The sequence below is a fragment of the Aquarana catesbeiana genome, linkage group LG05, assembly GCF_042186555.1.
Source record: "Aquarana catesbeiana isolate 2022-GZ linkage group LG05, ASM4218655v1, whole genome shotgun sequence".
NCBI lineage: Eukaryota > Metazoa > Chordata > Amphibia > Anura > Ranidae > Aquarana > Aquarana catesbeiana.
In genome coordinates, this window is record NC_133328.1 from 557,843,764 (window position 1) to 557,987,942 (window position 144,179).

Sequence of the window (144,179 nt, forward strand, 5' to 3'; positions counted from 1 at the left end):
TTTGTCTCAGACAAAGCCTGGTAAGCCTGCATTGCTTCTACGCGGGGGACCCATTATACCTGTGTCACTTCTTTACCAGCTATCCACGTGGTGAACAACACTATCATGTCTATGGGACTTTTACCCTTTTTCAAAATCTTGTTTTTATAGATGCCTATTAGAGTATCTCACATCAATATTTGTGATATATGCAGTCATTTGCGTTTTTTTGTGTATGCATTTTTTGTGTATGCATTTTTTTGTGTATGCATTTTTTTCAATTTAAAAATCTTTGTAATTTAAGTTAGCGCTACACTATGTATGCACCTGTACCTTTTACAAATCTCCTTGTTTGTCGTGTGAGCTGCTATTTAATTGAGTAAGCGCAGTGTTTTGATTATTTTGTTTCGTTTTCATCAAGACCAGAGCTAGTCTTCCAGAAACCAATGGATATTTATGGTGGGGCTTTGGAGACTGCTCTACTTTACAACTGGAGCAATTTTTTGATTTAATACATTCTCTTGGTTAAAGACATATAAATATACCATAACTTATCACAGACCTCATTCCTACTTAAAAAAAAAACTTTCATTAATAATACTGTTATATTATAACTGTTTTACATTATTAAGCTCTGTTGCTTTACTTCACTACATTATTAAGCACCCCCAAACAATATGGTAACTAGCAGAAGGTCTGACATGAGTTTTTATAGACCAGCTTATATTGTGTGTGCTGCTCATCCTTAATCACGGCTCTATACAGTAAATACCATAAGAGGATTCACTGGTCCCTACTAAGCCAGGGCGCAAATACTGTAAGGCCATAATGCTAACATAGGGACCCTTCTTTACGTTTTTTTTTACTTTAAAGCTGACCTCTGGGCAAATTAAAATCAAAACACCTATTAAAGTAGTTGTGTATTTATTGAAAGAATATTTACATATGTTTTAAATGCAAGCAATATAAATTCCCGAATTCCTCATAAAATCAACCCCTTATAATCTCTTGTACAGCAGCTCTCAGAAGTCCCACATTGATGTGTTCACAAGGAACATACTGACAGGAGGAGAGCAGAGAGATTACTTCATCAGTTTTCTTACTGCTCCTTTACATTCCAACCATGATTGCCTGGATAGACATAAAAGCCTTTGGTGGATAATACAGCCCCAATATATCTGCATATTTAGCTATTGGCCAGGAGCTCAGATTTAAAGTGGAATTCCAGGTTCCAACTAACTAAGCATAACACTGCTCTCATCCCCCTTCTAACTCCTATTCTAACCACCCTGTAGAAGCCTATACTTATCTATTCTCAGGGGCAGGGCTCTCCAGTCTGGTCATGTGTACGGCTCTTCACATCAACCACTTGTTTTTACTAGCCAGTGTGAACTAAGCTTTAGTTAAAACTACATCACTATACTTGTCTCAAAATAACAACCAAACCTTTCCCTTCATTCCTCCCAAGACCTCCTGCTCTCTAGCGCCATGCTGGCCTCCAGGACTTCTCCCGAACCTCTCCCATGCTCTGGAACTTCATACCCCAACTCAAACTCCTCTTTAGGCCTAATGCACACTGCAGCTGTCAAATGCCCATTTTACCTGTGTTTTATGTTTTTTTTTCTGCCCCTAAACAGCACTCTATGTTAGGCTATGTGTCCATGCAAACATTGGCGTAAGAGTTTAGAGGCAGAAATCCGATTGCACCAAAATTGTGATGAGGAGAGGAATGCCCAACGTGCCTAAATGCGCGTAAACACATCTAAAGGCTTGGCCTGTTTACTGCTTGGGCGTTTATTCCTTTCAATGACCAGAATAAATGAGTATTCTGGCCAATAAAATGAACGCCCAAAATGTTGAAGTGCCTGAAGGTGTCTAAACGTGTTTGAAAAACACAGCTTTAGGAAAGCTTTTAACGCTGTGTTTCACCTTCAGGAGAAAAGCATTAGTGTGCATGTGGCCTCAAAGAAGCCTCTCCTGCCTCTACCTAACAACTGAATTTTTATTTTTTCCATCAGCTCCTTACCACAAAGTTATTACCTTTTGTATCACTTGGCCCTCCCTTTTAGATTGTAAGCTTTAGTGAGCAGGAGCCTCCCACACCTCCCAACTTTTTGAGATGGGAAGGAGGGATATCTATTAGCAAAAGTATGTAAGCATAGGACACATCCCCTGCCACCCCCTCTTGAAGGAGAATTAAACAAAAAAAGATTAATTAAACCCACCAGTGCTTTTTTTTTTAACCAATACTATTCCTTTATACTGACTTTTGAAATGTACAGATGCAGAAATTTAGAAACACTTTTTGAAAGAAAAATAGTGCATTTTATATACAACTATATACACTCAGTGGCAGCCTGTCCATACGTGGCGCAGGGGCGCTGCCTCCCTAATCTCCACGCCCAGCCCCTAATTTACATGTAGGGTTCCTGGACACATGGATTTCAATGGGATTTTTATTTTTTTAAGCATGTGATTAGAGCCTGGGGCTCCAATTGGCTTAAAAAAAGGGTGGGCTCTGGGCGCAGAGCACTGCACCAAGAGCACACCCAGTTGTGTGACAATAGAGAATTAATATTCGCTATTGCCTTCCTGATGCTCCTCCCGGCCAATCGGGAAGCAGTTCCTGTGACCCAATTGTTTCAGGACACACTTCCTGTTCGCCCAGGAGGAGAATCAACGTCCCGGCTCTTCATTCCCCCTGACTGCAAAGGTAATGCCCTGATTGCCGCCGTCCCGTCTGTCTCCCTTAGGTGGCGGGAGGGGGGGTTGATCGCTGTATTTCTGGCCATCTCCTGCGCGGGGAGGGTTGGTGTTAGTTTGACCCCCCAATCTATTAAGCACCAGCCACCACTGTATACACCATATTACCAAAAGTATTGGGACGTCTGCCTTTGCACACTCATGAACTTTAATGGCATCCCAGTCTTAGTCTGTAGGGTTCAATATTGAGTTGCCCACCCTTTGCAGCTATAACAGCTTCAACTCTTCTGGGAAGGCTGTTCACAAGGTTTAGCAGTGTGTCTCCAGTACTCTGTGCAGGCCAGTCAAGTTCCTCCACCCCAAACTCTCTCATACATGTCTTTATGGACCTTGCTTTGTGCACTGGCACACAGTCATGTTGGAACAGGAAGGGGCCATCCCCAAACTTTTCCCACAAAGTTCAGAGCATGAAATTGTCCAAAATGTCTTGATTTTCTGACACCTTAAGCGTCCCCTTCACTAGAACTGAGGGGCCAAGCCCAACCCCTGAAAAACAACCCCACACCATAATCCCTTCTCCACCAAATGATTTGGACCAGTGCACAAAGCAAGGTCCATAAAGACATGGATGAGCTAGTTTGGGGTGGAGGAACTTGACTGGCCTGCACAGAGTCCTGACCTCAACCCGATAGAACACCTTTGGGATGATTTAGAGCGGTGACTACAAGCCAGGCCTTCTCATCCACATCAGTGCCTGACCTCACAAATGGGCTTCTGGAAGAATGATCAAACATTCCCATAGACACACTCCTAAACCTTGTGGACAGCCTTCCCAGAAGAGTTGAAATTGTTATAGCTGCAAAGGGTGGGCCAACTCAAAATTGAGCCCTACAGACTAAAGCCTCATACACACAATCGGATTTTCCGCAGACAAAACCAGGGACTTTTGTCCGAGGGTGTTGGCCCCAAACTTGTTTTGCATACAAACGGTACACAATTGTCAGCCAACAAACATGAACATAGTGACGTACTACAGGGTTTTTCAGCTCTTTAGTGCCACCCTTTGTCTCCTTCTGCTAATTTCGTGTTAGTAGAAGTTTGGTGAGTGTTGATTTGTGCTTTTGATTTTGTGCTTTTGATTTCGTGTTTTTCAGTTCGTGCTTTTCAGTTCATTTCTGAACGCCCGTTCATCAACCAGCCATGTTGCGGAATCGGGGGGAGATAACGTGTTATTTATTATTGGCCTTGGAGTTATTTCTTTGACCCAAGTCCAGTCCAGGAACAGGAGGAGGAGGAGTTCTTAGACCAAAAATTGGTTGCTTTATTAATCATGACCAATTATGTCATATGCTTTTGCTGCGGGAGCTCCAGGAGAATAATTCAGATGTTTTTCGGAATTATCTCCGGATGACGGACCCCTGCTTTCACCAAATCTTGGCATTGGTGACCCCCTATATTAAGAAGCAGGACACATGCATGAGGCTTTTATTTTATTTTTTGGTTGAATAATAATGACTTGATTTGATATATTTTCTATATTTTTGGATGCATAGAATGCACTTTTTGGTTAAGTTCTATTGGCAGATAGCATGTCTAATTTTATTTGTTTTCTTTTTTTAATGTACAAAAAAATTTGCGGAGAATAATACTTGGCTATGTGTTTTACTTCAAAGGACAGTTTGGGAGTAGGCAGGTACATTTAAAAAAATACAATGTAAAATTGACAAGGGACACCAACATAGTTGTATCTTTGATTTTAAAAACTACGGATAATGGTGTTGTGGTAACTTGCCCAAATAAAAAAAAAAAAAAACATAATAATATTATTCTTAATATCACTAGAAAGAAAAAGCCTTTGAAAATTAGTTTGCAATAACTCCATCAGTATCACCAGCAAAGCAGCTTCATTATTATCCCATTAAAGAAGAAGAGAATGTGTGCTGCATTTCGAGATTTAATAATTTGCCACGTCACTAATGTTAATTCTCCATTACAAACGCTAGTTTACAAGACCGACCGCTTCTGGCTCATCCTTGCTTCCGAGCATGCTTGTTTGAACTTTGGACTTTTGTCCGACGGACTTGTGTACACACGCTCGTAAAATCCCACAACACAAATTTTAAAAAACTTGCTATCCAACTTTTGTCTGCGGAAAATCCGACAACAATTGTCCGATGGAGCATACAAACGGTCGGATTTTCCGCCAACAGCCTGACATCACACAATTTCGTGTGTACGAGGCTTTAGTCTGGAATCCCATTAAAGTTTATGTGTGTGTAAAGGCTGGCGTCCCAATACTTTTAGTAATATAATGTAGATCAGACCAAAATGAGGAGGAATGAGGGAATTATTCCCAAATCAGGGACAGTCCCTTGAAATCAGGGACAGTTGGGAGCTATGGATTCCTCTTGTATTGAATTGTATTGTAGCTGTACTGTCTGCTTTCATTTTGTAATGCTCTGCACAAACTGTTGGCACTATATATAATTATATAATAATAATAATAATAATAATAATAATAATAATAATAATAATAATAATTATGAATTAAGTCTATTGTGACAAAAAAACAAAGACGACCGTGAAAAAAAACGACCATCTCATTTTAATAAAGTGTTCTGTTATATCAGTCCAAGCGAATACACAGAACCTGTGATCACAACTTCTTGAACCTAATGAACTGTGTAAAGTGTGGCACCCATGAAGTGACTCTCGCTGTAGACGGTAGATGTAGATGCTGAGCTACATACAGATGACATCTCAGAACACAACAAGGGGCTTCTATTCTACAATTTGCCCAGCAGGGGGCAGAAGACGACCAGCGATGGAATGTAATCCCATCCTAATTAATAAAACAGATCACACAAACGCAGTTCTACGTCTCAGAGTAGCAAGGTCAATGTATGATTTATGGCAATGCGTGAGATTTTGGATTATTTTTGGATCATGCCAAGCCAAGGGAGGAAAGGTAAGTGCATGGGAGAAGCTAGAGGTGGTTAGGAGCTGGGGGTGAGTTATTTTGCTGCCTGTGGATGATGGTTTCATGCAAGTGTCTGAATGATTTCCCAATCCTAATGTGATCCGATGTTACACGTTCTTGCAGTTACTGTGTGATGGAGAGAGGAGAGGAGGAGCGCAGGTTTACACAGTGGGTGAGACATGAGCTGTCAGATGCCATTGCTGTGTTAATTCTAGTGCCTATATGTAGCATGCATTTGTGTTGCTTCTAGGATGTCTTACAACTCCTTGCTTTTTGGATGCAATGCATAGGACACCTTGTAACCCCTGCTCACTGGATGCAAAGCTTAGGATACCTTACTGCCCCCTCTTCTTTGGATGCAATGCTTAGGATACCTTACTGCCCCCTCTTCTTTGGATGCAATGCTTAGGATACCTTATTGCCCCCTCTTCTTTGGATGCAATGCCTAGGACACCCCATACCCCCTGCTTTTTGGACAGTAATGCTTAGGATACTTTATAACCCCCTCTTATTTTGATGGAATGCTTAGGATACCTTATACCCCTCTGCTGATTTCAATGCAATGCTTAGGATACCTTACACCCCCTTTTCTTTATTTGGATTCCTGCAAGTGTCCTTCAAAAGCAGACTTCTATAGCTCTTGAAACCCACAAGGTGACCCTTGAGATCCGCTGCAGATTTTTTATTTTTTTTTGGTGATCATACAAAGTTGGTTGAGCATTCAAGAAGACCACATTCAATTACAAGGGACATCATCATGATAAACCTACACTTGACCTTGAACATTCTATTTTATCTTGTGAAGAGGGGAAGAAGTGTTTCTACATCTCCCATTGGATTAGTCAACTCTAGAGGCACGGAGGACTGAACAGTGAGAAGGTGAATCAGACCAAAGGATCATGTTTAGGATAATGCAATGAATGGAGATTTGAATCTGGATCTCCCAACCTTCTCTAATATATAGTAAGTACTCTGTGTGTAAGGTTTGGATTTGGGGTTGCTGATAGTTTTCTTGTCTTACTGCAGTGTGCAAGGTGAAAGCATTATCCTTGGTGATTTAGCTCTGCCGTTTGTAGTTTTATGTGTCACTGTTGACAGGGTAAACTTGCCAGGTCTGGAAGAAGCTCAGTTTGTTATGGGTGCACGTGAATGGCCTCACTGACTTTGTTTGGCGTGCATGTGTACTCTTTATACAGAAGTTAAAGATCAAAAATGGGAGGAGTGCAGAAGAAGGGACAGTCCTTAGAGAACATCATCATCCTCACCCTAAGGGAGAAGAAGGGGTTATTTTTTGTTCTCTCCGCCCTTTAACAGGCTGATCTCTGAGAGCCAAACCCACCTGCTATGGTGTGTGTGAGATGGAGCTGGTGGGACCCTATAAAAGCCCGCAAGAAGAAGCCTGGTGGCTGACACTGACTAACTGGCATCCAGAAGAAGAACTTGACCAGCAGGAGCAGCAGAGAGCCTCTGATCATGGCACACGCTTGGGGATATGGTCCTGACAATGGTGAGTGATGGGGACAGGTGGCCCCCCCTTGCCTTGACACCTACTTACAAGCTCTTCTTGAATGATCTTGGTATGCTAACTGGTGTCACGGTCACTTATTTAAACTAAACTATTTATACATAAACTAAAACAATATATAGCCCAAGAGCATTGGTGATTCCTGAAGAGATCACCCAGGGTTCTATTTTTGAATTTTGTACCTTCAGCATGGAATAGATGATAGTAGTATCAGTTTCTCAGGCAGCCTCCTTGACAGAAATAGAGTGCCCTGGTTTATTCATTACGCTGGATTGCCTTTTCATTAACTTGTAGAGTCCCCTCTGGACTGCAGCAATAAGAAATTAAACTAATTGCATCTGGAAATCTTTCAATGTAAAGACCAGTTTATATGACACTTAGGCTGGTAATTTGTTCTCCTTCAAATAACAAGACACCGGACAGAATTTCTCATTACTTCCCTATATTATAGTATTAAGTGGAAAATATTTATCTTTCACGTAGAGTATTTTTCCATGTTTTCTAAATATATAAATCACCATTAAACTAAAGAAAGAAAAAAATTCCAGTGTTTCATCATGTTTGACCTTGACATCTCATCACAGGCATAATTATAAATTATTTTATAAATAAAAAATTATTAACAAAATGTCCCATCTACAGCATGATTCTGACCATTTGGAACATTAATTGGTATTAACACGTGTAATCTTAGGCTTTCCCATTGAGGATTTTTCTTCCCATGCCACAAAGTGCAGCAATGTCCTTTGATTGAGTTAATATTAGTGTGGACTGTCCGATGTAGACTCTTACAAATACAATATTAACTAAAAAGGTACTGATTAAACTTTGAATCCTGTTGCAACATGCTAACGTTTTCATTTAATTTTGACCTTGAGAAACCTTGTCAGTTTTTATAGTACATTCTTGATCTCTCATGGCCATTCAGTCCCAATGCTGATAGACAGAGGACCATTTCTAGGTACTGTACATTGTATAAAATAAAGCTTTTTAAAGTAGTATGATACAAATATGAGTTTATATTGTAAATCTTCTGTTACGTGCTTTGCTTGGTTTGTGCACTAAGAAAGAATGACGAGTTTGAAGATCTGACCATGAAATAACATCATCGTAATTAACTTTTTTTCTTCCTTTTTTTTCATTGTAGGACCCGACACTTGGCATGAGTCCTTCCCTATCGCTCTGGGTGATACCCAGTCCCCTATTAACATTGTCACAAGTGAAGCCAAACATGACCATAAACTTCATCCTTTGACCATTAACTATGATCCATCAACTGCCAAACTCATCATAAATAATGGCCATTCTTTCAACGTGGAGTTTGAGGATTCCGACAACAGATCAGGTCAGTTTTATTAGCATTTAATGGGAATATTATGGATCAGTGACCTTTCTTTAGATTATAATGGTTAGCAGGAAATTGTAATAATGGTAGTGCTGATGTTCTGCATATGATAATTAGGTTTTTAGCATGTACTAAATCCACACAAATAAAGAGACTTATTTACTGCTAAGCTGCAGGTAGATTGGCAAAATTACATTTCACCCAGTTATGTATTATTTCATAGAACTAGCATAATTATCATAATTTATATAAGTCTTCCACAATCCACTGCACTGCAGCACTCACAATAAGAGAAGAAGGGGCAGCACTCTGAGCCAGTCAGGGCTTTATAGCTTTACACATTCTAATGCCCTGTACACACGGTCGGACATTGATCGGACATTCCGACAACAAAATCCTAGGATTTTTTCCGACAGATGTTGGCACAAACTTGTCTTACATACACACGGTCACACAAAGTTGTCAGAAAATCCGATCGTTCTGAACGCGGTGACGTAAAACACGTACGTCGGGACTATAAACGGGGCAGTAGCCAATAGCTTTCATCTCTTAATTTATTCTGAGCATGCGTGGCACTTTGTCCATCAGATTTGTCTACACACGATCGTAATTTAAAGGATCGGATTTTGTTGTCGGAAAATTTTATAGCCTGCTCTCAAACTTTGTGTGTCGGAAATTCCAATGGAAAAAGTCCGATGGAGCCCACACACGATCGGAATTTCCAACAACAAGCTCCGATCGCACATATTCCGTTGGAAAGTCCGATCGTGTGTACAGGGCATTACAGTCAACTCTTGGAACATGCTGACTGCAAGAGAGAACAGAGTGATGACCTTATCAGTGTGCTGCATCTACTTCTTTGCCCACTCAAAACCTGTAAAGAAGAAACAGAATACCCCTTTGCTAAAGTTTTTAATCATGTTTTGTTTTTTTTAGTCAGCTAAAGACTTTATGTAGAAAAAGTTTGTACAGGTTCAACATGGAGTAGACATGTGCATGACGAAAACATTTGTTTCGTTTAGATTCATTTATTTCGTTAAATTTGGTTGGTTCGTTCAATTCATATTAGGGATTTGTATTCAGAATTCGTTTTGTCTTTTTTTCAAATTTTATTTGAACTTATCTGTCTTTTTTAGATTGAAAATGTTCAAACCGATAAATTTTAAATCGGTCGAAACTAAAATGTTATTATTTTTTTCGATTCGAATGCAGCAAATTGAACAAACAAAAGAAAAATCTTCACCAAATGATTACAATAAGTCTTTAAATCACCTTTGGCTTAACAAAAACAGCATTATTTCAAAATGGACTATAATAACACACATTGGGGTTGATTTACTAAAGGAAAATCCACTCTGCACTACAAGTGCACTGCAAGTGCACTTGAAGGTGCACTTGGAAGTGCAGTCACTGTAGATCACTGTAGATCTGAGGGGAAGCTCTGAAATAAGGGGAAGCTCTGCTGATTTTATCATCCAATAATGTGCAAGCTAAAATACTGTTTTTTATTTTCCTTGCATGTCCCCCTCAGGTCTACTTGTAGTGCAAAGTGGATTTGTAAACCCCCATAGTCTTTGATTTCAGAACTATGTTTACAGTTCAAATTCAAATGGAATTCGATGTAAAATTAGATTAGAATTTCAATTAGAATTTTGGAAATTCGGACAAATTTTGTTTCGTTATTCGGAGCATTCGGTAAACTTCGCTTATACTGTAATTCAGGTGTTTGGATATATCCGAATCTCCGAATACCGAAAAAATCGACCTTATATTAATTCGGAACGGAACGAACCGCACACATCTAACATGGAGTATACCAGTCCAGGTTACATAGAACACATCTAATAACTATAAGGAAAGACGGGGTATTTTTAATTATAGTAAATACCAGTGAAGTCACCGTCTAGCCTATGCTGTGATGCAGGGGTGCATGAATTGCAACACGGTGTATGAATTTCTGCAGCATAGTAAGTTGTTTGTCTGGTTGGGGGTTCAGCTTTAAAGCCCAACTCCAGGCAACTGAATAGTGATCCCTTGCAGTGGAGCTGTGCCTGCACTGCAAAAGTTAATGCCTCATTTTGGTTTAGGGGAAGAAAAAAGAAGATTCACTTACCCTATTCTCCACGTTTTCTTGCAGTTAGACTGGTCCCTGCAGCTTCTTCTTCCCCACGCTCCAGGGTCCTGACGTCATCAAGACCAAAGCAGGGTCTATAGCTCTGCACTGGATGTGATGATGCTGAAGGACAGTCCAGTACCGAAGTGTGGGGGAGAATCATCTTCCTTTGCAGTTGGGCTTTAAAGAAGAAAAAAGTATTTATCCCATGAAGTGGGGCGATGCCCTCACTGCATGGGTTAACTGCTCCTTTTCATCTAGGGGTTTGCGGAACAGAGATATCTTACGTAATCCGCTGACCGCAAGACCGGTCCCTGCCATTTCTGCCCCCCCGCATGCTAGCAGTCTTGTGAATGGACTGTTCCTGACGTCATCATGCCCATAGACTGGCTCTGGATATGACGACGGCAGGAACAGTCCACAGATGGATGTGGGGGATCATGTTTTTCCGGAGGATTGAAGGACTGGGCAAGTACAGCTTTCCCTTCTACACAAAATGAGCAGTTATCCCATGCGGTGCAGGCAGAGCCCCACTGCATTGGAGAATAACATTTTTTCATGGAGTTCTTCTTTTATGATCTGATGCTCTGTAACCTGTGGCAAGCAATTAGAGTCAGTTTTCAGAGGCGTGAAGTGAACAGACTATTGAAATCTATTTTCTGATAGGCTGCTGTGAACTATTAGATACCGCTGTTCATTGAACTATTGTTAAACACCTCTTGCAGGCTCGCGTAATAAGGCAGTGAAAATACATTGCAAATAGCGGTAACCTATAGCAGTAAATCAGATTTAATATTTTACTATCCTCGTATCAAATTGAAAGGAATGGTTGCTAATGCCATCAGTTGCTGCACTTGACTTACAGTCATTGCACCTTGAACTACCTTAAAGGGTGAGTTCATACCAATCTGATAATTCCGTTATTAGTAGACATTAGAGAGCTGAATCACCCACTGTGTTACCACATCTATCATGGATTCTGCCAGTATGATCTCTGTGATCCCATTTACCTTGGCACGGTTTTGAATGCATGATGTGTAGGTGTGCTTGAGTAATATTAGAGAGACCTCTTGTCATCCCTGTTGGATTATGTTTTGGTTTTATACTGGGAAGATTGCAGCTTGGATAGTGAGACTCCCCATGTGGCAGAAGAAGGAGCTAGACATTGAGGTGGAACATACAAAGTGGGGAAATACTACCACAGCCAATAAAGTGGTTGTAAATCTCAGACATGAAATATTAAAAGAACTTACAGGGGGCACAAACACCTAGTGCATTACCCAAGGTTTATTAAAGAAAACCAAACAGCCAAGTGAATACTCACAAACGACAAAAGCAACTACGCATGAGCTCTCCCCGAAATGCGTCAGCTTGCCGACATCGCCAACTGCTCGGTCATCCATTGCCACGTTGATTGACCATCAGAGAGTGTCATGCGGAATTGCTTCTGTCGTTTGTGAGTATTCATTTGGCTGTTTGGTTTCCTTTAATAAGCCTTGGGTAATGCACCAGGCGTTTGCGCCCCCTGTGAGTTCTTTTGCAGTTTCTAGTTGGATTTCCCTGTCTGAGGAGGGCTGCAGCGCTGAAGAATTTTCCTTTGAGATTGTATAGACCGTGCATTCGTTACTGACTGGTGACTGGCCTTTTGAGCGCTGGAGAAAGCGTTTGTTGAGACATGAAATATGAACAAAGCAGCATATCTCTCTATAGTGTGTACTTGTCTCTGTCCAAAGCACTAAGTGTCACTTCTGTCTGCTGTCTGGTCCCTGCGCTATTTGCGTGAGTAACTTCTGACAAGTTTTCCTGACACCAAGAGAAAAAAGGTGACAGGGGAGATAGCTCCAGCACACAGCCTGTGATTAACAGCCTCAGCTCTGTTCTTGCGTGCTGTGTGGAGGGGGGGTGTCTCTTCCCTTCAATCAGCTCTCAGAGTTCTCCTCACTGAGCTCTGCAGAGTGTAAATTCAGCTCTCTGCTCAGATAAGCTGTATAAAGTCTGGACTTTGAATCCATGTAGAGAAGAGAGGTTGCCGGTAACCAGGTACAACTTATGTAGGAGGATTTGTTTAATTTCTGCATATCACCTGAGGTTAGTCACTTTACTGGGTATATGTAAGGGTTTACAACCACTTTAAATAAAAAATACGACTGAGGGATTTGACTCCATAGTGCAGGGGTCTCAAACTGGCGGCTCACCAGCTGTTGCGGAACTACAAGTCCCATCATGCCTCTGCCTGTGGGAGTCATGCTTGTAACTGTCAACTTTGCAAATGCCTCATGGCACTTGTAGCTCTGCAACAGCTGGAGGGCCGCCGGTTTGAAACCTGTGCTTTAGTGTCTAGTAAGGAGTAATATATTTGGGTGGACTGATGCATTAATAAGCCTGACAGCTTGCTGTATATGCAGCAAAACAAAACAAAAAACATGCAGGGTCTGTGTTGTATCACCCATGTGAGCTATCCAGAAAATTGTGAATGATTCTTTCTCTGAACTTTCTATACCTGTCAAGTCTGGATCATGAAGTTACAGGTGCACACCTTTTCAAGGTTACTGCTGGCTTATCTGTAATAGATATGGTGTGTACACAAAAGTCATTCAAATCTGTAGCCTTCTACCGTAATATTACCTGCAGTTTACACTACCTGTAGGGAAGAAAAACCTCGACACCGCAAATGACTTTCCATACTGCTTTGCCCTGCAATGCAAGTTCTCACAGAGATAACTGTTAAAGCGTACCTGTCAAACATATTGCATACATACCATTCATTTACTGTGTGTTTCTAGTACCCAGGGAATTTACAGGCTGAACAATGATTAAGCTAGCTGCCCATAAAGTGTATTTGAACAGGAACTTCATTTGTGGGTGGATACTCTCACACTGAATCACATATTGGCAATGGAGGCCTGGGCCAGTACTAGTAAGGTGTGTTGGGCTGGTGGCCCTTTGTGGAGATACTTCACCATTTAGAAATGGACCAGAATAGGACCCATAGTCAATAACAGCTGCTGGATGTTATAGATACCTGCCCCATTTTTGAAACCTGATAACAACTTCTGGTATAGGGAAGTCTTCCTGTGCCAACCTCCTTCACAGCTCAGAGATGTCATGTGACTGAAGGACGAAAGTAGTAAAGAAAGCTGATGTTGGAAGATATAAAATGGTGTGTCGCAATTAAGGATTTGTTTGGGTTTGGTCCAAGCCATGTAGGAAGCTCTCAGTGCTGGGTCAATCAGATACAGGTGGGGATTCCTCACACCCTCAGCTCGAGGCCATATTGGGTCAACAACACTGATCAAATATGGCCACATGGTCACATTAGGACAATAATATCTACCTAATATGGCCATTGATGTCACGAACATCCACACACCTTTGTGTACGTTCAGCTGAGGGGTGGTGAATCCCCTACTCACAAATGATAAGGGCTGCACTGACCGCTTTCGTCCAGGTTCATCCAACCATAGGTTCAGATTAAGCGCAAGCTCAACCCTAGTCGCAATAATTCCCACCAATCATTGCATGGATCATTCTCTTTAGCCCACACAAATCTATTCCTAGGATTAAAGAGCTAGTTAGTTGTGTTTGCCCTCTAGGCCAAAGGTTCCCATTCCATCCCACTCTTATATCTGTCAGTGTTGTTTGGGTTTGCCATCCTCACTCCCCTAATTTAAAATAAATAATAAGAGAATGAGACCCCCGAACTTATGTGCATTTTTGTTTAATGTAGCAATATATGATTATAGTAATTCAGTGAGTATGCAGTCACTGTCAATAGGAAAAAATGTGTTAAAACCCTTGTCAGGTTTTTATTGGTATTTGTATCCCCCCAGGAAGATTCCTCCTCCCAACTTGAAAACAAGGTTATGAGAAATGTAACATTTTACGGTTGTCACCAAGCACAAGAATTGAGGGGAAACCTGTTTCTGTGAAAACTGCCTAAAAGAGGGAATTTTCCTTACTTAAGGCTTCATTCACACTTGGTATTTCCAAAATGTGCTACAAAGCGTACAGAAAACGTGCGTTTTGATGCACATTGTGGAAATGCACTGCAAAAGCACGTTGTGCTTGCGGTGCCATTGATTGTTAGAGGCACCCCAAGTGTGGGTAGTAGGCACACATATGTCAGACATTTTGTCACGCAGAAAACATGCTACAAATTTGACAAAACGTGCGCTGCAAAAACGTGCCATGCTGCACCCCAAAAAAGGTTTTGGAGCTTCTTTGGGGTGTTTGTCACAGAAAGAGCAGCCCATTCGACTGAAAAAAAACGCAAGCGGAAATGCGAGTTCCTGCTATGCTCAGGTGTGAACCCAGCCTTAGAGAGACTTCCTTACACTTCCTGTGACAAAAATTACAGGTGCCGCTCAACCACCAGATCCTTTTGCATGACAAACAACTAGGAGTGCCGGCAAGGGCAGAGCTTGTCCCAGCTCAAAACATCCAGTAGGGAAAGGAAGTCCTAAAAGTCGCACGTCAAAGAAAACCATGTATAACAGCCTCAGCCCGGGCTCCAACCAGGCCACGCCCCCAAGGTGTTTCACTCCGCACTGGAGCTTCCTGTTGTGTATCCTTGAGAGGAAGTTAATGGGATACTTTCCAAAAAAGAAAAATGGCAGCAGTTTCACTATTCTCTATTTTATTCAAAACTTTAAATATTTTGGCTACAGATACTATAAGCCTGTGTAATTATTTTCATGGAAGGTTGTATTTTTTTATACACTGTGATGCAAATTGTGCTGTTTAGTATGTGTCTATATGCATCGTGCGTCTATCAGCAGAAGGGAGTGACGGGTAGGGCCTTTTCTGGCTACAGTGTCATTCTTGATAAGTTGGCTAAGGGTGAAGTTACTAGCTCTATGTAGTCATTGTTATTATATAGTTACCTTTGACAGCTTACTAGATCAGTCATGGACTCTTTGATGGACTGTTTTGGAAGGGTGTGTGAATAACAACTCAGGCATCATTTAAATTGTCTACAGTATATTAGGTTAAACTTGAAGATCATGTTTTTTATCACCCCCGTTCACTACATAGCATTATAGCCTTAAGATATCTATCTATGGTTATCATAGGATCATAGGATATCTATGGCTATCAGAAAATAGTTCTGCAGTACTTGTAATTTTTACAGTTTGAGATGAAATTCAGTTTGTTGGATGCAAGCGATGGAAGGACATTACCAGCTGGCCTTGCCTGTGGGCAGGATGCCTGTCTCTAGGTTTGTAGCTGATAGAGTTTTATTCTCCAGGGTGCACATAGTAAATACTTTGCTGCAGGTTATATCATTGATTGCCAGGGCATAGGGCATATCTAAGCAAAAAAAGAGAAGGGAGAGGGATCTCAGCTCCTCCTTAATAGCGTCCGGTGTTCTCTGGTGAGTAATGCTTGGCCATATATCAGCCTCACCTTATAGAGATTCGACCGGTTCCACCGTCTATTTGGGGTGTTTCCAATATAGAGATAAACATTGGAGACCCCCAAATGTGGTTGTCCTCTGAATTGAACATATACTCATAGAAACAAATTTGTGAAAGTCACACAGCAATTCTTCAGGGAGGACAAGCCGGTGGTGAAACTATTAATCATTTATCGATTATCCATGTTGAAAAACATCCAGAAAAATTGTAACAAACATTTACATAAAATACAGTACAAAAAAGTGTATCTCTATTCCCAATACATGTTAAAAAGACCGAATGTCTCAATAGGACATTGGTGGCCACCATATTCCAATTCCACCTTACATATCCCTCACTCTCACACCCACACACACATGCAGATCTCAATCGATCAACAGATCGATAGAGATTGGTAGTATGCAATTCCTTGAACACAGGGATAGTACCGGTACTTATAACTGAGTTATCCTCATGAATGATGTACACGTGTTCATGGCTGTTTTTCTTCAATGAGAAGGAAAGGAAAGTTTGTAAATAATGCTAGTGCTGTGTGAAAGTTCCTTGTTAGTTCCATTACTCTAACTTAGAAAACTTCCATACTATGATGTGTGCACATGATAATTGGAGATCACAGGTAAGTGACACAAGGTATCAAATAGAATGTAGCACATATACTTTGCTTGTTAGATATAACTGACTTTACCAGCAGCAATCGAGGGATATCATACGGCTCACCATATCTTGTAGTTGAGGGATGTTTGCAGCCTCCGGCATCTAGACGGGATCATCGTGATCGATTGGTTACCGTCACAGCCGCTGCGAAGAGATCCAGTTCACAGGTGATAGAGCAGTTTCCTCCGTTAGTGGTGGGTGCACTCATCAAATGTTCAGGAAGTCTTTTCCTCAATATTGCTACATAGATGTCACCCGTAATTATAACTGTCGTGGTCAGTCTCTGGCGTTAGCTGTCGGACTGAAGGAATTTAGAGGGGGGGGGGGGAAGCTGGACAAATAGATGGCAGTCCCGGTGTCCTCCTCACGGATACCATGTAGTCCTGATGCCAGATGTCTTTTCATAGGGCATATCTAACCTTCCCTGGACTCTGGAGGAAAATGTAGGCGCAATGCCTAACTCAAGATAGCACTCTTAAGCACTAGAGTCCCTTTATATTATGTGTGAAAGTGCTAGATCTAATAAACATTCAATTTACAGGTTGGCAACAGGCCAGAACCTTTGTACAGCTACTTTGGGCTGAAGCTGGACTCCCCAGCACACAAATTAAATTGTACTGTTCCTGGGAAGCTCAGCCTCCTTCCTTTGATTAATTATTTCATTGGCATTATGTCACCTCCACTGCTAACGATTTTTGTGCAGGGCCAGAGTTCAGGGCCATGAACCTAGTTGCACCTGTACTGCCTCTATTGGTACATTACTAATGCATCTTATATAACACTAGAGTGCATGTTTATTGAGACCAGATTACATTTCAACAACAAAATAAACTTGGAAACCAGCTAAAATGTGCCACACAAAATGCTGAAATCATATGCTGATTGCTAAAATTCTATTCATGTCCATAACCAATGGTCCCCAAACCCCATGGGCCAGAACAGTGTTTCTCAACTCCAGTCCTCAAGGCACCCTAACAGGTCATGTTTTATGTTTTCTGGATTTCCCTCTGATGAAACAGCTGTGGTAATTACTAAATCAGTGAAACTGATCAAATCACCTGTGCAAAATAATGGAGAGCCTGAAAACATGACCTGTTGAGGCGCCTTGAGGACTGGAGTTGAGAAACACTGGGCCAGAAGCAGCCCTCTGCTCGCCTTTAACAGGCCCTTGGGGCACTATTTTTCCCACTGACACTAACAATGGGGCACTATTCCTCCTTTGACACCAAGCATGGGGCACTATTTATCCCCTTGACACACTGACACCAACAATGGGGCATTATTTCTCCTTATGATACCAACAATGGGGAACTATTTATCCTACTGACACCAAGTATGGGGCATTATTTCTCCCAATATCACCAACTATAGAGCACTATTCCTCCTACTGTCACCAACAATGGGGCACTATTCCGTCTACTGTCACTAACAATGGGTCACTATCCCCTACCGACACTAACAATGGGGCAGTATTCCTCCTACCTTCACCAGCAGTGGGCACTTTTCCTTCCAATGACACCACCAATGGGGCACCATTCCTCCTACTGACATTAACGATGGGACAATATTCCTCATATTGACACGAACAATGGGGGACATTGTTGCTCCTTCCACTCTCAACAGGGTCATTCTTTTGTTTGTTTGGAGGTCAGTGAACAGGCACTTTGTTTACAAAGTTTGATATAGCAGTGATCATTGCAATTATTATTGGAGATTGGGTTTGATTGTCTTGCGTTAAGAAATATTTTCAGATAACAATTCTTACTTTTCATATATCTTAACATAAGTATAACAGAACTTTGAATCCTTATCCCAATCCAACTAACTCTTATCAAAATCCATCAGTAATAAGGAACTTCCATGTCCATTTTTCCTAGCTTTCCCTTTTTGGGGACTAAACATTGAAAAACTCCTTCCAAGATGCCGCTGGCTGGGACTTAAGTTATGTTTCCTTCTGGCAGAGAAAAAAACAATGTAGTTAGATTGGTAAACGTGTAGCTCAGAACATTGCAAAGCTTTACACATCAGTGATAGACAAAACTCTATTTATAATTATTTATTTATATTTAAACTGTGTATTTCTCGCTGAACGCGATTGGTATGTGAAGCTTTTGTAATGCGGCTTTCATAACAGCTTGATAGTTCCCCAGATAGATACACAGCTCATAGTGGATGCAATAAAGCGAGCAGTAAATGATTGTGCTAATTGATTTCCCTACGGTGGAGGGGAATTTAAACCTGAGCAAGTGTTAAAAAAAGGGAGCGTGTAGGAAACCCCCCTGTGTCAGATCACAGTGCCCCCACACAAGCTTCTGGATGGTAAGCAATGGTGCTGCAATAAAACCAACTATCAGAGTGTTTCATTGCACAGCTTATTACAGTTAGTTATGTTCGCTGTACAGAGCTATGCTCCTGCTGAGAGGTTCATAAAAAAACATGTCATAAGAAGAGAGTTTACCGTGAGTGATGTTGCCTATGTTAGTTAATGAGTGCTCTTGCCAAAGTAAAGTTTGTTTTATCTGAAATGTTTATTTTATGGGCCCATGTAGATGGGCGTTGCTTGTCAAACACTGCCTTTTGCATTCAAGTGCAACGCTGTTCAAATGTATACGTTCAAATGCAATTTGTAGCCAAAAGCTGCATTTGACCTTCTTTCAAAGGCATTTTAATAGGACCTGCTGCATCCAAAGCTGTCCTCTGAACTTTCATCCACACAACACCATTGAAGTATATGGAATACTGCTTACCTGCATTTGACAGGCTTGGAAACGCACATGACATGATCTGCAATAGATCTCTTCAAGCTTCAGCAAAGGTCAGATCTTAAGATGGTCATAGAGGGGCCAGAGGGTTGAACAGATTCCCCCATCCACACAAGCCAGGTGCTATTGTAGAATACACTGATTGAATGAAAATATCTCAACATCCCATTCAACAAAAGTTGATTGTTAGATTGATCCATCTAGTAAATCCCTTTATGAGCAGCTTTACTGATATGAGAGGTCTTGGTGGGTGCTAATGGCTCATATCATTCAGGAAACAATGGGATCATTTGTTTTCTGATCGCCTGTTTTGATGGGCTTAGGACTTGACATCAGTTTAACATGAATTTGAGATCATTCACAATTCATTGAAAGGTTCATTAACCTGTAACAGGTGCATCAGAGCTTCTATCTCCTATGTGATTCTTCGACAGCATTAGGAACACACCACCCAGCCTAGGAAGTCTCTGCAAACCTCCATACTCAGTGCAAAAAGGGAAAGGCTGGCGCCATGAAAATCAGATAAAACATTATTCTTTATTAATACAGGTGAAAAACAGTCATAAAAATCCAACGCATTTCTGCCATAAGTTAAGGCCTGAAAAATGAAACACGTTGGTGTTTTATGGCTGTTTTTCACCTGTATTAATAAAGAATAATGTTTTAGCTGATTTTCATGGCACCAGCCTTTCCCTTTTTTCATTAACTTGTAGTTGACCAGCTTCAAGTAGATTTTGAATTCCCATAGACTTGTATTAGAATGCAGAACCCGTTTGATGTGAACTAAATAGCCTGTTGGCACATGCCCTAAAAGTGTATCTGCTGGAACAAAATGTGAAAAAAATATCTATCAGACAGTGAAGTTTGTAAGTTTGTATTCATGGAAGACAACCTTCACTGCAAGTGTTAGGTGCAGATTAAGGCAAACCAGAACAGAGAATATTGAGGCTGTTATTTCTGATCAGTTGTTCTTAAAATGCTAGTTCTTAGGTTGTCCTGCTGATTCAGAGCCTACAGGGCTTTCTGCGGAACTGTCTTGGAATGAATATGCAGATCTGGAGTTCTGACTTTATACTCTGCATGATTGTTCTGGGTCAAAGACTTACAAAGCCCCTGAGCTAGAGTGGGAGGCTAGCAACTGCAGCTTCCCGTGTTTATCTACAGGTCCCCTTCGATAGCTGGATAGGTCCCCTTCGATAGCTGGATAGGTCCCCTTCGATAGGATGTGATGGTGAGAATTCACCAGAGCAAAGACTTTTTGCTTTGGTAATTGAGGTATATACGTTGTGAATTCTGTATACCAGGGATATGCAATTAGCGGACCTCCAGCTGTTGCAAAACTACAAGTCCCATCATGCCTCTGACTCTGGGTGTCATGCTTGTGGCTGTCAGTCTTGCTGTGCCTCATGGGACTTGTAGTTCTGCAACAGCTGGAGGTCCGCTAATTGCATATCCCTGCTGTATACCTATTTGTTGCCTTTCCATAATAGGCTCCTCATGTGTCACCTGCCTGTAAGATTTATTTCACATTGAAGTAGCTTCTTCAGTAAATCAAAGCACAATACTCATCCCTCTCTTTGTTTGCATTTCCCAGGTTGGCTAATTTGTCATGGGAACTATATTACATGATGGATTATGATGAGCATTGTGGAAATTGTGGCCAAACTATGTGGAAACTGTAAATGAGTAGCTAGGCTGTGATGACTGCCAGGGGCGTGTGTGTTTTATAGCGATATTAGTGAATTATCTGGGTTATATTGATAAGGTATCAAAATAAGGAGCACGTATTTAATGAATTTAGCTCAAATGTAATTGAAAATTAATATTGTGTATCAAGCTATTAAATATCTGGCTTGGTCTGTGTTTAAACGCCATGTGTTTTTGAATCAGTTTGTATGCAACTGAATTATTTATTGCATGCACATTTAGATTAATGAATATGGGAGTCAAATTAAATAAAGAGTAAAGGCTGAACTTCAGGCAGATATGAAGAAAAATGAAAATATGCAGTTGTGTATTTTCTTTAAAAATAGTTAGTTGTGTTTTTCTAGAATGCTATCACCAGCATAGTGTCTTGTTCTGTGTCATTGACTAGTCAGCAGAATGGGGTGAGAAGGTGACACCACTCTACTCCTTCTGTCCCAGATAAAAAGCTGCCAGCCTCCTGATAGAGATGTATTGATCACAAAAGCTTTCACATTTTATATTTCAACTGTATATTTAGTTTGCATTGAGCTATACGTTTTCTGTAATGATAGAGTTGAAAAGACGTGCTGAACTTATAAGAGTTGGTATAAATACTTTAGCTGACATTTTCTTCAAAAAGCCACATAGATAAATGATTTAATTGTGCTGCAGTGCCAGTTATCCAAAGGCAATACTGCATTATGAATCCGTTCACACAGCGCCCCCTACTGTCGCATTACCCTGCACAACCTAAAGAACCTCCTAATATAGCACCTCCATGGCACTTCATTGGGTTGTAGAATCCTGTGGTGGGGTCCTAGTTTAGGTATTTGACTTTGACTTGTGTGATTCCCAGATGTGATCACTCTGTGGCGACTCATGCCCTCTTTAAGAGGGCAAGAGTTGTGGTTCCTGTCTGATTTAAATACTAAAGCAGAACTAAAGGCAAAGCTTTTTTGCATTTTGGATGAAGTAAGGGAGAGTTATAACCTCTGTCAAGTTTTCTGCCTGCTTTGTCCTATTGGAGAGATTTCCCTTCACTTCCTGTCCTATAGACAAAACAGAGAGTGAGAGGAAATCTCACTTAATTTATAGCAGCTCTCCATTCACTACATTCATATGATTAGACTCTTTAAATGAAAGCAATATTAAACCTAAAAGTACACATTTATTATACAGTATTGCAGCTTACCAATTCTTTTTCTTTATTTTTATATTCATTTATTTTTGGCAAAAAGAATACAGGGACGATCAACAGAAAGTGCAATGGCTGCATTAGCTTTCTTTTTTAGACTTATTTCATTTATTTCCATCTGGTAATCCAGCCAGTGAGCCTGTTGTTTTTCAACAGAACAAGCTGCCCTGTAAATGTAGCAGTTACAGGGTTAAGACAAACCATTTAACATTGATGGTCAGCTTTTCTTTATGTAAAACCTTTATCCTGAAAGGAAAAAAAAATGCTGTAACTGTCTATAAATTGTTAGCTGGTGTCTGGCTTCAATTTGTTAGTGTATCTAAATCTGCTAGTACAACACTCCCTTCCCCGTAGACTGGCAATGCTGCTATCCAAAGGTGCCCCCTATGCTCCTTCATCCACAGTGGAGGCACTCTAATACAGGAGGCGTGTTACTGGCCAGATCACCAGGCGAAGGCAGAAGGGGAAAAAAAACATGAAAATATAAAACAAATGCAGCCATCGCATCTAATGATTGGGAAGCTGCAATGTATTACATTTTTTGTTTTGGGTTTAATACAACTTTAACCACCTCCAGCCTGCCGTATTGTTAAATTACAGGCGGGTGGCGGCTCCCTCGTTCTGTGACAACATCATATGATGTTGCCCCGCTCTTGCCGCATTTGTAGTGTGGACAGTAGTGCACTGTCCCTGGGACATGGCACATCACCGATCCCGGTAAAGAGCCAATGACAAGGCTCTCTACCCATGTGATCAGCTGTACCATCACAACTGATCACATGTATTCAAGGAAATGCCGGTTATCGGTATTTCTTTCCTCAAATTAACAGCGTGTGAGGAGAAGAGAGCCAATCAGCAGCATTTCCTCACAGGGAAGATATGCACAGACAATCAGGGCACTGATTATCGGTGCAGCCCAAACAGTGCCCAGCAGTGATGCCAATAAATGCCCATCAGTGATACCAATCAGTGCCCGTCAGTGCTGCCTTTAGTGCCCATCAGTTCATCAGTGCCACCCATCAGTGCCCATGAGTGCCGCCAATCAGTGCCCATCAGTGCCGCCAATCAGCACCCATAAGTGCCGCCTATCCGTGCCGCCTGTCAGTGCCCATAAGTGGGACCTATCAGTGCCACCTATCATTGCCCATCAGTCCCCATTAGTGCTGCTTATCAATGCTCATTATTGCTGCCTATCAATGCCCATCAGTGCCACCTATTAATGCTGCCTATCAATGCTCATCAGTGCTACATATTACCCTGTTTCCCCGAAAATAAGACCTAGCGTGATTGTCGGTGATGGCTGCAATATAAGCTCTACCCCCCAAATAATGCAGCCATCACCGACAATCACATGTACCTGCTCATCAGTGCCACCTCAGTGCCCTTTAGTGCCGTCTGATCAGTGCAGCCTGTAAGTGCCCATCAGTGAAGGAGAAAAATTACTTATTTACAACATTTTATAACAGAAACGAAGAAAAAATTTATTTTTTAAAATTTCTGTCTTTTTTCATTTTTTTTTTAGCAAAAAATAAAACCCAGTGGTGATTAAATACCATCAAAAGAAAGCTCTATGGGGTTGATTTACTAAAGGCAAATAGACTGTGCACTTTGTAGAGTGCAGTTGCTCCAGAGTTTAGTAAATGAGGTAAAGCTTCACTTTGCAAAGAATACCCAATCACATGCAAGGAAAATAAAAAAAAAAATGAATTTGTGCTTGCACGTGATTGGATGATGGAAGTCAGCAGAGCTTCTGCTCATATACTGAGCTCTGAAACAATTACACTTTCAGAGTGCAATTGCACTTTGCAAAGTGCACAGTCTATTTGCCTTTAGTAAATCAACCTCTATCTGTCTCAAAAAAATGATAAAAATTTTGTTTAGGTACAGTGTTGCATGACCGCGCAATTGTCATTCACAGTGGCATACCTTCCAACATTTTGAGATGGGAATGAGGGACGCCTACTAGCAAATGTATGTAGGCATAGGACACACCCCCAGCCACACCCCCTTAAAGGTGAATTAACCAAAAGAAAGGGTAATTAAATCCACAATGGGCTTTTTTTTACCACTACTATTCCTTTATATTGGCTTTTAAAATTTACAAATTTACAATTTAGAATTTGGAGGAAAGGATTCGCTCTGGGAAACACTTTTTGAAAGATAAAAGTGCATTTTTTTATACAACTATACAGATCAGACCAAAATGAGGGACAAATGAGGATGAAAGAGGGACAGAGGGACATTGCTCCAAACCAGGGACAGTCCTTCGAAATCAGGGACAGTTGGGAGCTATGTGAGCTACAGTATGTACAGCGGGACAGCGCTGAAATCTGAAGATTGGCCTGGGCAGGAAGGGGTAAACGTGCCCGGTAGGCTAGAGGAAAGCACATTTCTAGCTAGTGGTGTTGCAGGCAGTTCTTTTTATTTTTCACTTGCTTATAATATTTTATTTTTGACAACTTTTTATGAAAGTTCAGCTAGTATGCTAATTTCCTAGTTTATAGGAAAACAAAACTAAAATGAGTGCATGGCTTCCACAGTTTAGCTCCCTCTGATTTCCTCCTCTTTTATATTTGCCTGTGACTTTTTCATCCCATAACAATGACGGCCTTGTCTGTGTGTATTTAACCATCCATTGTGCCTCTTTACATGTAGAACATTGTTAATCAGCTGTCAGAACTCGATTTGTCAAGTCACTAGGCTAGAACAAATGTCTGTGAATAATTCATAGAGCTTGATGTATGACATTTTGCTATTTTTTGTTGATGATATATTGTATCTTTTTTTTATTTCATTAGTTGCCTTGTTGATGCTCTGAGCATATCCGAGTGTCGTCATATACTGTACATCATAGATATCAGGGCTGGCTCCTTGTGATCCTATGACAAAACCCCAATCCTTATTTTATTGGTATTTTTTTGATTTCATTGACTTGGGCTGAGCAAACTGATTACAGGAAGGAAGTAAAAAGAAAGTAACTGCACTTTTATAATTGAATGCATGAATTAAAGGGGTTATTCTAGTATCAAGGAAATTGTGGTCATTCTTTCTGCCCTCTTTTAGTGATAACTTGTACTGTGCTTTTATATTTTTCTACTCATGTGAGGTAATTGGGATTTATATATTTTTTTTGTTAGGGGGGCAATGCACCCTCTAAAAACGTAATTTTTTTTAATGGCAAAAGGCCATTCATTCCTGATATTTTGTCCCAGAGTTATTTTAGAATCTTAGCAAAGCATCTTCAGTACTGCTGCTAGATTTACCCAAAGGCACCCAAAGGTTTGATGGCATTTGCATAATGCACAATGATCTGTCTCAAGTGATTATTGAAGCTACTGAACAGTGCTCCTGGAAACGAGGGGCTGCGAGGTTTTGGCTACTATTTGTTTGACTGGAGTCTTTGAATATGATTTTTATTTATTTTATTTGTTTATTTTGTGTTTGATTTGATTTTGAATTTTATTGAAGTTTTTGAATTTAAGTGGAGTCTTTGAATTTGAGTGGAGTCTTTTAAGATGGTGGAATAGAACAAAAATGAAAAAAGGCGAAAGTGGAGACACTACAACGTAAAAGTAAATTGATTGCCTCCTGACTATCCAAAACTACAGGTGGTGTTCCTGGAACCTAAATTCAATATGCAAACTAGAATTATTTGAACTTAAGATGAGTCCATATGAGAAAAGAGGCTCCATATAGGAACAAGCTTGTTTCTATACGGAGCCTCTTTTTTGATGTGGACACGTCTTGAGTTTTAAGATGGTGGACAAGCGCATTTCTAGATAGCAGGGTTGCACACAGATTTAAATTTAAGATTTAAGAACCTAAATTCCATATGCAAACTAGAATTATTTGAACTTAAGATGAGTCCATATGAGAAAAGAGGCTCCATATAGGAACAAGCTTGTTCTTATATGGCACCTGTTTTTTGATGTGGACTCGTCTTGAGTTTTAGGATGGTGGACAAGCGCATTTCTAGATAGCAGGGTTGCACACAGATTTTTTTTTTTTTTCTTAAATGGTTCATAATACTTTATTGAATAATGAAGAGCTGACATGGCAGCATGGTTTGCTGAGATTATGGGCATCAGTTTCAGACTGTCACTATTGACCTCCAAAAGATCTAACAATCTAATGTCCCTTGTACAGCCATACAAGACCTAAGGCCAGTCTTGAGTGGAAGGCAGTTAACTCACTGGTATGGTTTTGGGCAGTGGGAGAAAATGGAACACATAATATAATTTTACCTCAACTCAGCTTAACTGAAACTAGAAAATTGAATTATTGTTCCTTGGTACTATTATTGAACAGACTAATGGAATCTATAGAGAGACAGGGTTCTTGCTGCTTACAATGGAAAAATAATATTATAGATGTAGTATTACACCAATTAGACTATATTTATTGTATTTGTTTAACTGTTTTCTTACTGCCTTATTGTTTGCATGGTATTTAATATCAATTATTGTGATAGTTCTTATGTTTCCCAGTGGTGTATAGTACAATCACTCATTAGTCGATGGTGTGGCTGACTTTGCATCTGTTGAATTTCATTTAAGTGAGACCACATAAAAGTCACTCATCTAACCATTCTATGGTGCCTTCAAAGACTCGACAATCTATTTGACTTTTTATTTGAGAACCGTGTCAATTTCTCAATGTTCGTAGAATGTTTTACTTCTGGATAACCTTTGAAAAGTGCATATGCAGACAACTATTTAGGATTTTTTTTTTTGGCAGGAGCAAATTCAATAATTAGAATTGTCTTCATTCCCATTACATTCAGAAAAAACTTTCCATTCTTGTCCTTCAATTTTTTTTTTTGCTCATTTCGCTGATTTTGAATTGTACCCTTTAAAGTGGTAGTAAAATCTGTTACACCACTTGTACCTACAGGTAATCCTATAATAAGGCTTACTTGTATGTAGTGTGAATATCTCCTAGACTTGCAGCGTTTAGGAGATATTCAGAGTGCATGCAGTTGGTGGCATCACCAGCACATGTGCTCTGAAGATCTGGCTTGCAGTGCCGGACCTTCAGAGCCGGTGCCGGGAATGGCGACTCCCGCGCACATACACATGAGTGATGTCATTGCGCCCCCGGCCACTCATGTATCCGGAGGCCGCTAATCTGGAAAGAAGACGGCGAAAGATGTCAGCCCTCTCAGCAGTGACATTATGGCGCTGGAGGGCTTTGTTCTAAGTTAAGTTTCTCATAATGTGCTAGTATGCTTTGCATACTAGCACAATATGCCATTGATCTGCAGGGAATTTTTTTTTACTTTCCCAGCATCTGCGGGTTTACTACTGCTTTAAATCTTAATTGAACAAATGTTCTGAAAATTAGATCTTTCAAATGATGTTCTACAGGTGTAAGGCTAGCTTTAGAGATCCCTAGAAGTGAGTTGTGTTAAAGGGCATCTTTGCTTAGGAATCTGGGTAGACTTCTCTGCTGGTCTCTTTATAGTGACCTAGAAAGGATTAGTATGATCCTTTTCCACGGACAGTCCCCACTTTTAGTTGTCTCTAGAAAACATATGTCCCTGACACAGTCCCTGGCTGCCAGCGGTGTAGCATACATGTTTTACTGCACCAGTGCCAATCCATCAGTTTCACTTTGCAGATGACAATCTAAAATGAAGCTGTTGGAGCCATTAGCACTTTTTTTCCTAATACCGTCAATACATTTCTCATAAATGTGCATGCATATTTTGGTGCCTCTGTCTTTACACCTTGAATGTCTGCTCCTTGTTCCACAAGTCTCAGACCAACTGTCTGAAGAAGTAAAAAATGAGGGTGTGTTTTTGTGGGTGTGGCTACAAAGGAGGTGTGTGTTATTTAGGGGGGTGTGGTCAATAGGGTGTCCTTGCATTTCAGTTTGAAATTCTGGTAACCTTTCCTAATTTTTGGCTTAGTAAATTTTCAATTTAAAAAGTAAACAGTTTCTAGCCCTTAGCAAAAGATAGTCCCACCTCTATTATATACACATCTAACCATCTACTATGGGCCCATTACAATTACAATATGACATCCAGGGTTGGTGAACAAACATGAATAGGAAGGTCCAAAAAACACTAGAGTATGAAATCCATAGCAACCCAGAACAGCCAATCAGAATTCAGTTAGTAGTAATTATTAAATTAGTTTTGATTATTTGGAACAAGTATAATGCCCCGTACACACGATCGGACTTTCCGCCAACAAAACCGTGGAATTTTGTCCGAAGCTCAAACTTGTCTTGCATACACACGGTAACACAAATGTTGGCCAACAATTACAGATGTAGTGACATACTACGTGGTTTTTCAGCTCTTTAGCGCCACCCTTTGGGCTCCTTCTGCTAATTTCGTGTTAGTAGAAGTTTGGTGAGTGTTGATTCTCGCTTTTCTTTTCGCATTTTTCATTTAACGCTTTTCAGTTTGCGCTTTTCATTTTGTGCTTTTCATTTCTTTTCTGAATGGCTGTTTGTCAATCAGTCATGTTGCGGAATCGGAGGAGATAACGTGTTATTTATTATTGGCCTTGGAGTTATTGGTTTGACGTTATTTTTTTGGTTGAATAATGATGATTTGATTTGGTATATTTTATATTTTTTTGGATGCATAGAATGTACTTTTTGGTTAAGTTTTATTGGCAGATAGCATGTCTAATTTTTTTTTTTTTTAATGCACAATAAAAAAATTGTGGAGAATAATACTTGGCTATGGGGTTCATTTACTAAAGGCAAATCCACTTTGCACTACAAGTGCACTGTAAGTGCACTTGGAATTGCAGTCACTGTAGACCTGAAGGGGACATGCAAGGAAAATAAAAAACAGCATTTTAGCTTGCACATGATTGGATGATAAAATCAGCACAGCTTCCCCTCATGTCAGAGCTTCCCCTCAGATCTGTAGCGAATGCACTTACAAGTGCACTTTCAAATGCACTGGCAGTGCACTTGTAGTGCAAAGTGGATTTGCCTTTAGTTATACAACCCCTATATGTTTTACTTTAAATGACAGTTTGGGAGTAGTTAGGCAGTTACATTTTAAAAAATACAATGTAAAATTGACAAGGGACGCCAACATAGTTGTATCTTTGATCTTAAAAACTACAGGATAATGGTGTTGTGGTAACTTGCACAAATAAAAAAAAAAAACAAAACATAATAATATTATTCTTGATATCACTAGAACAAAAAAGCCTTTGAAAATTAGTTTGCAATAATTCCATCAGTATCACCAGCAAAGCACCTTCATTATTAGAAGAAGAGAATGTGCTCTGCATTTGGAGATTTCATAATTTGCCACGTCACAAATGGTAATTCTCCATTACGCTAGCTTACAAGACCGACCGCTTCTGCTTCCGAGCATACGTGTTTGTACTTTGGACTTTTGTCCGATGGACTTGTCTACACACGCTCGGAAAATCCGACAACACGCATTTGTTGGCGGAAAATTTGAAAACATGCTAGCCAACATTTGTTGGCGGAAAGTCCGACAACAATTGTCTGATGGACCATACACACGGTCGGATTTTCCGCCAACAGCCTGTCATCACACATTTCCCGTCAGAAAATCCGATCGTGTGTGTGGGCCTTAACACTCTGTGCATTGCTCTTTGGATTTTTAAATAGGCCAGACAGGGAGACGTGTGTCTGGGTAGACAGAAGTACTTGGTGCTCTCTAACAATATCAGTGCATTATGCTGTTGCATAACCCGTTTAACCTCTATTTTGTCAGATGGCCAACACATTGTTCTTCAATGTCCTGTTATAATATTAGGTAGATATTCATCAAGAATAATCCTGGCTGCTGCCTGCATTCCACATTGTCACTGTAAAAGAAGGACAATGAAAATGATGGCTTATTTATCTGGCTGTGGAATTCTTTCCCTTGCTGCATCTGCTCCTGTAAACGATCACTGTAATGCCTCTATAAGGTGGGCCATCAATGGATCACATTTTAGTTAGTCAGGGACTCATTTTTAGTTAGACACATTTAGGTAATAACACTACTTGAATAAAAAAAAACAAAAAAAAAAACATATTAAGTAGTATTAAACCAAAAAGCAAACATGTATTATATTGCAGCTTACAAATTCTTAGATGTGGTGGCTGCATTAGTTTTCTTTCTTATGCTTTCTTTTCTATTTTCATTGGGTAATCCAGCCATTAGTAATTTTGGGTTTAAAGTTATAGTAAACTTTCCTTTTTTAACTAAAATAACAAACATGTCATACTTACCTGCTCTCTACAATGCTTTGAACAGAGCAGGCCCGGTCCTCTTCTAAGGTCCCCTGCCGGCGCTCCATACCCCTCCTCTTCGGCGAGTGCCCCCCACGGAAACCCGCTTTTCATGGGGGCACCCATGCATGCTCGCTCCCAAGCCTTCCTATCCGCGTCTATTGAAATTGAGCAGGCGGCTCGGCCCCACCCCCTTCCTCATCACATCATTTGATTGATAGCAGTGGGAGCCATTGGCTCCTGCTGCTATCAATGTGCCCAATGGGGAGGGAGCCATCAGCGAGAGCTGCTGCTCTTGTGCACAATGCTGGATCAGATCGGACTCAAAAAAGAAAAAGGGGGTGGGGTGGGGGCCTGGGGGGATCCTGCAGCACTTTTTACCTTAAAGGAGAAGTACAGCCAAAGCTTGTTTGGCTGTACTTCTCCTATGGATCACAGGAGTGCAGTTCTTTCTGCACTCCTGTGACCTGTTTTCAGCAGACAGAGGGCTGGCACCTGGCTCAACCTCTCAGAGAGCTGCTCCCACCCCCCCTCTACAGCTCCATTGAATAGGAGGGGGGGCAGAGAAGACAGCGGTGACAGTCACCAGCTCTCTGCTTGGAGAGCTCTGAGAGTGATCAGCAGGCTTTAATCGCTCAGTTCTCAGTCTTAAAGCCAGCGGGGGACAGATGCTGCATTTACCTAGGTAAGTATGATTCTTAAAAAAAAAAACATACTTACACTATATTACCAAAAGTACTGCCTTTACACGCACATAAACTTTAATGGCATTCCAGTCTTAGTCCGTAGGGTTCAATATTGAATGGGACTACCCTTTGCAGCTATAACAGCTTCAACTCTTTTGGGTAGGCTGTCCACAAGGTTTAGGAGTGTGTCAATGGTAACGTTTGACCATTCTTCCAGACATGTATTTGTGAGGTCAGACACTGATGTTGGATAAGAAGACCTGGCTCGCAGTTTCCGCTCTAATTCACCCAAAGGTGTTCTATCGAGTTGAGGTCTGGACTCTGTGCAGGCCAGTCAAGTTCCTTCACCCCAAACTTGCTCATCCATGTCTTTATGGATCTTGCTTTGTTCACTGGTGCACAGTCATGTTGGAACAGGAGCTGTTCCCAAAAAGTTGAGAGCATAAAATTGTCCAAAATGTCTTGGTATGCTGATGCCTTAAGAGTTCCCTTCACTGGAACAAAGAGGCCAAGTCCAACCCCTGAAAAACAACCCGACACCATAATCCTCCCTCCACTAAATGATTTGGACCAGTGCGCAAAGCAAGGTCCATAAAGACATGGATGAGCGTGTTTTTGGGGGGGAGTAACTTAACTGGCCTGCACAGAGTCCTGACCTCAACCCAATAGAACATCTTTGGCATGAATTAGAGCGGAGGCTTCTCATCCAGCATCAGTGCCTGACCTCACAAATGTGCTTCTGGAAGGATGGTCAAACATTTCCATAGACACACTCCTAAACCTTGTGGACAACCTTCCAAGAAGAGTTGAAGCTGTTATAGCTGTAAAGGGTAGTCCAACTCAATATTGAACCCTATGGATTAAGGCTGGCCATACACTATACAATTTTCTTATTCAATTTTTTTCTAGATTTACTTTCAACTATGTAGTGCAAGGGCCTGCCTAATTGCATACAAATTGAAAGGGTTTAGGTTTGACCTGTTATTTTATAGTTTTGTTAAATCTAAAGGAAAGTTGAACAAGAAAATTGTATAGTGTATGGCCAGCCTTAGCCTGGGATGCCATTAAAGTTCATGTGCGTGTAAAGGCAGGCGTCCCAATACTTTTGGTAATATAATGTATCTTTTAATGCATAGAATGCATTGAGGTAAAAAAAAAAACCCTAATGCCCTGTACACACGGTCGGATTTTCCGATGGAAAATGTGTGATAGGACCTTGTTGTCGGAAATTCCGACCGTGTGTAGGCTCCATCACACATTTTCCATCGGATTTTCCGACACACAAAGTTTAAGAGCAGGATATAAAATTTTCCGACAACAAAATCCGAAATTCCGATCGTGTGTATACAAATCCGACGGACAAAGTGCCACGCATGCTCAGAATAAATAAAGAGATGAAAGCTATTGGCTACTGCCCCGTTTATAGTCCCGACGTACGTGTTTTACGTCACCGCATTTAGAACGATCGGATTTTCCAACAACTTTGTGTGACTGTGTGTATGCAAGACAAGTTTGAGCCAACATCCGTCTGAAAAAATCCTAGGATTTCGTTGTCGGAATGTCCGAACAAAGTCCGACCGTGTGTACAGGGCATTAGGCCTCTTTCACACGGACTGTCTGTTCAGGTCCGCCTGTCAGTTTTTTAGGCGGACCTGAACGGACCCTCCATAGACATCTATGGAGCGTCGGATGTCAGCGGTGACATGTCCGCTGACATCCGACCCGCTCAAATCCGAAAAAGTGTAACGGAGGAAAAACCTACTTTTCCATCCGTTTTCGGATCGGATTGGGTGACGACGGACTCTACTGTCCGTCATCACCCGATCCCCCATAGGGGAGAGCGGCGCTCTGACAGGTCCGTCGCTGCACAGTGAGCAGCGATGGACCTGTCATTTTCCTGATCCCCGCTGAGAAAGAGGATATTCACGGGGCGGATCATCACTAATCCGCCCCATGTGAAAGAGCCCTTAGGCTTTAGAACTACTTTAATATTGCTTTAATTATGTATTATTAAATAAAATTCTGCATTCATCTGTGTTGTGTATATCTGCTTGTCAGGGCTGGTACAGGGATTTTTGACACCCTAGGCGAAAACCTAATTTTGCCTCCCCCATTGGCCCCACCCCTGACTCCACCCCCTTTGCCCTGCCCATGTGACAGAAGGCACCGCTATACAGGAAGCATCAGCTCTACTTCCTCTAGCGCTGGCTCCAGAGCTGCGCTGCACCTCTAATTACATTACCGGTCGGACTGCGTTAGTTACATGCTGCAGCCTGCAGAGCATGCAGACGTGGAGTGAAACCAGCAGCTGGGCGCCCCTAGGCAGCAGTGCGCCCTAGGCGGCTGCCTAGTTTACCTAGTTGTAGCACCGGCCCTGCTGCTTGTAGGTCAGCTTTAAACACAAATACAAAAATTATGGATTGAAGGATGCACAGGAAAATTCTACCCATTTCTCTTTATCAGAGCACTTGTCAGCTAATTGAAAGTTCAAAGTGTATTATCCCTAAGCTACTTCGCAGATGATTAGTATCCGTGAAGAGTATGTTGTCAATACTAGAATTTAATTTCCATTCTGTGTGCAGAGAGCCATAAGAATACTAAATACCATAATGCTATTTATATATATATATATATTTGTTCCTTATTTTATTAAAATGCCTTATGTTATCAAAAAAATTATAGACATAGCACTAAATATGAAATGTAAAATTATAGATTTTAAAACTTAGATGGGCCATATTTGATTTTAGAAGAAAATGATTTTCACCTAGTTTGTTTTGCATTACAAGGAACAATAGGTACAAGCTTGTACGTGACTGCCAGTATCGGAACAGCTTATTCAAACAATAAGGTGTTATCTGCTGGTACAGGCGGTGCTCTGACACACATAATAGTTCGGTTGTTGGGCTATCACTAGACAGACACATTTATGCCAAACCTTACTTAGAGCTTTACATAAGCTAGGGGGGAAAAAAATCATTTAACATTTAGAATAGATAATTTCCACTAACTATAATAAAGCTGTCATAGAATATATTGTACATAATAGATCACAACTATACACAGCTTAGGGGCAAGAAAAGAAAATGACAAAACATAGCATGTTATTTGTGGTTGCCAGTCATCTGTAGGTGAAGGCTTTTGGTCGCAGCTTTTGCTTTAGATTGTGGCTTTTACACCAAGGAGACGTCTTTCTATATTCTCTAAATTCTCCAAATACTAATGATATTTAATTATAGAAAACCATTGTTAACCTCCCTGGCGGTATGATTATTTGGGATTTGAGGTGCTGAAAGCGGTACAATTATTTTGCATGGAAATTTGGCGTTTTATATTGTAGGTCTGTAATTCTTAACAATAATACACTTAAATCTGTCCAAACAAGAGTTTAGTACAGGGATATGGAATTAGCGGACCTCCAGTTGTTGCAGAACTACAAGTCCCATGAGGAATAGCAAGACTCTGGCAGCCACAAGCATGACACCCAGAGGCAGAGGCATGATGGGACTTGTAGTTTTGTAACAGCTGGAGGTCCGCTAATTGCATATCCCTGGTCTAGTAGATATCCCGGGTATGATGAACACAAAGTCATAAATTATAATATAATACATAAATATGAATAATTTAAAACAATAATAATAAAATACATTTCCCCACGATTCACTATCGCTCAATTCTGCAAGTGTTCTAATTTACTATCGCTGTTTTCTAGCTGGTCTAAAGCCACTTTTGACTTAAAGGGACACTTTTTGGTTGCTATGGACAATCTCAAGTTTCCAGGCAGAAAGAACAATATATATAACATAAAACTGCATGCAGGGCATGGGCCAAAGCACTGGGGACAAAAGGGGTGTGAAATGATTTCATACAGTACTGTAATCTGATGATTTTTACAATTTTTCGAATTTGCCGCCAAGCTCCGCCCCCGTGCGTCGCGACGCTTGCAGGGAACGGAGCCTGGCACAGAGAGGCTTCGGAGGAGGACGAAGCACATAGACAGTGCGGGGGGGACATCGCAGGATCCTGGGGACAAGGTAAGTAACCTGCACCAGGATCCTGAGATGTTATCCCGTGTGTGGCTCGGGGTTACCACTAATGGGACTGAAATTTAACCCCGAGCCAGATTTGGGGAAAACCGCCAGGGAGGCTACTACTGAGCGATTGCTTTAAATATGTAATTGACATGTCTGTGCACACAAGGATAAGCATAAACGGGCAAATGTCTCGCCATGATAACAGATATTACTTATCACGAGCAGCCAAAACCAACACTAGTAGTTTGTGGTGAGGACAATGATACCCTGACCTCAGCTCCCCTTACATTATTCTTTTAAATAACCTTAAAGTGTAAAGAAACTTTTGAATAGTACTTTTTGAAAGTTTCTCTACCTTTTGTACTTCCCCTGTCCTCAGCAGGATCTTAGTTCTGGCATTGGATCCCACATCCCTGCCCCATAGAGGTGAATGTCTTTGTAATGGGCATGTGCGGGCAAAGAAGGAAGAGGGTGGGCAGCCACATCTAATCATTGGGGTGGAACCTCAGGAAAGATAATGCCAGAACTTGGTAAGTATTTGGTTGAAAAGAGGGCGCATGGGTTAGATTTCATAGTGGGGGTGTATAGGGAAACTTTTTCAAAAGCTACTTTTTTGGCCTCTTGCACACGGTACTGATGTTTGAGCATCGGCTTTTTTGGGTGTCATTTCAACTGTTTGTTATGCACATATTTATACGCATTCACGTTCACGTATTAGCATGCACAATACGTTCATGCTACACAGGCGTATTTAACCCTTTATTTGGCAGCTAGCAGAGGTTAAAAGCACCCCCCGCCCTAGCGGCCAAATAGTGCCACTAAAACAACGGTAAAGTGACGCTAAAACTAGCTGCATTTTACCATCAACGCCCTCCCCAGTGTGAAAGTAGTCTAATGCCCCGTACACATACGATCCGCAATTCTGCCAGCAAAAGTCGGATGTGAGCTTTTGGTCAATTCCGACCGTGTGTATGCTCCATCGGACTTTTGCTGGCAGAATTCCAGCCAGCAAAAGATTGAGAGCAGGTTCTCTATTTTTCGGTTGGAGAAAGTTCCTATCTGAAAATGCGTTCGTCTGTATGCAATTCGGATGCGCAAAAAATCACGCATGCTCGGAAACACTTTATTTGCTTGAAGCATTGAACTTCATTTTCTCGGCTTGTCGTAGTGTTGTATGTCACCGCGTTCTTGACGGTCGAACGTTCAGAGAACTTTTGTGTGACCGTGTGTATGCAAGGCAAGTTTTAGCGGAATTCAGTTGGAAAAACCATCCAAGTTTTTTTCTGACAGAAATTCGGCTTGTGTGTATGCGGCATTACTCTCTCTATAACTTAAAAGCTATCCTATTCTGTAACCATAAAATTACCCCTCCCTTTGACCCTAACGCTGTTCCTCCCTGTAACCCCAACCCTTGCACTAACCCTTCCTGAAATCCCAGGTCTAGCACTAATCTTTCCTGTAACCCTCCAAGTAACCCTACTTGTAATCCCAACTCTAATGCCCTGTACACACGGTCGGACATTGATCGGACATTCCGACAACAAAATCCTAGGATTTTTTCCGACGGATGTTGGTTCAAACTTGTCTTGCATACACACGGTCACACAAAGTTGTCGGAAAATCCGATCATTCTGAACGCGGTGACGTAAAACACGTACGTCGGGACTGTAAACGGGGCAGTAGCCAATAGCTTTCATCTCTTTATTTATTCCGAGCATGCGTGGCACTTTGTGCGTCGGATTTGTGTACACACGATCGGAAATTCCGACAACGGATTTTAATGTCGGAAAATTTTATAGCAAGCTCTCAAACTGTGTGTGTTGGAAATTCCGATGGAAAATGTGTGATGGAGCCCACACACGGTCGGAATCTCCGACAGCAAGGTCCTATCACACATTTACCGTCTGAAAATCCGACCGTGTGTACAGGGCATAACACTAAGGCTGATCTTATATGGGCGACTCTGAGGCTAGCAATCCTGCCGGTGGCAATTTGTTGAAATCTCCAGCAGCAGAATTGATAAGAGGCTGCCCATTTGTTTCTAAGGTGTCGCTCCCTCTATAGCTTAGTCAGCAAGATGTCAGTCCCAATGGTATCGATTGAGATTAACCACTTCAATACCAGGCACTTAGACACCTTCCTGCCCAGGCCAATTTTCAGCTTTCAGGGCTGTCGCAATTTGAAAGACAATTGCGCTGTCATACAACGCTGTACCCAAACAAATTTTTTATCATTTTGTTCCCACAAATAGAGCTTTATTTTGGTGGTATTTGATCACCTCTGCGGTTTTTATTTTTGGCGCAACAAATAAAAAAAGACCGAAAATTTTGAAAAAAAAACAAGTTTTTCTTTGTTTCTGTTAAAATTTTTTGTGAATAAGTACGTTTTCTTCTTCAATGACGGGCACTGATGGGCACGGATGGGCACTGATAGGAGGCACAGATGGACACTGATGGGTGGCACTGTTGACACTGATTGGTGGCACTGATGACATTAGATGAGTGGCATTGCTGGGCATCACTGCTTTATAATGGTGCCCGTCAGTGCCCATTTGTGGGCACTGATTGGCACAGACTGGGCACATTGGACACATGTGGATGGCCATGGGGTACATACCTGGCCATCCACATGTTGCCCGCTTCCCTGGTGGTCCTGGCGGCTTCCCAGGTGATCTAGTGCGGGAATCTGAGGGGGGGCTGTGCTGATAAACAATCAGCGCAGACCCCCCCTGTCAGGGGAGCCGCCGATCGGCTCTCCTCTACTCGTGTCTGTCAGACGCGAATGAGGAAAAGCTGATCAACGGCTTTTCCTATTGATATCGTGATCAGCCGTGATTGGACACGGCTGATCACGTGGTAAAGAGCCTCCGCCGTAGGAGCAGTGTGTCAGACTGATACACCGCTCCACCGATCCCCGCGATGCGTGCCCCCACGGGTGCGCGGCGGCATGTTATCCTGAAGAACGTCATATGACACCCAGTAGGATAACTGAACCACCGCCTAGCCGTCAATCTGCCATAGGCTGGGTGGGAAGTGGTTAAGCAGCGTTTGAGCCAGTGACCGAGCGTCATCTTGCTGCATGTGGTTACAGAGGGAGCAATTCCACAGGAGTAAACAGACAGCCATTTTAGTGATTGTGCTGCTGGCAATCTATCACTAGTGGCAGGATGGCCCATTTAACATCTTCTTGTAAAGCTTGCTTTGCACATAAAGATTTCATCTATAGATTCTATTCCATAGTGGATGGACAACTCTCCTGCCGCTGGCTATTGTTTTCTGACATCTGGTACACTGGGCTGCCAGAATACCTGAATAGTGTTTGCAGCTGATTGGTTGCAGTCACTGTTCGGCTGGCCTCTTTCTGCCGGGCTGTTTCTCAAAGTTTTTGAGCCGTGTGGTGTCAGGGTGTCACACGGTTTGAATAACCTGTGAATCAGCCAAAAGTTGAACCGTGTATGGCCAGATTAACTTTCACAATAAATTGTCCTGTAACTCTCACAATAACCTTCCTTATAACTCTCAAACTAAGAGGTGAGTTTACTAAAGGCAAATAGACTGTGCACTTTGCAAAGTGCATTTCCACTCTTAGTAAATGACTAGAAGCTCTGCTGACTTCCATCACCCAATCATGTGCTAGCAAAAATGCATTTTTTTAAAAATTTTCCTTGCTTGTGATTGGTTACTATTTGCAAAGTGAAGCCCTACCTCATTTACCAAGCTCTGGAGTAACTGCACTTGCAGAGTGCAACTGCACTTTGCAAAGTGCACAGTCTATTTGCTATTTGCTATTTTTACTTTTAGTAAATCAAGCCTCTTTGAGCATCTTAATGAGACACAGTGGGGGTTATTTACGAAAGGCAAATCCACTTTGCACTACAAATGCGAACTACAAGTACAAAGTGCACTTGGAAGTGCAGTCGCTGTAGATCCGAGGGGGACATGCAAGGAAAATAAAAAACAGAATTTTAGCTTGCACATGATTGGATGATAAAATCAGCAGAGCTTCCCCTCATTTCAGATCTTCCCCTCAGATCTACAGTAACTGCACTTCCAGTGCAATTTCAAGTGCACTTTGCACTTGCAGTTTGCCCTTGTAGTGCAAAGTGGATTTGCTTTTCGTAAATAACCCCCAATGTACAGGGATAGGGACAATTGTAGACATGCACCCACACTCACTCAGGTTGAACTGGGTGGACTGGTGTCTTTATTCAACCTTACCAACTATGTAACACTATGGGGGGTTATTTACAAAAGGCAAATCCACTTTGCACTACAAGTGCAAAGTGCACTTGAAATTGCACTGAAATTGCACTTGGAAGTGCAGTTAATGTAGATCTGAGGGGAAGATCTGAAATGAGGTGAAGCTCTGCTGATTTTATTATTCAATCATGTGCAAGCTAAAATGCTGGTTTTTATTTTCCTACAGCGACTGCACTTCCAAGTGCACTTTCAGTGCAATTTCAAGTGCACTTTGCACTTCTAGTTTGCACTTGTAGTGCAAAGTGGATTTGCCTTTAGTAAATAACCCCCTATGCACTCCCAATCCTTATGCTGCATTCACCTCTGTGATGGGATGCTTTTCACCAATACTAGTCTTCCTGTGCCACAAGATACCATCACAGGTCATAAAGTAAAGGTCTACTGTTATGTCTCACCCATGACATCTCAGTTTTTTGTTAAGAGAATAAACCTGTAGCACAGCTACAACTGGCATTGCAGTTCATACATGATTATTTAATGGTGTTTATTCTGCTAAGTCAACCTAGGCGGTAGCAAAACAGTAATCCTGCTATTATACTGGTGTGCGGCATGGTGGGAACATTTATTTTATATATACTCTCAGAGGTTTTAAGTGGTGGGTCCACCTTTAGAAAAAAACACGTTATGTTTATTTTACTACAAAGAAGAAATGCTTAATATGTTGAAGTGGTATTAAACCCAGAAGCAAACATTTCTTATATTGTAGCTTACCAATTCTTAGAAGTGGTTGCTGCATTAGTTTTCTTTTTTGAGGCTTTTTTTCCTTCTATTTTTATTTGGTTATTCAGCCAGTAAATCTGTTTTTCAAAAGAACAAACTCTCATGCAAATGTATCAGTTACATGGATGAGACAAACCATTTAACGCCGACGGGTGCTTACAATGTTCAGCTTTTATTTATGTAAAACCTTTTCCAAAAAGGAAAAAAAAAAAACAAAAAAACAGATGCCATAACTGATTATAAAATGTAAGCTGGAGTTTGACTTTGATTTGTTAGTGTATTTAAATCTGCTAGTACATCTAACACCAAATGTGCCCCAAGTGCTCCTTCACACTCAAATACAGGAGATGTGTCACTTACCAGATCACCAGGTGAAAACAGAGGGAAAAAGCCTAATATAAGAAAACGAATGCAGCCACCACATCTAATGATTGGTAGGCTCAGATATATAACATTTTTGGTTTTGGGTTTAACCACTTCAGTACCCGGCCATAGTAATATGATGTCCACAGATGGGATCTCCCATCCTGGGTGGATGTCATATGACAGCCTGGGATTCCCGGCCGTCTAGGGGGCGCCCGCCGCGTTGCTCGGGACCCGGTGCGTGTGCCCGGCGGCCGCGATGTCCGCCGGGCACCCGCGATTGCCCGTTAACCGGGCCGGACCGTGGATCTGTGTGTGTAAACACACAGATCCACGTCCTGTCAGTTGAAAGGAGAGCGATCTGTGTTCCCAGTACAGCGGAACACTGATCAGTCTTCTCCCCTTGTACGTCCCCGCCCCCTACAGTTAGAAACATATCTAACCCCTCGTGTCCCCCTAGTGGTTAACCCCTTCACTGCCTGTCACATTCACACAGTAATCAATGCAATTTTATAGCATTGATCGCTGTATAAATGTGAATGGTCCCAAAAATGTGTCAAAAGTGTCCAATGTGTCCGCCATAATGTCGCAGTCACGAAAGAAAATCGCGATCTCCGCTATTACTAGTAAAAAAAATAAATACATAATTTTTTTTTAAAAATGCCATAAATCTATCCCGTATTTTGTAGACGCTATAACTTTTGTGCAAACCAATCAATATACGCTTATTGCGATTTTTTTTTACCAAAAATATGTAGAAGAATACGTATCGGCCGAAACTGAGGAAAAAATGTGTTTTTTTTTTTTTAAAAATTGAGATATTTATTATAGCAAAAAGTAAAAAATATTGTGTTTTTTTTCAAAATTGTCGCTCTTCTTTTGTTTATAGCGCAAAAAATAAAAACCGCAGAGGTGATCAAATACCACCAAAAGAAAACTCTATTTGTGGGAAAAAAAGGACGTCGATTTTGTTTGGGTACAACGTCGCACGACCGCGCAATTGTCGTTTAAAGTGCGACAGCGCTGAAAACTAAAAATTGGTCTGGGAAGGAAGGGGGTGAAAATGCCCGGTATTGAACCGGTTAATATCGCTTTAAGTAAAATACAAGTGGTACAGTTTTCAAAAACAATACTAACTATTTTTTTGGGCTTAAAAAAACGCCCATTCCCCTGGCAGAAAAAAAACTTTTGTACAGGAGTTTAGGGGAGTTTGGGAGCTTTTAGACGAGTTTAGGACCATTCAGTGTTTTTGTCTGCCAGAAAAACCGCACTCAAAAATGCAAAACAGAAGGGTTTTTTTTTCTGTGATGAGCTTAAATATGCCTCTAAACGCGCAAATGTGCATGGACACACAGGGATTGATTTACTAAAGGCAAATAGACTGTGCACTCTGCAAGTGCAGTTGCCCCAGAGCTTGGTAAATGAGCCAAACCTGTGCAAGCAAAAATGCATTTTTTTTTAGTTTTCCTTGCATGTAGTTGGGTATTCTTTGCATAGTGAAGATTTACTTCATTTACTAAGCTCAGGAGCAACTGCACTTTGCAAAGTGCACAGTCTATTTGCCTTTAGTAAATAAACCCCATAGGATAACATTGAGCTGCTTCTACAGGTAAAACCAAAACTCCTGTTTTTTAAGTCCAGTGTGGGTGGACCCTTAAAATAAATTGACCTGATCCTGAAATGTTTGTTCCGTACCGATATGCTGTTTTCTTGGTGTGGCTGGGTTAGGACTTGTGTCTGTCATGTTCATGCCCTACATAGATAATTTTTAAAATATTCACTACTCATTGCTGGGAGTAGCAACCTATGTCACAAACAAGCAGATTACTACTCTGTAGAACACAGAGGCACAATGGGGGTTATTTACTAAAGGCAAATCCACTTTGCACTACAAGTGCAAAGTGCACTTGAAATTTCACTGAAAGTGCACTTGGAAGTGCAGTTGCTGTAGATCCGAGGGGGACATGCAAGGAAAATAAAAAACAGCGTTTTAGCTTACACATTAATGGATGATAAAATCAGCAGAGCTTCCCCTCATTTCAGATCTACCCCTCAGATTTACAGCGACTGCACTTCCAAGTGCACTTGCAGTGAACTTGTAATGCAAAGTGGATTTGCCTTTCGTAAATAACCCCCCTTGTCTTTATAGAGTTGGCTAAGTACATTGGAGAACATGCTGAACCATGCATTGGGGGTTATTTACGAAAGGCAAATCCACTTTGTAATACAAGTTCACTGCAAGTGCACTTGGAAGTGCAGTTGCTGTAAATCTGAGGGGTAGATCTGAAATAAGGGGAAGCTCTGCTGATTTTATCATCCAATCATGTGTAAGCTAAAACGCTGTTTTGTATTTTCCTTGCATGTCCCCCTCGGATCTACAGCGACTGCACTGCCAAGTGCACTTGCAGTGCAAAGTGTATTTTCCTTTAGTAAATAACCCCCATTAAGTGCAGTAGTTTGTTATTGTTCTTAATGGTGCTAGTTCACATTTATGCGGTGTACTGAACATGGTTACCAACCATCCGTACATTTACGGACAATTTGTACATTTTTGGCTGATTTACAAGCTGTCCGTAAATGTCCAGTATGGACAGCGGCGGCTTGTAAAAAAAAAAAAAAAAAAAAAAAAGGCTGTTGGCCAACTTTGGAACTGCGCATGTGCAGTTCATAAGCCAGCCGAATGCCATTCGGAAATCTTTGGCATGCCTCCGCAGTGGCTTCGGGTGACGTCTGTTTAATTTATTCATACAGTAAATGATATAGAGGATGGGATAAAAGCTGCAGAAACTAAAGCCGATAGAATTTTAGCACGCATAAAAAAGGAGCTATACTTCAGAGATAAAACGATAATCCTGCCACTTTATAAAACTCTGGTTAGGCCACATCTGGAGTATTCTGTCCAGTTCTGGCCACCAGTCCAAGGGATGTGCTGGAGAAAGGAGGGTCCAGAGAAGGGCAACAAAATTAAGGGGACTGGCGGACCTCAATTACGAGGATCGACTACAAGCACTAAATTTATTCTCGCTGGAGAAGAGACGATTGACAGAGGACATGATAGTGATTTACAAATACCTCAATGGTGATCCCAGTGTGGGAAAAAAACTATTTAGTCTCAGGGAGTGTAAGGCCCGGTTCACACAGGGGCGACTTGTCAGGCGACCTAGCCGCCTGACAAGTCGCCTCCCGTTCTGTACAATGGAACCGTTCTAATCGGAGCGACGCAAGTCGCTCCGACTTAGAAGAAAGGTTCCTGTACTACTTTGGGGGCGACTTGCATAGACTTCTATACAGAAGTCGTCTTGCAAGTCGCCCCGGCAGTCGTGTGCAGGTCGCCTCGGTGAGGCGACCTGCAAGTCGTGCCGCGTCTAGTGTGAACCGGCACTCAGAAGACACGGGGGGGGGGGGGGGGGGATGGCACACAATGAGATTGGAGGAGAAGCGGTTTAACCCTAGACTGTGCAGGGGGGTTTTCACTGTGAGGGTGGTAAGGATGTGGAACTCTCTTCCACAATTGGTGGTGTCAGTGGGGAGTACTGATATTTTTAAAAGACTCTTGGATGTGCATCTTAACCTCCCTGGCGGTTTTCCCGAGTGTGGCTCGGGGTTAAATTTCAGCACCATTAGCGGTAACCCCGAGCCACACTCGGGATTACATCTCAGGATCCTGGTGCGGTATACTTACCTTGTCCCCAGGATCCTACGATGTCCCCCCGCTGTGTCTGCATGCTCTGTTCTCCGCCCCGATGTCCTGTGTGCCGGGCTTCGTTCCCTGCGAGCGTCGCAATGCATGAGGACGGAGTCCGGCGGCAAATTCAAAACATTGAAAATTCATAACACATACAGTACTGTAATCTTACAGATTAGTACTGTATAAAAAAACTTTTCACATCCCTTTTGTCCTAGTGCTTTGTCCAATGCCCTGCATGCAGTTTTATATTATATATACTGTTCTTTCTGCCTGGAAACTGGAGATTGTCCATAGCAACCAAAAAGTGTCCCTTTACGTCAAAAGTGGTTTTAGACCAGCTAGAAAACAGCGATAGTAAATTAGAACACTTGCAGAATTGAGCGATAGTGAATCGTGGGGAAATGTATTTTATTATTATTATATTATTATCTTTTATAATTATTTATATTTATTTATTATATTATCATTTATGATTTTGTGTTTTAAACTTCATCATACCCGGGATATTTACTAGAGTCTTGGTGGACAGATTTAAGTGTGTTATTACTAAGAATTACAGGCCTACAATATAAAACGCCAAATTTCTATGCAAAATAATTGTACCGCTTTGAGACGCAAAAATCTGAAATAATCATACCGCCAGGGAGGTTAAGAAACACAACATACAGGGATATGGGAAAGGATTATAGACACTGACACACGTACGCCTACACCGGTTAAACTGGATGGACTGTTGTCTTTATTCAACCTTACCAACTATGTAACTAGATGTACCCATGTAATTATGTCATGGTGCACTGCTTTTTATGCACATCCGACGTGCATTTCCAGTCATTTTGATCTCAGGAGCTAGACGCTCACCTACGCTGACCACTTGTCAACTGTGCGTTATAATGGCTTTTAATAGGAATAGAGTGGCATGTTAATGTATGGCAAAGCAGTAAAAAAAACTCGATGTGAACCAAGCTTTGAATCCCTGCTTTAGGCAGTTTGGTCATTTTTGAGACACACCCAATGGGGGGAATTTGTGCTTCATGTTCATAGCTGCTTATAACTCCAGTCTGACCCACCTATTATATACAGTATATATAGGGAAATGTTCTGGGTATTGCTGGGTATGTGAACTTGCAAGCACAGGCTGACTCTTCACCTCCTCATCGATGTAAAACCCTAACAATGTCTTTAAGAAGCTTGCCTAAAGGCTCATGTCACAATTCATTTGACTAATTGGGAATGACTCATTAGCAAGCAGTAAACTAGGAAGCTATAGACGCTTAATGGGTCAATGGTCTCTTAAGTGTTTATTAAAAGAACTTGAGGATATGGATTTCCTTTGGCACAGATAAGTAGGCACTAATCTATTGTTTGTTCTGGAATTCCAGTGCTGAAGGGTGGGGCTCTGCATGGCACCTACAGACTGAAACAATTCCACTTTCACTGGGGATCCTGTGATGGGCACGGCTCCGAGCACACTGTGGATGGAGTGAAATATGAGGCAGAGGTAAGCTAGCATTGTCATTTCTCAGCTGACTGCAAACTGTCGATGAATGATGGGAATGCTTTAGCATTAATGTGAAAAAACACACGCTATGTATATTCTTTTAAAGCTGATGTATGGCCAGTATACAGCAAATTGAGATAATTGGGTGAATCCATCCACAGGTTTTAGCTTTGCACAATATGGGTATTGGTTAGAACCCCCATCAGGTTTATTTTTCTTTGTAGTGATTAAAACGATTTTCCCTCACTTCCTGTGTGGTCACTGAAACGGGAAGTTTAACAAATCTTTCCAACGGGGCACAGACAGTAATAAAGCATTGTTAAAGGTACAGTCTACCTTTTAGAACACTTTTCTTTTTACGCCTCAGGATATAACAAGGATATAATGTGAATGTCACATTTTCCAACCCCCCTCCCAGATACCTGAATTGCGAGATGCTTCTCCCTGGCACATTCGTACAGACCTGGGGCTATGGAACAGTTTGCAGGAGCCTGAGCCCTGCGCCCATGAAGCACTGATTGTGGTTACAATGCTCTGCAGGCTTCATTTTTAAAGTTTTAATAAATGCATGTTTTATTAACATGTAGACAAAAGAGAAAGGTCTGGTGTCACCAGTGACACATCTCCATCATTGGAATATGCAACAAAAGAGAAATTCGCCCTGGGACTTTGAGTAAGGTGAGCACAGTTGGGCCAATAAGCATAGCAGCAGTAAATATAGTATAAAGGTTTATTCAAATAGGGATAATACATGCATGAATAGCATACACAAATTCAAAGCCATAAAAGATACATATAAATAATAGTAAATGGATAAAATAGCAGTCATAAAACACAAAGGCATCTGGTTTAACCGACGCGTTTCACAAGACACAGCTTGCTTCTTCAGGGGTGGATGTTTGTGAAATGTACCTACAATGGAAAAATACAAGTTGGGTGTATGGCATAATATTGATTGCATAAACACATGGTAAGAGGGGCCTTGGTACAAGGGACCCCATACTGACCACTAGGCAAGACCAGAACACTGAATGAGCAATTCCCAGAGGGCGGCAGTGACAAGTGTCTCACCTGGGAGCTGAGGAGGCAAAACCAAGCAAGACCCACCAAGGGCCAACCGGAGGGCGAGCATGACACGAATGGAAAATATGTGTCCCTAGAGGTCACACATTGTCCATAGGGGATAACAGATGTAAACATAAGTATGTGTATCAGAATTGTCTAAAGTAACAGAGTAAGCATAAGTATATAATAACATATATGTATATGTATGGATTAAACAACCTAAGCTAATGATGGTAGGGACATGGAGACTAAGGGGAAGAGTGGTGAAAAGATACAGTGTTTAATCTATACATATACATATATGTTATTATATACTTATGCTTACTCTGTTACTTTAGACAATTCTGATACACATACTTATGTTTTCAGATGATATCCCCTATGGACAATGTGTGACCTCTAGGGACACATATTTTCCATTCGTGTCATGCTTGCCCTCCGGTTGGCCCTTGGAGGGGTCTTGCTTGGCTTCGCCTCCTCAGCTCCCGGGTGAGACACTTGTCGCTGCCGACCACTGGGAATTGTTCATTCAGTGTTCTGGTCTTGCCTAGTGGTCAGTATGGGGTCCCTTGTACCAAGGCCCCTCTTACCATGTGTTTATGCAATCAATATTATGCCATACACCCAACTTGTATTTTTCCATTGTAGGTACATTTCATACACATCTACCCCTGAAGAAGCAAGCTGTGTCTCGGGAAATGCGTTGGGTACACCAGATGCCTGTGTGTTATATGACTGCTATTTTATCCATGTGCTACTATTTATATGTATCTTTTACAGCTTTGAATTTGTGTATGCTATTTATGCATGTATTATCTCTATTTGAATAAACCTTTATACTATATTTACTGCTGCTATGCTTATTGGCCCAACTGTGCTCACCTCACTCAAAGTCCCAGAGCGAATTTCTCTTTTGTTTTATTAACATGGGTGCATTTATCACATGTTTGACTACGCCTAAAAAATTGCATGGGAAAACGTCAGGTTCCTTTTCTCTGTGTGACCCCATTGTGGAAATCTCCTTATTTCCTATTTAGGCATCAGGACAAGAAGTAGGAAGAAAAAATCTTCCAGTAAAGGGTACAGATGGCAATAAAAACCTGACAAGCGTTTAAAACCATTCACTACTCTAACCAAAACCAGAAAAATATGTTTTGGCTGGAGTTGGGATTTAAGACTCAAATCCAACTTACCCCAAAAAGTGCACCCAAAATTGCGATAGGTATAAATAGAAAATTCCACAGAATTGTATTTGAATTTTTATTGCCAAGCCCACTTCATCCCAAACTGATATTTCAGGACTAAGAAGGCAACAGTTATCTCACCACTCCGATCCAAGAGAAATCAGGAGCCATCACTTGATTCAGCTTTTTGTTTATGTAGTCCGGCAGGCCTTTTCCTTGTTTTTGTAGCTTGCAAATACTTCTTCATAACAAAAAAAGTACTTAAAAATTTTATGTCCATCGTGTGAAATAAAGGACTAGGGAATCATTTCTGCAAACTGCCCAGTGCCGATTTAGCAATGTGAGATTTAGGATTTTGGGTGCTAATGAACTAGAGCTTCCAGGAGGCCCTCTAGGTATTATGTGTGAGGATGGGACACATGGGGGGTTATTTACTAAAGGCAGATCCACTTTGCACTACAAGTGCAAACTACAAGTACAAAGTGGACTTTGAAATTGCACTTGCAGTGCACTTGGAAGTGCAGTCTCTGTAGATCTGAGGGGGACATGCAAGGAAAATAAAAAACAGCATGTTAGCTTGCACATGATTGGATGATACAGTCAGCAGAGCTTCTCCTCATTTCAGATCTACCCTTCAGATTTACAGCGACTGCACTTTCAGTGCAATTTCAAGTGCACTTTGCACTTGTAGTTTGCACTTGTAGTGCAAAGTGGATTTGCCTTTCGTAAATAACCCCCACAGTTTGTTAGCAGTCTACAGGTTGCCAATACGCCTTTTGTTTTAATCTTTCTTTTATCTGTATTAGTGCTAATGGTTTTCTAAAATGGTGTCTCATTTATATATCCCTTGTTGGCAGCTTCACTTGGTGCACTGGAATACTAAATATGGCAGTTTTGGTGAAGCTGTAAAGCACTGCGATGGTCTTGCAGTAGTTGGTGTCTTTCTAAGGGTAAGTAATCAATTGGGGTTTATTCATTTAAACACAGCATTTGACTTACTTGAAGAGAAGACCATGGTTTCCTCTTGGCCCATTGTACTTCTTAAACTGGCCATACATATACAGATGTCTGTATTTTTAGTCCCAGCTTTACACTGTATGCATACTTTGTGTTAATGTAACAGAATGTCCCTCCACTGTGATATCTGGGAGGCATGTAAGGAATGTGGTTGTATTTCCGACCCATTTCTGTCAGGATAACATCAAGTTGAGTTTGTGTAATATGTATACGGTTTGCGTATTGTATAAACAGTAGTGGAGGAAATCATAGTTGTATGAAGAAGTTCTATGCCAATTCACTGCTGCATAACAGTTTACAGTACACTCCAGTTAATGTAGGTATACACAGTAGTTGTATTGTAAATAGATCATTGCAGAAATACATACATCAGTGTTACAGTCAGGGGTCGGGCTCAGAGACTAGTAGCTATAGCAGTAGATGGGTTTTCACCAACCAACTGAATAAGCATGCAAGAAGGTCACCATGGTGGATGACACAGGCTCATCCGAGGTGCAGGGTACTAACCGGTATTCACCAGAGCTCCTGATGGTGGAGATTGGTTTTGCTGCATGTTAGTACCAGGTTGAAATCCTCATGATCACCCCACTAGGAGGTCAGCATGCTGAGTCTACTAGCAGATATAGCAGGTAGGGATCAAGCAGAAGCGTAGTCAGTATACAAACCAGAGGTGGGTAACAAGTGGTTGCAGGTTGGAATTAAGCGGAAGCATAGTGGAGGAATAGGCCAAAGGTGGTAGTGAAGATAAGGACAGCTGCAAGTTCGCAAAGGATCAAGATATTGGCTGGAGAGAGCACAATATTCTGGCAAACAGGAAGTGCAGAACCATGGCTTAAATTAGGAGGTTCATGGGACGATCAAAGAGTTCAGAAGAAACAGGGAAACAGGAGACAAGGCAAGATTGTCCTAAGAAGTCAGATAAAAATGTTTCACGTAAATTTTACTCAATGTGGCAAGCTTGTCTGGATGTGGATTGCCACCACACCAGTTAATTAGAGACAGGCTCCTACAGGGGTAAATGTTTCAGGAGATCCAGAATAGTGGCTGACTAGGTCCTATAACACACAAGATCCCTTATAGTATTAGTGACTTGGGTAGGTCGTGTTTGTTTTTGGTTAACCCTCAGGGCTCTGGGGGTTTAGATAAGTCAAACTGTTTTTCAGTTACACTATGCTTCCGTATATATCTCAATCTTTGTAATTCTGGTTTACATATTTTACTATATATTATATTGGCCGGAAGCATATGATTGTATAAGAATTATACCTTATTTTCTTATGCTTTAATATGTAATGCTATGCTCCTTTTTTCTACTGTATACTGAATGGCAAATATTCTGTATTATGGAAAACAAAAATAAACCTTTTTTTCTGATTTAAAAAGAGAAGTTAGATAGGGTGCTGTGCAGCATCCCAGGTGGCTCGGGGAGAAGAGCTACTACCATACACAGCAAAGATCGTGGGTTCAGATCCGGGTCCTATGGGTTGTGGATACAGTAATTTCTATCTGAAAGGAATGACAGGAGATTTTCAAGCATCATGCAGTATTATGATGTGAAATATGCGCAGCTTGTGAATTTTAATGGTATTTACAAAAGTTATGCATTTTCTGAAATTTGTATCCTTCAAGTAGAACTATAGGCAAAACTTTTTTTTTTTTTTCATTTTGGATAGGGCAAGGGAGGGTTATAACCTCAGTTTGTTGGTCATGTTACATGATGTAACCAATATTTCTTAGTTCCCAGTACAAAATGTCATAGACAGCAAAGGAAAAACAACAAATAAGCACAGTCCATGTGGTAGCTGTATAATATAAGTTAAATCCAGGGAATGCTGAACATTGTGTCAACCAGTGTCAAACTCTGACAAATCTGGCTTTTTATTAAATAGAGGTAAAAAGGGATATTACTTAAATATATATACATTTTTTTATAATGGCCATAACCAAATGTCTTTTTCAAAGTAAACGTGTCACAGACATGGGCAATGCAAACTGGGCATATGATGTCAAGAATGCAAAACTAGAGTTTACATTCAGTAAATACTGCCTGATTGGCAGCTCCTTTATTGGTTAGTGGATCTGTTCCTCATATTAAAGGAGCAGTAGGTTCACTTGGAAGGGGCCGTTGTAACCTTTAAAGGAAAATGTAAGGTTTGCGTATAAGTTTGGCTTTTTAGATCTCTGGATCTAATGATCACTTTTATATACAGTATATACTGAAGATAACCTCTGTTTTAGTATTTTTATACCATATTCTCAGATTAAATTGCCCAGGTTTGAGACAGGTTAATTTAAAATACAAATACCATATTATCAGGGGAAAGGTACAATGCCAATCTAATGAAAATCTAATATTTATTCTTAAAGTATCACATGCTACATTTTACCTTTTTGTCTCTTATGAACTATGTATAATAAAAATGCAGATGTGCTGTATCTGCTGACATAAAGCCAGTAGAGAGCCCCCATTTGCTTTTACATTGACCTTCCCTTTCCATTGTACAATATGTGTACAGTGTAAGCAGTATACAATTCTACTGAGGAGTGTGTAAGCAGATCTTGGTTTTTCTTGTGTAGTATAAATTGCTGTCACCTTCCCTGGTGTTTGTAGACTAAACAGTCCAGCAAACCCTGCCACTCCCTATCTGTACCTGCCATGGGAGAAACACATTAACTTTCTATGAATGCTTAAGAAGCTATTTATACCTTTTTAAGTTCTGCTTTTTAATGTTGTGAGACATTATGCAATTCATTACTGTGGAGATACCTGGAAAATATGTAGAATGTCGAACCATAGATGGACAGATCACGTCCTAAGAATGCTGCCTAGGGAGAGATCTCTCCTTTCTTGGTGGTAGTGCGTGTACACCCTCTGTATAGCAAGTGTTGGTAGTGCATGTACACCCTATGTATACCAGGTGTTGGTAGTGCATGTACACCCTATGTATACCAGGTGTTGGTAGTGCATGTACACCCTCTGTATACCAGGTGTTGGTAGTGCATGTACACCCTCTGTATAGCAAGTATTGGTAGTGCATGTACACCCTCTGTATAACAGGTATTGGTGGTGCATGTACACCCTCTGTATAGCAGGTGTTTGTAGTGCATGTACACCCTCTGTACAGTATACCAGGTATTGGTAGTGCATGTACACCCTCTGTATAGCAAGTATTGGTAGTGCATGTACACCCTCTATAGCAGGCGTTGGTGGTGCATGTACACACTCTGTATAGCAGGTGTTGCTGGTGCATGTACACCCTCTGTGTAGCAAGTATTGCTAGTGCATGTACACCCTCTGTATAGCAGGTATTGGTAGTGCATGTAGAAACTCTGTGTAGCAGGTGTTGGTGGTGCATGTACACCCCCTGTATAGCAGGCGTTGGTGGTGCATGTACATCCTCTGTATAGCAAGTATTGGTAGTGCATGTACAAACTCTGTATAGCAGGTGTTGGTGGTGCATGTACACCCTCTGTATAGCAAGTATTGGTAGTGCATGTACACCCTCTGTATAGCAGGTGTTGGTGGTGCATATACACCCTCTGTATAGCAGGTATTGGTATTGCATGTACACCCTCTGTATAGCAAGTATTGGTAGTGCATGTACACCCTCTGTATAGCAGGTGTTGGTGGTGCATATACACCCTCTGTATAGCAGGTATTGGTATTGCATGTACACCCTCTGTATAGCAGGTGTTGGTGGTGCATGTACACCCTCTGTATAGCAGGTGTTGGTGGTGCATGTACACCCTCTGTATAGCAGGTATTGGTATTGCATGTACACCCTCTGTATAGCAGGTGTTGGTTGTGCATGTACACCCTATGTATAGCAAGTATTGGTAGTGCATGTACACCCTCTGTATAGCAGGTGTTGGTGGTGCATGTACACCCTCTGTATACCAGGTATTGGTAGTGCATGTACACCCTCTCTATAGCAGGTGTTGGTGGTGCATGTACACCCTCTGTATAGCAGGTGTTGGTAGTGCATGTACACCCTCTGTATAGCAGGTGTTGGTAGTGCATGTACACCCTCTGTATAGCAGGTGTTGGTGGTGCATGTACACCCTCTGTATAGCAGGTGTTGGCGGTGCATGTACACCCTCTGTATACCAGGTGTTGGTAGTGCATGTACACCCTCTGTATAGCAAGTATTGGTAGTGGATGTACACCCTCTGTATACCAGGTGTTGGTAGTGCATGTACACCCTCTGTATAGCAAGTATTGGTAGTGTATGTACAACCTCTGTATAGCAGGTGTTGGTAGTGCATGTACACCCTCTGTATAGCAGGTGTTGGTAGTGCATGTACACCCTCTGTATACCAGGTGTTGGTAGTGCATGTACACCCTCTGTATAGCAAGTATTGGTAGTGTATGTACAACCTCTGTATAGCAGGTGTTGGTAGTGCATGTACAACCTCTGTATAGCAGATAGTGGTGGTGCATGTACAACCTCTGTATAGCAGGTGTTGGTGCATGTACACCCTCTGTATAGCAGATAGTGGTGGTGCATGTACAACCTCTGTATAGCAGGTGTTGGTGCATGTACACCCTCTGTATAGCAGATAGTGGTGGTGCATGTACACCCTCTGTATAGCAGATAGTGGTGGTGCATGTACACCCTCTGTATAGCAGATAGTGGTGGTGCATGTACAACCTCTGTATAGCAGATAGTGGTGGTGCATGTACAATTTCTGTATAGCAGGTGTTGGTGATGCTATTGTTGGTGGTGCATGAGTGTACAGCAGGTGTTGATGGTTGCTGTAGAAAGCATTGGTGGTGCATGTACAATCTATTCATTGTAGGTGTTGGTGATACATATACACCCTAGACATAGTAGGTGTTAGTGGTGCTTGTTAAACACCCTTTTAACAGGTATTGGTGGGGCATGCACGCCCTCTATATAGCAGGTGCTTGTGGTGTATGTTTAACCTCTTTCTAGCAGGCATTGGTGGTGCATGTACATACTCTATATAGCAGCTGTTGGTGGTGCATGCACAACCTCTTAATAGCAGATGATGTTTGTGCATGTACACCGTTGTTATAGCAGTCGTTGGTGCTTTATGTATGCTTTCACTATGTTGGTGGCACACCCTCAGTATAGCAGGTGCTCGTGGTACATGTGCAACCACTATAGTACGTGTATTGGTGAAACTTTTACAGCTTCTGAACAGCAGGTTTTAGTGGTGCATGTACAACTTCTATAGGGCATGTGTTGGGATAGTAGTAGAGAGCAGGTTTTGGTGGTGCATGTACAGCCTCTGTATAATTGCTATGATTGTGGTTGTTGTACTTCTATAGTATTTGCACAGCAAGTATGTCTCTCAGTGTGCACAGGTACTCATACTGCTATGTGTATTCTTGTGACCAAAAGAAGTCTAAAGACAAAAAAAAGTGGCCATTCATCATCGGTGCAGAACAGTGTACATAGTGGGCCCTGATGGACATTCAGGGTCCTTTATTCCCATAGCACATTCAATTTATAGTAACATTTACGATGAGCTAACAAGGACGCCAATGATTTTGTTCACTTAATATGTCTTAATCTGTTAATCAAATTAACATTTTTTGGAAAAAAATGCAAACTGTTTCCCCCCTTGAGCAAAGACATTATAATTATTACTTTATTAAAAAGTTCATAAATATGTACAGTATCAGCTTTTCTTACCGCATCCTCATTTGTCTCTTCTTTATTCAGGTGGGAGAGGCCAGGCCAGAGTTGCAAGCAGTGATTGATGCCTTAACATTAATTCCAACAAAGGTAACATCTACTGAGCTTTTCAAATATTGTTTAAGACAACAAGCCACCTGAATTCACATAGCTCCATGGTGACTTACATACACTGCTATATGATCTATGCATAGTCATTGGAAATGGAATGGCAGGTAGTTTCTAAACAAAGTCGGGGTTTTCCAGTCTGTAATTATGCATCTAGATTTCCTGACTCACTAGTGTATTAAGAGTCACCTGTGTTAAGCTACCAGTATAACAGTCCAATCATTAAGAAACTCCCATTAAGCTGATCCATAATTTAATTTAATTAGGAAGGGTCCCTTTTTGCCTCTGTTGGCAGAAACATCAGTTCATACCTTGCCTGCCCCTTTCTTCCCAATGGGGGTGTACAGTTGTAGGCGCCAGCCATGCAGTGGCGTAGCGTGGGTTGTCAGCGCCCGGGGCAAGGCAAGTAATTTGCGCCCCCTAACCTGTGGACTTTTAGCACTCCCCGAGTGCTGTCCCTTCCCTTCCTACAATAGTACTAACCAACCTGATTCCTATACTGACCACTACACTCTACTGTCCACTACACTGACCACTATACTACACTGACTACTATACTGTCCACTACACTATACTGCTCACTACACTAACTGCTATACTGTCCACTACACTATACTGCCCACTACACCATACTGCCCACTATACTGCCCACTACACTATACTGCCCACTATACTGTCCACTACACTATACTGCCCACTACACTGACCGCTATACTGTCCACTACACTATACTGTCCACTACACTGACCACCCACTATACTGCCCACTACACTATACTGTCCACTATACTGACCTCTACACTATACTGTCCACTATACTGACCTCTATACTGTCCACTACACTATCCACTATACTGACCACTACATTGTCCACTATACTGACCACTATATTGTCCACTATACTATACTGTCCGCTATACTTACCACTACACTATACTGTCCACTACACTATACTGACCACTATACTGTCTACTACACTATACTGCCCACTACACTGTCCACTACACTATATTGCCCACTATACTGCCCACTACACTATACTGACCACTATACTGTCCACTACACTATACTGCCCACTACACTGACCGCTATATTGTCCACTACACTGCCCACTATACTGCCCACTACACTATACTGTCCACTACACTATACTGTCCACTACACTGACCACTATACTGTCCACTACACTGCCCACTATACTATACTGTCCACTACACTATACTGTCCACTACACTGACCACTATACTGTCCACTACACTGCCCACTATACTGCCCACTACACTATACTGTCCACTATACTGCCCACTACACTATACTGACCACTATACTGTCCACTACACTATACTGCCCACTACACTATACTGACCACTATACTGTCCACTACACTATACTGCCCACTGCACTGACCGCTATACTGTCCACTACACTATACTATCCACTATACTGACCACTACACTGTCCACTACACTGCCCACTATACTATACTGCCCACTACACTATACTGCCCACTACACTATACTGTCCACTACACTATACTGTCCACTACACTGACCACTATACTGTCCACTACACTGCCCACTATACTATACTGTCCACTACACTATACTGTCCACTACACTGACCACTATACTGTCCACTACACTGCCCACTATTCTGCCCACTACACTATACTGTCCACTATACTGCCCACTACACTATACTGATCACTATATTGTCCACTATACTATACTGTCCATTACACTATACTGACCACTATACTGTCCACTACACTATACTGTCCACTATACTATACTGACCACTATACTGTCCACTACACTATACTGTCCACTACACTGACCACTATACTATACTGTCCACTACACTATACTGTCCACTACACTGACCACTATACTATACTGTCCACTATACTGCACTGACTACTTTACTGTCCACTACACTATCCTACCTACAGTATTTCTATACTGACCACTACACTGCATGACTCTAGCTGCTCTTCTACTCACTCTCTCTCTCTGGTTGGCTGCTCCCTCTTTCCAGACTGTGTCCCCCCCCCCCCGGGCCAGCAACACGACTCTCATCACGTGGGAGTCTCACCTTTTCTTCTTTGTTTTCCATCGGTGCGGAGGGGAGCAGGAGGAGGAGACAGCGGCGGCTCACAATCTTGAATTTTCGTGTCCCCCGCCCTCTGCCATGTTCAGTCTCCGGCGCCTTGTGATTGGGTGTATGGGGTCATGTGCGGCGGCGGGGCTGGCCTGTTAACGATCGCGCTTGCTCCTGGAGTCTCGCCTCCGCACATGACCCCATTTACCCAATCACAGGGTGCCGGAGACTGAACATGTGCAGAGGCGGGACTCCAGGATGTACCGCGATCATGGACAGGCCAGCCACGCCGCCGCACATGACCCCATACGGCCAATCACAGGGCACCGGAGACTGAACATGGCGGCCAGAGCGTGGGGACACAGGGCAGTGAATTTAGGAGGAGGCAGCCAGCATTGCGCCCCCCTAAATGTTGCGCCCGGGGCAACGGCCCCCTCCGCACCCCCTACGCTACGCCACTGCAGCCATGTCACACTTACCACAAGGGATGGGGCTGAGCCTTAAATTGTTACTAAACCCAGGATCCTGCATTCACTATTTCTGGTCTCCCACAGTACACAGAACATTAAAATGCAATTATTTTAGTAAATATAAATTGCTAAATACCTTTTCTCATCAGCAGTATATAGCAGTCCTGTGACTTCTATCAGTGTCTGGCTGAGCACTAGTTAAAGCTTGTAGGAGGAGTTTTCATTCTTCTCTGACTGTCCTGTGAGGCGTGAGGCTACATGACCCCTGACTTTCTGCCTGGACAGCGCTGATTGACCCTGTGCTGATCACATGCACCCTCCCAAAAAAATTCTCTAGCAATACACACCAAACTGAGCATGAGCAGAGTGCCACCAAGATGCTGTACTATCAGCAGATGGATTGGGGACAATGCCAATGCCAATCTCATCTACAAAATGAAAGATTCCCAGTGCCCAATCCTACCATGGTAGTGCCTTCAGAATAAAGACCATTGTTTACCGCCCAACTCAAACTTCTGACAGGCCACCAAACCAGTATTCTGATCTTCCAGTTATATTGTGTTTGGGTTCCCTCATGGGCAAATAGCTTATATCATGCAGACATGGCTTCCACCTCTAGACTATATTGGTCTGACACCAATTCAATGTTTATGTTAAAAAAAAAAAAAAAAACACAATAAACTTATTTTATTTCAGGGAAAAGAGGCTCCTTTCCACAACTTTGATCCTTCAGGGTTGCTTCCAAATTCTCTGGATTTTTGGACTTATCAAGGATCTCTGACGACTCCGCCACTGCTGCAGTGTGTAGTCTGGAACGTCCTAAAAGAGCCAATCACTGTGAGCAGTGAACAGGTATGTCTAGACCAGAATTTCTGAGTTTAAAGCTATCACAATGCAAAAAAATGATCAGAGAATGTCAATTGCATCCAGTAACATTTTGTTGTCCAGATTTGGTGTTTTTGCGGCTGTTTGTACAGCATATTTAACTAAAATTGTGGTGGGTTGAAAAATCGAATTTCTTCACCAGACCAGTCCAAACCGAGACAATTCAAACAGGGCATATACAGAAAATATATAAACTTATGCATTGTGGTTACATCCTAGTGAGGTCTATCCACTATAATAAGGATTACCTGTGAACTCCACAAGCCTTTGGAAAAAGACAAAACTGATCTGTCTCTGCCCTACCCCCCTACCGAGTTACTTAAGCTGGTGTTTATCCGTTAAAGGTTCAGAAACCACTGATATACCAATGTGTGAGTTTAGATTTTGATATATGCTATGACTGTCAGCTTTCATGCAGAAGGGCATCTTTATCTTATAGCAACATCGGTATTTTTTAACCACTAGCATAGTCTGATTACAGTGTACATTTTTCTCTTGCATCAATGCAGATTAGACAGCTTTCATAACATTTTAAAGCGAACCTGTCACATTTGTCAGTGTCCCATGCTTTACAGCCTGTTAAATCAGCTGGATTCTCTACCATTTATATCCAGCAGTGTTAAATTGAAGTCCTCTAGTACAGTGGTAAAGGGAAACAAAAAGGATTTTGCCCCTCTGTGACCATCTGTTAGGCCGTCCAGAATGGGGAAAAGCTCCAACACCTCCTGGTAGTGTCAAAGCTTTCCCACTCCCTCCCCCCATACATTGCTATTGGCCAACACTATGACGGAGTCAAAAATTAAAGGCTGCGCTGCAATAAATAACATAAAACAAATGAAATAGTAAATGCATATTGACAAATATCTATTTCTGTGGGTGAGTTATAGCAGTAGTGACATGACCCACGTAACTATGACGGAGTGCCTTCCTGGATAATACGAATTTATGGGAAAGAACAGTCATGCTTTGACAACACCAAGTGCCAAATCTTTGCCTAATTTTGACTGTTCTGCAAGTCCCAGGCGTTAAATCCAGAATAGAGCATTAAAACTTCCAAAAGATTCTGATGATGTATGCACATTGACTACTACAGTGGATGTAAGCGGGACTCTAATGGGAACCCTGATGTAAGGGTGACTCCTAACAGGGACCCAATGTAAGAGGGGAATCTGATGGGGACCCTGATATAGGAGGGGACTCTGATGGGGTCCCTAACGGAAAGGGGCACTGATGTGACCCTGATCTAAGGAAGACTCCAAAAATGGACTCTGAGGTTAGGGGGCCACTGATGGGTACTCTGCTATAAGTGGGGTTCTGATGTAAGGAGCGGCTTCTAAAAAAGGGGCTCTGATGGGGACCCTTATGTAGGGGGGGTTCCTAAGGCAGATCTTGCTGTTAAAGGTGTCCTGATTGGGACCCTGGTGCATGGTGAGGGGGGTTCTGATGCGGATCCTGTTGTATGGGAGTTCTGCTGGGGACCCTGATGTAAGGTTGGATTCTGATGTAATGAGGGGGGCTTTATTTTACTGAAGTTCTTTCTCTTTTTGTTCTGAATAATATCATGCTAATTGCTAAAAAGATCCAAGTAAAACATAATTCATTTATTCTGCTTTGCTTTCCAAATCTGATTTATTTCGACCTGTAAATATTTGTAAAATATACAATGTGGTGCCTCATAGTGAAAAGTTTGGAGACCCCTTAGCCTTTTTATATTGTAGTACCAACTGTCAGTCTACTGTCCTTAATTATGAGGAACGACTGCAAGCGCTAAATTTATTCTCCCTGGAGAAGAGACGCTTGAGAGGATATATGATAGCGATATATAAATATCTCAACGGTGATCCCAGCGTAAGTATGAAGCTTTTCAGTCCCAGGGCGTGTAAGAGGACACGGGGCCACACAATGAGACTGGAAGAGAAGTTGTTTAACCTGCGCAGGGGGGTCTTTAACTGTCAGGGAGGTAGGGATGTGGAACTTCCTTCCACAATCGGTGGTGTCGGCAGGACTTATGGATGGTTTAAAAGACTCTTGGATGGGCATCTTAGCGAAAACAATATTCGGGGATATGGGAAATTAAACTACACAGGTTGAACTGGATGGATTGTAACTATGTCTGTGAGGACACCAGCTGTCATTATGCTGTTTTATTAGAAACATTTAACAGAATCAAATTTAAATTATTACTACTAATATAGGGACCCCAATAACCTTTTATTATTTAATGTTATTTTGGGGTCATAAACCTCGGAATTGGATAATACTTTGAAACTCCAGACTTTGTTTTGCTTTGTATATATGTGGCAACTATTAATAGCATAATATTATGTTCACAATAAATGGTGCAGGTTTCCTATAACATCTCATTGCATTTCATCTCTCATGTTCTTCTTGCTCCGTCTAGCTGTCAGCTCTCCGAGGCCTTTACTTTAACGATGAGCATGAGCCTTCTTGCCACATGGTTGACAACTATCGCCCACCACAGCCACTGAAGCATCGTCACGTTCGAGCATCATTCCATTAGGAGGAGAACCGCCCATCACGCGTATTGCAAATCTGCTTGCTAATGTTCAATTATCTCTCACTGTGTGCAAACTGGAAGCCCTTTCTTGCTCTATGCTGAAACGCTAATCCTCTGGCAAGTTTTAGGATCTGATTAATGAAATGTGAAAGTCGAATGACATAGGCAAATCTTTTCTAATGTGAGGCGTTGCTTAGAGCTTCACAGAGCCTAGCTTCTGCTTGTTTTCTTCTTAACAATGCTGCAATTACTATGGGAGAGGGGAACTAGTGTTCTGCAGATACTTCTAGAATTATGTCTTAAAATGCAGATAAAAACTTGAATGAAGTACGTACATACACTGATATGTATTTTATAATGTGCACTAATGTGTGTTTCAAATTTTACCTATTCCAGAGGAAAATATATTGCTTTTAATAGAGTGTAAATATTTTAAATATATATATATGACAGATATATATAGGAGAGAGTCTTATTGGTGCTAATTTTGCACAGTCTTAAATTTCCAAAATGAACAGAAAGAAACATGAAATTATAATTGTATTTTGGATACCATAATAAATACTAAAAATGCAAACTTGTGTAAAGTGACTTTATTTTCCTAAGGTGATTGTAAATCAGACTTAAAAAAAAAAAAATAAATATGTTATACTTACCTGTGATTTTGCACAGATGTACAAAAAATCATAAGGGCACAAGAGCCTAGTGCGTTACCAGATTAAACTTTATTAAAGAACAAATTATCCGTACATACTCACAAAGACAGCAGTATAGACCAGGATTAGGTGTTGTTTTCTACTCAGACCTCTAAGTGTCACTGTTTAATCAGCACAATGTTTCCTACTATTTAGTATAGTAGGGAGAAGCCCATAGCAACCAATTAGATATAACTTCCTTTGGTCTCCATGACTGTGCTCTTCGCTGGTTCACATCCTACTTATCCCACTGCACCTCCAGCGTCAGTTACAATTTTACTTCCTCCTCTCCTCTTCCTTTCTCAGTCGGGGTCCCCCAAGGTTCTATTCTTGGACCTATCCTATTCCCCATCAACACCTGCTCCCTGGGTCAGTAGATAGCCTCACATGGCTTCCAATACCATTTCTATGCTGATGACACCCAAATCTATCTCTCTACCCCTCAGCTCACCCCATTAGTCTCCTCACGCATCACTAATTTACTAACAGACATATCAGCCTGGATGTCATACCACTTACTCAAACTATCCAAAACAGAGCTCTTAATATTTCCTCCCCATTTGCCTCTTCCCCTGACTTCTCTGTCAAGATTGTTGGCACAACTATCAACCTCTTTCTGCATGCCAAGGTGCTAGGTGTTATTCTGGATTTTGGCCCCACATCCAATCACTGTCCAAAGCTTGCCTTCTCAACCTACGCAACATCTCCAAAATATGGCCCTTCCTAACCAGTGGCACTACAAAGCTTCTAATTCACATCCTGGTCATCTCTAGCCTTGACTACTGCAACTCCGTCCTCATTGCCTTACCTTTACATAGGCTATCCCCTTATTCATTCCATCATAAATACTGCTGCCAGCCTCCACCTTACCAACCGTTTAGTGTCTGCTACTCCTCGTTGCCAATCCCTCCACTGGCTTCTGCTCACCCAACAAATTAAATTAAAAACTTACAAAGCCATCCACAACTCTGCCCCCAGTTACATCACTAACCTAGTCTTAAAATACCAACCAAATCATTCTCTTCGTTCCTCCCAAGACCTCCTGCTCTCTATCTCCCTTGTCACCTCTACCCATGCTCGTCTCCAGGACTTTTTCTGAGCCTCTCCCATCCTACAGAACTCCCTACCCCAATCTGTTCGACTATCTCCTACTCTGTCCACTTTTAGACGATCCCTGAAAAACGTTCTCTTCAGAGAAGCCTACCCTGCCTCAACCTAACAACTGCATTTCAACTTTCTCCATCAGCTCATCCCCCACAGTTATTACCTTTTGTATCACTTGACCCGCCCTTCTAGATTGTAAGCTCTAACTAGCAGGACCCTCTGATCCCTCCCATATTAAATTATATTGTAACTATACTGTCTGCCCCCATGTTGTAAAGTGCTGCACAAACTGTTGGTGCCATATAAATCCTGTATAATAATGATAATTTCCATTGCATTATACTGGTAGAAGCTAAAATCTAATTGATTGGTATTGCCATTCTTTATGGTTCTTTACTTTACTTTGTTGCGCTAACCCCACCTAGGGCTGGGGAAAAAATCGATTTAAATCTTGAATCGAGTTGAGAGGTCAAATCGATTCAACATTTAAGCATTTTTCTGAGGAGCTGTGGGCAGGAGTTTCTAGGCGAGGCCACGACTTCGGCCTAGTCCACGAGGCCGGATGCCGCGGACTAGGCTGAAGCCGCGGCCTTACCTAAAAACTCCTGCCTGCAGCTCCCCAGGACCGGCGCCGCGGCCTCGCCTAAAAACTCCTGCCCACAGCTCCTCAGGACTGGCGCGGTGTTCAAAAAAAAAATTTGAATCTTGAATCGAGTTTTTTTTTTTTTTTTTATGGAAAATCTCCCAGCCCTAACCCCACCTACCCTATATAATTCTACTTATTACTTGAAGTGAAAGTCAACTCCAGTATGTACAAAATATTCCCCATGTACATTTTAACTTCAACAAAGTTTTTAAAATTATAGTTATGCCTATTTTTCCACATTGACAACTTAAAGTGGATGTAAACCCGATTCATGAAATTTGAGCTGTGCAGTGTTTTCTTATCTCTCTTCAAAGCCCTATGTCCCGTGTATTTCTCCTGCCCTGTTCTTCTGTTATCAACATGAGAACATCTGACAAGTTCTCTGACACAGGAGATAGAAGCAGCCTGAGTTTTCTGTTAGGGGGGCTGCTATAAATAGATTAGCAGAGTGCTGAACGATTATATGAACAGATCTGAAAGTGTCTACCTATGAGGAGAGGGGGTGCTGTCTATCCTCCAATCAGCTGTCTTGGCTGTATGTCCAGGCTTCACTGCAGTGCTAACCAGGAAGAGAAATCTCCTAACATGATCAGAACTTTCTAAAGAATATATAAAGCTGAAGACAGCAGATATACATGTAAAACTTATGTAGGGAGATTTGTTTCATCCCTGTGTATCATCTGAGGCTGTTCACTTCACTGGGTGTATGTGAGGGTTTACATCCACTTTAACTAAATTCTACAAGGCTAGGGGCATTGTAAAGCCCAATACTGATGGGCATCACAAAGGCTCATGGCCACCAGGGTCCATGCATTAAATACTGAGAATTACACCCAGCATACTGAAGAAAAGAAGTGGTACTCTGTATGCACAATGTGTATACACACATGTGTTTCTGTATCCATAAATACAGAACAGGAATGTGTACTAAGAATTACAGCCAGTATACAGAATAAAGAGGGGTCTTTCTGTGCAGCGTCCATATATCCAGAATAATAAAAGCTCATAATATCACCTTGCGTACAGAAAATAAATTATACTGTGAACCATCCATACATGCAGAATAAGGACAGATACTAAGTGGTTACAGTATCTGACATAAGTGAGTACACCCCTCACATTTTATAAATATTTTATTATATCTTTTCATGTGACAGCACTGAAGAAATGACACTTTGCTACAATGTAAAGTAGTGAGTGTACAGCTTGTATAACAGTGTAAATTTGTTGTCCCCTCAAAATAACTCAACACACAGCCATTTATGTCTAAACCGCTGGCAACAAAAGTGAGTATACCCCTAAGTGAAAATGTCCAAATTGGGCCCAAAGTGTCAATATTTTGTGTGGCCCCCATTATTTTTCAGCACTGCCTTAAAGCGTAACTCCACTTTTGTTGAGAAAAAAACATTCCTCTCTGGGTGATCTATGTACATTGCAAGGATTATAACAAACTTTGTTGCAGATTCCTACCTTTTGTCATTCTGAAGAAATCCCTGTGTGTTTCTCTGTGCCTCTGTTCTGAGTGAGTGTAATGAGAGTGGTTTCATAATTGTCAGGTGTGAAGCTACAAGGCACTAATGAGGAAATATGTTGGGCCTGCATCCCTTTAGACGTGTTCCTATTGAAAGTATCTCTTAAAAAATGACATTTTTGTTGCAAGGGATACCTGAAATCTGATTTGTATCTTAGGCAGACTTCTGGGAAAATTGGTGAGCCAATCACAAAGCAGGAAATGATGTTTCTGAGGGCTGGTCAGTACACATTCTGTGTACAGAAAACTCCAGGTAGCCATATTGCAATGTATGCTCAGAAAATTACATTGGCTGGAAAAGGAAAGGTAATTTTTTTTTTTTGATGTGCAGACCATCCAGCACGCTCCAGAGAGCTACACAGTTGCTAAAACTGTGAATGTCTAATACCCCTGGAGGGTAATGCTATCTGGTGAGTGCAATATATTACCAGCAGCGAAAAGTCACTTGGCACTATTGTCACCTGAGAGAAAATAATCAGCACTAAACCTGAACAGTCACTGAACACAGTTTGAAGCACAAAGTCACTTTTAAAACAGTTGGACTATTTTTCCACATGTTTTACTTTTTATATTCAATATTTTATATTCAATATTTAACTGTTTATTATAGAATATTCACTATTTACATCTGTGGTTATATGTTTATGGTTTGATTTCTGATACAGAGGATCAAACACACTTATTACTTTGCTTGCAAAAAGTGTTTTCTTTAAACATCCTCTATTCCCAGAGGGTGTAACACTCCTAGTTTATTATCATTTTTTGTTTCATTACATGTTTGCTGCATGATTATTGTATGGGTGCAATTCATCACTTTGACACCCACCAAAGAGTGTAACACACCTATTCAATTTGTGGTTTCTGGCGTACATTTGTATTTTTTAGTTTATCACACAACTTTATTTTACTAGGAACATTAAATTGTTTGCTGCATGATTATTGTATGGGTGCAGTTCATCACTTTGACACCCACCAGAGGGTGTAACACACTTATTCTATTTGTGATTTTTGGCGTACATTTTTATTATTTTTTTAGTTTATCACACAACTTTATATTACTAGGAGCATTATATTGCACCATTTGTACACATCTACTAGCTTTGTGACAGGCAGGGGGTGCAACACACCTCACACCAAATCTTCTGATTTTAAAGCTGGTTTGAAATCTGAGTTTATCACTTTTTCCAAGGAGAGTAACACCACTACATAAATATTTCTGGCCTAGGGCCTGACCCTATAAGGCAGAGGGTATAACACCGGGTTTTACAGCTTCACTTCATCCTTATTTTTATCTTATATTTTGACATCTTAATATCTCTGCATAGGATTAGTGTTAAGCCAAAAGGTACCGTTAAATTATTAGGCACTTTATTAGGAGGAGAATAGCGCCATTTCTACACCTTACCATTCAATTTTTAATAACATTCAATTACAAAATGATTAGTGTTGCAATTATATGCACAATATTATTTTTTCTTTATTTACTATTTTTTTTCCCCACGAAAGTGGAGTTACCCTTTAACCCTCTCGGGCATGGAGTTCACCAGATCACAGGTTGCCATTGGAGTCCTCTTCCACTCCTCCATGACAACATGACGGAGCTGATGGATGTTAGAGACCTTCCATTTGAGTATACCCAACAGATGCTCAACAGGGTTTAGGTCTGGAGACATGCTTGGCCAGTCCGTCACCTTTACCCTCAGCTTTTTTAGCAAGGCAGTGGTCGTCTTGGAGGTGTGTTTGGGGTTGTTATCATGTTGGAATACTGCCCTGCGACCCAGTCTCCGAAGGGAGGTGATCATGCTCTGCTTCAGTATGTCACAGTACATGTTGGAATTCATGGTTCCCTCAATGAACTGTAGCTCCCCAGTGGCGGCAGCACTCATGCAGCCCCAAACCATGACACTCCCACCACCATGCTTGACTGTAGGCAAGACACGCTTGTCATTGTGCACCTCACCTGGTTACCACCACACACGCTTGATACCATTGGAACCAAATAAGTTTATCTTGGTTTCATCAGACCACAGGACATGGTTCCAGTAATCCATGTCCTTAGTCTGCTTGTCTTCAACAAACTGTTTGCGGGCTTTCTTATGCATTATCTTTAGAAGAGGCTTTCTTCTGGGACGAAGCCATGCAGACCAATTTGAGTAGTAGTGTGTGGCATATGGTCTGAGCACTGACAGGCTGACCCCCCACCCCTTCAACCTCTGCAGCAATGCTGGCAGCACTCATACGTCTATTTCCCAAAGGCAACCTCTGTATATGACGCTGAGCACATGCACTCAACTTCTTTGACCAACCATGGCGATGCCTGTTCTGAGTGGAACCTGTCCTGTTAAACTGCTGTATGATCTTGGCCACCATGCTGCAGCTCAGTTATTGGGTCTTGACAATCTTTTTATAGCCTAGGATATCTTTATGTAGAGCAACAATTATTTTTTTCAGATCCTCAGAGAGTTCTTTGCCATGAGGTGCCATGTTGAACTTCCAGTGACCAGTATGAGAGAGTGAGAGCGATAAGATAAGTTACTGTTGTACGAAGAGGATTTGGATTTTGTGGGAATTTCAGAGACCTGGTTCAACAGCTCTCATGATTGGCTGGCAAACATTCAAGGGTATACCCTATACCGCAAGGATAGAGAGAGTAAAAAAGGAGGAGGGGTATGCCTATATATAAAGAATAATGTACAAGTAAATGTGAGAGATGACATCGCTGAGGGAGCTAGGGAGGAGGTGGAATCCTTATGGGTAGAGCTCCAAAGGGATGAAGCTAAGGGGAAAATAATACTGGGAGTATGCTATAGGCCCCCTATTCGCAATTTGGATTAGCAGCAAGGATGGGAAGTGTTATCATAATGGTGGATTTTAATTATCCAGACATAGACTGGGCGGAGGGAACCGCGCATTCTTTTAAGGCTCGCCAGTTCCTTAATGTCTTGCAGGACAATTTTATGGGTCAGATGGTAGACGCACCAACTAGAAATAAAACATTACTGGATCTACTGATTACCAACAATACAGACCTGATCACGGATGTGGAAATACGGGACAATTTAGGTAACAGCGATCACAGGTCAATTAGTTTCAGTATAAATCACACAAATAGGAAACCTAAAGGGAATACAAAGACACTGAATTTCAAAAGAGCCAACTTCCCTAAACTACAAACCTTGCTAAAAGGCATAAATTGGGATAAAATATTAGGAACAAAGAATATGGAGGAGAGATGGGTTTGCTTTAAGAGCATATTAAATAAGGGCATTAGCCAATGTATCCCATTGGGTAATACATTTAAAAGAGCAAACAAAAGTCCTGGATGGCTTAACTCCAATGTAAAAATGCATATAAAAGCAAAGGAGAAGGCCTTCAAAAAATACAAGGTTGAGGGATCATACTCAGCATTCAGACTTTATAAAGAATGCAACAAGAAATGTAAGGGTGCAATTAGGACGGCTAAGATCGAACATGAAAGACACATAGTGAAGGAGAGCAAAAAAAATCTCAAGAAATTCTTTAAGTATGTAAACAGTAAAAAAGGGAGGACAGACCATATTGGCCCCATAAAGAATGAGGAAGGACATCTGGTTACAAAGGATGGGGAGATGGTGAAGGTATTGAATTTATTCTTCTGCTCAGTCTTCACAAGTGAATCGGGGGGCTTCAGTAACCAAAACTGCAGTGTTTATCCTCATGACACAACGCAGGAAGCACCTCCATGGTTAACAGAGGACAGAATTAAAATTAGACTTGAGAAACTTAACATTAATAAATCACCAGGACCAGATGGCTTGCATCCGAGGGTACTTAGGGAACTCAGTCAAGTGATTGCCAGACCGTTGTTCCTAATTTTTACAGACAGTCTACTGACTAGAATGGTACCAGCTGATTGGAGAAAAGCCAATGTAGCACCAATATTTAAAAAGGGCCCAAAATACATCCCTGGGAATTACAGACCAGTTAGCCTAACATCAATAGTATGTAAACTCTTGGAGGGGATGGTAAGGGTATATATACAAGATTTTAGTAATAAGAACGGTATCATTAGCAGTAATCAGCATGGATTCATGAAGAATTGTTCTTGCCAAACCAATCTATTAACCTTCTATGAGGAGGTGAGTTGCCATCTAGATAAAGGAAGGCCCGTAGACGTGGTGTATCTGGATTTTGCAAAAGCATTTGACACAGTTCCCCATATATGTTTACTGTACAAAATAAGGTCCCGTTGGCATGGACCATAGTGTGAGTACATGGATTGAAAACTGGCTACAAGGGCGTGCTTCGGATTACATCTAGGACTTTGCTAGGGACTCTCCAACATAAAGCTTGATCTCGATGAAGATAGCCCATAAAGAAGAAAAAGGGGCCAAATAGTGTAATAACGTTTGGTATAACCAATTTATTTAAAAGGTAAAACACTTACATTTTCCAAAGTAAAAAGCGCTTATAATTATTATTATTATTATTATACAGGATTTATATAGCGCCGACAGTTTACGCAGCGCTTTACAACATTAGGGCAGACAGTACAAGTACAATACAATTCAATTCAATACAGGAGGAATCAGAGGGCCCTGCTCGTTAGAGCTTACAATCTAGGAGGGAGGGTCAAGTTATACAAAGGGTAATAGCTGTGGGGTAGGGATGAGCCGAACACCCCCCGGTTCGGTTCGCACCAGAACCTGCGAACGGACCGAAAGTTTGCACGAACGTTAGAACCCCATTGACGTCTATGGGACTCGAACGTTCGAAATCAAAAGTGCTCATTTTAAAAACTAATTTGCATGGTATTGTCCTAAAAAGGGTTTGGGGACCCGGGTCCTACCCCAGGGGACATGTATCAATGCAAAAAAAACTTTTAAAAATGGCCGTTTTTTCGGGAGCAGTGATTTTAATGATGCTTAAAGTAAAAAAAAAAAAAAGTGAAATATTCCTTTAAATATCGTACCTGAGGGGTGTCTATAGTATGCCTGTAAAGTGACGAGTGTTTCCCGTGTTTAGAACAGGCCCTGCACCAAATGTCATTTTTAAAGGAAAAAATCTCATTTAAAACTGCTTGCGGGTTTAATGTAATGTCGGGTCCTGGCAATATGGATGAAAATCAGTGAGACAAATGGCATGGGTACCCCCCAGTCCATTACCAGGCCCTTTGGGTCTTGTATGGATATTAAGGGGAACCCCACACCCAAATTAAAATAAGGAAAGGTGTGGGGCCACCAGGCCCTATATACTCTGAACAGCAGTATACAGGCGGTGCAAACAAGACAGGGACTGTAGGTTTGTTGTTAAGTAGAATCTCTTTGTAATTTTGAATGGGTACATTTTTAACGTGTTTAGCTCCAGCCAAAAAATCTTTTTTAAGCTTTTTGGAAAACATAGGGAAGGGTTATCACCCCTGTGACATTGTTTTGCTGTCTTTCCTCCTCTTCAGAAGATTTCACCTCACTTTTTGTCCCAATGGATTGGAATGCATCAGTGGAAAGGAGAAATGTTTTTCCCATATTAACTCTTACAGGAGAGAATTTCCCTTCCTAGGGGTAGATTTCATCTCACTTCCTGTTGTCTCCTTCTGTTTGCAAGTAGGAGTTGTTTGTAAGTTAGTTGTTTGAAAGTAGGGTCCTGCCCTATATACTCAGCAGAAATTTGGGCCTAATGGGGCGTACACACGGTCGGACTTTTCGTCTACAAAAGTCCAACGGATGCCGACGGACTAAAGCTGGCTGGTAATCCGATCGTGTGTGGGCTTCCCCGGACTTTCAGCGGACTTTTTCAGCCTCAAATCCGACGGACTTTAGATATGAAACATGCTTCAAATCTTTACGTCGTAACTACGACGGACCCCGAAATCCGCTCGTCTGTGTGCTAGTCCGACGGACAAAAACCCACGCTAGGGCAGCTATTGGCTACTGGCTATCAACTTCCTTATTTTAGTCCGGTGTACGTCATCACGTACGAATCCGTCGGACTTTTGTGTGGTCGTGTGTAGGCAAGTCCGTTCGTTAGAAAGTCTGCCACAAGTCCGCCGCAAGTCCGCCGCAAATCCGCCGGAAGTCTGTCGGACAGGCTGTCGGACTTTTGTAGGCGAAAAGTCCGACCGTGTGTATGCCCCATTAGGTGTTGCTGTGGCCACAACACTGTAAGCCCTCACAGGGCCCTGCTGTGAAATATTAGATCAAGAATTGTAATTACATGCCCCTGTTGAACAGGAGCTGAAAAATTAGGCCTTAGGCACTGGTGCTGGTGCCACAACACTGCAACCCCTCACAGACACTCTAGTTGGAACGCAGGAACGAGCCCTGCTGCAAAGTATTGCATCAAAAATTGTAATTACACGCCCCTGTTAAACAAGGGCTGAAAAATTGGGCCTTAGGCACTGGTGCTGGTGCCACAACACTGCAACCCCTCACAGACACTCTAGTTGGAACGCAGGAACGAGCCCTGCTGCAAAGTATTGCATCAAAAATTGTAATTACACGCCCCTGTTAAACAAGGGCTGAAAAATTGGGCCTTAGGCACTGGTGCTGGTGCCACAACACTGCAACCCCTCACAGACACTCTAGTTGGAACGCAGGAACGAGCCCTGCTGCAAAGTATTGCATCAAAAATTGTAATTACACGCCCCTGTTAAACAGGGGCAGAAAAAATGGGCCTTAGGCACTGGTGCTGGTGCCACAACACTGCAACCCCTCACAGACACTCTAGTTGGAACGCAGGAACGAGCCCTGCTGCAAAGTATTGCATCAAAAATTGTAATTACACGCCCCTGTTAAACAGGGGCAGAAAAAATGGGCCTTAGGCACTGGTGCTGGTGCCACAACACTGCAACCCCTCACAGACACTCTAGTTGGAACGCAGGAACGAGCCCTGCTGCAAAGTATTGCATCAAAAATTGTAATTACACGCCCCTGTTAAACAGGGGCTGAAAAATTGTGCCTTAGGCACTGGTGGTGGCGCCCAGAACCAAAAATGTTCTTACAAGCTATCAGCGTGATGATTGAGGAGGAAGAGGATAATTACTCAGGGATAGTCACTCAGCATCAGCATAGGCAGTCTTTGAAGGGATCTGAGATTTCAAAAAAAATTATTCGGTTACATCAGCATCAGGTGCTTGGTAGCTGGTGGTGATCCAAGACTGATTCATTTTTATGAAGGTCAGTCGATCGACCGAGTCAGTGGACAGACGCACCCTGTGATCGGTTACCACGCCTCCAGCAGCACTGAATGTGCGTTCCGAAAGAACGCTGGATGCAGGACAGGCCAGTAGCTCAATTGCATACTGTGCAAGCTCTGGCCAGTGATCCATCCTCGAGACCCAGTAACCCAGAGGATTTTCGGTGGGAAAGGTGTCCAAGTCTGATCTTGCCCCTAGGTATTCCTGCACCATGTAAAACAGACGCTGGCGATGGTTTCTGGAACCGATCATACCTTGGGGCTGCGGACCAAAAAATCGTCTGAACGCATCGGTCAGACGGCCACCTTCTCTACCGCTCCTTCTTTGACTGACCGAAGCCTCAGCAACACGTTATCCAGAAACAGGAGTTTGTAACCTCCCAGTCTCTGGGAACGCATTGCACAGACCTTTCTGCAAGGCCTCCCGAAGATGTTTCATCCTCTGCTCCCTCTGCGATGGCAAGATAAGGTCCGCAACCTTACCCTTGTAACGTGGATCAAGGAGGGTTGCCAGCCAGTATTGGTCCTTCTCCTTGATACCACGAATACGAGGATCCTTACGCAGGCTTTGCAGGATCAGGGAGGCCATGCAGCGTAGGTTTGCTGAGGCATTCGGTCCGGAGTCCTCTGGGTCACTAAGGGCGACATGGTCCGCAGACACTCCTCCCAGCCACGTACAAGTCCATGTGTTTCTTGGGACTGATCCCTTAAAGACTGCTGCTGATGCTGAGTGCCAGGCTCCACCTCCATACTGACACAATCTTCCTCCTCCTCCTCCTCCTCCTCATCCTCTTCCTGTGTGATCGTCGGGCACGCAGGAACACTGTCTGGATAAAGGGGGCCTTGAGAGCTAAGGAAGTCCTCCTCTTCCTGCCTCTGTTCTGCCTCAAGTGCCCTGTCCATTATTCCACGCAGCGTGTGCTCCAACAGGTGGACAAGGGGGACAGTGTCACTGATGCATGCACTGTCACTGCTCACCATCCTCGTTTCCTCCTCAAATGGTGACAGGACAGTGCATGCATCCCTGATCATGGCCCACTGGCGTGGGAAAAAAAAAACAAGCTCCCCTGACCCTGTCCTGGTGCCATAGTCGCACAGGTACTCATTGATGGCCCTCTGCTGCGTGTGCAGCCGCTGCAGCATGGCCAACGTTGAGTTCCACCTGGTGGGCATGTCACAGATTAGGCGGTTCTTGGGCAGGTTAAACTCCTTTTGGAGGTCCGTCAGCCGAGCACTGGCATTATATGACCGGCGGAAATGCACACAGACTTTCCTGGCCTGCCTCAGGACATCCTGTAAGCCCGGGTACCTGCCCAAGAACCGCTGCACCACCAAGTTAAGGACGTGAGCCAAACAGGGCACATGGGTCATTTGTCCCTGTCGGAGGGCAGAGAGGAGGTTGGTGCCATTGTCGCAAACTACCATTCCTGCCTTAAGTTGGCGTGGCGTCAACCACCTCTGAACCTGCCCCTGCAGAGCTGACAGAACCTCTGCCCCAGTGTGGCTCCTGTCCCCCAAGCACACCAGCTCAAGCACCGCATGGCATCTTTTGGCCTGCGTACTTGCGTAGCCCCTTGAACGACTACGGAGCACCGCTGGTTCCGAGGAAGAGGCCATGGAGGAAGAAGAAGAGGAGGGGGTGGAGGAGAGAGGTGTGTCACAATCATTAGCATTTTGGAGGCGTGGTGGCGGAACAACCTCCAACACTACTGCACCTTGTCCTGCATCCTTCCCAGCTGCCAGCAGAGTCACCCAATGCGCCGTGAAACTTAGGTAACGTCCCTGTCCATGCCTGCTGGACCATGAGTCAGCGGTAATATGCACCTTACCGCTGACCGCCCTGTCCAGCGAGGCATGGACATTGCCTTCCACATGCTGGTAGAGAGCCGGAATCGCCTTCCGTGAGAAAAAGTGGCGTTTGGGTACCTGCCACTGAGGAACCGCACATTCCACAAACTCACGGAAGGGGGCAGAGTCTACCAACTGAAAAGGCAGCAGTTGAAGTGCTAGCAATTTTGCCAAGCTAGCATTCAACCGCTGGGCATGTGGATGGCTGGGAGCAAACTTCTTTCGGCGGTGCAGCAGCTGGGGCAGGGAAATGTGCCTGGTACAATCTGACGTCGGTGTACCAAAATCAGATTGCCCACAAGTACTTGGCTGTGACACACCTAATTCTACACCTTCATTCCTCTCAGTGCAGGTCTCAGAGAGGACTGAAGGTCTAGTGGGGTTGGAAATCTTAGCTGATGAGGAGCAAGGAGAGGTCCTCTTTGTTCTTTGGTGTGGGTCTTTTAGATACGCTTGCCAACGAACTGCATGGCAGGTCAACATATGTCTGGTCAAGCATGTGGTACCCAAGCGGGAGATGTTTTGGCCACGCGAGATACGCTTGAGACATATGTTGCAAATAGCAGCGGTGCGATCTGATGCACTCGTCTCAAAAAAGGCCCACACCAAAGAACTTTTTGAATAACGCGCAGAGACTGCAGCGCCCTGCACATGTGGAGCTTTGGGGTGTGATGCAGTCAATGTGCTGCCCTTAGGCTGGCCCCTGGAGGGCATCCTGCCTCTTTGGTGATGTGCCGCCTCCTCCTCCTCCTCCTCCTCTCTCCTATCAGGCACCCACGTTGAGTCAGTGACCTCATCATCCCCTCCCTCCTCATCACTGGAGCAAACCTGGCAGCATGCTGCAGCAGGGGGAGCATGACTGCCAGATTGCTGTCCTTCTTGGGCACCCCCTCTGTCCGTGCTCATGTTACTGCCTTCATCGAGTTCAGTATCATCATCAGAGCCTTCCAAACGCTGGGCATCCTCCTGGAGCATGTACCCAACACTGTGGTCAAACAGTTTGAGGGACTCCTCAGGAAGACATGGTGGGGCTAGGGAAGGAGTCACTGATGACATTGAGCCGAGGGAAGAGGCCGCTGCTTTGCCAGACAAAGTACCCTGGGCATGGGTGAGAGAGGATGAGGAGGATGAGGACGGCTTGGTCATCCACTCGACCAAGTCTTCCGCATGTTGCGGCTCAACATGGCCAGCTGCCGAAAAAAAGGCCAAGCGTGTCCCATGGCCACGTGCTGATGAGGATGCACCGTCTCCACGACCAGCACTAGACACAGAGCCTGCTTGCCCTCTCTTATTGGCTTGTGACTGTCTGCCTCTCCTTCTTGGCCTTCCAGACATACTAATGGCCTGTAGCTGCACTAAGCTGGGATATATATATATATATATATATATATGCACTGATACTGCAGCTAGCAAAATCAACTGCCTGCCTGTAGTATGAGAACACCACCAACCTTCTACAGGTAGCTTTAGCTGAACACTGTGAGGTGGACGCACCCCACTAACTTGTAGGTTTAGCTGAACACTGTGAGCAGGACGCACTGCACTAACTGTAAATAGTCTAGCTGCCTGACTGTGGTACTAATAGGATCAAAAGAACACCAGCAATTTTCTTCAGGTAGCTGTATTTACTGTAACAAGACAAGCCTGCCTGTCAGTAAGAAGATAACAGAAACGGATCTAGCTGAACACTGTGAGCAGGACGCACCCCACTAGCTTGTAGGTTTAGCTGAACACTGTGAGGTGGACGCACCCCACTAACTTGTAGGTTTAGCTGAACACTGTGAGCAGGACGCACCCCACTAACTTGTAGGTTTAGCAGAACACTGTGAGCAGGACGCACTGCACTAACTGTAAATAGTCTAGCTGCCTGACTGTGGTACTAATAGGATCAAAAGAACACCAGCAATTTTCTTCAGGTAGCTGTATTTACTGTAACAAGACAAGCCTGCCTGTCAGTAAGAAGATAACAGAAACGGATCTAGCTGAACACTATGAGCAGGACGCACCCCACTAGCTTGTAGGTTTAGCTGAACACTGTGAGGTGGACGCACCCCACTAACTTGTAGGTTTAGCTGAACACTGTGAGCAGGACGCACCCCACTAACTTGTAGGTTTAGCAGAACACTGTGAGCAGGACGCACTGCACTAACTGTAAATAGTCTAGCTGCCTGACTGTGGTACTAATAGGATCAAAAGAACACCAGCAATTTTCTTCAGGTAGCTGTATTTACTGTAACAAGACAAGCCTGCCTGTCAGTAAGAAGATAACAGAAACGGATCTAGCTGAACACTGTGAGCAGGACGCACCCCACTAGCTTGTAGGTTTAGCTGAACACTGTGAGGTGGACGCACCCCACTAACTTGTAGGTTTAGCTGAACACTGTGAGGTGGACGCACCCCACTAACTTGTAGGTTTAGCTGAACACTGTGAGCAGGACGCACCCCACTAACTTGTAGGTTTAGCAGAACACTGTGAGCAGGACGCACTGCACTAACTGTAAATAGTCTAGCTGCCTGACTGTGGTACTAATAGGATCAAAAGAACACCAGCAATTTTCTTCAGGTAGCTGTATTTACTGTAACAAGACAAGCCTGCCTGTCAGTAAGAAGATAACAGAAACAGATCTAGCTGAACACTGTGAGCAGGACTCACCCCACTAGCTTGTAGGTTTAGCTGAACACTGTGAGGTGGACGCACCCCACTAACTTGTAGGTTTAGCTGAACACTGTGAGCAGGACGCACCCCACTAACTTGTAGGTTTAGCAGAACACTGTGAGCAGGACGCACTGCACTAACTGTAAATAGTCTAGCTGCCTGACTGTGGTACTAATAGGATCAAAAGAACACCAGCAATTTTCTTCAGGTAGCTTTATATACTGTAACAAGACAAGCCTGCCTGTCAGTAAGAAGAGAACAGGAACGGATCTAGCTGAACACTGTGAGCAGGACGCACTGCACTAAATGTAAATAGTCTAGCTGCCTGACTGTGGTACTAATAGGATCAAAAGAACACCAGTAATTTTCTTCAAAATACTGTAACAAGACAAGCCTGCCTGTCAGTAAGAAGATAACAGGAACGGATCTAGCTGAACACTGTGAGCAGGACGCACTGCACTAAATGTAAATAGTATAGCTGCCTGACTGTGGTACTAATAGGATCAAAAGAACACCAGTAATTTTCTTCAAAATACTGTAACAAGACAAGCCTGCCTGTCAGTAAGAAGATAACAGGAACAGATCTAGCTGAACACTGTGAGCAGGACGCACTGCACTAAATGTAAATAGTCTAGAAGATAACAGGAACGGATCTAGCTAAACTGAATACAGTGTATATATATATATATATGCAACACCTGGGATGCATATATATAGACAATACACTTTAAGTGCAGCTAACTGACTGACTGTCCTGCCTAATCTAGCTAACTCAAATGAAATGACACTGTCTCTCTCTCTCTCTATTTCTCAGCACACCGGAACACACTGCACAGGGCCGCCGTGCAGGCGGCCTTATATAGTGTGGGGCGTGTACTAAATCCCCTGAGCCATTATTGGCCAAAGCCTCCTTGGCTTTGGCCAATTACGGCTCTCTGTTAAGGCGGCGCTGTGATTGGCCAAGCATGCGGGTCATAGTGCATGCTTGGCCAATCATCAGCAAGCAATGCACTGCGATGCCGCAGTGAATTATGGGCCATGACGCGCCACACGAATTTGGCGCGAACGGCCCATATCGTTCGCAATTCGACGAACGATCGAACAGCCGATGTTCGAGTCGAACATGGGTTCGACTCGAACACGAAGCTCATCCCTACTGTGGAGGATGAGCTAATGGAGAAAATAGTGCAGTTGTTAGATGGAGGCAGGATAGGCTTCTCTGAAGAGGAAAGTTTTCAGGGATCGCCTAAAAGTGGATAAAGTTGGAGACAGTCTGACAGATTGGGGTAGGGAATTCCAGAGGATGGGCGAGGCTCGGGCGAAGTCCTGGAGGCGGATATGGGAGGAGGTGATGAGGGAGCTAGAGAGCAGGAGATCTTGGGAGGAACGGAGAGGGCGATTCACTGTTAGTGACACATATTTCCCATATATAAATTTTTGCCTACCTAGACCCTAGACTATTATGTCATCAGATTAGAAGGGCAGCGCCATTTTTATCTCTCTAATTATTTACTGATTAGGTTGGTATTTTGAGACTAGGTTAGTGATGTAGCTGGGGGCAGAGTTGTGGATGGCTTTGTAACTTATTGTTAGTATTTTGAATTTAATTAGTTGGGCGAGTGGTAGCCAATGGAGGGATTGGCAGAGAGGGGTAGCAGACACTGAGCGGTTTGTAAGGTGGATGAGTCTGGCAGCAGCATTCATGATGGACTGAAGGGGGGATAGTCTATTTAAAGGTAAGCCAATGAGGAGTGAGTTGCAGTAGTCAAGGTGAGAGATAACCAGGGAGTGAATCAGGAGCTTTGTGGTTTCATTGGTTAGGAAGGGACGTAGTTTAGAGATGTTGCGGAGGTTGAGGCGGCAAGCTTTGGAAAGTGATTGGATGTGGGGCTGAAAGGAGAGTTCAGAATCCAGGATAACACCTAGTACCCTGACATGTGGGGACGGGTGGATGGTTTTGCCATTGCTCTTGACAGAGAAGTCGGGGGAAGAGGAACGTGGGGGAGGAAATATTATAAGCTCGGTTTTGGACAAGTTGAGTTTGAGGAAGTGGTGTGACATCCATACAGATATGTCGGTTAGTAAGTTAGTGATGCGTGAGGAGACTGATGGAGTGAGTTGAGGGGTGGAGAGATAGATTTGTGAAAAAACACGAACGCGGGTGCTGCTACTTTTTCTTGTTTTCTTCCTTTTTTCTTTTTTGTCAAATATTCTCCCTCATGATGGATGTTTTTGATTACCGAGCTTCCCATAAGGTTAACACTGAGGGAGTTTTCATGGTCACTGGTAGCGATACAGAAGTGGGAGGTCTATTTTTGAGGTTGAAAAATGTCATGACCACTGAACTGCATCTAAGATGGGATCTGGTATTCTTACAACAGTATATTTCAGAACAGATGGTACCTAGAAGCCTACGGTGGGAGGTACAACCCCAACAATGCAAGACGGATCTAGATTCATGGTTTAAATATTTTAATGATGCAGGTATCAACTTTCTGAATGTCCTTATTTCCAAGAAAAATAGTAGGCTCCTCTCTCTCGATAGAGAGATTAAGGAGCTGAAAGATAAATTATCGATACATAAAAACTCCCAAGAATATAACTCTCTGTCCTCCAATCTCCTAAATCATTTGGAGAAAGAGGATAAGGAACAAAAATACAAGAAACAGAAAAAATATTCCAGAGACGTGGGTGACTATAGAACCAACACAGTTTTTGGTTGGCAAAAATTATTCAATGTCACCTCCTCTGTGGAAGCTTCTACGAGTGATATGGAGGTAAATGTACCATCAAATGTACAGATAGCTCCGATAACTCGGGCCTCTCAACCCAATGGATATGGGGGTCGTACACCAAGGGATAGAGAGAAACATAGTGAGGTACCACATTCCTCACAACCCAGAATAAGACACTTCAGTCCACAGACCCCCAGACGTTCCTCAAGGGGCAGAGGCAATTATAGGGGGAAACGTGGTAATAGAGGTAATTTTAGAGGCAATACTCAGTACTCTAACACACATCTTCATCGTGAATATGAGAATCAGCCTCATTATGACTATGAGAATCAGCCCCACTACCGTTCCATAATGAGACAGGAGAGACGTCATGACCCTTACTATGGTGAGAGTTCTTATTATCGCTATCCTCCCTCTCCATTGCCTACTCACAATAGATACTCACCACTCAGAGTTATAACTCCAATAATAGGAGGGATAATTATGGTGAACCTCCATATGCGCATAATGCCAGGGCCCATGAAAATCAGGGTTTTCGCGAGGAGCGTCATGCCAAAAAACGAGGTCCAGACCCAAGAGAGGGTGTCGAGGGGGTAGGAGATTACAGAGGAGAAAAGCAAAAAAGAGTTTAGTGGGACAAGGTATATTTAATTTAAGTACCCAATCACTTACGCAGAGTGAAATATCAGTATTAGACAAAGGTCTCAAATATGCTCCACCAAACAAATTAAACAAGTTCCATACTTTTATAGATATTCACAAATATATCCGTAGGATTAATATTCAAAGGTATTTAGTTACCAATCCTATGAGGATAGACTATCCGGCAGCAACTTCAGGAACTGTACATTCAGGACTGTCCAACCCCTCCCTTTTTACTCCCCCTGTCCCTATGGCACCAGCAGTCAAAATTTTCAAGGATCTCGTATTGGAGGACCTCGCAAAATTACCAGAGAAACGCATTCAATACCCCCCAGTATCAAAAGAAGGATTGCGGTCTCTATGTTCGCGGAAAAATATAGTTGTCCGCCCGGCGGATAAAGGGGGGGTATTGTGGTGCTAGACAAAAATAAGTATGAGGAAGAGATGTATCGGATCTTGAGTGAACCAGGTACCTATACAGAACTCCCCAATAATCCCACCAACATTTACAAAAAACAACTCCAGAAACTTGTGACTAAAGATTATGATCAAAAAATCTTAAATAAGAAAGAAAAGGCGTTCATGATACCTAAGGCACCCAGAATTCCCACCATCTATTACTTGCCAAAGATCCACAAAAATCCTATATGTCCTCCAGGTAGACCTATTGTGAGTGGGATCAATTCCATCACCTCACGAATAGGCAAATACATAGATTTTTATTTGCAACCCATGGTTAAAAAAACACCCTCCTTTCTAAAAGACACCAGTTCTACGATCAGACTTTTAGAAAGTATAGAATTACAGGATGGCTACATCTTAGCTACGGCGGATGTAGCGTCTTTGTATACATGTATACCACATGAAAGAGGGATAGAGGCGGTCAAACATTTTTTGGATCAGGAACAGTCCCTGGCATCCTTTCAGGGTGACTATTTGATGGAGCTTCTGGAATTCGCAACTAAACACAATTATTTTTGGTTCAACCAGCGCTACTATCTCCAGCAGCGTGGTGTAGCCATGGGAGCAAAGTTCGCTCCAAGTCTTGCGAATCTCTTTATGGCTAAATGGGAGGAGGATGTCGTCTATGCCCATCATACCACTTCATTGGTGTTATGGGCGAGGTATATAGACGACATCCTCCTCCTATGGAGTGGGACTTTTGAGACCTTGAAAAGGTCCTTTGAGGACCTCAATTCCAATGACAGAGGGATTTCCCTCACCTATGAAGCCAGTGATACCATGATTAATTTTTTAGACTTAGAAATTGGGATCGTCAACAGACAGTTCAAATTTAATACCTATTTCAAGTCAACAGACCGCAATAGCTTCATTCCTAGAGACAGCTGTCATCACAACTCTTGGCTCAGTGCAGTGCCCCGGAGTCAATTTCTCAGACTTCGGAGGAACTGCACTGATAAGGAAATATTCATCACTCAAGCAGAAGTTCTGAGACAGAGATTCCTTGACAAAGGATATAATAGAGCTGACTTGGATGTTGACCTCCAAAGAGTCATTAACACTGATAGGAGTACCCTCCTTATAACTAAACCAGAGAGAGAACCAGATACCACATTCAAATGGGCAATGCTGACAACTTATTCAATACAACATAAACAGATTAAAAACATCATGAAAAAACACTGGGGTGTTCTTAGACAAGATAACATATTGGGAAAATTACTACCAGAACAGGCCAAAATTGTCTTCAGGGGAGCACCGTCCCTACAGGGACATGTGGCACCTAATGTTGTTAATCCCCCCGTGCGTCCGTCTTTTTTTCATGATTGGACGGGATTTTATCCCTGCAAAAAATGTGTTGTTTGTCAACATAATGTACCAATAAGACGCAAACTGACGGAATTTGCATCTACTGTCACAGGGAAGAGGTACACTATCAAACCGTTCTGTACTTGCAGCTCCAAGTATGTAGTATACTTAATTGTTTTTCCTTGTGGCAAACAATATGTTGGCCGGACAACTAGAACCTTTACCGTGAGAGTGAGTGAACATATCAATCTCATTAAAGGTAGGGACTCGAAACATAGTGTCCCTAGACACTATAAACAATTTCATAACAGCAGCCCCGCAGGTTCATTATTCTTGGTGATAGATAAATACACTCCTCCATGGAGAGGCGGGGCCATGACCAGAGGCGTTTCTCGTTTAGAAACGTTCTGGATACATGAATTACAGTCCCTCCACCCACAGGGTATGAATATGGAATTGGATATCAACGCCTTTATTAATGAATCATAGGATCCAATTAGCGGATGGGATTTTTTTCTATTTTTTATTTCTTTATTTTTTTACTTTTTATTTATTTATTTTTCCTTTTCTCTGGAGTTTTTTATACGTAACTGGAGTCTTCATGAAGTTTGAATATATGGCATGTTGTATATGTATGATTATGGATCTGGATCACCCAATGAGAATCCCTCTCGGATCTATGTATACATTTTTTTAAATCATCACATATTTTCACATTAATGTCCCCCATTCCTTCTTTTTGGACACTTGGATCAAAGCATCTGACCGTTTATTATTTTGGAACATTTTTCGACACTTTTAATATAATGTATGTTTTGCTTGATATTCATAAGTACGGGCACAACATGCGTCACAATCTCACATACTATGGACACTTTATAAGTACATGCACTTTATTTTATATTTGGACAATATATACACACAATATTTGTTTGTTTGTTTTTCTTAATGGGAGTCTTTACAATAACGACTTCCCTTATTAATTTTAATTTAAACCCGCCACCTAAGATGATATGTCGCAGTGTTTCAATATTGAGGCAATACCGAAGGATTACACAGACGGGACGTTTGTTTCCTGTGCGATCAGTCTGTGTCCATCCTTTGCATACAGTGTCATCTCGGTTTGACGTTCCGCTTCCTGAGGACGCGCTGCCGTACCTGCGCCGCACTCGTGACGACATCGCGTTGAGAGGCGAAAACTTACATGTAATTGGCGGCGGCTTTATTTTGCGTTCCAGGCAGGCGGAAGAGGGTGCGGGGTGTGATGCAGTTTACGTCATCTGGAGTGTTCCTCCCTGACCCGTCTACTTCCTGTGGATGACCCTGAACGGATCGTCATAGATAGAGTTATTAGATGCTTCTTTTAATTAATTTGCGACACTTTATATACACTTTTTTCTTTTCTAAATATAGGGGTTTTTCAAATGATATTCACGGGGGTAAAGATATACACAATACCACCCAGCAACATAATAGGAGTGCTGGAACGCACACTATACACTCAGAAAGAGGCTTGAAACACACGCGGGTCCGCCATTTTGGCGATACCCGGAAGTGCACACAAACAATTGACACGAGCTGGATTCTCATCATGGGGGGTCACAGTACCTTTATAAATGAGCATGACAGCAGTGGTAGGGTATCCCAGATGAAGTCTGATGAGACGAAACGCGTCGGGACACTCCACTGCCTGCCACAATTTTATTATAAGCGCTTTTTACTTTGGAAAATGTAAGTGTTTTACCTTTTAAATAAATTGGTTATACCAAACGTTATTACACTATTTGGCCCCTTTTTCTTCTTTATGGGCTATCTTCATCGAGATCAAGCTTTATGTTGGAGAGTCCCTAGCAAAGTCCTAGATGCAATCCGAACCACATCATTGTTTGGCTGAACCATTCTACCCTATTGCCAGCTGGTAATACAAGTTTTGTTGACTCATTAAACGTATGTTTGTATGAGTCCAACCCATCTGGTAAGCCTGCACTACTTCTATGTGGGAGATTCACCATATCTGTCTGTTGTCTTACCAACTACTCACGATTGGGAATGGAATTGTTACATCTACAACATGGGACTATTTAATCTTTTTTTCTCAACAATCTAATTTTTATGTAATAGTTATTTACTAGGATATTCCACATTGGGTGCTGTATAGAGTGTGTATATATACACACTAATCTATTTTTTCACTGCATGTATCATCATTATTGGATACTCTCAATATAAGTAGCGCTACACTTTTTATGCATCTGGGCTTTACTATACTGGATCTACTGATTACCAACAATACAGACCTGATCACGGATGTGGAAATACGGGACAATTTAGGTAACAGCGATCACAGGTCAATTAGTTTCACTATAAATCACACAAATAGGAAACCTAAAGGGAATACAAAGACACTGAATTTCAAAAGAGCCAACTTCCCTAAACTACAAACCTTGCTAAAAGGCATAAACTGGGATAAAATATTAGGAACAAAGAATATGGAGGAGAGATGGGTTTGCTTTAAGAGCATATTAAATAAGGGCATTAGCCAATGTATCCCATTGGGTAATACATTTAAAAGAGCAAACAAAAGTCCTGGATGGCTTAACTCCAATGTAAAAATGCATATAAAAGCAAAGGAGAAGGCCTTCAAAAAATACAAGGTTGAGGGATCATACTCAGCATTCAGACTTTATAAAGAATGCAACAAGAAATGTAAGGGTGCAATTAGGACGGCTAAGATCGAACATGAAAGACACATAGTGAAGGAGAGCAAAAAAAATCTCAAGAAATTCTTTAAGTATGTAAACAGTAAAAAAGGGAGGACAGACCATATTGGCCCCATAAAGAATGAGGAAGGACATCTGGTTACAAAGGATAGGGAGATGGTGAAGGTATTGAATTTATTCTTCTGCTCAGTCTTCACGAGTGAATCGGGGGGCTTCAGTAACCAAAACTGCAGTGTTTATCCTCATGACACAACGCAGGAAGCACCTCCATGGTTAACAGAGGACAGAATTAAAATTAGACTTGAGAAACTTAACATTAATAAATCACCAGGACCAGATGGCTTGCATCCGAGGGTACTTAGGGAACTCAGTCAAGTGATTGCCAGACCGTTGTTCCTAATTTTTACAGACAGTCTACTGACTAGAATGGTACCAGCTGATTGGAGAAAAGCCAATGTAGCACCAATATTTAAAAAGGGCCCAAAATACATCCCTGGGAATTACAGACCAGTTAGCCTAACATCAATAGTATGTAAACTCTTGGAGGGGATGGTAAGGGACTATATACAAGATTTTAGTAATAAGAACGGTATCATTAGCAGTAATCAGCATGGATTCATGAAGAATTGTTCTTGCCAAACCAATCTATTAACCTTCTATGAGGAGGTGTGTTGCCATCTAGATAAAGGAAGGCCCGTAGACGTGGTGTATCTGGATTTTGCAAAAGCATTTGACACAGTTCCCCATAAACGTTTACTGTACAAAATAAGGTCCCGTTGGCATGGACCATAGGGTGAGTACATGGATTGAAAACTGGCTACAAGGGCGTGGTTCGGATTGCATCTAGGACTTTGCTAGGGACTCTCCAACATAAAGCTTGATCTCGATGAAGATAGCCCATAAAGAGGAAAAAGGGGCCAAATAGTGTAATAACGTTTGGTATAACCAATTTATTTAAAAGGTAAAACACTTACATTTTCCAAAGTAAAAAGCGCTTATAATTATTATTATTATTATTATACAGGATTTATATAGCGCCGACAGTTTACGCAGCGCTTTACAACATTAGGGCAGACAGTACAAGTACAATACAATTCAATTCAATACAGGAGGAATCAGAGGGCCCTGCTCATTAGAGCTTACAATCTAGGAGGGAGGGTCAAGTTATACAAAGGGTAATAGCTGTGGGGGATGAGCTAATGGAGAAAATAGTGCAGTTGTTAGATGGAGGCAGGATAGGCTTCTCTGAAGAGGAAAGTTTTCAGGGATCGCCTAAAAGTGGATAAAGTTGGAGACAGTCTGACAGATTGGGGTAGGGAATTCCAGAGGATGGGCGAGGCTCGGGCGAAGTCCTGGAGGCGGATATGGGAGGAGGTGATGAGGGAGCTAGAGAGCAGGAGATCTTGGGAGGAACGGAGAGGGCGATTAGGTTGGTATTTTGAGACTAGGTTAGTGATGTAGCTGGGGGCAGAGTTGTGGATGGCTTTGTAACTTATTGTTAGTATTTTGAATTTAATTAGTTGGGCGAGTGGTAGCCAATGGAGGGATTGGCAGAGAGGGGTAGCAGACACTGAGCGGTTTGTAAGGTGGATGAGTCTGGCAGCAGCATTCATGATGGACTGAAGGGGGGATAGTCTATTTAAAGGTAAGCCAATGAGGAGTGAGTTGCAGTAGTCAAGGCAAGAGATAACCAGGGAGTGAATCAGGAGCTTTGTGGTTTCATTGGTTAGGAAGGGACGTAGTTTAGAGATGTTGCGGAGGTTGAGGCGGCAAGCTTTGGAAAGTGATTGGATGTGGGGCTGAAAGGAGAGTTCAGAATCCAGGATAACACCTAGTACCCTGACATGTGGGGACGGGTGGATGGTTTTGCCATTGCTCTTGACAGAGAAGTCGGGGGAAGAGGAACGTGGGGGAGGAAATATTATAAGCTCGGTTTTGGACAAGTTGAGTTTGAGGAAGTGGTGTGACATCCATACAGATATGTCGGTTAGTAAGTTAGTGATGCGTGAGGAGACTGATGGAGTGAGTTGAGGGGTGGAGAGATAGATTTGTGAAAAAACACGAACGCGGGTGTCAGATCCCCGCCCTCCTCGCTAACTTGCAACGAAGGACCGGCCAACCTCACACCACGCTGTCACTTACGTAACAATGCCACTCTCAGCTGCGCCCAGCACACAGATTTTCCAGCTTGCGGGACCACAATCTAGGTGCGAGCAACCTGAGAGTGATTGTCACTGGGCTAATTACACAATTAACCCTTTAACTGCCACCACCCCCATTTAAAAGACCGAGCCGGGGAAGACTCGTAATTTTAGCAATACCAATTCTAATTTTAGAATAAGCGTCTGCCACACACACTGCCACCACAGACAGGTTTGCTCAGAGTCTTACTCTACAACAGTAGCGCCCTTCAAGAGGCAGGTTCGTTTATAGCTTGCATTAAGAGCTTTAGAGACAAGGTTAACACTTTTCAACATAAGGGTTTATTATGAAAAGGTCAAAGTTGATGCAAATAAAATATTTACAGAAAAAAGATGTTTCAAAAGATAAAGACAATATACAGCCACAAAGCAATAAGGTAGAATTGGGAAGGAAGAATACTTGCAATTAATGTCCGAGGGTTGATCAGAGTTCGATCGATGAGCTGGGTAATCGGTTCTCGACTTGGCAGATGTTTCTTCTTGGATGGTAAAAGGAGAACTGACCATTGTCTTGGCATCTCCTCTTTTCTGTCAAATCAAAGGGGTGTTGACAGTGACCAGTAACCAATCGTCTGGTCATCTTGTTTAGGGGTTGGTTGCTGGGAGGTGTCTACACTCATGACCACGTCCCAGGTAGATTTTATGCTACATATTCATATATCTGCATCTATAGTGTTTACAGACTCCAAATATCTATATTATTACTCAACTTGAGATAATAATAAAATTGTGGCAGGAAGTGGAGTCTCCCGACGCGTTTCGTCTCATCAGACTTCATCTGGGGTACCCTACCACTGCTGCCATGCTCATTTATAAAGGTACTGTGACCCCCCATGATGAGAATCCAGCTCGTGTCAATTGTTTGTGTGCACTTCCGGGTATCGCCAAAATGGCGGACCCGCGTGCGTTTCAAGCCTCTTTCTGAGTGTATAGTGTGCGTTCCAGCACTCCTATTATGTTGCTGGGTGGTATTGTGTATATCTTTACCCCCGTGAATATCATTTGAAAAACCCCTATATTTAGAAAAGAAAAAAGTGTATATAAAGTGTCGCAAATTAATTAAAAGAAGCATCTAATAACTCTATCTATGACGATCCGTTCAGGGTCGTCCACAGGAAGTAGACGGGTCAGGGTGGAACACTACAGATGACGTAAACAGCGTCACACCCCGCACCCTCTTCCGCCTGCCTGGAACGCAAAATAAAGCCGCCGCCAATTACATGTAAGTTTCCGCCTCTCAACGCGATGTCATCACGAGTGCGGCGCAGGTACGGCAGCGCGTCCTCAGGAAGCGGAACATCAAACCGAGATGACACTGTATGCAAAGGATGGACACAGACTGATCACACAGGAAACAAACTTCCCGTCTGTGTAATCCTTCGGTATTGCCTCAATATTGAAACACTGCGACATATCATCTTAGGTGGCGGGTTTAAATTAAAATTAATAAGGAAAGTCGTTATTGTAAAGACTCCCATTAAGAAAAACAAACAAACAAATATTGTGTGTATATATTGTCCAAATATAAAATAAAGTGCATGTACTTATAAAGTGTCCATAGTATGTGAGATTGTGACGCATGTTGTGCCCGTACTTATGAATATCAAGCAAAACATACATTATATTAAAAGTGTCGAAAAATGTTCCAAAATAATAAATGGTCAGATGCTTTGATCCAAGTGTCCAAAAAGAAAGAAGGGGGACATTAATGTGAAAATATGTGATGATTTAAAAAAATGTATACATAGATCCGAGAGGGATTCTCATTGGGTGATCCAGATCCATAATCATACATATACAACATGCCATATATTCAAACTTCATGAAGACTCCAGTTACGTATAAAAAACTCCAGAGAAAATGAAAAATAAATAAATAAAAAGTAATAAAATAAAGAAATAAAAAATAGAAAAAAATCCCATCCGCTAATTGGATCCTATGATTCATTAATAAAGGATATCCAATTCCATATTCATACCCTGTGGGTGGAGGGACCATAATTCATGTATCCAGAACGTTTCTAAACGAGAAACGCCTCTGGTCATGGCCCTGCCTCTCCATGGAGGAGTGTATTTATCTATCACCAAGAATAATGAACCTGCGGGGCTGCTGTTATGAAATTGTTTATAGTGTCTAGGGACACTATGTTTCGAGTCCCTACCTTTAATGAGATTGATATGTTCACTCACTCTCACGGTAAAGGTTCTAGTTGTCCGGCCAACATATTGTTTGCCACAAGGAAAAACAATTAAGTATACTACATACTTGGAGCTGCAAGTACAGAACGGTTTGATAGTGTACCTCTTCCCTGTGACAGTAGATGCAAATTCCGTCAGTTTGCGTCTTATTGGTACATTATGTTGACAAACAACACATTTTTTGCAGGGATAAAATCCCGTCCAATCATGAAAAAAAGACGGACGCACGGGGGGATTAACAACATTAGGTGCCACATGTCCCTGTAGGGACGGTGCTCCCCTGAAGACAATTTTGGCCTGTTCTGGTAGTAATTTTCCCAATATGTTATCTTGTCTAAGAAAACCCCAGTGTTTTTTCATGATGTTTTTAATCTGTTTATGTTGTATTGAATAAGTTGTCAACATTGCCCATTTGAATGTGGTAACTGGTTCTCTCTCTGGTTTAGTTATAAGGAGGGTACTCCTATCAGTATTAATGACTCTTTGGAGTTCAACATCCAAGTCAGCTCTATTATATCCTTTGTCAAGGAATCTCTGTCTCAGAACTTCTGCTTGAGTGATGAATATTTCCTTATCAGTGCAGTTCCTCCGAAGTCTGAGAAATTGACTCCGGGGCACTGCACTGAGCCAAGAGTTGTGATGACAGCTGTCTCTAGGAATGAAGCTATTGCGGTCTGTTGACTTGAAATAGGTATTAAATTTGAACTGTCTGTTGACGATCCCAATTTCTAAGTCTAAAAAATGAATCATGGTTTCACTGGCTTCATAGGTGAGGGAAATCCCTCTGTCATTGGAATTGAGGTCCTCAAAGAACCTTTTCAAGGTCTCAAAAGTCCCACTCCATAGGAGGAGGATGTCGTCTATATACCTCGCCCATAACACCAATGAAGTGGTATGATGGGCATAGACGACATCCTCCTCCCATTTAGCCATAAAGAGATTCACAAGACTTGGAGCGAACTTTGCTCCCATGGCTACACCACGCTGCTGGAGATAGTAGCGCTGGTTGAACCAAAAATAATTGTGTTTAGTTGCGAATTCCAGAAGCTCCATCAAATAGTCACCCTGAAAGGATGCCAGGGACTGTTCCTGATCCAAAAAATGTTTGACCGCCTCTATCCCTCTTTCATGTGGTATACATGTATACAAAGACGCTACATCCGCCGTAGCTAAGATGTAGCCATCCTGTAATTCTATACTTTCTAAAAGTCTGATCGTAGAACTGGTGTCTTTTAGAAAGGAGGGTGTTTTTTTAACCATGGGTTGCAAATAAAAATCTATGTATTTGCCTATTCGTGAGGTGATGGAATTGATCCCACTCACAATAGGTCTACCTGGAGGACATATAGGATTTTTGTGGATCTTTGGCAAGTAATAGATGGTGGGAATTCTGGGTGCCTTAGATATCATGAACGCCTTTTCTTTCTTATTTAAGATTTTTTGATCATAACCTTTAGTCACAAGTTTCTGGAGTTGTTTTTTGTAAATGTTGGTGGGATTATTGGGGAGTTCTGTATAGGTACCTGGTTCACTCAAGATCCGATACATCTCTTCCTCATACTTATTTTTGTCTAGCACCACAATACCCCCCCCTTTATCCGCCGGGCGGACAACTATATTTTTCCGCGAACATAGAGACCGCAATCCTTCTTTTGATACTGGGGGGTATCGAATGCGTTTCTCTGGTAATTTTGCGAGGTCCTCCAATACGAGATCCTTGAAAATTTTGACTGCTGGTGCCATAGGGACAGGGGGAGTAAAAAGGGAGGGGTTGGACAGTCCTGAATGTACAGTTCCTGAAGTTGCTGCCGGATAGTCTATCCTCATAGGATTGGTAACTAAATACCTTTGAATATTAATCCTACGGATATATTTGTGAATATCTATAAAAGTATGGAACTTGTTTAATTTGTTTGGTGGAGCATATTTGAGACCTTTGTCTAATACTGATATTTCACTCTGAGTAAGTGATTGGGTACTTAAATTAAATATACCTTGTCCCACTAAACTCTTTTTTGCTTTTCTCCTCTGTAATCTCCTACCCCCTCGACACCCTCTCTTGGGTCTGGACCTCGTTTTTTGGCATGACGCTCCTCGCAAAAACCCTGATTTTCATGGGCCCTGGCATTATGCGCATATGGAGGTTCACCATAATTATCCCTCCTATTATTGGAGTTATAACTGTCTCTGAGTGGTGAGTATCTATTGTGAGTAGGCAATGGAGAGGGAGGATAGCGATAATAAGAACTCTCACCATAGTAAGGGTCATGACGTCTCTCCTGTCTCATTGGGGAACGGTATTGGGGCTGATTCTCATAGTCATAATGAGGCTGATTCTCATATTCACGATGAAGATGTGTGTTAGAGTACTGAGTATTGCCTCTAAAATTACCTCTATTACCACGTTTCCCCCTATAATTGCCTCTACCCCTTGAGGAACGTCCGGGGGTCTGTGGACTGAAGTGTCTTATTCTGGGTTGTGAGGAATGTGGTACCTCACTATGTTTCTCTCTATCCCTTGGTGTACGACCCCCATATCCATTGGGTTGAGAGGCCCGAGTTATCGGAGCTATCTGTACATTTGATGGTACATTTACCTCCATATCACTCGTAGAAGCTTCCACAGAGGAGGTGACATTGAATAATTTTTGCCAACCAAAAACTGTGTTGGTTCTATAGTCACCCACGTCTCTGGAATATTTTTTCTGTTTCTTGTATTTTTGTTCCTTATCCTCTTTCTCCAAATGATTTAGGAGATTGGAGGACAGAGAGTTATATTCTTGGGAGTTTTTATGTATCGATAATTTATCTTTCAGCTTCTTAATCTCTCTATCGAGAGAGAGGAGCCTACTATTTTTCTTGGAAATAAGGACATTCAGAAAGTTGATACCTGCATCATTAAAATATTTAAACCATGAATCTAGATCCGTCTCGCCTTGTTGGGGTTGTACCTCCCACCGTTGGCTTCTAGGAACCATCTGTTCTGAAATATACTGTTGTAAGAATACCAGATCCCATCTTAGATGCAGTTCAGTGGTCATGACATTTTTCAACCTCAAAAATAGACCTCCCACTTCTGTATTGCTACCAGTGACCATGAAAACTCCCTCAGTGTTAACCTTATGGGAAGCTTGGTAATCAAAAACATCCATCATGAGGGAGAATATTTGACAAAAAAGAAAAAAGGAAGAAAACAAGAAAAAGTAGCAGCAGTGTATATTCTGATACGTAGCAACAGTAATTTAAAAAACAAAAACTCTGCGCTTACTCTGTCAAGACAGCGGCTCACACAACAAAACAGAAAATTTGCAAAGGGACCAGATGCATAAAAATGATAGTTGTCCGCGGAAAAATATAGTTGTCCGCCCGGCGGATAAAGGGGGGGGTATTGTGGTGCTAGACAAAAATAAGTATGAGGAAGAGATGTATCAGATCTTGAGTGAACCAGGTACCTATACAGAACTCCCCAATAATCCCACCAACATTTACAAAAAACAACTCCAGAAACTTGTGACTAAAGGTTATGATCAAAAAATCTTAAATAAGAAAGAAAAGGCGTTCATGATACCTAAGGCACCCAGAATTCCCACCATCTATTACTTGCCAAAGATCCACAAAAATCCTATATGTCCTCCAGGTAGACCTATTGTGAGTGGGATCAATTCCATCACCTCACGAATAGGCAAACACATAGAGGCGGTCAAACATTTTTTGGATCAGGAACAGTCCCTGGCATCCTTTCAGGGTGACTATTTGATGGAGCTTCTGGAATTCGCAACTAAACACAATTATTTTTGGTTCAACCAGCGCTACTATCTCCAGCAGCGTGGTGTAGCCATGGGAGCAAAGTTCGCTCCAAGTCTTGCGAATCTCTTTATGGCTAAATGGGAGGAGGATGTCGTCTATGCCCATCATACCACTTCATTGGTGTTATGGGCGAGGTATATAGACGACATCCTCCTCCTATGGAGTGGGACTTTTGAGACCTTGAAAAGGTTCTTTGAGGACCTCAATTCCAATGACAGAGGGATTTCCCTCACCTATGAAGCCAGTGAGACCATGATTCATTTTTTAGACTTAGAAATTGGGATCGTCAACAGACAGTTCAAATTTAATACCTATTTCAAGTCAACAGACCGCAATAGCTTCATTCCTAGAGACAGCTGTCATCACAACTCTTGGCTCAGTGCAGTCCCCTGGAGTCAATTTCTCAGACTTCGGAGGAACTGCACTGATAAGGAAATATTCATCACTCAAGCAGAAGTTCTGAGACAGAGATTCCTTGACAAAGGATATAATAGAGCTGACTTGGATGTTGAACTCCAAAGAGTCATTAACACTGATAGGAGTACCCTCCTTATAACTAAACCAGAGAGAGAACCAGATACCACATTCAAATGGGCAATGTTGACAACTTATTCAATACAACATAAACAGATTAAAAACATCATGAAAAAACACTGGGGTTTTCTTAGACAAGATAAATTATTGGGAAAATTACTACCAGAACAGGCCAAAATTGTCTTCAGGGGAGCACCGTCCCTACAGGGACATGTGGCACCTAATGTTGTTAATCCCCCCGTGCGTCCGTCTTTTTTTCATGATTGGACGGGATTTTATCCCTGCAAAAAATGTGTTGTTTGTCAACATAATGTACCAATAAGACGCAAACTGACGGAATTTGCATCTACTGTCACAGGGAAGAGGTACACTATCAAACCGTTCTGTACTTGCAGCTCCAAGTATGTAGTATACTTAATTGTTTGTCCTTGTGGCAAACAATATGTTGGCCGGACAACTAGAACCTTTACCGTGAGAGTGAGTGAACATATCAATCTCATTAAAGGTAGGGACGAGAAACATAGTGTCCCTAGACACTATAAACAATTTCATAACAGCAGCCCCGCAGGTTCATTATTCTTGGTGATAGATAAATACACTCCTCCATGGAGAGGCGGGGCCATGACCAGAGGCGTTTCTCGTTTAGAAACGTTCTGGATACATGAATTACGGTCCCTCCACCCACAGGGTATGAATATGGAATTGGATATCAACGCCTTTATTAATGAATCATAGGATCCAATTAGCGGATGGGATTTTTTTCTATTTTTTATTTCTTTATTTTTTTTTTATTTATTTATTTTTCCTTTTCTCTGGAGTTTTTTATACGTAACTGGAGTCTTCATGAAGTTTGAATATATGGCATGTTGTATATGTATGATTATGGATCTGGATCACCCAATGAGAATCCCTCTCGGATCTATGTATACATTTTTTTAAATCATCACATATTTTCACATTAATGTCCCCCTTCTTTCTTTTTGGACACTTGGATCAAAGCATCTGACCATTTATTATTTTGGAACATTTTTCGACACTTTTAATATAATGTATGTTTTGCTTGATATTCATAAGTACGGGCACAACATGCGTCACAATCTCACATACTATGGACACTTTATAAGTACATGCACTTTATTTTATATTTGGACAATATATACACACAATATTTGTTTGTTTGTTTTTCTTAATGGGAGTCTTTACAATAACGACTTCCCTTATTAATTTTAATTTAAACCTGCCACCTAAGATGATATGTCGCAGTGTTTCAATATTGAGGCAATACCGAAGGATTACACAGACGGGACGTTTGTTTCCTGTGCAATCAGTCTGTGTCCATCCCTTGCATACAGTGTCATCTCGGTTTGACGTTCCGCTTCCTGAGGACGCGCTGCCGTACCTGCGCCGCACTCATGATGACATCGCGTTGAGAGGCGGAAACTTACATGTAATTGGCGGCGGCTTTATTTTGCGTTCCAGGCAGGCGGAAGAGGGTGCGGGGTGTGACGCTGTTTACGTCATCTGTAGTGTTCCACCCTGACCCGTCTACTTCCTGTGGACGACCCTGAACGGATCGTCATAGATAGAGTTATTAGATGCTTCTTTTAATTAATTTGCGACACTTTATATACACTTTTTTCTTTTCTAAATATAGGGGTTTTTCAAATGATATTCACGGGGGTAAAGATATACACAATACCACCCAGCAACATAATAGGTGTGCTGGAACGCACACTATACACTCAGAAAGAGGCTTGAAACGCACACGGGTCCGCCATTTTGGCGATACCCGGAAGTGCACACAAACAATTGACACGAGCTGGATTCTCATCATGGGGGGTCACAGTACCTTTATAAATGAGCATGGCAGCAGTGGTAGGGTACCCCAGATGAAGTCTGATGAGACGAAACGCGTCGGGAGACTCCACTTCCTGCCACAATTTTATTATTATCTCAAGTTGAGTAATAATATAGATATTTGGAGTCTGTAAACACTATAGATGCAGATATATGAATATGTAGCACAAAATCTACCTGGGACGTGGTCATGAGTGTAGACACCTCCCAGCAACCAACCTCTAAACAAGATGACCAGACGATTGGTTACTGGTCACTGTCAACACCCCTTTGATTTGACAGAAAAGAGGAGATGCCAAGACAATGGTCAGTTCTCCTTTTACCATCCAAGAAGAAACATCTGCCAAGTCGAGAACCAATTACCCAGCTCATCGATCGAACTCTGATCAACCCTCGGACATTAATTGCAAGTATTCTTCCTTCCCAATTCTACCTTATTGCTTTGTGGCTGTATATTGTCTTTATCTTTTGAAACATCTTTTTTCTGTAAATATTTTATTTGCATCAACTTTGACCTTTTCATAATAAACCCTTATGTTGAAAAGTGTTAACCTTGTCTCTAAAGCTCTTAATGCAAGCTATAAACGAACCTGCCTCTTGAAGGGCGCTACTGTTGTAGAGTAAGACTCTGAGCAAACCTGTCTGTGGTGGCAGTGTGTGTGGCAGACGCTTATTCTAAAATTATAATTGGTATTGCTAAAATTACGAGTCTCCCCCGGCTCGGTCTTTTAAACGGGGGTGGTGGCAGTTAAAGGGTTAATTGTGTAATTAGCCCAGTGACAATCACTCTCAGGTTGCTCGCACCTAGATTGTGGTCCCGCAAGCTGGAAAATCTTTGTGCTGGGCGCAGCTGAGAGTGGCATTGTTACGTAAGTGACAGCGTGGTGTGAGGTTGGCCGGTCCTTCGTTGCAAGTTAGCGAGGAGGGCGGGGATCTGACACCCGCGTTCGTGTTTTTTCACAAATCTATCTCTCCACCCCTCAACTCACTCCATCAGTCTCCTCACGCATCACTAACTTACTAACCGACATATCTGTATGGATGTCACACCACTTCCTCAAACTCAACTTGTCCAAAACCGAGCTTATAATATTTCCTCCCCCACGTTCCTCTTCCCCCCGACTTCTCTGTCAAGAGCAATGGCAAAACCATCCACCCGTCCCCACATGTCAGGGTACTAGGTGTTATCCTGGATTCTGAACTCTCCTTTCAACCCCACATCCAATCACTTTCCAAAGCTTGCCGCCTCAACCTCCGCAACATCTCGAAACTACGTCCCTTCCTAACCAATGAAACCACAAAGCTCCTGATTCACTCCCTGGTTATCTCTCGCCTTGACTACTGCAACTCACTCCTCATTGGCTTACCTTTAAATAGACTATCCCCTCTTCAGTCCATCATGAATGCTGCTGCCAGACTCATCCACCTTACAAACCGCTCAGTGTCTGCTACCCCTCTCTGCCAATCCCTCCATTGGCTACCACTCGCCCAACGAATTAAATTCAAAATACTAACAATAAGTTACAAAGCCATCCACAACTCTGCCCCCAGCTACATCACTAACCTAGTCTCAAAATACCAACCTAATCGCCCTCTCCGTTCCTCCCAAGATCTCCTGCTCTCTAGCTCCCTCATCACCTCCTCCCATATCCGCCTACAGGACTTCGCCCGAGCCTCGCCCATCCTCTGGAATTCCCTACCCCAATCTGTCAGACTGTCTCCAACTTTATCCACTTTTAGGCGATCCCTGAAAACTTTCCTCTTCAGAGAAGCCTATCCTGCCTCCATCTAACAACTGCACTATTTTCTCCATTAGCTCATCCCCCACAGCTATTACCCTTTGTATAACTTGACCCTCCCTCCTAGATTGTAAGCTCTAACGAGCAGGGCCCTCTGATTCCTCCTGTATTGAATTGAATTGTATTGTACTTGTACTGTCTGCCCTAATGTTGTAAAGCGCTGCGTAAACTGTCGGCGCTATATAAATCCTGTATAATAATAATAATAATAATTATTGTAAGGATATTTTAGCTTGCTGTCCACCATTTTAGCTATAAAAATATATATCCATCTTAGAATAATATGTATATGTGACGTCTATCAAAAGTTAGTTTCAAATTCTTGTAAATCATATGATTTCCCCGAAATGACGTATGAAGTCCTTCCTTGTTGACAGTTTCTGTATGAAGAAATTATGTTCTATTTCTGGTTAGTTGTATGTCTGTAAATTTGGCATATATTAATGAAGGGGTTGGACTTTTGTTGTGATGTCATGTTGGTTATATAAGTGAAAATAGGGAAGTAAAGGATGGGATCATTTCTGAATTGCATGCCTTGTGTGTGTCATAATTTCTTGTCGGAATGATCTCCAGATCTGAATGGGTTTTTGAGGTACACTCTAATCAGGATATCATACGAGGGTTCACTTGCTATTAGAACATACATGTACCCCAACAATTATAAGCGCTTTTTACTTTGGAAAATGTAAGTGTTTTACCTTTTAAATAAATTGGTTATACCAAACGTTATTACATTATTTGGCCCCTTTTTCTTCTTTATGGGCTATCTTCATCGAGATCAAGCTTTATGTTGGAGAGTCCCTAGCAAAGTCCTAGATGTAATCCGAACCACGCCCTTGTAGCCAGTTTTCAATCCATGTACTCACCCTATGGTCCATGCCAACGGGACCTTATTTTGTACAGTAAATGTTTATGGGGAACTGTGTCAAATGCTTTTGCAAAATCCAGATACACCACGTCTACGGGCCTTCCTTTATCTAGATGGCAACTCACCTCCTCATAGAAGGTTAATAGATTGGTTTGGCAAGAACAATTCTTCATGAATCCATGCTGATTACTGCTAATGATACCGTTCTTATTACTAAAATCTTGTATATAGTCCCTTACCATCCCCTCCAAGAGTTTACATACTATTGATGTTAGGCTAACTGGTCTGTAATTCCCAGGGATGTATTTTGGGCCCTTTTTAAATATTGGTGCTACATTGGCTTTTCTCCAATCAGCTGGTACCATTCTAGTCAGTAAATAAAGAAACAAAAAAGTGTAGCGCTATACTGTATCAGTTAGCAGCATCAAAAATGTGCTAGGGTGACGAACAGTGTATATCAAAAGTTATATTAGACCATATGCGAAAGTACAGTGAACCATTAAGAAATCTAATATTCCAAAAGGGACATCTGTTCACATATCAGCTATACTTTATCGGTTAACACCATCACAATGTGTCAGGATGACAAACAGTGTGTATCAACAATTGAATTAATATTTGACCTCATACAAGAGGATAGTACATCCGTGAGAAATCCAATATTCAAAAGAGGACCTCTGTTAGCATATCCTCTATAATAAAACAATGTGAATCAAATGTGCATCACACAAATTAAAAATCATACATAAGCATGTGTGGATAAGAGTAAATAATAAGTCTCTGAGGTGGGGACAGTTCATATAATCAAATGGAGACTTCTTGGAGCATAGGTATCTATCTCAAAATGACATTTGTTGCTGGATTCCTCCAGTGATCAGCCTGGTGTAATAATATAAAATGCCCTTACCGGACGCGGTGGACTCACAGGCCGTACAGCGGTGAGTCATACGAGCTTGAACCGTGTACCACGGTAGAGTTATAGTTGTTCCTGGTCCACCATCAGATAATCTTGATAGAAAACTCCAATCATAAACGGTCTCCCGGTTCGTCCTCCAACACTCACTTTGGTCTCCGACAATTCAGGACAGGGACAATAGGAGAAGAAAGGCTCCACATAGTGTGAATTCCGAAAAGATTTTATTGCATAAAAAATTCCAGCATAAAAAATTCCAGATAAAAGCAAAATTTATAAAAACATGAAAAAATGTAGTAAGCGCAGTAGATAAATGGTTTGAGGTAGCGTCCTATACCCGACGCGTTTCGTCTGAGAAGACATCAACTGTAACCAGATGTCCTTCCTCATTCTTTATGGGGCCAATATGGTCTGTCCTCCCTTTTTTACTGTTTACATACTTAAAGAATTTCTTGAGATTTTTTTTGCTCTCCTTCACTATGTGTCTTTCATGTTCGATCTTAGCCGTCCTAATTGCACCCTTACATTTCTTGTTGCATTCTTTATAAAGTCTGAATGCTGAGTATGATCCCTCAACCTTGTATTTTTTGAAGGCCTTCTCCTTTGCTTTTATATGCATTTTTACATTGGAGTTAAGCCATCCAGGACTTTTGTTTGCTCTTTTAAATGTATTACCCAATGGGATACATTGGCTAATGCCCTTATTTAATATGCTCTTAAAGCAAACCCATCTCTCCTCCATATTCTTTGTTCCTAATATTTTATCCCAATTTATGCCTTTTAGCAAGGTTTGTAGTTTAGGGAAGTTGGCTCTTTTGAAATTCAGTGTCTTTGTATTCCCTTTAGGTTTCCTATTTGTGTGATTTATAGTGAAACTAATTGACCTGTGATCGCTGTTACCTAAATTGTCCCGTATTTCCACATCCGTGATCAGGTCTGTATTGTTGGTAATCAGTAGATCCAGTATAGTAAAGCCCAGATGCATAAAAAGTGTAGCGCTACTTATATTGAGAGTATCCAATAATGATGATACATGCAGTGAAAAAATAGATTAGTGTGTATATATACACACTCTATACAGCACCCAATGTGGAATACCCTAGTAAATAACTATTACATAAAAATTAGATTGTTGAGAAAAAAAGATTAAATAGTCCCATGTTGTAGATGTAACAATTCCATTCCCAATCGTGAGTAGTTGGTAAGACAACAGACAGATATGGTGAATCTCCCACATAGAAGTAGTGCAGGCTTACCAGATGGGTTGGACTCATACAAACATACGTTTAATGAGTCAACAAAACTTGTATTACCAGCTGGCAATAGGGTAGAATGGTTCAGCCAAACAATGATGTGGTTCGGATTGCATCTAGGACTTTGCTAGGGACTCTCCAACATAAAGCTTGATCTCGATGAAGATAGCCCATAAAGAAGAAAAAGGAGCCAAATAGTGTAATAACGTTTGGTATAACCAATTTATTTAAAAGGTAAAACACTTACATTTTCCAAAGTAAAAAGCGCTTATAATAAAATTGTGGCAGGCAGTGGAGTGTCCCGACGCGTTTCGTCTCATCAGACTTCATCTGGGGTACCCTACCACTGCTGCCATGCTCATTTATAAAGGTACTGTGACCCCCCCATGATGAGAATCCAGCTCGTGTCAATTGTTTGTGTGCACTTCCGGGTATCGCCAAAATGGCGGACCCGCGTGCGTTTCAAGCCTCTTTCTGAGTGTATAGTGTGCGTTCCAGCACTCCTATTATGTTGCTGTATGGTATTGTGTATATCTTTACCCCGTGAATATCATTTGAAAAACCCCTATATTTAGAAAAGAAAAAAGTGTATATAAAGTGTCGCAAATTAATTAAAAGAAGCATCTAATAACTCTATCTATGACGATCCGTTCAGGGTCGTCCACAGGAAGTAGACGGGTCAGGGTGGAACACTCCAGATGATGTAAACAGCGTCACACCCCGCACCCTCTTCCGCCTGCCTGGAACGCAAAATAAAGCCGCCGCCAATTACATGTAAGTTTTCGCCTCTCAACGCGATGTCGTCACGAGTGCGGCGCAGGTACGGCAGCACGTCCTCAGGAAGCGGAACGTCAAACCGAGATGACACTGTATGCAAGGGATGGACACAGACTGATCGCACAGGAAACAAACGTCCCGTCTGTGTAATCCTTCGGTATTGCCTCAATATTGAAACACTGCGACATATCATCTTAGGTGGCGGGTTTAAATTAAAATTAATAAGGGAAGTCGTTATTGTAAAGACTCCCATTAAGAAAAACAAACAAACAAATATTGTGTGTATATATTGTCCAAATATAAAATAAAGTGCATGTACTTATAAAGTGTCCATAGTATGTGAGATTGTGACGCATGTTGTGCCCGTACTTAGGAATATCAAGCAAAACATACATTATATTAAAAGTGTCGAAAAATGTTCCAAAATAATAAACGGTCAGATGCTTTGATCCAAGTGTCCAAAAAGAAAGAAGGGGGACATTAATGTGAAAATATGTGATGATTTAAAAAAATGTATACATAGATCCGAGAGGGATTCTCATTGGGTGATCCAGATCCATAATCATACATATACAACATGCCATATATTCAAACTTCATGAAGACTCCAGTTACGTATAAAAAACTCCAGAGAAAATGAAAAATAAATAAATAAAAAGTAAAAAAATAAAGAAATAAAAAATAGAAAAAAATCCCATCCGCTAATTGGATCCTATGATTCATTAATAAAGGTGTTGATATCCAATTCCATATTCATACCCTGTGGGTGGAGGGACCGTAATTCGTGTATCCAGAACGTTTCTAAACGAGAAACGCCTCTGGTCATGGCCCCGCCTCTCCATGGAGGAGTGTATTTATCTATCACCAAGAAAAATGAACCTGCGGGGCTGCTGTTATGAAATTGTTTATAGTGTCTAGGGACACTATGTTTCGAGTCCCTACCTTTAATGAGATTGATATGTTCACTCACTCTCACGGTAAAGGTTCTAGTTGTCCGGCCAACATATTGTTTGCCACAAGGACAAACAATTAAGTATACTACATACTTGGAGCTGCAAGTACAGAATGGTTTGATAGTGTACCTCTTCCCTGTGACAGTAGATGCAAATTCCGTCAGTTTGCGTCTTATTGGTACATTATGTTGACAAACAACACATTTTTTGCAGGGATAAAATCCCGTCCAATCATGAAAAAAAGACGGACGCACGGGAGGATTAACAGCAGTAGGTGCCACATGTCCCTGTAGGGACGGTGCTCCCCTGAAGACAATTTTGGCCTGTTCTGGTAGTAATTTTCCCAATATGTTATCTTGTCTAAGAACACCCCAGTGTTTTTTCATGATGTTTTTAATCTGTTTATGTTGTATTGAATAAGTTGTCAACATTGCCCATTTGAATGTGGTATCTGGTTCTCTCTCTGGTTTAGTTATAAGGAGGGTACTCCTATCAGTGTTAATGACTCTTTGGAGTTCAACATCCAAGTCAGCTCTATTATATCCTTTGTCAAGGAATCTCTGTCTCAGAACTTCTGCTTGAGTGATGAATATTTCCTTATCAGTGCAGTTCCTCCGAAGTCTGAGAAATTGACTCCGGGGGACTGCACTGAGCCAAGAGTTGTGATGACAGCTGTCTCTAGGAATGAAGCTATTGCGGTCTGTTGACTTGAAATAGGTATTAAATTTGAACTGTCTGTTGACGATCCCAATTTCTAAGTCTAAAAAATGAATCATGGTCTCACTGGCTTCATAGGTGAGGGAAATCCCTCTGTCATTGGAATTGAAATCCTCAAAGAACCTTTTCAAGGTCTCAAAAGTCCCACTCCATAGGAGGAGGATGTCGTCTATATACCTCGCCCATAACACCAATGAAGTGGTATGATGGGCATAGACGACATCCTCCTCCCATTTAGCCATAAAGAGATTCGCAAGACTTGGAGCGAACTTTGCTCTCATGGCTACACCACGCTGCTGGAGATAGTAGCGCTGGTTGAACCAAAAATAATTGTGTTTAGTTGCGAATTCCAGAAGCTCCTTCAAATAGTCACCCTGAAAGGATGCCAGGGACTGTTCCTGATCCAAAAAATGTTTGACTGCCTCTATCCCTCTTTCATGTGGTATACATGTATACAAAGACGCTACATCCGCCGTAGCTAAGATGTAGCCATCCTGTAATTCTATACTTTCTAAAAGTCTGATCGTAGAACTGGTGTCTTTTAGAAAGGAGGGTGTTTTTTTAACCATGGGTTGCAAATAAAAATCTATGTATTTGCCTATTCGTGAGGTGATGGAATTGATCCCACTCACAATAGGTCTACCTGGAGGACATATAGGATTTTTGTGGATCTTTGGCAAGTAATAGATGGTGGGAATTCTGGGTGCCTTAGGTATCATGAACGCCTTTTCTTTCTTATTTAAGATTTTTTGATCATAACCTTTAGTCACAAGTTTCTGGAGTTGTTTTTTGTAAATGTTGGTGGGATTATTGGGGAGTTCTGTATAGGTACCTGGTTCACTCAAGATTCGATACATCTCTTCCTCATACTTATTTTTGTCTAGCACCACAATACCCCCCCCTTTATCCGCCGGGTGGACAACTATATTTTTCCGCGAACATAGGACCGCAATCCTTCTTTTGATACTGGGGGGTATCGAATGCGTTTCTCTGGTAATTTTGCGAGGTCCTCCAATACAAGATCCTTGAAAATTTTGACTGCTGGTGCCATAGGGACAGGAGGAGTAAAAAGGGAGGGGTTGGACAGTCCTGAATATACAGTTCCTGAAGTTGCTGCTGGATAGTCTATCCTCATAGGATTGGTAACTAAATACCTTTGAATATTAATCCTACGGATATATTTGTGAATATCTATAAAAGTATGGAACTTGTTTAATTTGTTTGGTGGAGCATATTTGAGACCTTTGTCTAATACTGATATTTCACTCTGAGTAAGTGATTGGGTACTTAAATTAAATATACCTTGTCCCACTAAACTCTTTTTCGCTTTTCTCCTCTGTAATCTCCTACCCCCTCGACACCCTCTCTTGGGTCTGGACCTCGTTTTTTGGCATGACGCTCCTCGCGAAAACCCTGATTTTCATGGGCCCTGGCATTATGCGCATATGGAGGTTCACCATAATTATCCCTCCTATTATTGGAGTTATAACTCTGAGTGGTGAGTATCTATTGTGAGTAGGCAATGGAGAGGGAGGATAGCGATAATAAGAACTCTCACCATAGTAAGGGTCATGACGTCTCTCCTGTCTCATTATGGAACGGTAGTGGGGCTGATTCTCATAGTCATAATGAGGCTGATTCTCATATTCACGATGAAGATGTGTGTTAGAGTACTGAGTATTGCCTCTAATATTACCTCTATTACCACGTTTCCCCCTATAATTGCCTCTGCCCCTTGAGGAACGTCCGGGGGTCTGTGGACTGAAGTGTCTTATTCTGGGTTGTGAGGAATGTGGTACCTCACTATTTTTCTCTCTATCCCTTGGTGTACGACCCCCATATCCATTGGGTTGAGAGGCCCGAGTTATCGGAGCTATCTGTACATTTGATGGTACATTTACCTCCATATCACTCGTAGAAGCTTCCACAGAGGAGGTGACATTGAATAATTTTTGCCAACCAAAAACTGTGTTGGTTCTATAGTCACCCACGTCTCTGGAATATTTTTTCTGTTTCTTGTATTTTTGTTCCTTATCCTCTTTCTCCAAATGATTTAGGAGATTGGAGGACAGAGAGTTATATTCTTGGGAGTTTTTATGTATCGATAATTTATCTTTCAGCTCCTTAATCTCTCTATCGAGAGAGAGGAGCCTACTATTTTTCTTGGAAATAAGGACATTCAGAAAGTTGATACCTGCATCATTAAAATATTTAAACCATGAATCTAGATCCGTCTCGCCTTGTTGGGGTTGTACCTCCCACCGTAGGCTTCTAGGTACCATCTGTTCTGAAATATACTGTTGTAAGAATACCAGATCCCATCTTAGATGCAGTTTAGTGGTCATGACATTTTTTAACCTCAAAAATAGACCTCCCACTTCTGTATCGCTACCAGTGACCATGAAAACCTCTCAGTGTTAACCTTATGGGAAGCTCGGTAATCAAAAACATCCATCATGAGGGAGAATATATGACAAAAAAGAAAAAAGGAAGAAAACAAGAAAAAGTAGCAGCAGTGTATATTCTGATACGTAGCAACAGTAATTTAAAAAACAAAAACTCTGCGCTTACTCTGTCAAGACAGCGGCTCACACAACAAAACAGAAAATTTGCAAAGGGACCAGATGCATAAAAATGATAGTTGTCCGCGGAAAAATATAGTTGTCCGCCCGGCGGATAAAGGGGGGGGGGTATTGTGGTGCTAGACAAAAATAAGTATGAGGAAGAGATGTATCAGATCTTGAGTGAACCAGGTACCTATACAGAACTCCCCAATAATCCCACCAACATTTACAAAAAACAACTCCAGAAACTTGTGACTAAAGGTTATGATCAAAAAATCTTAAATAAGAAAGAAAAGGCGTTCATGATACCTAAGGTACCCAGAATTCCCACCATCTATTACTTGCCAAAGATCCACAAAAATCCTATATGTCCTCCAGGTAGACCTATTGTGAGTGGGATCAATTCCATCACCTCACGAATAGGCAAATACATAGATTTTTATTTGCAACCCATGGTTAAAAAAACACCCTCCTTTCTAAAAGACACCAGTTCTACGATCAGACTTTTAGAAAGTATAGAATTACAGGATGGCTACATCTTAGCTACGGCGGATGTAGCGTCTTTGTATACATGTATACCACATGAAAGAGGGATAGATGCGGTCAAACATTTTTTGGATCAGGAACAGTCCCTGGCATCCTTTCAGGGTGACTTTTTGATGGAGCTTCTGGAATTCGCAACTAAACACAATTATTTTTGGTTCAACCAGCGCTACTATCTCCAGCAGCGTGGTGTAGCCACGAAAGTCTTGCGAATCTCTTTATGGCTAAATGGGAGGAGGATGTCGTCTATGCCCATCATACCACTTCATTGGTGTTATGGGCGAGGTATATAGACGACATCCTCCTCCTATGGAGTGGGACGTTTGAGACCTTGAAAAGGTTCTTTGAGGACCTCAATTCCAATGACAGAGGGATCTCCCTCACCTATGAAGCCAGTGAGACCATGATTCATTTTTTAGACTTAGAAATTGGTAGGGATGAGCCGAACACCCCCCGGTTCGGTTCGCACCAGAACCTGCGAACGGACCGAAAGTTCGCACGAACGTTAGAACCCCATTGACGTCTATGGGACTCGAACGTTCGAAATCAAAAGTGCTCATTTTAAAGGCTAATTTGCATGGTATTGTCCTAAAAAGGGTTTGGGGACCCGGGTCCTACCCCAGGGGACATGTATCAATGCAAAAAAAACTTTTAAAAACGGCCGTTTTTTCGGGAGCAGTGATTTTAATGATGCTTAAAGTAAAAAAAAAAAAAGTGAAATATTCCTTTAAATATCGTACCTGAGGGGTGTCTATAGTATGCCTGTAAAGTGACGCGTGTTTCCCGTGTTTAGAACAGTCCCTGCACCAAATGTCATTTTTAAAGGAAAAAATCTCATTTAAAACTGCTTGCGGGTTTAATGTAATGTCGGGTCCTGGCAATATGGATGAAAATCAGTGAGACAAACGGCATGTGTACCCCCCAGTCCATTACCAGGCCCTTTGGGTCTTGTATGGATATTAAGGGGAACCCCGCACCCAAATTAAAATAAGGAAAGGTGTGGGGCCACCAGGCCCTGTATACTCTGAACAGCAGTATACAGGCTGTAGGTTTGTTGTTAAGTAGAATCTCTTTGTAATTTTGAATGGGTACATTTTTAACGTGTTTAGCTCCAGCCAAAAAATCTTTTTTAAGCTTTTTGGAAAACATAGGGAAGGGTTATCACCCCTGTGACATTTGTTTTGCTGTCTTTCTTCCTCTTCAGAAGATTTCACCTCACTTTTTGTCCCAATGGATTGGAAAGCATCAGTGGAAAGGAGAAATGTTTTTCCCATATTAACTCTTACAGGAGAGAATTTCCCTTCCTAGGGGTAGATTTCACTTCCTGTTGTCTCCTTCCGTTTGCAAGTAGGAGTCGTTTGTAAGTTAGTTGTTTGAAAGTAGGGTCCTGCCCTATATACTCAGCAGAAATTTGGGCCTTAGGTGTTGCTGTGGCCACAACACTGTAAGCCCTCACAGGGCTCTGCTGTGAAATATTAGATCAAGAATTGTAATTACATGCCCCTGTTGAACAGGAGCTGAAAAATTAGGCCTTAGGCACTGGTGCTGGTGCCACAACACTGCAACCCCTCACAGACACTCTAGTTGGAATGCAGGAACGAGCCCTGCTGCAAAGTATTGCATCAAAAATTGTAATTACACGCCCCTGTTAAACAAGGGCTGAAAAATTGGGCCTTAGGCACTGGTGCTGGTGCCACAACACTGCAACCCCTCACAGACACTCTAGTTGGAATGCAGGAACGAGCCCTGCTGCAAAGTATTACATCAAAAATCGTAATTACACGCCCCTGTTAAACAGGGGCTGAAAAATTGTGCCTTAGGCACTGGTGGTGGCACCCAGAACCAAAAATGTTCTTACAAGCTATCAGCGTGATGATTGAGGAGGAAGAGGATAATTACTCAGGGATAGTCACTCAGCATCAGCATAGGCAGTCTTTGAAGGGATCTGAGATTTCAAAAAAAAATATTCGGTTACATCAGCATCAGGTGCTTGGTAGCTGGTGGTGATCCAAGACTCATTCATTTTTATGAAGGTCAGTCGATCGACCGAGTCAGTGGACAGACGCACCCTGTGATCGGTTACCACGCCTCCAGCAGCACTGAATGTGCGTTCCGAAAGAACGCTGGATGCAGGACAGGCCAGTAGCTCAATTGCATACTGTGCAAGCTCTGGCCAGTGATCCATCCTCAAGACCCAGTAACCCAGAGGATTTTCGGTGGGAAAGGTGTCCAAGTCTGATCTTGCCCCTAGGTATTCCTGCACCATGTAAAACAGACGCTGGCGATGGTTGCTGGAACCGATCATACCTTGGGGCTGCGGACCAAAAAATTGTCTGAACGCATCGGTCAGACGGCCACCTTCTCCACCGCTCCTTCTTTGACTGACCGAAGCCTCAGCAACACGTTGTCCAGAAACAGGAGTTTGTAACCTCCCAGTCTCTGGGAACGCGTTGCACAGACCTTTCTGCAAGGCCTCCCGAAGATGTTTCATACTCTGCTCCCTCTGCGATGGCAAGATAAGGTCCGCAACCTTACCCTTGTAACGTGGATCAAGGAGGGTTGCCAGCCAGTATTGGTCCTTCTCCTTGATACCACGAATACGAGGATCCTTACGCAGGCTTTGCAGGATCAGGGAGGCCATGCAGCGTAGGTTTGCTGAGGCATTCGGTCCTCTGGGTCACTAAGGACAACATGGTCCACAGCCACCTCCTCCCAGCCACGTACAAGTCCATGTGTTTCTTGGGACTGATCCCTTAAAGACTGCTGCTGATGCTGAGTGCCAGGCTCCACCTCCATACTGACACAATCTTCCTCTTCCTCCTCCTCCTCTTCCTCCTCGTCCTCTTCCTGTGTGATCGGCGGGCACGCAGGAACACTGTCTGGATAAAGGGGGCCTTGAGAGCTAAGGAAGTCCTCCTCTTCCTGCCTCTGTTCTGCCTCAAGTGCCCTGTCCATTATTCCACGCAGCGTGTGCTCCAACAGGTGGACAAGGGGGACAGTGTCACTGATGCATGCACTGTCACTGCTCACCATCCTCGTGGCCTCCTCAAATGGTGACAGGACAGTGCATGCATCCCTGATCATGGCCCACTGGCGTGGGGAAAAAAAACCAAGCTCCCCTGACCCTGTCCTGGTGCCATAGTCGCACAGGTACTCATTGATGGCCCTCTGCTGCGTGTGCAGCCGCTGCAGCATGGCCAACGTTGAGTTCCACCTGGTGGGCATGTCACAGATTAGGCGGTTCTTGGGCAGGTTAAACTCCTTTTGGAGGTCCGTCAGCCGAGCACTGGCATTATATGACCGGCGGAAATGCACACAGACTTTCCTGGCCTGCCTCAGGACATCCTGTAAGCCCGGGTACCTGCCCAAGAACCGCTGCACCACCAAGTTAAGGACGTGAGCCAAACAGGGCACATGGGTCATTTGTCCCTGTCGGAGGGCAGAGAGGAGGTTGGTGCCATTGTCGCAAACCACCATTCCTGCCTTAAGTTGGCGTGGCGTCAACCACCTCTGAACCTGCCCCTGCAGAGCTGACAGAACCTCTGCCCCAGTGTGGCTCCTGTCCCCCAAGCACACCAGCTCAAGCACCGCATGGCATCTTTTGGCCTGCGTACTTGCGTAGCCCCTTGAACGACTACGGAGCACCGCTGGTTCCGAGGAAGAGGCCATGGAGGAAGAAGAAGAGGAGGGGGTGGAGGAGAGAGGTGTGTCACAATCATTAGCATTTTGGAGGCGTGGTGGCGGAACAACCTCCAACACTACTGCACCTTGTCCTGCATCCTTCCCAGCTGCCAGCAGAGTCACCCAATGCGCCGTGAAACTTAGGTAACGTCCCTGTCCATGCCTGCTGGACCATGAGTCAGCGGTAATATGCACCTTACCGCTGACCGCCCTGTCCAGCGAGGCATGGACATTGCCTTCCACATGCTGGTAGAGAGCCGGAATTGCCTTCCGTGAGAAAAAGTGGCGTTTGGGTACCTGCCACTGAGGAACCGCACATTCCACAAACTCATGGAAGGGGGCAGAGTCTACCAACTGAAAAGGCAGCAGTTGAAGTGCTAGCAATTTTACCAAGCTAGCATTCAACCGTTGGGCATGTGGATGGCTGGGAGCAAACTTCTTTCGGCGGTGCAGCAGCTGGGGCAGGGAAATTTGCCTGGTACAATCTGACGTCGGTGTACCAAAATCAGATTGCCCACAAGTACGTGGCTGTGACACACCTAATTCTACACCTTCATTCCTCTCAGTGCAGGTCTCAGAGAGGACTGAAGGTCTAGTGGGGTTGGAAATCTCAGCTGATGAGGAGCAAGCAGAGGTCCTCTTTGTTCTTTGGTGTGGGTCTTTTAGAAACGCTTGCCAACGAACTGCATGGCAGGTCAACATATATCTGGTCAAGCATGTGGTACCCAAGCGGGAGATGTTTTGGCCACGCGAGATACGCTTGAGACATATGTTGCAAATAGCAGCGGTGCGATCTGATGCACTCGTCTCAAAAAAGGCCCACACCAAAGAACTTTTTGAATAACGTGCAGAGACTGCAGCGCCCTGCACATGTGGAGCTTTGGGGTGTGATGCAGTCAATGTGCTGCCCTTAGGCTGGCCCCTGGAGGGCATCCTGCCTCGTTGGTGATGTGCCGCCTCCTCCTCCTCCTCCTCTCTCCTATCAGGCACCCACGTTGAGTCAGTGACCTCATCATCCCCTCCCTCCTCATCACTGGAGCAAACCTGGCAGTATGCTGCAGCAGGGGGAGCATGACTGCCAGATTGCTGTCCTTCTTGGGCACCCCCTCTGTCCGTGCTCGTGTTACTGCCTTCATCGAGCTCAGTATCATCATCAGAGCCTTCCAAACGCTGGGCATCCTCCTGGAGCATGTACCCAACACTGTGGTCAAACAGTTCGAGGGACTCCTCAGGAGGACATGGTGGGGCTAGGGAAGGAGTCACTGATGACATTGAGCCAAGGGAAGAGGCCGCTGCTTTGCCAGACAAAGTACCCTGGGCATGGGTGAGAGAGGATGAGGAGGATGAGGACGGCTTGGTCATCCACTCGACCAAGTCTTCCGCATGTTGCGGCTCAACATGGCCAGCTGCCGAAAAAAAGGCCAAGCGTGTCCCATGGCCACGTGCTGATGAGGATGCACCGTCTCCACGACCAGCACTAGACACAGAGTCTGCTTGCCCTCTCTTATTGGCTTGTGACTGTCTGCCTCTCCTTCTTGGCCTTCCAGACATACTAATGGCCTGTAGCTGCACTAAGCTGGGATATATATATATATATATATATATATGTACTGATACTGCAGCTAGCAAAATCAACTGCCTGCCTGTAGTATGAGAACACCACCAACCTTCTACAGGTAGCTTTAGCTGAACACTGTGAGGTGGACGCACCCCACTAACTTGTAGGTTTAGCTGAACACTGTGAGCAGGGCACACCCCACTAACTTGTGGGTTTAGCAGAACACTGTGAGCAGGACGCACTGCACTAACTGTAAATAGTCTAGCTGCCTGACTGTGGTACTAATAGGATCAAAAGAACACCAGCAATTTTCTTTAAAATACTGTAACAAGACAAGCCTGCCTGTCAGTAAGAAGATAACAGGAACGGATCTAGCTGAACACTGTGAGCAGGACGCACCCCACTAGCTTGTAGGTTTAGCTGAACACTGTGAGGTGGACGCACCCCACTAACTTGTAGGTTTAGCTGAACACTGTGAGCAGGACGCACTGCACTAACTGTAAATAGTCTAGCTGCCTGACTGTGGTACTAATAGGATCAAAAGAACACCAGCAATTTTCTTCAGGTAGCTGTATTTACTGTAACAAGACAAGCCTGCCTGTCAGTAAGAAGATAACAGGAACGGATCTAGCTGAACACTGTGAGCAGGACGCACCCCACTAGCTTGTAGGTTTAGCTGAACACTGTGAGGTGGACGCACCCCACTAACTTGTAGGTTTAGCTGAACACTGTGAGCAGGACGCACCCCACTAACTTGTAGGTTTAGCAGAACACTGTGAGCAGGACGCACTGCACTAACTGTAAATAGTCTAGCTGCCTGACTGTGGTACTAATAGGATCAAAAGAACACCAGCAATTTTCTTCAGGTAGCTGTATTTACTGTAACAAGACAAGCCTGCCTGTCAGTAAGAAGATAACAGGAACAGATCTAGCTGAACACTGTGAGCAGGACGCACCCCACTAGCTTGTAGGTTTAGCTGAACACTGTGAGGTGGACGCACCCCACTAACTTGTAGGTTTAGCTGAACACTGTGAGCAGGACGCACCCCACTAACTTCTAGGTTTAGCAGAACACTGTGAGCAGGACGCACTGCACTAACTGTAAATAGTCTAGCTGCCTGACTGTGGTACTAATAGGATCAAAAGAACACCAGCAATTTTCTTCAGGTAGCTGTATTTACTGTAACAAGACAAGCCTGCCTGTCAGTAAGAAGATAACAGGAACGGATCTAGCTGAACACTGTGAGCAGGACGCACCCCACTAGCTTGTAGGTTTAGCTGAACACTGTGAGGTGGACGCACCCCACTAACTTGTAGGTTTAGCTGAACACTGTGAGCAGGACGCACCCCACTAACTTGTAGGTTTAGCAGAACACTGTGAGCAGGACGCACTGCACTAACTGTAAATAGTCTAGCTGCCTGACTGTGGTACTAATAGGATCAAAAGAACACCAGCAATTTTCTTCAGGTAGCTGTATTTACTGTAACAAGACAAGCCTGCCTGTCAGTAAGAAGATAACAGAAACGGATCTAGCTGAACACTGTGAGCAGGACGCACCCCACTAGCTTGTAGGTTTGGCTGAACACTGTGAGGTGGACGCACCCCACTAACTTGTAGGTTTAGCTGAACACTGTGAGCAGGACGCACCCCACTAACTTGTAGGTTTAGCAGAACACTGTGAGCAGGACGCACTGCACTAACTGTAAATAGTCTAGCTGCCTGACTGTGGTACTAATAGGATCAAAAGAACACCAGCAATTTTCTTCAGGTAGCTGTATTTACTGTAACAAGACAAGCCTGCCTGTTAGTAAGAAGATAACAGAAACGGATCTAGCTGAACACTGTGAGCAGGACGCACCCCACTAGCTTGTAGGTTTAGCTGAACACTGTGAGGTGGACGCACCTCACTAACTTGTAGGTTTAGCTGAACACTGTGAGCAGGACGCACCCCACTTACTTGTAGGTTTAGCAGAACACTGTGGGCAGGACGCACTGCACTAACTGTAAATAGTCTAGCTGCCTGACTGTGGTACTAATAGGATCAAAAGAACACCAGTAATTTTCTTTAAAATACTGTAACAAGACAAGCCTGCCTGTCAGTAAGAAGATAACAGGAACGGATCTAGCTGAACACTGTGAGCAGGACGCACTGCACTAAATGTAAATAGTCTAGCTGCCTGACTGTGGTACTAATAGGATCAAAAGAACACCAGTAATTTTCTTCAAAATACTGTAACAAGACAAGCCTGCCTGTCAGTAGGAATATAACAGGAACGGATCTAGCTGAACACTGTGAGCAGGACGCACTGCACTAAATGTAAATAGTCTAGAAGATAACAGGAACGGATCTAGCTAAACTGAATACAGTGTATATATATATATATGCAACACCTGGGATGCATATATATACACAATACACTTTAAGTGCAGCTAACTGACTGACTGTCCTGCCTAATCTAGCTAACTCAAATGAAATGACACTGTCTCTCTCTCTCTCTAAGCACACCGGAACACACTGCACAGGGCCGCCGTGCAGGCGGCCTTATATAGTGTGGGGCGTGTACTAAATCCCCTGAGCCATAATTGGCCAAAGCCTCTTTGGCTTTGGCCAATTATGGCTCTCTGTTAAGGCGGCGCTGTGATTGGCCAAGCATGCGGGTCATAGTGCATGCTTGGCCAATCATCAGCAAGCAATGCACTGCAATGCCGCAGTGAATTATGGGCCGTGACGCGCCACACGAATTTGGCGCGAACGGCCCATATCGTTCGCAATTCGGCGAACGATCGAACAGCCGATGTTCGAGTCGAACATGGGTTCGACTCGAACACGAAGCTCATCCCTAGAAATTGGGATCGTCAACAGACAGTTCAAATTTAATACCTATTTCAAGTCAACAGACCGCAATAGCCTCATTCCTAGAGACAGCTGTCATCACAACTCTTGGCTCAGTGCAGTCCCCCGGAGTCAATTTCTCAGACTTCGGAGGAACTGCACTGATAAGGAAATATTCATCACTCAAGCAGAAGTTCTGAGACAGAGATTCCTTGACAAAGGATATAATAGAGCTGACTTGGATGTTGAACTCCAAAGAGTCATTAACACTGATAGGAGTACCCTCCTTATAACTAAACCAGAGAGAGAACCAGATACCACATTCAAATGGGCAATGTTGACAACTTATTCAATACAACATAAACAGATTAAAAACATCATGAAAAAAAACTGGGGTGTTCTTAGACAAGATAACATATTGGGAAAATTACTACCAGAACAGGCCAAAATTGTCTTCAGGGGAGCACCGTCCCTACAGGGACATGTGGCACCTAATGTTGTTAATCCCCCCGTGCGTCCGTCTTTTTTTCATGATTGGACGGGATTTTATCCCTGCAAAAAATGTGTTGTTTGTCAACATAATGTACCAATAAGACGCAAACTGACGGAATTTGCATCTACTGTCACAGGGAAGAGGTACACTATCAAACCGTTCTGTATTTGCAGCTCCAAGTATGTAGTATACTTAATTGTTTGTCCTTGTGGCAAACAATATGTTGGCCGGACAACTAGAACCTTTACCGTGAGAGTGAGTGAACATATCAATCTCATTAAAGGTAGGGACTCGAAACATAGTGTCCCTAGACACTATAAACAATTTCATAACAGCAGCCCCGCAGGTTCATTTTTCTTGGTGATAGATAAATACACTCCTCCATGGAGAGGCGGGGCCATGACCAGAGGCGTTTCTCGTTTAGAAACGTTCTGGATACATGAATTACGGTTCCTCCACCCACAGGGTATGAATATGGAATTGGATATCAACGCCTTTATTAATGAATCATAGGATCCAATTAGCAGATGGGATTTTTTTCTATTTTTTATTTCTTTATTTATTTTTTTATTTATTTATTTTTCCTTTTCTCTGGAGTTTTTTATACGTAACTGGAGTCTTCATGAAGTTTGAATATATGGCATGTTGTATATGTATGATTATGGATCTGGATCACCCAATGAGAATCCCTCTCGGATCTATGTATACATTTTTTTAAATCATCACATATTTTCACATTAATGTCCCCCTTCTTTCTTTTTGGACACTTGGATCAAAGCATCTGACCGTTTATTATTTTGGAACATTTTTCGACACTTTTAATATAATGTATGTTTTGCTTGATATTCATAAGTACGGGCACAACATGCGTCACAATCTCACATACTATGGACACTTTATAAGTACATGCACTTTATTTTATATTTGGACAATATATACACACAATATTTGTTTGTTTGTTTTTCTTAATGGGAGTCTTTACAATAACGACTTCCCTTATTAATTTTAATTTAAACCCGCCACCTAAGATGATATGTCGCAGTGTTTCAATATTGAGGCAATACCGAAGGATTACACAGACGGGACGTTTGTTTCCTGTGCGATCAGTCTGTGTCCATCCTTTGCATACAGTGTCATCTCGGTTTGACGTTCCGCTTCCTGAGGACGCGCTGCCATACCTGCGCCGCACTCGTGATGACATCGCGTTGAGAAGCGGAAACTTACATGTAATTGGCGGCGGCTTTATTTTGCGTTCCAGGCAGGCGGAAGAGGGTGCGGGGTGTGACGCTGTTTACGTCATCTGGAGTGTTCCACCCTGACCCGTCTACTTCCTGTGGACGACTCTGAACGGATCGTCATAGATAGAGTTATTAGATGCTTCTTTTAATTAATTTGCGACACTTTATATACACTTTTTTCTTTTCTAAATATAGGGGTTTTTCAAATGATATTCACGGGGGTAAAGATATACACAATACCACCCAGCAACATAATAGGAGTGCTGGAACGCACACTATACACTCAGAAAGAGGCTTGAAACGCACGCGGGTCCGCCATTTTGGCGATACCCGGAAGTGCACACAAACAATTGACACGAGCTGGATTCTCATCATGGGGGGTCACAGTACCTTTATAAATGAGCATGGCAGCAGTGGTAGGGTACCCCAGATGAAGTCTGATGAGACGAAACGCATCGGGACACTCCACTGCCTGCCACAATTTTATTATAAGCGCTTTTTACTTTGGAAAATGTAAGTGTTTTACCTTTTAAATAAATTGGTTATACCAAACGTTATTACACTATTTGGCCCCTTTTTCTTCTTTATGGGCTATCTTCATCGAGATCAAGCTTTATGTTGGAGAGCCCTAGCAAAGTCCTAGATGCAATCCGAACCACATCATTGTTTGGCTGAACCATTCTACCCTATTGCCAGCTGGTAATACAAGTTTTGTTGACTCATTAAACGTATGTTTGTATGAGTCCAACCCATCTGGTAAGCCTGCACTACTTCTATGTGGGAGATTCACCATATCTGTCTGTTGTCTTACCAACTACTCACGATTGGGAATGGAATTGTTACATCTACAACATGGGACTATTTAATCTTTTTTTCTCAACAATCTAATTTTTATGTAATAGTTATTTACTAGGGTATTCCACATTGGGTGCTGTATAGAGTGTGTATATATACACACTAATCTATTTTTTCACTGCATGTATCATCATTATTGGATACTCTCAATATAAGTAGCGCTACACTTTTTATGCATCTGGGCTTTACTATTACACCCAACCGCCTATGGTCTTCAAGCAATTGAACCCATTCTGTTGCATTTGATTACACTTGGTACTAAGTGGAGGCAAAATATCTTCCTTCAACTCATTGATTATGCAGAATGTTTCATCAACAGTAAACACAGTAGATCACTTCAGAGCAACATTCTGTTCAACTAGTAAAGTACTGACCTAAAATCTCCAATAGTTTTGAGCCCACAGCTATGGAAGAACAACTCACAGTTTGTAACTGGGCCCATCTAAGGACAGCCATAGAAAGTGGGGGTTTGCTGTGTGCCCACAATTATGGTCTCATCCCTCCAAGGCCAAAGGCATACCATGTTCACCCTTCACTAGAGGTCTGCACTCTCCTCCTTCTTGAATTCTCCTTCACCTTCGGGCTCCTCTCTCTGCTTCTGCACGGAACAAAGAAAATACTCTTGGCCATATCCCCCTCTTGCATGCCCATCGTACAGAACCAGAAAATCTTACATACATACAGAAGAAAATAAGAACAGACATAAGGAAATGACCCCTATTGCACGGAACAAGAAAAGTGATATGAATCTAGGACCATAAATGCAAAGTATGAACTGATACTGGGAATTACAAATAACAAAAGAAGCATTTGTTAAATAGTAAAAGAAGTATGCTTTGAATAGTGAAAGAAACATACTTTGAATAGCAATCCAGTGAATTCGGTTATGTATAACAAGAAAAAAGGAACTAAAAAAGGAACTAAACATTAACACGAAGAAGAAAAAGGGGGTGTTAAAAGAAAAAACTAAAATGTATTATATTGTAACTTAAGAATCCTTAGATGTGGTGGCTGCATTAGATTTCTTTTTTTTTTTTTTTCCTTTTATTTTATGTGGTGATCTGGTCAGTAGTGCACTTCCTGTCTTAAAGTGTAATAAGCAGCAGAGACCTATTTGGGACAGTAGCATTGTCAGTCTGGGGGGAGGGTAGTGCTGATTTAGAAGGACTTGATAAATCGAACTCCAGCTAACGCTTTTTAAGCAGTTACAGCAAACAGTTTTGTTTTCCTTTTAGGATAAAGTTTTTACATAAATTAATACAATCTGACCATTCTAAGCACCCTTGTCAGTGATAAATGGTTTGTCTCAACCCTCTAACTGCCACTTTTGCTGGACAGATTGGTCTGCTAAAGGAAGCTGAAAAATAACAAACGTACTTACCAGATCACCAAGTGAAAATAAAGGAAAAAAAGCCTAAAAGAAGAAAATTAATGCATACATCACATCTTAGAATTGGTAACCTAGAATACAGTATATTACATTATTTTTGGGGGGGGGGGTTAATATTTGGCTTTAATGTAACAAATTCCCTACTTTTGAAAATGTAAAGTAAAAGATGTATATATAGGAGACATGGCAATGAGTCCATTTATTTCAGTTGTTGATAGTACTTCATCTTTTATGCTTAAGAGACCCATGGTCTATTATTAGCCCAATCTTGCCCTTTGAGGGCTCAACTGGTCACTTCTTTAATCTTACTCTGATAAGGTTCTGTCCTTGTTTTTGGCTGACCTTATCTGGATAATTATTACTAATCCACATACATAGATTCCCCATGCAACACACTTTGTATGAAATACATTGTACCAAGGAAATACAGTAGCTATCGGTACAATGAAGCCTGTCTGCACACAGACTGTGCTGGGTCCATGGCTCAGTGTGACCTGTGAGAAATGCTTGTGAATCTATGGAGACTGGTAATGTGCCGCAATTGCAAAGGAATGAGAATTTGGATGGAATCCTGATTGGTGCTGGGCGATTGGCACAGCTGCATGTATATTTTTAAAATGCAGTGACATGGGTCAAATTTATTTGCAAAGGACCTGCAAAATGGTATTTGTATTTAACTGTTCACAAAATTAAACACAACTCCAGGAAATTACCCCCACCCTTTCCCATTCCCCTCAATCCACTGATATGAAAAAAAAACCTATCCGAATGCCCATTTTTCTTACCTGATGGTCAAGTGACAATCCTCTCTTCTTTTCTTTACTTCCTGGAGTCCTTCCGGGCATCCACATCACTGCCTGCATGATGTGGGCACCTCCTATCAGTGGAGGCAACACTTCCAGTGACCAGATCCTCTCTCATAGGCTGCAGAGGTAGCAGTTCACAGAGACAATTGGGGGACCAGTGCCCAAGAACCAACATGCAAGGAAAAATGCCCAGTCCCCAAGGCAGGAAATTAGCTTGGCTCATAGAGAAAACAGAGACTTTGATCCATTACACCAAGGGATGGCTTAGGAAAAGTGTATAGAATCAATGTACAAGAAAAAGAACTGCTGCTCCAGGTGTATAAAGATAAGGCTGATTGGAGTATCTTGCAGAGTGCTAACCCCGGGCCGCCTCCGTGGGAAACTTGGAAATAAGAAAGAAATGGCTGCACTTCCAGAACTTCCGAATGCCTTTTATTTGCTTCACAAAGATAGCACCAAAGACACCAAACTGTGATCACGTAGACGCGTTTTCACACATACATCTTGTGCTTAATCATATGATTAAGTACAAGATGTATGTGTGAAACGTGTCTTTGGTGTTATCTTTGTAAAGCAAATAAAAGGCAATCGGAAGTTCTGGATGTGCAGCCATTTCTTTCTTCATTCCGTGTATGGAATCAAGATGGAGAAATAAGGTAATTAATGCACAATTCACTATTAAATTCCATTTTTGGTGTTGGGCTTTTAACATGGTAGTATAATGCTGCAAGTATTATTCAGCAGCAGTGGTATCATATTATGTAAACCACAACATAGAACTAGCAGAAATGCTGGTCCTGTTTTTAGTATAGAAGATGAAGTACTGGAGTCCTCTGAGGGCTCATTCCTACCAGACAATTTGTTATGCATTTTGCGGCATTTTCCAGTGTAGGTAAAATGCATTGACAGTAGAAAATCTATTATCTTCAGCAGGGCCTGGTTACACCTACTGCATGCATTGCGAACGTAAAGCCATACTGCTGCTACTGAAAGCATTTACCTGCACTATTTGACACTTCAAATAATGTTGAAAGAAAAAAAAATAGCCAAGTGTGATGCGCTGAAACAAGCATTGCTTCTTTGCCTACAGCAGCTGACACTGACCCTAGCCTGCACAGTAAAATGCTGTATTTTGGGGACATGTCCAAGATGGCCAATGGAGCCAATGCTTCACCTGGAGCTCTGACACTCACCAGCAATTAACACTGTCACATAAGCTGGCCATACATGGATTGAAAATTTGCAGATTTTGATTCATGTACAGGCACCCTGGTTGTACGCAATTCGATCTATCGCTATAGCTTATGTACATCCAGCCTGTTGGGTTTTTCCCAAAAAATTGTTTAAATCCACTCAGTTCCCCATCAATAAACAGGTGCCACAATTAACAGGCTCCTCTCTCCTGCAACTGGGTACAGCACATATTTGGGCATTAATATCTCTCTTGACCTCAAGTCCTTCCTGAATTTCAATGTTGCCCTTCTTCTCACCCAACTTAAGACTAGAGTGGTCAGCCCTTCCCCTTTCTGTGGTAGAAAGGGCTTACTTAATGAATATTTTTTCTTTTTGAAATCACTTATATTTTTTACAGCCCCCAGTTTGGATCTCTCTCAATTGTTTCTTAAGACTGATGCCATAATTTCAAAGTTTTTGTGGGTGGGCAAGGCTCCCAGAATAACACTCACCACCCTGCAACTCCCTATTGAGAATGCTGCCCTTACCCTACCAAATTAATATTTTTAATACCTGCCAACTTACATTTATGGGTTACGCCTCCCCTTGGATACCCCACACTAGATTTGGAGTCGACTATAATGGGTTCCCCACAAACCCTTCAATCCTTAGTATACAGAGGTCCTCTTTTTCCTCCATGAATAACACTTTCTATGAAAACAACTATACAACTAAAAAAATTGGTCTGCAATTATGAGATAGGTAGGTAACCCTGGAACTTGATACCTCCATACCCCTCTCTGGAATAGTCCTCTGCTCCCCTGTTTCCATAGTAGCCCTGGTACAGTCCTTTGGACCAGAGCCAGTATCCAAGTTCCCAACCACGTTTTTGAAGGTGAAACACTATGTTCTTTTGATCCTCTAAAGGCTAAATATGCTCTTTCCAACCGCCACTACTTTGATCTCCAAATTCGGTGTGCCATTAGGGCCCAATAACCTCTTCTGCCCACTCAACAGCAATATACACTCGAATCCCTCCCAAATAAAACTGACTTTGATAAACCTATCTCCTTGGTGTATGGTTATCTCATTATCTGTCATTGTGCCAAAACCTCTTTATTGTATCAAAAATGAAAACCTGACATACCAGCTCTCTCAGAGGAAGAGTGGGAGGATGTAGTGGCTCACTACACAAAATTGATGATCTCTGCTAGGAACATATTTATCCAGTTGAAATTTTTACACGGGCTATCCTATACCCCTCAGAGACTCCATAGCATTAAACTGTCCCTCTCTTCACATTGTAATAAATGTCAAAATGCTACTGGGTCCTTCTACCATATGGTTGTCCTCGGGTCCTTGACTACTGGATGCAGGTAGCAAATAGGATAGCCAAGGTGCTGAACCAACCCATAATACTTTACCCTCCAGTGCTCTTACTGGGCTTGCAAGATACTCTCCCTATATTAAAGCATGCCAAACTCTTCCTCTTTTATGCCTCCTATTGTGCCAGAAGGGAAATTCTCCTTTAGGGGAAGCTATCTGCCTCACCATCTTTTGATGATTGGTGCTCGGCTGTCCGATCTGCACTTCTAATGTATCAGTTGCCATATATGAGCAGGGGCTGCCCTGGTAAATATGGAAAGATCTTGTCTGTGTGGATAAAGTCTATCTAACACCCGCATCTCCCTTCCCTTTTATGAACGGTAAATGATGCCTTTGTTGATAACATTTATGGTTTAGTCAACTGCACTAAGCAGTGAGTTACGCTGTATTTTTGCGATGTACTAATTTATGTTAATATTGCTCTTCATTCTTGCCTGTGCTGCAGCCGAAATGTGGTGTTGTTTTGTGTCATATGTTACCAATTGTAGCTTAAATACATCCTAATAAAATATTATACTGTTAAAAAAAAGCTGCATTTTACTGTGCAGGCTAGTGCAATTATTTCACACCGTACTGCACACAAAAACTCATTACAACCCATTGAACATGCAGGTGTGTTGATGTGCATCTAACATGCATATTCATAAGCATTGCATTTATATGCGCATTGACATGCATTTTTATATCATCCGTTATAAAGAGACAGTTCCCAGAAAGGGTCCGAATAATAACAACAAGTTATTTTTATATTTTGACTTTTCAGTTGCGTTGCATTGTGTTTACAGGTGTTCACGTGTTGCATTGCATTTTAACGCAACACACGTGTACACAACATTGTGCTGTAAAAATCACTGTTTTCTATGTGCCCTTCCTGAGATCTGCATTGATCCAGTGTGGAAAAACACAGGGTACTGTACATGTACTGTACATGGTGTGAATTAGTCTTTTTTAACACTAGAACAAAACATTGGGTTAAGAAGGTCGAAGGTGGAAAAGGAGCTCCGGCTTCAATATTACTTCAAGTCCAAATAGCAGACAATCACATCCGATGCTCATGGCATTGACTGTGCTTTTGTGATGTGCCTGAATACACACTCACAGCAAGCTGCAACGTACATCTAGTGAATTTGCAATGGCGTTTACCAGTGCCATCTTAAGAGCATTATAGCCCCCCGGGCAATACAGTGCACTGGGGCCCTGTCTACACAATCACGCACAATTGCGCAAAGTTTACACATCTTCTCTTTCTCCTCTGCAGCCTTTTTCCTCTTCTGTGCTCCACTCAAAACATTATGTTTAATTTTTGCTCTAAAGGTTATTTTCACCAACACGTAATAAAGTTTCTTTTTCCTCACCTTTCTAATGCCCCATACACACGGTCGGACTTTGTTCGGACATTCCGACAACGAAATCCTAGGATTTTTTCCGACGGATGTTGGCTCAAACTTGTCTTGCATACACACGGTCACACAAAGTTGTCGGAAAATCCGATCGTTCTAAACGCGGTGACGTAAAACACGTACGTTGGGACTATAAACGGGGCAGTGGCCAATAGCTTTCATCTCTTTATTTATTCTGAGCATGCGTGGCACTTTGTCCGTAGGATTTGTGTACACACGATCGGAATTTTATATCCTGCTCTCAAACTTTGTGTGTCGGAAAATCCGATGGAAAATGTGTGATGGAGCCTACACACGGTCAGAATTTCCGAAAACAAGGTCCTATCACACATTTTCCATCGGAAAATCAGACCATGTGTACAGGGCATTACAGTTCCTCGAACTAGTGGCAACTCTAAGATTGATATATGAGGGGGACACATAAGATATTACAGTCAAAACTTGGGGGGGCCCGGGCACTGATAACATTCACCACTAAATCATGCACCTAAAAAAAAACGAAATAAATATATATAAATGTACACACTCACACTCTGGTGCTGCCTGGTGGGTATTAATGCTGGCGTGGGTACTTCTGGTGCTGGTGGGTATTAATGCTGGTGTGTGTAAAGCTGCCTGGCTCCTCTGAGATGCGGAAGTGTGACAAGAAGCTGCAGCATACGGCTGCAGTAGAGAGCAGAGCCGATGCTTCCTGTAACTGTCACAGGCGGAGTGCATTTCATATCACTCCGCCTGTGAACAGCCAGAACTACACATAAAGCATTGGTTCCGTTCTTCACAGTGACAGCTGACTCACACTGCCCGCCACTGACTGATATCGGGACTGATCGCGTGGCACTCTGTCTCTGTGAAGGAGCCGTACCGCACAGCACTGGCAGAATGCGGCAGCGAACTTTGTAACATCTGAATGATGCTTGGCTGGGGTCGCTGGGCAGGTGGGGACCCCCAGGCAAGTGGGGCCCCTGGGCAACTGCCCAGCGTGCCCATGCGAAAAGACGGCCCTGGCATTTACCATCCAGCATCCGAACATAATCGAGATAAACGGTGGCATACCTAAAATAAAAATGTGACTTTTCTCTGACATTTTGGGGTTTATTGGACCTCTGCTTGAAAAGGTACACACACAACTTCTATAGGAACAAAACCACATGACGAGTGTACTAGTAGAATTAAAAGGTGACTTGAAGAGGACCTCCACCATGCCACATCCAAAATGATATGCAAATAGAACAATAGAGCGCCTATTGATCATGTTCAGAAAAGACAGACTTGGCACGTGAGGCAGCAAATGTTAAAAATTATATTATTTTTTTTTAACATCATAAAAATTGGCAATATAAAATAATGCAACACATTTATATAAGCGTATGACTGATACCATCTAATACCCAACCCAGATATGAAGAGACATACAGCCAACATGAAATATTACTGAAAGTGCATATATCACTTTTCTTGCTAAAGCAGTAATTGTCGGCATCACTGTTCAGGAATAAGTGTCCGTATTTCCTCCATACTGGAAAGTTAACACGTTTCACAGGGACATTTCTCGCTTCCTCAGGACCAGTTGGGTGGGTGTTGCTGATCACAATGGCTGTAGGGCGTGGATAGTAAAAAAGTCATGGGGCCGGACACAGGGGCCCCATATCAGAAAAGGGAGAAAGCCACAACCCCCAACATAAATTAGAGCACAGACAAGGTGAGAGGTGGGTTATGAACAGAACCACTTGTACCACATCAGCCTTATTCCCTTTTGATACAGATCAGACAGATCCAAGGATTGCAAGATGATCGATGTGCCTTGTGCTCATATATAACCGTAGAGGAGAGGAAGATAGATTTGGTTTGATAGAAGCCCAGTACTATATTTATAATGGAAAAACTTAGTCTATATATTCATCTACTGAACAACTCCCCTATTCGTCACTGCAGATGTATCATCCTGGATTTTATATTGAAAATTTTTATAATGTTAGAAATAAAATATTATTAAAAATATATTCGTTTTTACCATGTGCTGCCTCGTGTTGTGCCAATAAAATCAGTCTTTTCTGATCAATAGACTCTCTATTGTTCTATTTGCAATTAAAAGGAGAAAAAGAAAAATGTATTAACATTAAAAAAGCCAAGGAGCTCACTGTGCATTTCAGTGTGTATGCACAGATACACCTTATGTCATTATAGCCATGGGCCTGCTTTACTAAAGTAAATTAACAGAAGCAGGGACTAATTGTTAACCTACTCTTCTATTGTGGGGAGTGTGCAAAAATGACTATGAAATTGAAGGTCAATGTTCCATGCAAATGGAGTGGTCTTAGTAGGTCTTGCACATTGAACATCCAAAAAATGCTGCTTTCGTGGCTTCTGTTTTAATAATGTGCAGTAAGGAATGCGCTTGTCACCTATTTACCTAAGAATAGGAAAAAATCTGACATGGTAAGTAATTAATGCACTGTACTTTTTTGAGCGACAGGCATTTTAATTCAGGTGACAGAACGCTCATATGTAAACAGGGGCCATTGAAATGAATGGAATTTGAGTTGTTGAGCGTTTTAGAGCTACAAGCTTCAAGCAGAAAATCACTCAGGTGTGAACAGGGCCTCAATCAGTGGCGGCTCGTGCATTGTTGGCACACGGGCACCACCCACCCTATTTCTGCTGCCGCCTCCCTATCCATGTGCCCGGCCCCAGGACGCATGGACTTCTATGGCGGGGGCAGGAGGGGGTGTATTATTTTTTAGCACCTGATTAGAGCCAGAGGCTCTAATAGGCTTCAAAAAAGGGTGGGCTCGGGGCGCAGACAGTGCGCCCTGATCCCACCCAATTGTGTGACCATAGCGAATGAATATTCGCTATTTCACACCGCATTGCCTCCCCGCCAATCTGGAGGAAGGTCAGTGAGACCTGTTTCCTGATTGGCCAAAGCGCCAGACGTCCCTAATGGATGCTCAGCGTTTTGGCGGAAGTGGGACAGAGCAGAGGAAGCTGACTGGAGAGGAGACGCCGGAGAAGAGGACACCAGGTGAGCGCCGATCCATCCGCGTGGGGGGGAGCGTGAGTGGGGTGTCCCGCGATCTATCAGCGCGGGGGGGGGGGTGGGGTGCGAGCAGGGTGTCCCACGATCCATCCGCGGGGGGTATTAGAGGGGTGTCCCGCGATCCATCTGCAGGGGAGGGGGTGAGCGGGGTGTCCTGGGAGGCAGCATTTGTTGGGCACATTGACAACATATGATGGGCACACTGGCAGTGTTTGATGGGCACACTGGCAGCACTTGGGAACAGTGGTAGCGTTTGATGGGCACAGTGGCTGCAATTGATGGCACAGTGACAGCGTTTAATCAGCACAGTGGCAGCGTTAATGGGCACAGTGGTAGCATTTGATGGCACAGTGGCAGCGTTTGATGGCACAGTGGCAGCGTTTGATGGCACAGTGGCAGCGTTTGACGGGCAAGTGGCAGCGTTTGATGTGCACAGTGGGAGCATTTGATGGCACAGTGGCAACATATGATGGGCACACTGGCAGTGTTTGATGGGCACACTGGCAGCGTTTGGGCACAGTGGCAGCGATTGATGACACAGTGGCAGCGTTTGATGGGCACAGTGGCAGCGTTTGATGGGCACAGTGGCAGTGTTTGATGGGCACAGTGGCTGCAATTGATGGCACAGTGGCAGCGTTTGATGGGCACAGTAGCAGCGTTTGATGGGCACAGTGGCAGCATTTGATGGGCACAGTGGCAGCGTTTGATGGCCACAGTGGTGTTTGATGGGCACAGTGGCAGCGTTTGATGGCCACAGTGGCAGCATTTGATGATTTGTTTTCAAAATTTTTTTGCGCCCCCCCAAAAAAATTTGGGCACCAGCCGCCACTGGCCTTAATATTACAGATAGCTTTGCATTTTTTGTTTTTTTATAAATGCACCCCTAAGTATTAAACCACTGAACCAAGAAACAAATATGTGTATATTGAGTTCAGCAGTGGCTTCCCCCATATTGCATACATCATCTGGCAGCTAAAAATAATTGACTCCTTGCATACCTCCCAACTTTTTGAGATTGGAATGAGGGACACCTACTATCAAAATTATGTAGGCATAGGACACATCCCCTGTCAAATGCAGCCATCATAGGCGTGCGCAGCCTATTGCATTAGGGTGTGCACCTCAAACCAAAGCTCAAACACATGTGCGTCTGTTATATATATATATATATATATATAACATATACAACTAAAACTATATGAACCCTGGCTTGTCAGCAAAAAAGTGCGTATATATATATATATATATATATATATATATATATATATATTTACATACTTTTTTGCTGACAAGCCAGGGTTCATATAGTTTTAATGGTATATGTAATATTTATATATTTATTTTACACTATATATATATATTTTTTTTGTGTGTGTAAAAATAAATATATATACGTTCAGGTTAATATTCAAATCCTATTTAATGTACAGTTGTGCTTGGCAGCATCTGCCGACTGAGTAATTCAACCCAAGAAAGTATGAATGTGCAATTAGCAGCCACATTTACCAGAGAATGACTTACTAATCCTCGAGACAGGGGGGTCAATATTTATTCCCTGCAGGAGATGTGATGATATTTACACAGGATATGTACGTATAACCTCTAATTAGGCCCTTGTAAGACTATTACTACAATAGGATGTCATTAAAATAACACGGCTGTACTATGGGTAGGTTACCCATGACATATCCAGGACTTCAGATACAGAACATTGGTAGTGACTGGGAACCAAAGAGCATGTTGGCTTATATTCATGTGATGAGAAGAACATCTCTGAACATGTGAAGAGTGATACACACTTCTTACTAGCTGTTCAATACAACAAATGAAAGAATTCAGAGGATAGATGAAAAGCACTACACCCCCCTCTCTCCCTGCCTGCTGCAGAGCGGCGCACACACACACTGCTAAAGTCTGTGCCCCCAACTGTGACACTTCCAGTGACATTTGTCCCAGCGCATCCTCCTCACCTCAGGTTGTTGCATTGTCGGCACTGCAGGGCGCAAGCTGGGAGGCGGAGCAGGGAGGAAAAAGCTACCTCCTCCTCCTCTGCCTGGGACGGTCCTGGCAAGTACTTTTTCGGATAAAGGGCAGTGGTGGACTGGAAGCCCCACAGTGGCAGCGGGCAGGTCTTTTTTAAAAACAGTGGGGTTAATCCATCCCCGATGCTACCTCTATAGTTATAGCTATAGCATCCCTGACAGCAGGTGGCGAAGTGATATTCAGCTGTCAGGGATGCAGTAGCCAGAATGGAGATCCTGCCAGCAAAAAAGCCCTGGGGTGTGAGGCACACCCGGCACACCCCATGCGCATGCCTATGGCAGCCATTTACAAACTGGATGAAAGGTTTAGCACTGGGAAACACTTTTTGAAAGATAAATAGTGCATTTTAAATCCAAGTATATCGTTTAGACCACAGTGAGGGTCAAATGAGGAGGAAAGAGGGAGAGAGGGACATTGCTTCAAATCAGGGACAGTCTCTCGAAATCAGGGACAGTTGGGAGCTATGTCCTTGTGATAGCTTTTATCAGAAAATTCTACATGTGATATTTGATGTTATGGTATGACAGATTATGCATGTAGCACATTTTAATTTAATTTATTATTCTCTGAATGGACTGCTGAGGGTACTTCCTGAAAAAACTTACCTCAGTGACTGATCTTTATTGTTTGAAGTCTCGGGACGTCAGGCTTCACACAAGTGCTATGAAAACTAGACTTGATGTGTTAGCCATGCGTGCTGAAAAACTGTCAGTTCAGACTTCTAGCAGACAGCTGTGATGAGCAAAAACCACTATAAGGCAGTGTTTATTTATGGAAATTCCACGTGTCCATTACTGTCCATAGCTGGTAAGCCCTGGCTGTCTGCATAGGCTAATGACTTACTCATTGTTTTTGCCCATGGCACACAGTCAATCTCATGTATATAATGAACTCATTACTGTGCATACAGTATAGATCTGTAATATACAGGGAGTAAAGACAATCTATATCATTGCTCGTAGAAAGTAGGGCAGATTTCTGAAATTTGGAGCATGAAAACTGTATAGGAATGAACGTGGTATTAAATCCAAAAGCAAACATTCATTATATTGCAGCTTACCAATTCTTAGATGTGATGGTTCCATTAATTTCCTTTTTTAGGTTTCTTATACACCCTCCTACATTTACCGTGGCCTCGGGAAAATGCAAAACGCAGCAAAATCACGCCGCAATTTAGCCGTGATTTTTCTGCATGTAGCAAGGGTCCCAGAGGCCTAATGGTGACCTCAAGCTTTAGGGAGAGCTGACATCCTTCTTTGTAGAGTGGGTTACCAGGCATGGTGGGTGTGATGCAAGAAGAAAAGGTGGGCGCCAGACACTTTTGGATGCGAACAAGAAATGTATTGTCTCTTAACAGAACTGGGGGGGAGAGAGGTTTTAGGGCCAGGACACCATTGAGTAGATGCAATGGTATTTGGCAGACTCCAAGACTTCTATAGGTAGACAGATATACAGTGGAAGGCCTCCAGCGGGATGACACTTCTGTATAGGTAGGACTGCTGTCTCCTATGGCAACTAATCTTGTAACAGTCACTAACAGTAGTTGTACTTAACTGTTGGTAACACAGAACAGTTCTTTACTTATCTCACAGTATCCCGCTGTAGATCTTCACTCATTGAGCTCCCAGTCTCTCACTAGAATTCCAGATCCCAGTCGTCACTGGATTCCCTGAGCTCTTCCACAGCAATCCCGCTGTATACTCCTCAAGCTTCATCCCCTCTATCCTGCTGGGTCCCTGGCTTGGCACTGGCTGATGCTTTTCCACTTCCTCACCATCCCCGGCTGGTGAAAATAATGCTCAGGTACTTGCTTCCGCTTCAAGAAAAACAGAAATGGAAGGCGCGCACACCTAGTGCAATACCAAAGATAATTTAATAATAAAAATGTTTTATATAAAAGTGGGTACTCACAAAATGCAACTGACAAAAGGCCATAAAAACAATGCATGGACATGCACAGAACACAGGGTACAGCTAACGCGTTTCGGGGGCACACCCCCTTCCTCAGAGCTAGGCCTAGCTCCGAGGAAGGGGGTGCGCCCCCAAAATGCGTATTCAGTTTAGCTAGATCCGTTCCTGTTATTATCTTCCTACTGACAAGCAGGCAGGTGTTGTTACAGTATTTACAGCTACCTGAAGAAAATTGCTGGTGTTCTTCTGATCCTATTAGTACCACAGTCAGGCAGCTACAGTATTTACAGTTAGTGCAGTGTGACCTCTGCACAGTGTTCAGCTAAAGCTCCAAGTTAGTGTAGTGCGACCTCTGCACAGTGTTCAGCTAAAGCTCCAAGTTAGTGTAGTGCGACCTCTGCACAGTGTTCAGCTAAAGCTCCAAGTTAGTGTAGTGCAACCTCTGCACAGTGTTAAGCTAAAGCTACAAGTTAGTGTAGTGCGACCTCTGCACAGTGTTCAGCTAAAGCTACCGGTAGAAGGTTGGTGTTTACTTGATCCTATCACTACCGCAGGCAGCTACATTATTTACACGTTAGTGTAGTGCGACCTCTGCACAGTGTTCAGCTAAAGCTACCTGTAGAAGGTTGGTGTTGTTTTCCTGATCCTATTACTACCACAGGCAGCTACATTTTTTACACGTTAGTGTAGTGCGTCCTCTGCATAGTGTTCAGCTAAAGTTACAAGTTAGTGTAGTGCGACCTCTGCACAGTGTTCAGCTAAAGCTAACTGTAGAAGGTTGGTGTTGTTTTCCTGATCCTATCACTACCACAGTCAGCTACATTATTTACACGTTAGTGTAGTGCGACCTCTGCAGTGTTCAGCTAAAGCTACCTGTAGAAGGTTGGTGTTGTATTCCTGATCCTATCACTACCGCAGGCAGCTACATTATTTACACGTTAGTGTAGTGCGACCTCTGCACAGTGTTCAGCTAAAGCTACCTGTAGAAGGTTGGTGTTGTTTTCCTGATCCTATTACTACCACAGGCAGCTACATTATTTACACGTTAGTGTAGTGCGTCCTCTGCACAGTGTTCAGCTAAAGTTACAAGTTAGTGTAGTGCGACCTCTGCACAGTGTTCAGCTAAAGCTAACTGTAGAAGGTTGGTGTTGTTTTCCTGATCCTATCACTACCACAGGCAGCTACATTATTTACATGTTAGTGTAGTGCGACCTCTGCAGTGTTCAGCTAAAGCTACCTGTAGAAGGTTGGTGTTGTATTCCTGATCCTATCACTACCGCAGGCAGCTACATTATTTACACGTTAGTGTAGTGCAACCTCTGCACAGTGTTCAGCTAAAGCTACCTGTAGAAGGTTGGTGTTGTTTTCCTGATCCTATCACTACCGCAGGCAGCTACATTTTTTAAACGTTAGTGTAGTGCGTCCTCTGCACAGTGTTCAGCTAAAGCTACAAGTTAGTGTAGTGCGACCTCTGCACAGTGTTCAGCTAAAGCTACCTGTAGAAGATTGGTGGTGTTCTCATACTAATAATACTACAGGCAGGCAGTTGATTTTGCTAGCTGCAGTATCAGTATATATATATATATATATATATATATACACACACACACGTGTAAATATGTGTAAATATCAGTATATATATATATCCCAGCTTAGTTCAGCTACATCTCACTGCAGGCCATTAGTGTGTCTGGAAGGACAACAAGCTGAGGCAGACAGTCACAAGCCAATAAAAGAGAGCAAGCAGTCTCTGTGTTCCCCCTGCTGCAGCATACTGCCAGGTTTGCTCCAGTGATGAGGAGGGAGGGGATGATGAGGTCACTGACTCCACGTGGGTGCCTGATAGGAGGGAAAGGAGGAGGAAGAGGAGTAGGCACATCACCAACGAGGCAGGATGCCCTCCAAGGGCCAGCCTAAGGGCAGCACACTGACTGCATCACACCACAGAGCTCCGCATGTGCAGGGCGTTGCTGTCTCTGCGCGTTATTCCAAAAGTTCTTTGGTGTGGACCTTTTTTTTGACGAGTGCATCAGATGGCACCACTGCTATTTGCAACATATGTCTCAAGCGTATCTCGCATGGTCAAAACATCTCGCGCTTGGGCACCACATGCTTGACCAGACATATGTTGACCTGCCATGCAGTTCGTTGGCAAGCGTACCTAAAAGACCCACACCAAAAAACAAAGAGGACCTCTCCTTACTCCTCATCAGCTGGGATCTCCAACACCACTATACCTTCAGTCCTCTCTGAGACCTGCACTGAGAGGAATGAAGGATTAGAATTATGTGTGTCCATGCCAAGTACTTGCGGGCAATCTGCTATCGGTACACCGACATCAGATTGTGCCAGGCAAATTTCCCTGCCCCAGCTGCTGCACCGCAAAAAGAAGTTCGCTCCCAGCCATCCACATGCCCAGCGGTTGAATGCTAGCTTGGCAAAATTGCTAGCACTTCAACTGCTACCTTTTCAGTTGGTAGATTCTGCCCCCTTCCGTGAGTTTGTGGAATGTGCGGTTCCTCAGTGGCAGGTTCCCAAATGCCACTTTTTCTCACAGAAGGCGATTCCGGCTCTCTACCGGCATGTGGAAGGCAATGTCTTGGCCTTGCAGGACAGGGCGGTCAGAGGTAAGGTGCATATTACCGCTGAATCATGGTCCAGCAGGCATGGACAGGGACGTTACCTAAGTTTCACGGTGCATTGGGTGACTCTTCTGGCAGCTGGGAAGGATGCAGGACAAGGTGCAGTAGTGTTGGAGGTTGTTTTGCCACCACGCCTCCAAAATGCCACTACTAGTGATTCTGACACACCTCTCTCCTCCACCCCCTCCTCTTCTTCCTCCATGGCCTCTTCCTGTGCTTTGTCCTCAGAACCAGCGGTGCTCCGTAGGCGTCCAAGGTGCTACGCAAGTACGCAGGCCAAAAGATGCCATGCGGTGCTTGAGCTGGTGTGCTTGGGGGACAGGAGCCACACTGGGGCAGAGGTTCTGTCAGCTCTGCAGGGGCAGGTTCAGAGGTGGTTGATGCCACGCCAGCTTAAGGCAGGAATGGTGGTATGCGACAATTGCACCAACCTCCTCTCCACCCTCCGACAGGGACAAATGACACATGTGCCCTGTTTGGCTCACGTCCTTAACTTGGTGGTGCAGCGGTTCTTGGGCAGGTACCCGGGCTTACAGGATGTCCTGAGGCAGGCCAGGAAAGTCTGTGTGCATTTCCACCGGTCATATAATGCCAGTGCTTGGCTGGCTGACCTCCAAAAGGAATTTAACCTGCCCAAGAACCGCCTAATCTGTGACATGCTCACCAGGTGGAACTCAACGTTGGCCATGCTGCAGCGGCTGCACAAGCAGCAGAGAGCCATCAATGAGTACCTGTGCGACTATGGCACCAGCACAGGGTCAGGGGAGCTTGTTTTTTTTCCCCACGCCAGTGGGCCATGATCAGGGATGCATGCACTGTCCTGTCACCATTTGAGGAGGCCACAAGAATGGTGAGCAGTGACAGTGCATGCATCAGTGACACTGTCCCCCTTGTCCACCCGTTGGAGCACACGCTGCGTGGAATAATGGACAGGGCACTTGAGGCAGAACAGAGGCAGGAAGAGGAGGACTTCCGTAGCTCTCAAGGCCCCCTTTATCCAGACAGTGTTCCTGCGTGCCCGACGATCACACAGGAAGAGGATGAGGAGGAGGATTGTGTCAGTATGGAGGTGGAGCCTGGCACTCAGCATCAGCAGCAGTCTTTAAGGGATCAATTACAGTCCCAGGAAACACATGGACTTGTACGTGGCTGGGAGGAGGTGGCTGCAGATCATGTCGTCCTTAGTGACTCAGAGGACTCCGGACCGAATGCCTCAGCAAACCTACGCTGCATGGCCTCCCTGATCCTGCAAAGCCTGCGGAAGGATCCTCGTATTCGTGGTATCAAGGAGAAGGAACAATACTGGCTGGCAACCCTCCTTGATCCACGTTACAAGGGTAAGGTTGAGGCCTTATCTTGCCGTCGCAGAGGGAGCAGAGGATGAACATCTTCGGGAGGCCTTTCAGAAAGGTCTGTGCAACGCGTTCCCAGAGACTGGGAGGTTACAAACTTCTGTTTCTGGACAACGTGTTGCTGAGGCTTCGGTCAGTCAAAGAAGGAGCGGTGAAGAAGGTGGCCGTCTGACCGATGCGTTGAGGCAATTTTTTAGTCCGCAGCCTCAAGGTATGATCGGTTCCAGCAACCATTCCCAGCGTCTGTTTTACATGGTGCAGGAATACCTAGGGGCAAGATCTGACTTGGACACCTTTCCCACCGAAAATCCTCTGGGTTACTGGATCTTGAGGATGGATCACTGGCCAGAGCTTGCACAGTATGCAATTGAGCTACTGGCCTGTCCTGCATCCAGCGTTCTTTTGGAATGCACATTCAGTGCTGCTGGAGGCTTTGTAACCGATCACAGGGTACGCCTGTCCACCGACTTGGTTGATTGACTGACCTTCATAAAAATGAATCAGTCTTGGATCACCACCAGCTACCAAGCACCTGACGCTGATGTAACCGAATAATTTTTTTTGAAATGTCAGATCCCTTCAAAGACTGCCTATGCTGATGCTGAGTGACTATCCTGTTATGCTGAGTAGTTATCCTCTTCCTCCTCAATGATCATGCTGATAGTTGGTAAGAACATTTTTGGTTCTGGGCGCCGCCGCCAGTGCCTAAGGCCCAATTTTTCAGCCCCTGTTTAACAGGATCGTGTAATTACAATTTTTGATGCAATTCTTTGCAGCAGGGCTAGTTCCTGCACTCCAACTAGAGTATCTCTGAGGGGTTGCAGTGTTGTGGCACCAGCACCAGTGCCTAAGGCCCAATTTTTCAGCCCCTGTTCAACAGGGACATGTAATTAGAATTCTTGATCTAATATTTCACAGCAGGGCCCTGTGAGGGCTTACAGTGTTGTGGCCACAACAACACCTAAGGCCCAAATTTCTGCTGAGTATATAGGGCAGGCCCCTACTTTCAAACATCCAACTTACAAACCACTCCTACTTGCAAACAGAAGGAGACAACAGGAAGTGAGATGAAATCTACCCCTAGGAAGGGAAATTCTCTCCTGTAAGAGTTAATATGGGAAAAACTTTTCTCCTTTACACTGATGCTTTATCACCAATCCTTGTTTCACTAAAAAATTTTCAAAAAAACATTTGTCATTGGGACAAAAGGTGAGGTGAAATCTTCTGAAGAGGAGCACAGACAGCAAAACAAATGTCACAGGGGTGATAACCCTTCCCTATGTTTTCCAAAAAGCTTAAAATAGATTTTTTGGCTGGAGCTAAACACGTTAAAAATGTACCAGTTCAAAATTACAAACAGATTCTACTTAACAACAAACCTACAGTCCCTGTCTTGTTTGCACCACCTGTATACTGCTGTTCAGAGTATATAGGGCCTGGGGGCCCCACACCTTTCCTTTTTTTAATTTGGGTGCGGTTCCCCTTAATACCCATACAAGACCCAAAGGGCCTGGTAATGGACTGGGGGGTACCCATGCCCTTTGTCTCACTGATTTTCATCCATATTGCCAAGACCCGACATTAGATTAAAGCCGCAAGCAGTTTTAAATGACTTTTATTCCTTTAACCACTTCAGCCCCAGAAGGATTTTCCCGCTTCCTGACCAGAGCACTTTTTACAATTTGGCACTGCGTCGCTTTAACTGCTAATTGCGCGGTCATGCAATGCTGTACCCAAACAAAATTTGTGTCCTTTTCTTCCCATAAATAGAGCTTTCTTTTGATGGTATTTGATCACCAAAATGTATTCGGCCACATGTCTTTGGTAAAAAAAATATCAATAAGCGTATATTTATTGGTTTGCGCAAAAGTTATAGCGTCTACAAACTAGGGTACATTTTCTGCAATTTACACAGCTTTTAGTTTATGACTGCCTATGTCATTTCTTGAGGTGCTAAAATGGCAGAGCAGTACAAAACCCCCCCAAATGACCCCATTTTGGAAAGTAGACACCCCAAGGAAATTGCTGAGAGGCATGTTGAGCCAGTTGAATATTGTTTTTTTTTGTCCCAAGTGATTGAATAATGACAAAAAAAAAATGTACAAAATGTTGTCACTAAATGATATATTGCTCACACAGGCCATGGGCATATGTGGAATTGCACCCCAATATACATTCAGCTGCTTCTCCTGAGTACGGGGATACCACATGTGTGGGACTTTTTGGGAACCCAGCCGCGTACGGGGCCCTGAAAACCAATCACCGCCTTCAGGATTTCTAAGGGCGTAAATTTTTGATTTTACTCCTCACTACCTACCACAGTTTTGAAGGCCATAAAATGCACAGATGGCACAAACACCCCCCCCCCCCATATGACCCCATTTTGGTGCAATTGCTGTTTACATTTGACGACAGACCGACGCTTGCGTTCGCCTTTGCGCAAGAGCAGGGGGGGGGGGCAGGGGTGCTTTTTTTTTTTTTTTTGCTTTTTTATCTTATTTTTAAACTGTTCCTTTCATTTTTTTTTTTTTTTTTAATCATTTTTATTGTTATCTCAGGGAATGTAAATATCCCCTATGATAGCAATAGGTAGTGACAGGTACTCTTTTTTGAACAAATTGGGGTCTATTAGACCCTAGATCTCTCCTCTGCCCTCAAAGCATCTGAACACACCAAGATCGCTGTGATAAAATGCCTTCCCAATTTCCCAATGGCGCTGTTTACATCCGGAGAAATCTAAGTCATGAAATGCTCGTAGCTTCCGGTTTCTTAGGCCATAGAGATGTTTGGAGCCACTCCGGTCTCTGATCAGCTCTATGGTCAGCTGGCTGAATCACCGGCTGCATTATCAGGTTCCCTGTTGGGACAGGAGAGCCAGAGAAAAACATGGAAAACGGTGTGTGTGTGGGGGGGGGGGGCATTCCCTCCCACTGCTTGTAAAAGCAGTCTAGAGGCTAATTAGCCGCTAGGATTGCTTTTACATGAAAGCCAACCGCTGGCTGAAAAGAATTATACCAAGATGATACCTAAACCTGCAGGCATCATTCTGGTATATCCACTCAAAGTCCAGCAACATACCAGTACGTTGCTGGTCCTTGTTGGGCATATATTGTAATCTTTTTTTTTCATGCAGCCTGTGGGCTGAACGGAAAAAAGAGATTGATTGGTCGGTATGCCCACCATTAGAATACCTCCCTTCATCCACCCACTTCTAATGATGGGCATATATGCACTGTTTATATATGCCGAAGCATGGGGGCATCTGCCCCAAAAGGTAGGAGCAAATCGCTCCTCCGCCCCTGCTGCCCCTATGCTTCGGCATATATCACCTCCGCCGGAGTCACGGCTTTATATATCGTGGGAGCAAACGCTGTTGCTGTCAAGATAAATAAATCTGCGCTGCAGCTGAATGGCGTACCTGAAGACAAAAAAATGGTTAACAATAAAACATAGTAAACAGTAAAGTATAAAAAATTGCATACCTGAAAAGAAAACATGATAAAACATAATAATAAAACACTGCAGAATAGAATACAGTAAAAAAGAGCAGAACAATAGAGAGAGAATAGAGAGAGAGAGAACAATAAAACGACAACTAATTTTTTTTATTTTATATTTTTTTGTTTTTTTTACACTTTTTTTTGTAACTGTAACTTTTGTAACTGTAACCGGTTCCAGGTTCGGGTCTCTCAAAATGCGATGGCATCTTGGGAGACCCTGTGAAAGTGTGCCTAGTCTGTGCAATGCTGTACCCTACGCTAATACTCAACTAGTTTATGGTAGCGTTCAAAACATTCACCAATGCAAAGACCAGGATTGTCAGGACAGGAGGGACAATAATAGCGGGTATCACGCCTATATCCGCGCTTGCTGCTGACACAACATCTTTTTTGGGGGGGTTCGTTGGGTAGAGGTACTCGGGAGGACATAAAGAAAATGCCTCTCATGCAGCCGACTGCATTTGGTTGGGGATGTGAATGGGGGAAGTACGGGCGCTGCAGAAGTGGTGGGTTCCCAATTAGGATTGGCGAATGCAGCAGGAAGGGCATTATGGGCACGACGGGCCTGTATTTGTCTTCTTCTTGGTGGCAGCGGGACACTACTTGTGCTTGCCACCTCGCCAGCTTGAACTGCACTTATGGGACTCGCCACATCACCAAGTGTTACTGCAGTGCTGGTTTGACTATGACCGGGGTGTACTATGCCGCTGGTGCTTGCCAGTTCACCAAAACGCTACCAAAAAAACTGTTAGCGATCGCAGGGATCAGGCCTGACTCTGCGAACGCTGCAGTTATGCGTTTAGTGTTTTGTAAGTGACAGTGATCGATCGATACTGCACTTGGGTGGGCTGGACTGGGCGGAGGGGCAAAACGCAGGTGCTAGCAGGTATCTGGGCTGATCCCGCTAACACTGCGTTTTTGGGAACCCTAAACTGCTGGGGATGCTAGTATAGATCTGATCGGATCAGATATTGATCCGTTCAGATACTATACCACTAAGGGAGGTGTATGGTGCAAGGGTGTTACTGGTACTGGCGCTAACCTGACGCTGCCTGGGGCGACGCAGACCTTATCTGAGCCTAAAACCTAAGTTATATCACCGCCGGGCGATCAGGGGGCTAAACCTTTATTAGGTAATAAACGGCGGGTGCCCTGACACTATAAAAAATAAACTAACCAGTGTCACCCGTAACAGTTATACGGTGATCACTGGTGAAAGGGTTAACTAGAGGGCAATCAAGGGGTTAAAACCTTTATTAGGTAGTATATGGGGGTCCCTGACGCTATAAAACGCTGACGGCGAACCTATATATTTACCTCCCTAACTAGCGTCACCAGTGACACTAATACAGCAATCAGAAAAATATATATATATATATATATTGCATCGAATATATCGCAAGCATAGCTCACTTTTATGCACTTTTATGGTATCTGGCCTCAAATTTGTTTGTCTTCTGTATATAAAGTGCACGATCACCTTAGTGGGTTCACATATATATTTTTATTACTACCACTATTGAACACTCAAATAGGGCAGCGTCAATTTCCCCAATCTCTTTGTCATTTATGTTAATTAACTCCCAGTGGGAATTAATTAGGGGGAGGCTGCAGCCCTTTATTTTTCCTGAGCGCGGACTTCTAATCTAATATAAATACAGCAATCAGAAAAATGATCGCTTAGTGACACTGGAGACGGGGGGTGATCAAGGGGTTAAAACTTTATTAGGGGGGGTTGGGGGGGGGGTACTGTTCTAAGCAAGGGAAACACGCGCCACTTTACAGGCATACTATAGACACCCCCCAGGTACAATATTTAAAGGAATATTTCACTTTTTTTTTTTTTTTTTTTTTTACTTTAAGCATCATTAAAATCACTGCTCCTGAAAAAACAGACTTTTTTAAAACTTTTTTTTGCATTGATACATGTCCCCTGGGGCAGGACCCAGGTCCCCAAACCCTTTTTAGGACAATACCATGCAAATTAGCCTTTAAAATGAGCACTTTTGATTTTGAACTTTCGAGTCCCATAGACGTCAATGGGGTTCTAACGTTCGTGCAAATTTTCGGTCCGTTCGCAGGTTCTGGTGCGAACCAAACCGGGGGGGGGTGTTTGGCTCATCCCTACCTCCGACCACAACAGGTTCCTTGTCTGGCTGAACCTTCTCAAATCTGTTGGACTTCAATTTTGCAGTCCCAACTCTACCCTACTTCTCCTGCTACCGGATAGGCCTCAGGCAGCCTAGCAGCCAGGTGTCTCCGGGACAGGCCTCAGGTTTCCGGCCTAGCAGCAACACAACACACATCCACCCAGACAGCCGTCCAGGTGGCACAGAACCCTGATTACCTGACTTCACCCAAATAAATAGGCTCTCCCAGCAGGCCAAGGGACTTAAAAAAACCCTTGCCTATTGGCTGAGATACCCCATCCAATTTATGATCTGTCCTTACTATGCCCTGCTCTTGTCTAATGTCACCAGCTACAATGCCACCTAGTGACAGAAGAGAGAAGTGCAGCAATTCCAGAATTCAGTGGATCTCCTAATAATTAGCCAGGACAATTACTACCTAGCAAACTACATTGGTTAGCAACCCTGCCTAAACACCAAGGTGCTATAAGCGCTTTGTGTTTTTCCGTGGCCTGCGGTCAAAGCCTTCTTATCTAGAATGGCCATGATTCTTCCTCATTCAGGAGAGGGAGGTTGAGGGAGGTTGAACTCACCTAACCGTAGCAGGTCCTAAACTCTGCTAGAAGCCTATACAGTATATACATGGACACAAAGATTTTTATGGAGTTGAGTTTAGGAGCTTTGGCTAAAACATGAGCCCTAAGGCTGCATTCACATCTGAGCGTTTTCCAGCTCATATAATGCTCGTAAAATGCCCGAAAAAATGCCTGAAAAACAACAAGCAAAATCCCATTCATTTCAATGACACCTGTTCACATCTGAGCGTTTTGTCACCTGAAGCAAAACGCCTGAAAAACGCCCTAAGCTCAAAAATGAACATGAGCTTCTTTGGGGCAGATTACAGGCGTTTTTCTGCCCTTTACATCGGTGACCTGAACAAAATCGTGGCAAAAAACGCGGCCCCGTCTCCCAGAAGTAGGGGAACGGTACCTGTCAAAAACAGGTACCCATTCCCCCTCCCCCCTGAAAGGTGCCAAATGTGGCACCGGAGGGGGGGGGGGGGGCGGATATACACTATAATTCTGGACCTTTATTACAGTACATGAATAATAAGTCAAACCCATCAAATGACTAAACTTAGAAGATTTTTAGCATGGTTATCTAAATCTTCCTACTTGCTGAAAAATGTATGTAGCACATCCCACGTAGGCGCTGCAGATGAACAGGGATCCTCCACTCCTGCACAGCCAGGTACACCGAATCTTCACAGGCACACAGAGTCAGGGAACAGTCTGTAACTTTTTTTTTTTTTTTTTTTTTTTTTTAGGGGGTTAACAACTTGGATGGGGATAAGAGGTTATAGGATGCCCATGTGACTACAGCAAACTTCAGGGACAACTTCCTATATAAAGGTATATACAGACTCCTCTTCATCCTTCCTCTCTCGCTCAGCCTCTGCTGGTTCACTCCTGAGGGAACTTGACAGACTCCTTGTCCTTCAGTAGCGGCCCATCATAGGTAGGAACTCACAGTCCCTTAACAGTATCACACATGGAGTGACACAGCATGTAACTTTCACCTCTGCTTCCTTTGTGGTCACTGATCCCAGCACTACCTCTTTAGGCAATACCGGCCCACCAGCCTCATTCACCAGCTCTCCCAGCTGTCTCTCTGTCTCTACACCAGTCTGACTGACAGACTCTTCACCAGCCCACCCGGCTGACTCTCTGGAGATATCTAAAGGGAAAAGGTAGCCTACCTCTGTTTGCAAGGGAGACTTGTTACATGTGGCAGTCTTTGGAATTGTAAAATATTAGAAACAAGGAGGGCGCACCGACCTAGTAGTGCGTTACCGAAAATAATATTTAATCCAAGTAAAAACAGCAATGGTTGTACTCACTTACAGATGTGGTATATAAACATATCATGATAAAATCAATTGTGAACAGTCTCTCTCAGGTCTGTTGTAGGAACTCGTAATGCCAGAAGACCAGACAGTATTTGTAGTTACTAACGCGTTTCGAGTGAGGACCCTCTTCCTCAGAGCCATGTGGCAGTCTCCCCTCTTTGTTGGTCCCCACCAGTGTTGAACTACTTACTCTGTCCTATCTTTGCTCCCGTGCCTCCAGGAAAGCTTCCTCCCTTGTGTCTTTGGCAGGATCCTTCCAACACCTGAGCCCCGGCCCGAGGCAGGACACCCCACCCCAAACTAGGGGGTACCCCTCAGGGCCACCAACAGATTCCTCAACACTGTATCTCCATCTTCCACCTGACTCCCCTGCTGTCATGGCCCATGTCTATTTATAGGGTAGTCACTTCCCCCTGCCAGCCAACTTCTGGGGATTGGCTGATGCCCCACAGATATTCATGGCAGCCCCTCCTAACCCCCACCCTCTAATTCTAGAAAGTTCTTCAATGATCCAGACCAGGGGAGGCACCAGAGAGTGCTGCCAAGATGAGTCATCTAGCCCTTGCCTCTAATAACCCTGACCCAATTTAGTGACTCAGATTATTCCTGGCCAGAATATACTTTGCCTAGGAGGATCTACATTTGGGTCAGCTGTCAAGCAGAACTCCAGACATGATTAAGCGAGTGTGACAAACGCTGGCACAATATCGGTGACCGACTCTACGATTGATGGTGGAGGAATTGAATTGGGCATTAGCAAGGACACGGTACGCACCATCGTCCACGAAGATTTGAGTAAGCGGAAGATCTGTTCCTGGTTTGTGCCTCACAAGCTGATGGATAAACAGACCTCTGGAGATATTATTACCATGTGTGACCAGGATCCAGACTTTCTAAGAACCATCGTCACAGGGGATGAAACCTGGTGCTGCCAGTTTGATCCAGAATCCCAGCGGCCATCGGAATGGTGTTCACCGTCTTCCCCGTGACCCTGCTGACATCTTTCTATTTCCCCACCTAAAGAGCAACATGAAAGGCGCACGTTTTGCGGATGTGATGGCAATCCAAGAATGTGTGACAGCAGCTCTGCGATTGATTCCTAAAGAGGCCTTTACTGACAGTTTCCATAAGCTTTATAAACAATGCCAACACTGTGTTGTGAGGGATAGCAATTATTTTAAAGGCCAATAAAGGTAATTTGTTTGTATCTTCCGTTTTCTTTGTTTTCTCATATCATTCACTGAACTTTTTTAGAGACACCTCGTATTCAGATATATCTGACAATGTTCTCCTGTTATAATAAACCTCAGTGCTGGTGCAAGGATTTTTGACACCCTAGGCGAATCTTAATTTTGCAGCCCCCACCTTGGCTATGCCCCTGACTCCACATCTTTTGCCCTGCCCATGTATACAGTGGAGGTGGTGACCTGACATCATGCAGCGCATGTTAACGAGCAAAAAAGAATGCATATCAACACGGATAGGTTACAGCAGTACACAGTGTGAAGAGAAGAGCTCCCATGACTACAGATCCCGGCATGCCCGGGCTGCTATGACATTGTCAGCCATGGTCACCCCAGGATGGTGCTGGAAATGAATAGAAGGAAGGTTTCCCGGCGGTCATGTGCTGTACAGGGAAGGGGAGGCTCACTTTGTCCCATTCTTCAGCAGCCTGGTACAACTCAGCATCTTTCTGCCTCACTCTGTCTTCCTTCCGCCTGTCTCTGCCAACATGGACCACTGCCACCGGGAACACCAAGCACAGCCTGGGAGGCATCAGAGGACCGGCGACATGTAAGGGGTCCGCCTCTGTCTACTTCCGCACAGTGCTGCCACCTGTTGGTGTAATAGTAGAAGGCATGGAGGGTGCAGTGATAGTGAGGGAGTTCTATCACAAAACAGTGCAATGACCGAACATTCTGTACATTACAACGTCCAGGTGCCGCGACTGTGCGGGACATTGCTGTGTCAGGCAGATCCCTTTCGCTGAGCCTGCACTCAGTGCGGGTTGCATTTCACTGTTTACAGGCGGCGCCCCTGACTGATGTGAGCTCTAGGCCGGCGTCTACCTCGCCTATTGATAGTATCGGCCCTGATAAACCTCATTACCAATGATCATTCCGGAACTGTTTCCAAATATCTGTGCTGAGCCATGGAAAAAAAGCAGCTGATTTCTCGACCTTTGACTTTGATTATTGGCTGGGGTGAATAACAGGAGATTCCTGAGAAACAGTGTGTGGTTACAGGGTCATCATATACAAAGTTAACTGCAGCCCTTTCAATTGTTAATATATCTATTTCTCAAGAAGTTAGCTGGGAAATGAATAGGAGGAAGTTTCTCAGAAAGTGTGCGTTCTAAATCAAGATAAAATATCATCAGTTAATTATCAAGGTATTTATTATAACAGAGTTTGTATGAAGACATTTTAAATAGTAACTGCACTCTCCCCTACAAAACTACATTTAAGGTTTATTTACATTGTAATACACATTGCATTGCTTTTCGTAGGTCATTTGACAGGCGGTGAGGAGACGATACATGTGAGGTTAGGCACTGATGTGGACGTGAAGGCCTGGCTTACAGTCTCTGCTCTAATTCATCCCAAAGGTGTTCCATCGGGTTGAGGTCAGGACTGGTGTGCAGTCATGTTGGAACAGGAAGAGGCCATCCCCACACTGTTCCCACGAAGTTGAAAAACAACCCCACACCATAATCAACCCCCCTCCACCAAATGATTTGGACCAGTGCTCAAAGCAAGGTTCATAAAGACATGGATGAGTGGGTTTGGGGTGGAGGAACTTGACTGGCCTGCACAGAGTCTTGACCTCAACCCGATAGAACACCTTTGGTATGAATTAGAGCAGAGATTTAAGCCAGGCCTTCTCATCCAACATCATTGCCTGACCTCACAAAGAGCTTCTGGAAGAATGGTCAAACATTCCCATAGACACACTCCTAAACCTTGTGGACAGCCTTCCCAGAAGAACTGAAGCTGTTATAGCTGCAAAGGGTGGGCCAACTAAATATTGAACCCTATGGACTAAGACTGGGATGCCATTAAAGTTCATGTGTGTGTAAAGGTAGGCGTCCCAATACGTTTGACAATATAGTGTAGATCACCTTCTCACGATCTTTTTCAACCTCTAATAGCCTGCGCCACCCAACTGCAACTGCATGCATTGCATTCACAGAACTGCCTACCAAACACAAAAGGAGGTATTACTATGTAGCTGGGCGATCCTCAATATAATACAGCACCTCATCCCAAGATTTAATGATTAAACCAGAGAAAGGGGGTATAGGGATTATGACGGAGCCAGGAAAAACACGATATGTTCCAATATTAAAATAGGTAATTTTTATGCATACACAAAAGTTGTAAACAATAAACAATAGAATCACAAAGACATGGTGTGCATAAATGCTAAAAACATATCTGTAGCGAGCTTCACGTCACTTGGCCTCATGGATGTAACGGCCAATGCAGTAGGTA

General features: G+C 42.9%; 1 protein-coding gene across 3 annotated transcripts; it reads left to right on the forward strand.

Moving 5' to 3' along the window:
• The first annotated feature begins 5,519 nt into the window (after positions 1-5,519).
• On the forward strand, positions 5,520-61,422 carry LOC141145323 (carbonic anhydrase 2-like). Of its 3 annotated transcripts, none has more exons than XM_073631901.1 (8): positions 5,520-5,650; positions 6,977-7,169; positions 8,335-8,532; positions 45,715-45,833; positions 48,940-49,032; positions 54,793-54,855; positions 58,139-58,294; positions 60,729-61,422. In XM_073631901.1, the coding sequence occupies exons 2-8, from the start codon at positions 7,136-7,138 to the stop codon at positions 60,846-60,848; spliced, it is 783 nt and encodes a 260-aa protein (XP_073488002.1). In that variant the 5' UTR covers positions 5,520-5,650; positions 6,977-7,135; the 3' UTR covers positions 60,849-61,422. The 3 variants fall into 3 exon arrangements, with proteins under 3 accessions (XP_073488002.1, XP_073488001.1, XP_073488003.1); XM_073631902.1 differs by lacking the exon at positions 5,520-5,650 and adding an exon at positions 5,846-6,625; XM_073631900.1 differs by lacking the exon at positions 6,977-7,169 and having other exon boundaries at positions 5,534-5,650.
• The last annotated feature ends 82,757 nt before the right edge of the window (positions 61,423-144,179 follow it).

Coding starts and splice junctions, on each gene's coding strand:
- LOC141145323 (XM_073631900.1), top strand. CDS start 5,593: ATGGCAATGCGTGAGATTTTGGATTATTTTTGGATCATGCCAAGCCAA. Junction 45,834..48,939: donor GAGTGAAATATGAGGCAGAG/GTAAGCTAGCAT, acceptor CCTTGTTGGCAG/CTTCACTTGGTGCACTGGAA. Junction 54,856..58,138: donor TAACATTAATTCCAACAAAG/GTAACATCTACT, acceptor ATTTTATTTCAG/GGAAAAGAGGCTCCTTTCCA.